This window comes from Melospiza melodia, chromosome 1 (assembly GCF_035770615.1).
Source record: "Melospiza melodia melodia isolate bMelMel2 chromosome 1, bMelMel2.pri, whole genome shotgun sequence".
NCBI lineage: Eukaryota > Metazoa > Chordata > Aves > Passeriformes > Passerellidae > Melospiza > Melospiza melodia.
Window position 1 is genome coordinate 85497113 of NC_086194.1, and position 106089 is coordinate 85603201.

Sequence of the window (106089 nt, forward strand, 5' to 3'; positions counted from 1 at the left end):
AGGTCCCTGCCAACCTCAGCCCTTCCGCGTTCTGGGATTCGCGCTTAGTTGGTACTAAGAGCCCACGGAAACGAGAAGCATCGAGGTAGTAACTCCAAGCACCCACCAGATGGCAGGAAACAGCCGAGGCCAGGCCTTCGCAAGCCTTAAATGACAACCTGCGGGACTGCAGCGTTTGCGAAGGGCGTGAATGCTGTTTGCCATTGAACTGGGGAACTCTGCCCTCGAAAAGTCACTGTAAAACACTTAATATTACTTTGATCTTGAAATTATCATCTTGGTAAAAGGTGAATGTTTGAGTGGGATGAACAAGGAAGAATAAAAAATAACTACTTATTACAAATTATTAAATAGATATTTGGGGTTGGTTTTCCTTCTTTTTTTTTTTAACACTGCTAAGCACATCTTCATTTAAAGAATACCTGATTGAACTTAAAAGTAATATTTAACAGAGCCATTGAAGAAAAGGAGTAAGTAATTTCAAATCTGTGTTTGAAAACCAGAAATCTTTTCCACAAGTTGAAGAATTAGGCACTTGCTAAGGCTTCCCTGTGCCATAGTTATTTTGCAGACAAATAATTTTTGTTCTTACTCTTTCCTGAATCTCAACATATCTGGATCTGCAGGAGTTCCTTACTGCACTGTGTTCATCACCCTGTGCCTCACATGTCTTTCCTAGAGATCAGACATTTGGCCACTTGGAGTGCTTCAGGGGCTCAGTTCAGTGTGCACCCTTAGTGCACTCTCCTGATGTGTGTTCAACTGGGCTCCTTCTAAATATGGAAGCTTCCAGACAAATGGAGCTAAGGTTCGGTCGATGACACAGTATGGTAGCAAGCACAGCAGTTAGCAAGAACATACAAAGCAGATTCAGCTTCTCTTCTTGAGGTGATCTGGGCCCAGCTGCTGTGAAAATACTGCCCAGAAGTAGCTACTGCTCTCTGAAGATAAACAGGCCCCTGACTTGTCATAAAATCCCCCTCTTATTAGATAAAAATCATAAATAATGCTCTCCAAGGAATGTTCTGACTACTAGACAAGAACCTGCTCTGTCTTCATGGTTGAAATAACACTGAAAAATCTTTTTGTGTGCCAGAAGTTTTGTAGAAGAACAGGGAACATTCCCTACTCCACCACCCAAAACTGACCCTAGTGGTGACTTCCCAGGTTTAACCCTTCTTCCCTAGGTCTTGTGGCATGCTGAGGACCCTACCTGATCACCACTGACCACCAAAGACTCCTGCTCTCTGAAGCCATAGTCCCACTGCTGCTTCAACAGAGGCATCACCACCTTTCCTCCCTGGGAAGAGAAGGGAATGTGACAGAGAAGGGAGTTCAGTAACCAGTAAGGCTTCCCAGGGCCACATTCCTGAGTAAAGCTGTTCTGTTGTTACTCTGCCTTCAAACAAGGCCAAGGTCAAAGGCAAATAAAGGTGTTCAAGCACAACTCCTAAATCAGGCAGTACTGATTATAAACAGGCAATGACACAAAAAATCTTCTGTACCCTAAGATAAAAGCAGAAAAGTTGTATTTTTTAATCAACTGTGACCACCAGGATTCTGTTTTCTCTATTCCACTTGAAGCTGCATCTATTAGAAAGAAGTTGCTTCAGTCAATCTGTAAGGCTTGAGAGCCAATCTCTCTTTCAAGTTCCTTAGATGGATGAGACAGATCAGTCTCAGAGTGAAAGGCTCAATTAATTTAATTTAGGAGAAAGTTGTACCATTTTCCACACTAAATGTATAACATTTTACATTATGTAAATGCATACATATATTTTTTGGCTCAAGTTTCATGTTACAGAACATGGCTGCTTGCCCCAACAAGGGGAAAGGTTCTTATTCTTTGGTGACTCTGTATAGTTTCAGTGATGAAGAATCTCTTTAACCATCATTTGCATTTAATTTCACTCTGTACATGATCATAAATACCAGATCCAAATGTCTAAATAGCATGAATTGTAGCTGCTGGGCCCAACAATAATTAACCACTTTGCAATGACAAGAGCTTGTTGTTGATTAATGTCCAACAACTCTCATCCAAGGACTCTTCAGAAGAGCTCCTATTATTAGAATATTTCAGCATGATGCAGGAGATGTGATCTGTTATCCCTGAGCAAAGAAAAGAACTGAACTTCAATGCTAGGGTGATTCCTCAGTTTTAAAAGTGGTTTCAAACCCTTGAAAACAAGATGCTGGAAGGCATAGCAAAAATGAGCAAAGGCACAATGTCTGTGGCTCTGTACCACAGCCAGGTTCACAGCACACCAGTGTTCATTACCTCCTATTAAACATGAAGGTTTCCCCACTCAAGAGTGACTGATCAGGTTTTTCAGCATCACCTACACTTAAAGAGCTTGAGGTGAGATTCCAGATTCCCCTTAAACCTTAACTATTATGACACCAGCTTTTAGGTGCTTACCTCCTCCTTTTGATCTAGCTCAAAACATTTCCTCTTGCCTAAATCTCATTTCTAGGAAAGAGGGTATTTAACTGCCAAGGCATTCAACTACTTCATTTCATCAGCTGGTACAATGAGCTTCCCACCCACAAGCTAAAGCAATGTAGCAGGGAATTGGTTCTGCAGAAGACTATAAATACTGCCCTGTGTGGCAGTCTGACACAGCAATGAAACAAGACCTTCTGCTACCAAAAGCCTAAGCTGTGAGGTTCTTACTACTGGCAAGCCATGTTGTCACAGCATCTCTGTCATGTGTGTTCCAGAACAGAAAATCTGAATGCTCCCAGAATTTGTGGGACTGTTGTTGGGCATTTTTTTTTAAGCAGAAGAATGAAATACTAATAACTGGAAAATGTGGGCATAAGGAAACATTACATTGTTACCTGTTAGTCCCCTGCTCTCTGCTGTCAGTGATTCCACCTCACCTTGAATATCCAGAATAATGTCATAGTGGGTTCAAACTATGGCTATACCTGTGTAATGCTGCTGCTGGTGAGCCTAAAATTTACATGTGACTGGCAGCATTCTGTGAAGTCTCTGAGATCTTGTAATTTTACTTTGAGATCTGATCTGGCTTTCAAGGAAGAAGTGAAATATTACAGGGAAATAAGTCTTGTTACATTTCATTTATTGTCAGTTTTCCAAAATAGCTTTTCTATTAGGAATTAACAGATGGTTTAAAGCCATATTTTCCTCTATACACGTGTCTATCTTCCCTCCTTTTTTCCTTCCTAATCATGCTAAATCTTGCTGTGTTTCCCTAAACATTTTCCCATATTGATTTCACCAAGGTCTACATTACAAAACATGCCAGGGTAATTAAAATCATAGCTGCATAGTGAGTGCCAGTACCTTACATAACTGCATAGTCTTTTATGGGTCACTATTTGATAATCACTTAGGCAATTCATCTCAGCTTGCTTGTATTAGAGACTTGCTTCACACAAGCTTCTGGGACTGAAAGAGTGGAAATTTCTGTTGGATACATGGGAATAATTCTTTACTGTGAGGGTAAAGAGGCAGTGGAACAGGTTGCCCAGAGAAGCTGTGGATGCCCCACCCCTGGAAGCGTTCAAGGCCAGGTTTGGAGCCACCTGGGCTGGTGGAAGCTGTCCCTGCCCATGGGGCGGGGATCTTTAAGGTCCATTCCAAACCAGGCCATTCTATGATTCTATGATTTTATGAAATTACTTCAATTTTTTAAATTAGGTGAGATTAAATGGGGAAATAGTTCACCAGGGAGAGGGAGCAACTTCTGGTTTTGTTCAGCTGTGGCTTGTGCTGTCTTCAACGTTTCAGGTTCCCAGCAAGTATTACTGGTTAATTCAGTATTGAGCTGTGTTAGCATCTCTGTCAGACAGAACTCTTGGTCTGGTTGAGATGCTTAACAGAGCACAGAAACCTTAAAGACTAAAAGTTAGTTAGAAGAATTGTGTTTAAACTCGCTGCTGGTTCTTCGTTCAGCATTTGAGGGGAGGAAGCGCTGTGAGGGGCGGCTGAGGGAGCTGAGGGTGTTTGGCGTGGGGGAGGCTCAGGGATGACCTTACCGCTCTCGGTGACTCCCTGAAAGGAGCCTGTAGCCAGGCGGGGGTCGGCCTCTTCTCCGCAGAGTTTCAGGTTGGACATTAGGAAGAATTTCTTCGCAGAAGGGGTGATTGGACATTGGAATGGGCCGCCCAGGGAGGCGGTGGAGTCACCGTGCCTGGAGGTGTTCAAGGAAAGCCTGGAGGTGGCACTCGGTGCCCTGGACACGGTGATGTTCAGGCATAGCTTGGACTCAATTACAGAGGTTTTTTCCAACCTAAACGACTTTGTGGATTGTGGGGGGGTTGTTTTGGGGGGTTTTGTTTGTTGTTTTTGCTTTTGTTTGGTTTTGCTTTGGGTGGTTTGTTTGGTTTCGATTGTTTTGTTTTTTTCAGAAGACAAACATGATATGTATAGGGGAAAAAATGAAAAGGGGGAGATAGAGGAGGAAAAAACCCCTCACAACATTACTACAGGAAAATAAACCCGCAGAACTTGCGCACCGTGAGGAGCTCCGCAGGCCGCTTCGCTCGCACGTCACGGGCAGCGCCTCTGCCTCAGCGCTCGGCGATACCATCTCGTGGCAGGGGCGGGGGGAAGGCCTGTTTCTCCCCCCGCTCAGTGCTCTATTCGTCAGGCCCTTCCCCCCCCCTCCGCCGCCGTAAGTGGGAGAGGCGAGGCGCGGCCCCGGCGCACGCGCGGTGAACGCTCAGTGCCCGCCGCGATGGAGGAGGTGGCGGAGCGCGGCCGGGCTGGCGCTGGGGCGGCGGCGATGGCGGAGGGCGGCAGCCCTGCCGGAGATGAAGCAGCCAACGCCAACACCAACACCGCGTCCTCACCACCGCCGTGCTCCCCTCCGGAGGGCGGCGGGACGAAGCCCCTGAGCGCGGCGGAGTACGCGCGGCGCGTACACCAGTGGCTGTGGGACTCGTACTGCGGGTACCTGGGCTGGCAGGGCTGCCCGCCCGCCTTCCTCGCCGCCGCCGCCGCGCAGCCGCCCCCGCCCGCCGCCGCTGCCTACTACAGCCCCTTCTACCTCTTCGCTCCGCCGCCGGCACACACGGCCTCGGCCGGGACGGGGCCCCGCGCCCCCGCCGCTGCCACCCCAGCCTGGCCGGGAGCGGCGGGCGCGGTGTCCCCCGTGCCCAGGGCGGCCTCCGGCAGCGCCGCCAGCAGCAGCGGCAGCGGCGCCTCCAGGGACACGGGGCGGCCGGCGGGTGAGTGGGGCCGGGGCCGGGGCTGGGGAGGAAGGGGAGCCTGGGGAGAGCCGCTGCTCCGGGCAGAGGGATCTGGAGAGGGAAGCCGGGGCTGTGCGACGTTGGGAGTCGCTGCGCTTCCGTTGGCTGCGGCCCCGGGCATGTGGCTGTGCCGTGTGACACACGGTGACAGCCCTAGTACCGAGGCCGTAAGGCCGGAACTTGGTCCATAAACAAGTTTGGATGCAGGGTGACAGCCCTGATACCGAGGTTGTAAATCTAGAACCAGCAGGTTTGGGGGGATTGACTTGAATATACAATTTACAGTTTCAGAGCTTGTAAAGATGTTTTCTTGCATACGAAGGAGTTGATTTTTTTCCACTGGAACTTATTCTTGTGGTCACAGGCTTGTAATGCATCTAGCTTTTTAACTAGCCCGTTTGGATTATGTAATCTAAACTAATTTTGCCAGCTTGAGTGAGCTCTTGGTGCTCAAATAAAATAATTTCGTGGAATCGAAGCAGAGAAGTGAAAACATGCTGACGTTGAACAAGCTTAGGCAGTGGGACCCGAGATAAACAAGCGTCTGTTGCAGCTGTAAACATTGAAGGCAGTGCACAGCAGGCCTTCTGTTTATATTTTTCAGGAATAAAGCAAACTCACTCTGATTACATGAGAGGTAAAACCAGGAGCAGCAACAACTCCTCACAAGTTGAGGAGTGCCTAGGTCACATTCCTTGAATGTTCATACTGTGAGCAATGTAGGAAACTGTGGAGGAGAGCACTGCTGGTGGACTTTGGAAAAAAGCCAGAGCTCGTTTCTCCCTGCAGGACAAAGTACGACATTGCTGATCTGTGACATTATTTATAAGCTTAGTGGCCGTATGTGTGTGGAAGATGTTTTTTGTTCCTTTTTTCCTTATTTTCAAGGGAAGGGAGCCTAGCCTCTGAGCTTGTTTCTTTCTTATATTTTTAAGCAGATGTTTTTTTAAACATGGTTAGGACACAGAATAGTATTTTCTGCAATTATGCTCTGATTCTGTTATAGTTCGGTTATGAACTGATGTTACCAGTCATTAAAGGGAGGGTTGGACAAAGGCTAGGCTGAAATGATTCTTGGAATTTTACCTGTTTTTTCAGGAGCTAATTCCATATATTAAAGGTTATTTGGGACATGAATAACATTTCATGCTGCTGAACATGGTTATTCTGAATATTGCCTACTATTGCAGTACACTTGGCCTTCTTGAGGGGACTAGGTATGGGATGCAGCGATACAATCCAGTTATAAACAAAGACTGCTGGGCTGATGCTTTGGCTTCAGATTGCAGATGGATCTATCTGGAGCAGCTAAAGTGATTATGGCTCCTTCTTCCCTGCTGCAGATTATTGCCCACACAGCAGTGAGGCGAGGCAGGGCAGGTCATGTATCTGTCCCTGTGCCAGAGCAGTTTACAGCCCGTGTGCTTATGTAAGCTGAAATAAGTGACAGCTTATGTTAATGTGGAAGATTTCAAATTGGAATGTCAAAAAGTGGGATTGTTAACTGCCTCTTCAGTCTGCCTGCAGGTGTGTGTCAGAGCAACAGAATTTAACAGCACCCTGGGCAGTGGCTGGCTCTTTGTGGACAGTCACCATGATTTAAGACATTCCTTTGCCTGGGCCCTCCCTACCTTACTGCAGGAGATTACTGCTGATCCACTGGGAACAGTAGGGCAAAAGGTGCATCCAGGCCCCAGCTGCCCTGTGGCTGACTGGTGCAAACTCCTCTTAAGCACTGTGTAGATGTAATATCCTAGACATTGAGCTGGATGGATGTTGAATTTGGCTGTCCTTGCTGAATAAATAGTAACCCTTGGCAAAAGAGTGGATTTCTGATATCACGAACAGCTTGAATTGCTGCAGTGTAAATCTGCCAGAATCTAAGGGTTGCCAAGGTTTCTTAATATGATGGAGTTAAACATAATTTGAATACTTATTTTCCTAGCCCCATGTAGCTTCTTCTTTAGGCAGTCATTTAATTTAATGTATTCAGTTCTGAATAAATCAGTCTCTGCTACCAACTCCAACAAATGTGCTGCTTTTGACAGAGCAGATGAAAGCTTTCACCTGGCACTGTGTACTCAAACCAGGGTTAGGAGACTGGCTATGTTTCCTCATGCCTTAGTTGAAGAATCTCTAATTAGAATTAGAGAACTTGGACAGGCTTTGACAATGCCAGTGGAATCCATTTTAGTGTTATACATGTCACAGTTTGACACTGGCCCAGCACCAGGCACCAAGAGAGCCACTTGCTCACCCTCCTCTGCCACAGCTGGGTAAAGGAGGGAAAAAAGAAAAACAAGTTAAGGAGGCTTCTTGAGTGAGATAAGGACAAGAGGACTATTTCAAGGGAAAAGCAGGCTCAACTTTAGTTGCAAAGTGCATTCTGCTGCAACGTGGGCCTCTCTTTCCATGGGATGCAGTCCTCCAAGGACAGGCTGCTCCCTGGAAGCAGGGATTCCTTCTCTCCACTGGGTCTCCCACTGGACCACAGCCTCCTCCAGGCATCCACCTGCTCTGGCATGGGCGCCTCCCCACGGGCTGTGGGTGGATCTCTGCATCCCCTGTGGATCCCCATGGGCTGCAGGGGCACAGCTGCTTCACCATGGTCTCACCATGGCCTGCAGAGCAGTCTCAGCTCTGACACCTGGAGCGCCTCCTGCCCTCCTTCTCCACTGACCTTGGTGTCTCCATGTTGTTTCCCTCACATAGTCTCACCTCCTCCTCTTCTCTGACTAGAAGCAAAACTCATTAGTTTGTTTCGATTTTCTTCTTAAATATGTCATCACAGAGGCATTGCCAGCCTCCCTCAGTGGCCCAGTTTTGGCCAGCAGCATGTCCATCTTTGTGGCCACCCTGCTGCCTCAAACCAGGCTGCTTGTGCTATCGATGCAGAGTGATCAGTGCAGCAGGTGTGAAACCGAGCTCTAGAAACCCAGGGATGTTAAATAAGAGCTGGCTCTTACCCAGTCTCTGCCAGATTCTTCTTACCCCGTTGAAAAGTGCTCTGGGCTTTTGGCTGGCCTCTCACAGCTCGTGGGGCCATGGCTGGCAGCATCAGTCTCAGCAACTGAACTGGGGAGGCTTATTCTCATTGAAATTTGATGATGATTTTTGAGACTAGAGAGTAGGGTGATTTTATTTCCTCTTCTGTCCTTACTCTCTGTGGGGATAAGCATTCTCAGAAACAGTAACAAAACCAGTCCCTGTTTCCACAGGTTCCATGTGGTAGTAGAAAGGCATTTCGAAGTGAAGTACTGATGTGAGTCATTGCATGCTACATGTGAGAGTCATGTTCTTTGGAAAATAGAGGAGTAGCTGGGTCCAGATGAAATTATTTTGCAACACTATTTCTTGGAAACTTTCTAAGACACTCTCTAATATCTTCTTTGCTCAAATCACCTGAGTAACAAAAGCTTGTGGCTCCTTACTTTGTGGCCATTTGCATGTGGCCCGTTAAATAGGAGAATACGTTATGTTTTTTGGCTGGAGGTAGAGCAGTATGTTGTGTTTTATTAAAAGTAACGTGTAGAAATGTTTATGTCAAGTATTTTCATCCATTCCTGTTTGTATTTGAGAGGAGATAAAATAGTGTTTTACTGTGAGAACTGGTACTTGGCATACACAGAAGCCTTGGTGCTGAGGGATAAAAAAGTTGTGGTAGGTCTGATTTTCTTTTTAATCTGACCTCTCAGATTTACACAAATCTGTTCTCTATGAGATTATTCTAAACAAAAGAACACAAAAACTGATCTTCTGTACTTCAGTTCTTTAGCAGGGTATGATTTTGCCTGTGATCCTAATTATGAGAGGCTCGGTTCTGAAACAGTTGAAGTTCTTCAAGAAGCTTCTTCAAATTCAACTTAAACAATTCAGATTATTTTTTATGCATACATCTTTAGAAATGTTCTCAAAAAGCATGTGAGCAGAGCTCTAGATTATGTTCTTGTAGAGAGGTTAATGTGGGTTTTGCTTTCGACATTAGTGTTAACTTTGTGTTAGTGCAGTAAAATCTGGGTAATGTGAACTATTTCTGTTGCAGGTCGGGAGTTCCTTATCCCTTCTCTGGCACACAGGTTCATAGCAGAGATGGTGGATTTTTTTATTCTGTTCTTTATAAAGGCAACCATCATTTTAAGTATTATGCACCTCAGTGGAATAAAGTAAGTTGAACAATTTAAAGCTTTGTTACATACAGCTTTAAGCTTTTCATGCTCTTTGAGGTGTCAGGTTGTATTTATGTTATGTTTTTGCATATGATATTAAATAAATTACAGAAGTTGAGGAACAGCACCACTAGGCTAACTACATTATAAATACATCCTGATTTTGGGTCAGCTATGGAAACACAGAATTTGTACAGGTCTGTAGGCTCTCAAAGTCACTAACTACTGAGGAAAGATTAGACTTGCACATTTATGGAGGGGGGGAATAGCAAGATTACAAAAAAGTTCTTTTGAATTTTTAAGAAAAAACATGGACAAACTTTTAAACAGTGTTCAAAATGTACTAGATCTGGCTGGGATTAAGTTAATTTTAGCATCTTTCATGTTAATGTATAGCATCTTCTGTGGGGCTGTATTTTAGATTTCTGACTGAAGCAATGCTAACCCCACAAAAAAAAATCTGATCAAGCAGATCAGATATGTATATACTTTGAAAATACATCCTGGTTTCTAGGAATCCTGCCACACTGCAGGCTTCACTGGGTGTAAATTGGTTTTTTAAAAAGTGCAAGTAATCAATGTGTGTGTCAACCATACACTAGACTGAAAGATTCGTCATTTCACATTTTTGTACTCAGATGTAGTAATTTACCTCAAACACTTTCTCTTTTAACTGCTTCTTTAACTGTAGATACCTTACTTCTTAACTCTCTTATTCTGCTTTGGGTTGGTGTACTCAATATTCCAGTCTGATTAAGAGATGAGATCTTGGTGCAGTCAATAATTCCACTACTGTACAAACACATTTTGGAACCCAGGCTTTCTGCTCAAGAACCATCCAAATGTTGCCTGACTGTAAATTGATAACAGACATACAGATAACATCTTCCAGACACCTTCACCTGCAGCTAGAAAGGGGTGTGGAAGAGGGTCAAATCCAAAACAATAAATACGTCAGTGTAAATGATTGCTGGGTTTTGTTCAGATAAGCAGCAATTAAAATGCCAAAAGTTCATTTCTGTTAAGTGGCCAGATCCCATCACCTGTAACCTGACAGTTTGTGTTTCTACTTTGCCTTTAGTAGGTGGAGAAAGATACAAAGTGAAGTAGTGGAAAGATGGGGAACAACTATACGTATATTGCTGCTGTAAAGTGATGAAAGAGTAATTTACAGCATTTTCAATATTAATAGTTTTGTGAGACAGTTGCTTACAGGGAACTTCAGAGAAATGTTCTGAGAGGTTTTCTGCTTAAGAGACCTGGTGTGCTTGGAGTTAGGCTGAATTGTCATGGAAAGCATAGTCCCTCACAGGCTCAAGAAGAACTTTATTCTCTTCAGGCCAAAGCTGCATTGAATGGAAATGTAGGTTGTGCTACATTGGTTTTTTAATTCCTGGGTTGTTTGAGGGGTTTTTCTGTCCTCAAGTCTGAATAAAAAGGAGGGCAGGTCGCACAAATATTAGATGGACTGTTTCAAAGTGGGACTGCACAGTTGTACGTGAGCCTTAATTAGATGCATGAGTGAGAAATTCTTGCCTTAATGTGTTGCAAGTATATCCATTCCAGGTATCAGATAAGAATGTTACATTTGTGGAGTTTATCTTATGAAAATATGCCATTAACTCCAAATGGATGCTTTGCATAGCTCTGTTAGGCTAAAAATCTTAAGGTTTCAATTGCTTTATGTTTGAATCCTCCTATTGGATACCAAGGTGCCTCCAGACAAGTATGGTGAGCCGTGAAGAATGAGAATGAGGAACCCTGATGAGAACCCTGATCATGCAGAGGAGGGTATGGGGCTCTACTGATTTCTTAGGGAGACTGCCAACTTCTCCCTTGCATTTGTAAAGAGTGCCCTTTTCTTTTTCCTTGAATGTAGTGTAAGAAGATACTTGGAGACTTGGATGCCTTCCATTTGTATCAAGTTCAATGATTATGTGCAAAATCTGTTTACCTCCCAAGAAGTGTGAGAATTTTCAGAACAATTCTGCAGCTCACTACCCAGGGATACCATTGTGCAAAAGTGGTAATAAAGAATGATCTTTGCTTAATGAAAAAGACAAAACAAACTAGGCAGTAACTCAGAATGAAACTGAGTGTTCTGAATTTTAATGACTTGTTTAGTATCAGAGAGGGCAAGGAGCTTTTGTTGTCTTATAATACCGGAATGGAGGGAGTGAATTCTGGTATTAAAGGGGTAACACTGGTATTGGGAGAAGGATGGTTTTAAAGTTCAGTTTTATTTTGTACAGGGACATCTCTAAATTTGCCATGCATTACATCATAGAAGAAATAGATGAAGATACGTCCATGGAAGATTTGCAGAAAATGATGGTAGTAGCTCTCATCTACAGGTTATTAGTCTGCTTTTATGAGGTAACTACTCATAAACATTAACCCCTGTAATTAATAGTTGTGAGTTGTTGAAGAAATGGTTTTAAAAAATAATGTTATCGTTGGCCAATAAAGTAAATCCTCTTAATGGTATTTTGGATTATGTTGAAGCTTATGACATTCACATAGTCGAGGATAACCAAGTTTGGGACAACTGTCAACAACACGGTGATGTGCGGACTTAACCTCTCTTTTACAGATAATCTGTATTTGGGGAGCAGGTGGAGCAACCCCAGGGAAATTCTTGCTTGGACTGCGAGTTGTGACGTGTGAAACTTCTGTCCTTATTGCACCCAGCCGCGTGTTAGTCATTCCATCCTCTAATGTCAGCATGACAACGTAAGTGCTCCTGCCTCAGTCCTGCTGCATTCAGGTTAACAGTGTCGAAAGCATGGGATTTGGAAGGAAGTTCACTGTTGCTTTGTTGTTGACCTTTGCAGTAATTAGACTGCAACAGCTATTGTCAGATTCTGTGATCTAAGACTGAAATGGTAATTATTCAGTCACATGGAGTATTTTTCAGGGTAGGTGGTTAAATCTCCTCTAGAGCTCAGCTTTTGTGCTGTGCAAAACTTGGGCACTAAACTTGGAAGTTAATTACTAATGTAAGCAGAAAAGTGAAAGTAAGGCACTGAATGTTCTATTCTGATTTCAGGTCCACAGTACGAGCTTTGATCAAGAATTTTTCAATTGCATCATTTTTTCCTGCGTTCATTACGCTGCTGTTTTTCCAGCACAACAGAACAGCCTATGATATTGTAGCAGGAACTATTGTGGTCAGAAGAAATGGAGTCAGATGATACCAAAAAATGAGATTTCCGGACTGGTTCTAAACATCCCCTCCAAATCCCAGTGAATAAAAGACCTACCCCAGAACTGAAATTGAGGTGTCTGTTGGAATCTTTTGCCCTAATTAAATAGGAACTGATTCAGAAGCTGAAGAAAATGTATGGTTCCTGTATGATGCCAGCAACTACCTTCGAAGTGTTGGAGTTTTCATAGACGCCAAAGAAGTTTGGGAGAGAAAATATGTATTAAATCCAGGAGTATTAACTTCTGACTGATGAGACAAAACCTGTCTGCTTTAACTGCAAAAAGGAACTGTTCTGTTTGTCAGTTTGTGGAAAGCAGATCCCTAGGAATATGCCACCTTAAAAGAAATGTTGCTCCTACAATTTTGGATGTTGGCAGATAACTAGAAAATGAAGTTCTTCTCCAGGCAGTTGCCTGTCAAAGGATATGGAGGGAGAAACCTGCAGTATTAGGCAGCAAGGCAAATGATGTTAATTAAATTGCCATGTATTTAGAGAGATCAGCAGTGGTTATCAGTGTCTTTTATTATTGCTTCACAGTTCGTATTTCTTCACCTTTCAAGTATTTTCTCACAACATTGATGTGAAAAGTTTTTTTGCATGATTGTCTCAAGCACTGTCACTTACTTCACTTGTCCAAGCTAATGAAGAAGTGAAACAATAGCTGCTTTTTCCTCTGGGAAGGGTGTTACACTGCAGTGTTAGTGATCTGGTGTGTGTAAATAATTCTGGAGCCAACAACAGTACAGACCATGCTAATGAAAGGTAACTTTTTTGCTTCTGTTTTGAGTGAAAGCACCTGTCTATTTCTTGCATATAATGCAGAACAGGAGTGAATGTGTTTCGGGAGCATGCAGAAAACATTAACTGAAATGTGTTATGGGTTTAAATCTGCAGAAGTACAAATACTGGTTATTTTCACTTTATCATTCTGGCTAATTGTTTGTATATTCAGAATAACTTAAATACTGAATAAAGAAACCTAATATTTTGCATGACTATATCGCTTTGATGATTCATTTATTGTCATGTTATTAGCATCTCAGGAAATTAATGTAAGCAATATTAATGTTCTACTGAACTCTGAGTATGGAACTCTTTGATCAGTTTTTGTATGTTCCTCTCTTAGGCTTAACATGCCACTCTCAGTGGCTGCAGTTCTTACCCTGCCTTCAACTTTGCCCAGTGGCTTGGTTGGCAGTAGAAATGTTTGAGAGCTTGGTTATGGCTCTTGTCTCCAGGTGTATTAACTTCATCAGCAACGTGTTCAGATGCTGCAGTATTTCGTTGGACAAGTTGTTATTCTGTGAATGACTGTATTGTGCTTGCATTTCAGTTTTCGTTGGGAATGATGATTCAGGACTAGATCCCGTGCTTATGGTTGCAGAATGGATGTTTTGCCATCCATTACGTCTCCAGAATGAGGTCACTAATATTTTAGATAACTACTTTAAATATTTATTTTTGAAGTAAAGGAAGAAAAGTTGTCTTGGGTAGAACACTGTTTTTAGAGCCCTTGCTTAATCACATTTTTTGAATACTCCCAGGGATGGTGATCCTACTACTTACAGACAGCATCTTCCAGTGCTTGACAACCCTTTCCATTAATTTTTTTCCCTAACATCCAGTCTAAACCTTGTGACACCAGCTTGAAGCCATTTCCTTGTCCTAGCACTTCTTACCTGGAATGAGAGACCAACCTCGCCTTCCCCCCCCCCCCCTGCTGGCCTCCTTTCAGGCAATTGTAGAGAATAAGGTCAACCCTGAGCCTCCTTTTCTCCAGGCTAAACATCCCCAATTCCCTCAGCTGCTCCTGACAGGGCTTCTGCTCCATTCTTTCAAAGCCTTTAGCACTGATACTGTGCATGGCAATCAGCCTGATGAAAGCTAAAGCCATCAGAACCAACTTTAAAGTCCTTTCTGGGATAATTTTTGCCTATTCACAAGAACTTTTATTCTCTTTACTCTTCAGTGACCTAAAAACTAGGATTCAGAAGGGGGGAGGGGGTAGGAAGGGAAAAGCAACACTGTTGGCTAAAACTTTATTACTACCAATTCAGGTATAAGGGAAGGTATCTCTTACCCTGCAGAAAAATACCACCTTTCCACCAGGTAAAGAAAACAGTTACAATGCAAGAACACAGAGCCTGTCCATGGAAATGGGTATACGTTGTGCTGTTGGCTGGCTTTTAGTTTGTCTCTTATGCAAGCTGTATCCCAGATGGTGCTTGTTTCTGCTTGAAGGACAAGTGCTTGGCAGGTGATTTAGGGCTAAGGGGCACAAAGTGGAAATCTCTGGCATTTTTCACATGTAGACAGCTGGAAACAGGTAATTGCATATAATCCTTTAGTGGCTACAGTGGCATGATCTGACTGCCTCAATAGCAGTGAGAATGTGTGTGGTTTGAAAGTCAAGTTGCTGAGCATTTTCTGTTTGTAGAAACAGTGACTGGGGCCCTACACCTGAAAAGAGCAGGAGGCCTTTGCCCTGTCATGTCCAGCTTGTGCTTGAAAGGCATCTCATACCAGCAGCACCTGCAGGAGCAGGGAGCAGTGCTGGGATGAGTGGCAGAAGTGCCAGCCAGGGCCCCAGCAGTGCTTCTGGAGACATTTACATCACTGACAGTGATGCAGTCTCTGCCCTTCTAGCTGAGGGGAGAATTAATGTCTGAGTCAGAGACAGACTGCTGTGACTTGGTACAAATTCAGCTGTGGGTCCCCAGATGAACAAGCATTTCCTCTGATTTTACTAGAATAGTGTCTGTTCTCCAAGAAGTTCCTGTAACTGCTACAGAAGCGCCCACCCCCTATTACTCATTTCCAGTCTTCAGTTAGAACAATGCTGAATGTTTATAAGCATTGGGTTGGGTTTCTTTAATAGCACTACAGAAAATTAACTGCAGTCAGCTGACACATTGCTCAGCTGCTCCAAGCTTCAGCCTACAGTAAAACTCTCCTTCCTAATAGGAGACTTCTAAATTTAAGATCCTCTAAAATCAATGGGAAAAAGCAGAGGCTGAAGAAAGCACGAGACATTGCTCAGGTTGAGGGAACCATCTCATACAGTTACAGCTGGGGATGCCTTTACAGAGAGTTAAAATTGCCAGGTAATATTTCGCAGTTTTTATTGATGGCATTTATCCCATGGTTTAACATGTTAATTATACTGTAATAAACATGGCTTTAATATTAAACTTTTCCTTATTATCCAAAGTCACCACAGTCCATTTCAGTAAATATAAAAATATATACTTAATACTTTGTACAATACTGGTTTTTGGTCCAAACAAAAATGGATCAGAAAAGCCAATAAACTTACTTTAAGAATTCCCAATTTTAAAGATTTTCTAAATGGATTTAGGCAACTTTGAATAATGGGATTTACATAAAATCTGAGACAATACTAAACAAAAATGGCTGTAACACACAAAATTAAAATTTCAATTTCACAGATTTGTTATGCCAAAAAAGTACATAGAGAAACAAAATCGTATTTACACATCTCATAATAAAATAACAAGGCGAGACAGGTGATAAAGGGCTGTAAGAATGAAAATATAGAAATAGCATATAATTATTAAATGAAGAACTACAGATCTAACAAGTCCTTAGCATGGATCATCCTTTAATCAGTCTTCCCCTATCAGAAAATTTTAGTGCACAATACACCCAAACTCACTCACTTCACACATACACCAGCACAAACTCAGCATAGAAATCATTCGTTATCAACATTCTCTACTCTATACAGCATCCCTCGCTGATATAATTACAATTTCGAGGCGTCAGTAAACGCGGATGAGCGCACGTCGTGGTGCGGATGAAGAGGTATCGACAAGCCATTCACTGTGCAGGCTCTACTCAGGGCTACAGCCAGACCATGCTGAGTCAGTGAAAGAAGTAACTTGAGACTTTTGCTTGAGAACAGCCTTGTTGCCAACTTTACTTGCTACCAAAAAAACGTAACGGGAGAGGGGAGGGAAGGACAGGAAAGCTAAGTTTTATATTCCTTTAGGCAGATCTGACTTCCGACAAGCCAGCGTGAGGTACAATCCCAGTAACTGAACAATTCAGGGTAGTAGCTGAACATTTCAGGATAGTAGCTGAACAATTCAGTCAGGGTAGAAGCTCAACAATTCAGGATAGTAGCTGCTTCCAATGTTTTTGATGCTTTACCGATCAGGCGTTTACTTTCTACGTCTAACTGCAGTCTTTATCTTCCGACCAGCAACTGAAGATCCAGAGGCAGAGAAAACATTTTTCCCATTTGTCCTATTAAAAGAAATTAGTAGTTCAGAGTTTAGGACAGTGTAGCTGAAAATTCAGTAGCAGCACTGAGCAGATATTCCAGAACAACTGTTTCACAGTCTTGTCTCACTAGTTACCAGCTGGCAACAAGCAGCAAATGACGAACAGGAGGAAGAGAGTTCCAGAAACCAATTAAATCTCTCTTATTCAGAAGGTAAGCAGCAGCATAATGGCTGGATCGGGTTCTACCTTTCAAAAACAAGAGAATCTCACATGTGTTGATGTGTGACACTCCTGACAGCTAGGCTCCTTTACAGATAGCGGTGCTTAGTTAGCCAGTCAGGCTAATAAAAGGAAGGATGCCAAATCTAGTTTCAAACTCCAAGGTTCATCTGAACACCTCATGATTTAACAGCAGTAGAGGCTGAACACTGTCCACTGATATTACCCGAAGCTCAAGGGAAATTCTGATATGGTCTCTTACCCCACTGTAAATGTTGGAGCCTGGTTGAACGAAAATCCCGAAGTACCAGAAGGTGGTGCAGGAGCTGCTGATGCAGGAGGATTTGCACCGAAAGTGAATACTCCTGGGTTATTTGGAAAGCTGAAATTAGTAGTATTACTTCCAAACTGGAATACAGAACCTGGGAAGATGGGGTGGAAGCAGAAGGAAGTAAGAAAGCTGAAATTTGAGTTCATCCTTTTCAGTAAAATTCTCACGTTCTTCCCCATTATCATTAAAGATTATTCTTTTAACAGGTTGCTTGAGATGACAAAGTTGGGGAGTCCACCAGAAGTGTCAGATTACTACAGGAACAGTTTATTGAAGTCACAAGTGGAAGAGACGTTCAAGACCTTTGGGTCCAACCCCTGCCCTAACACCTCAACTAAACCATGGCACCGAGTGCCACATCCAGTCTTTTTTTAAACACATCCAGGGATAGTGACTCCACCATTCCAGTGGACAGACCATTCCAGTCTTTATCACTCTTTCTGTAAAAAACTTTCCCCTAATATCCAACCTGTATTTCCTGTGACGCATCTTGAGACTGTGTCCTCTGGTTCTGTCAGTTGCTGTCTGGAGAAAGAGACCAACCCCCAGCTGGCCACAGCCACCTTTCAGGGAGTTGGAGAGAGTGACAAGGGCACCTCTGAGTCTCCTTTTCTGCAGGCTAAACACCCCCAGCTCCCTCAGTCGTTCCTCACAGGGTTTGTGTTCCAAGCCCCTCACCAGCCTTGTTGCCTCCTCTGGACGTGCTCCAGGGTCTCAATGTCCTTCCCACACTGAGGGCCCAGAGCTGGACACAGCACTCAAGGTGTGGCCTCACCAGTGCCCAGTGCAGAGAAGGGATCACCTCCCTGCTCCTGCTGGCCACTCTGTTCCTGACACAGGCCAGGATGTTCCTGATACAGGCCACCAGGGCACACTGCTGGCTCATGTTCAGCTGCTGTCACCAGCACCCCCAGGTCCCTTTCTGCCTGGGCACTGTCCAGCCACACCATTCCCAGCCTATGACACTGCAGGGGGTTACTGTGGCCAAAATGCAGGACTCAGCACTGGGACTTAATAAACTTCCTCCCACTGGACTCTGCCCATCCATCCATTCACACAAGGAATTTTTATAGTAATACTGCTGGCACACTGATAACAAGTTGTTTGCTAGCTTACATGCCACTATTAGACTTACACCTGTGCATACTGAAGTTCATTAAGCAAGTCTTAAATTGTAAATTTATATTCAGGTAAACTTTCCTGTGTTCATGCAATGGATCTGGGCACTTCCTTTCCTTTAATGTGTCAGGAGTACCTTGTCTGAAAAAACCCCAAACATTCCAATTATCAGAGTAAACTAAGAAGTAATACAGAAAATCCAGAGAGAACTTTATCTTTAAAATGCTATCTGATTAATGAAAGATCAACTGCATAATGTGTTGTGCACTTATCTGCTTGTACTAATCTACTGATCAGTACAAAAATGTCAGCTACTTTTAATGGAGGCTATTTTGTAAAACTTCTGAGAGGAAAAAAGGAGGCTTTTCCCTTTCAGTATTTGATGTGATATCAAATAGACATTCTGGCACTGGTTTTGTTTTTTCATTATTACTAGTATGGAACAGATCTTTCTTAAGTTACAAGGTTCATTCTCTGCCCCTTTCCCATGGCATTTTATACTTCTTTAGTAAAAAGATCTTAATACAGTCTTAATCCATAAATGCTTAAAAAATCCCCCAAAGAATTCTGACTGTATTTTAAGCAATAAAATGATTGATTCAATTCTCAAATAAAAAAATAACCGTTTTGCACTGTGTCTGCTCTTTTGTTTTACACAATCTTACCAGTGATTACTCCGTGGTTTTCAACAGTTCCTTTTAATCATTAAGTTTCTAAAGAAAATAAAGCTCAAAATTTAGTTGTAGAGTTGCAACCTCCATGTCTGCTAAGTCTCTTGCGGAGAAGGCTTACTGTGAAGCTGGATACCTGTGGTACATTGTGTCTCCACAGTCAGGACTGGGACATAAATGACAACTCTATACCCATTACTTTTATGGACAGCAATTCCTGTATTTAAATACACACACAAGGCTGAAGTTGTCTTTCTCCATATAATTCATGAAAAATAAAATAAATGTAATCCTTAAACAGGAGAGGACGGTGGGCACTCACCAGCACTGGGGGTACCGGAGCCAAAGGCCGGCTGATGGGCTGCCGGCTGTCCGAACACGGAGGGCGGAGTGCTGCTGGTCACCGAGCCGAAGGCAGAGGGAGCGGGCTGAGAGCCAGCGGAAAACAACGGCGTGGACAGCGACCCGAAACTGGGAGCGCTTTGCTGCCCCGAGCCCGGGCTCGGCCCGAATGCTGGTAACTGGCTGGCGCCAAAGGCCGGGCCAGCAGCCGGCGCTGCGGGCCCAGAGCCAAACAGAAACGAAGACGACGACCCTTGGGGACAGAGAGGGATGTCAGCGTGGGCCCCTTACCTCCCACCCTCCAGAATGAATCCAGAAACAAAAGGTTCTCAAGCCTCAGGTCTGCTGGCTGTATACTCATCCTCATTTCAAACTAATTGTGGGAGTATATCAAACAGACACTACCTCAGCCACAACAGGAACTGCATCTTTTCTTTTAAGCAACATGAGAAACACTGTGTTTGTGAGAGTCAGACAAAATTAAATCTCTAACGCACTGCCTCTTCATGTTGTGCAGACAGATTCCTGCAGTGTTTTAATCTGCATTGACTGAAAGCTGTTTCTACCACACGCATGGAATATTCATTCAAACTGGATTTTTACAACATGCAAAATACAGCTCCTGATTTATTAGGACTAGAAGAACATATATATTTTCCTTTCAGCACCTTCACCCCTCTCCTATTTAAGTGTTTACCATTATCAACTTCTGGAGGCCAAATCAACCTTGAAGTAATCTCAAAATCCTGGCTTAGCAGAGTAATTCTCTACCTATCATCAACAGAGAACCAGCCCAATGGTTGAGCTGCATGACCAGCAGAAATCATGAAATGCACCTGAACAGTGACTCTGAAAGTACATGGCAGACCTGCTATCCAAAGGGGCATTTTAAACAGCAGTATTAATGCTCATGCAACAGGAAATACCCTCTAATTGTGCCATAACTTGGAACAGCTGACTTTCTTTCGAAGATGAGATACATGGTAAAACTTAGGTTTCTGAATTTGTGAAGATGTTTGAAATATGGTGTCACTTACTAACAAAATTACACTGAATGTAAGCAGTTAAAATTGATCTGCTGGTTGTTGTCATTTAGGACTCTGTTTCTGATCCACAAAAAAGTGTGCAAATTAAACTTCTGTGACTGACAAAGTTAAGCCATCAGGATCAAACTAGATTAAGTCTTTCCCTGACAGATACAATCTTATTTCCAATATCTTCCATGGCTCATAGGAATACAGATAATTTGGTGTATTTAGTCATGCATTTGTTCATGCAATTCAGGCAGTGGAGTAACAAATATAAAACATGAAGAAACTCTGTATTTCTTACTGCTGTCTTCTCTAAATTGCTAGAAAATTAACATGCACTGGCCATGCTCCTTGGTAAAAACCAACCCTTAAGCAGCATTAATTAATTGCATGTTGAGGTACTCCATTTATAGACACTTGTGAGGGAAGGACTTGGCAAAGCTTGACATTATTTCCAGGAATTCAGAGTTTTAGGTATAGAAGCGCAAAAGCAGGAAAGTTGTAATTTACTGACTTCTAACTGTAAACACTGGACTAACAGTGACTGAATAAAGAAATTATCATTCCCATGGTGAAAAGCTCCTGTACAAACTGAAATCCAGTAAAGGTTTGTCCTTTAAAATAAAACTACTGTGGTGCCAATTCATTCCTAAACTGTATTTTCCACACTGAAGGAAAATTAACATTGCTGGATATAAACCCTCAGTATTTTTCTCTACTTCTATGCATTTAGCCTGCACATTTTCCAAAGTAAAATATTAATGGAACAGCATCTCCTTAGTCTACTACATAATGGCAAAAATGAGAAAATGAGAAGAGCAGCTATTTAAAACGTACCTGTTGAATTTGATGTAGTTGTGGCTCCAAAAGTAAATCCTGAATTTGCTGCATTGGTACTGCTCTCTCCTGAACGAAAGAGAAACGGAGTGAGAGTCGAGCCAGTGCTGGAAGATGTGGTTGCTGGTTTGTTCTCTTGAGAGAAGCCAAATGACTGAGATGTTGCAGATTCTGCAGGATTGCCAAAAACAGAGCTGGTCACAGTGTTGCTGGGTTGTCCAAACACAAAGGGAGTGGGAACTGGCGGAGGGTTTGAGGAAGAGAGGGTGCTGCCAAACACGCTGCTGCTGTTGGCTGAAGTGGTGGGTACCACTGTGCTGGAGGAACTGGAGCTCAAGAAGCTGAAGGACGCTCCCTGATCTGAAAGGAAGAAACACAGTTACCACTAAGTCACACAAATGATGTTTAACAACCAAGAAGTTTTCACACAGCAACCATCACTGAAAAACTTTAACCCTCCACTGCAAACTTGCAACAAATTAAAGGATACAAAACTGTGCGATATCTATGAAGTGATCTTTGCACCTTTATAGCAGTAGAGAAACTGCAGCACAGCTGCAAGTAGATAGAAAGAAGATATTCCCTCTCTTCTTCCCTTTCACTATAAAAACAACACAAGTATGAGGCTCTATACTGCACCATATTACAGATTTTATCACCAACTAAGCTGCTCCTACTGAGACAGTACAACTTCTGTGCTTACACAAGCAGTGATACAGGTTCCTTAAGGTGTGGCAATTTTTCTTCTGTCTCAACATAGTATTAAAACTCACTGAAATCTACGAAGAAATTGCCACATATTGCTTATACATCAACAACTAGAACTAAAGACATGCTGCAGGTAGTATATGAATCCCACAGATGTTGTCCAGTACAGCCTCAGAGGGATTATTTGATAGAGCAGAGAAGTGAAGGCAAAAGATGTTCTATTTACCACAAGTACTGGTTGGTGCCCCAAAGGCAAAAGGTGCCTTTGCCTGCTCACTTTCCTTTTCCGATGGTTTACCAAAACTAAAATTGAATACAGGTTTTGCTGTGCTCTCCTCTTTGGTATTCTCAGCTGTTCCAGATGAAAAGATAGGCTGTGCCTTTAACTCTTCATTGTCAGCTTTCTTTCCAAATGCTAATGGACCAGCAGAAGTGACAGAGTCCTGCTTCTCTTCTGCCCTTCCCAAAACAAACTGTGAGGCAGGTGCAGACTCCACACTGCCGAAAGAAAAGCCTCCCTTCGTTGAAACAGTTTCATCCTTTTTCTCTTCTGACTTCTTAAATGGCAAAGCAGGTGATGCTGCATCCTTTTCTGCCACAGTTCCAAAAGTGAAGCCACCGACTCCAGTTTTATTCTCATTAGTAGTTAAGGAAGAAGTAGAACTTGTAGCAAAACCAAAACCTCCCAAAACTGGTTCCTCTTTCTTTTCCTGCTGCCCCAGACTCGTTGTTCCAAACTGAAATGTTGAAGGAGCCTGACTGCTTGCAGATGGAAGTCCAAAGGTAAAACTGTTACTTTTACTTTCTTTTTTGCTGTCTTCTGATTTAGAGTCTGAGGAAGAAACTCCAAATTTGAAGTTCCCTGAACCAGTAGGAAACTTAAATCCTCCAGTCACAGTGTTGGACGATGCAGATTCGGATGCAATGCCGAACTTAAAGCTACTTTGTTCTCCAAATTTAAAATTTCCTGTGCTACTTAACATTTGAGAAGATTCAGAGGACGATGACGGGACACCAAATGTAAATGATGGCATTGCAGCATTTGTAGACACAGTAGCAGTACCAAAACCTGCAGAAATAAGCAACAATGTCAAATTTGCAATATATGATGTAATACATGCAGGCTTTAGCTACATGGATGGGATTCTAGTCTTGAGCTTTCTCAGAGTCAAAACTGTTCAACAAAACACCCCCGACATGCAGACAAATAAGGAAACTCCACACTTGCTCTCTACACTTCCTCTCTGTATCTTTTTGTCATGGTGCTCTTCTGTGCAGCAGCTGGCTGGGAAAGGCACACAGATGAGCTCTTTGAAAGACCGAGGTCTTTGTCTAAACTCCGAATGAACAACACACATAAGGGCTTGAAACAAACAACTGTGTCACTGACACAAGCTTTCCTCCTCTATATCTGGAAAATGGGCATGGCAACATGCACACCATCTTATTTAAGCAACATTGCTAAACAACAAATGGACAGTTTTGCCATACTCAATGGAAAAATCACTATACTTAAAAAAAAGGAAAGAGGTTGTAGAATGTACATCCTTGTTCTTAGTAAGTATTACCTTTGAGCTCTGCTTTGGTGCCTGGCTTCGCAGTTTCACAGGCTATGCATTTTGTGGCTTCTGCTTTGTTTTGGACCAAGCAGACCTCACATTCCCAACTTCCTTCAGGCATCTTGAATTTGTCTAAATCCAGACAACCTCCAGAAGAAGCAGAAACACTGCTACTGGTCACAGGCACTGAACTCCCTGAAAAAGAAGAAAAATAGTTAATCATCCTGCTTAAATCATACACTAATCTTTTAAGAAATGCTCACTAAATTGCAAAGCACACAAGTGTAACAGTAAAAAACATCAAGCTACAAATTGATTTGAGTCAAACACAATCTGAGAATGTAAACAATAGAAACACCTGGATTCTTCTTTATAATCTATATATGAATTCAAGAACAAATTGAACCAGTGACATTTAAACAGCAACTGCAGTTCATAAAATGCAGGAACACAGCCAATTTCAGATGTAAATTACAGGTGCTGTACTGAACTAGAACTACTAAAAGAATTCCTGGGGACACCAGTTACCAGTAGTCAAACTTAGCATCACTCGAGTTAATGATCACTATCAAGTGATGCAAGGGTGAGAATTTACTACAATGATTCTTCAGCAAGTCACAAGGACAGGACACATCCCAACTATATAGTAACAAAACTAAAAAAGGAACTGAAAGCTTCCAAACCCACAACTCTGTGTTCACCACACAAGCTACACTGCCTTTAACAGCAGCAGAAACCTACGGCTGCTGAGGTGTGAAATCCAACACTTGCCCTCTGACTCAAACTTCAGCTCCACAAGTGTCAAGAGTGAAGCAGACATCCCAAAGGCACAAAAGCATCACGTAACTGCACTCTTCACCTACAATGAACCACTGAGGGTGGCATTCAAGGGAGAGACACAAGGTAATTTCTCAAGCTCAAAGCAGCAATGTTTCCTAGACAGGAATGGCTCTTCTTTTCCCCAGCACATCCAGGGAATTTATGTCCTCCCATTTTACCTGCTTCATTCATCCCCTTGACAAACATAAAGTAACTGTGCAAATTTGAAATTATGGTTCTGGTTTAGCACACGACAACTAGACAAAGACTACACTGACTTGGAATCTGGCTTCATACCTCTGCTCAATTCCACACAAATGCTGACTGGAGACATTTTAAGCCATGTTGTGCAAATACTGCTTCTACCTATGTTTTGAAAGAGGAAAACAAAACCCCAACAAATCCAGTAGTTTTTAGCTCCTTTCAAGGAGTTTACATTTTTCCCTGATGAAAATGAGTCAAATGATTTTAAGCTAATCAAGGCATCCATTTTAGTCATCTTTCCTCACTAGCTGTAAAGCAGGGTATATTTGCTTCAGTTCAGCTCTGCACTAACACATTTCACAATCAGTTCAACTCATGTGACAGGCTGGAATCTGGGCTGAGACCTCCAAAGTGCCTGGAACCACTCCTGCAGAGAGCCACTAATCCATCCTGTCTGGCATACAGCCATGCTGCTCAAAGTATTTTTTATATGCAACATATTTTATTCTTTTAAAAATACACATAGACTAAGACTGAAACAACAGAGAAAAAAGAACAAACCTGTTTTCTCAGACTGACAAGCTACACATTTGCTGTCTTCTGCCTTATTTTGTAGAAGGCACACTGAACAGTTCCAAGAGCCTTTTGGCTGTTTAAATTTGTCTCCAAACCCCAGAGTGACTGTTGTGCCAGTGCTGCTGGAGGTGGATGTCACTGTCACCGAGTTGTCTGTGACCACTGGCATTGTCAGAGCAGGCATCACTCCTGTCCCAGGCTTTGGTGTCTCACATGCTATACATTTTGTAGCTTCAGGTTTGTTCTGGACCAGACAGGTATCACAATCCCACGTGTTGGGTGCTGGTTTAAATTTGTCTTCAAAGCCCAGTGTCCCCACTGTGGGGACTGATGTCTTGGAGGAGACACACGGACTCACACTGACTGTCTGCTTCGTACTCTCAGCAGTGGACACTTTAGCAGCTTCACATGTTACACATTTGCCATCTGTGGTTTTGTTCTGCAGACACTGGTCATGTGTGTCAGACTGCCAAAACGAGGATGTTTGTTTAGAGGTGTCTTTAGCTGCAGAAAAACTACTTATTGCAGGCCTGGTATAGACCACTGTGCTCGTCACAGGCTGTGCCGATGAACAGGAGGGTGACTTCCCAGCCATAAAGCCTAGTTTAAAAAAAAAGAAAAAGGAGAGTTCTTACTAATGAAGCTGTACGGCATGGAAGTTACTTACAATAGCAGACAGCACAAATCTAAACCTAGTGCCAATGGTTACAACTAAATCTAAACCTAGTGCCAATGGTTACAACTATACATTCCAACTAACTGCAAGAGGAAGTCCATGGAAATCTTATCTAAAGGGATGAAATTTCATATGCTGAGCTGGGACACAACAGAACACTTATTTAAAGCTTGACTTAACTCTTCACTTCCAAGAAAGTTTTAAAGACACATCTCATTTCTATCTGCCACTAGACTGGTAGATACAAGGATAAACAAACACTACTGAAAGCTGATGATCTGTCACTGACTGGAAACAATCCAATTTCATTTTAAGACACCATGTCAAATCAAATCAAATTTCCAAAGCTATTTCTGCCATAGTAGATGACTCATTTATTTAGTAGCTGTACAGCAGTTGGTACTTGGAGCAGCAATCCACACAGTATTACCCTGCAAATACTGAGTAATAATTAAGCAATAAAAATTAAGACAAACACACAATTTTTTTCTACAATCTTGGTTCAAAATGCACTGGGCACAGGCTAACTCTTTATTTGAAGGTGCAAACTTTTCAGAAAACAAGAATCACCAATACGGAAACACTAATGAAAATGCTATAGCAACACATCTTAAATATCAGCACAGTTTAACTCAAAAGCTAAAATAAAGAGTTTCTCTTTTTATTATTATATTATTCTTGCATTGGCGTTGTTTTTTCATATTAGAGTTGGAATCTTTGAACAGTGTGGATTTAGAACCTGATTCTGTTAAACTGCTGAAGAAAACTAAAGCCCCTTCAACCACAGGTCTCTCCTTGAACAAAACACACAGTGTATTTTCTCTCACTTAACTCTTTGCAATATAAAAATAGGCACTGCCTTAAGCTGTACATAGATTTAGCAATAAGAAATCTTGCTGTAGCTTAGGGGAAAGATCAAGTTCAATTAAGTCCTTTTTCCTAAAACAAAAAACATCATCTACACACACTTTACTCATCTACACTTTTTACTCAACAGTTGAAAACAATCACAATGACTTGGAAACCAATTTTTTTGAAGTGAGACAGCCCACTGCTACTTAAAATTTACATCTGAACCCACAGTAACTGTCAACATTTTAGGTAGAAAGATACGCAACTTCTGAAACACCTTTAGGAATGAAATTGCTTTCACCATTCTTAATTTCTGGAGACAGTGAAGGTGAGAGAGGAATTTCCATTTACATAATTTTATTTATTTGAACAAAACACTGATTCTTTGACTAATTCTTTTTATACTTAAGTTTGAATTACAACCTAATATGTAACAGAGAAGCAACGCATCCGGTTTGGAGCTGCGGTTTTCCGCGGTTTTTTTTCATTCAGCAATGAAAGCCCCTTGTAACAGAAGGGGGCATGAAGCATAACAGATGTAGCATTTAAGTCTGTCTTTAGTGCTGACACTGCCTTAACTGTGACAAATTGTCTGGGGGTTTTTTTGGTTGCTGTTGTGCTGGGCTTTTTAAAAATCAATGCAGCTATATGCAAGTGTGTTCTCTGCAAAATATTTTTTAAAAGAGCTCATTATCTCACCAGGGCTTTTTAGAATGTCTAACACACTTCCTTGCTTTAAGAACTTAGCAGGTTTGCAGAGCCCATCATATTCTTCTTCTTCTTCCTTCTTATTGCTGGTGCTGTTTACAGTGGCACTACCTTTAAAAATAGAACAAAACCCACCTTTTACAAAGAAATCCACTTAGAATACATTCACATCTGCTAGAAACAACAATTTCCATGTTTCATTCTTCTTAAATAAGAATCTTCAAAATTTAACCTTATTTACAAGAGTTTATAGTTATAATCTGATTAAAAGCAGACCTGTCACTGAAAACACACTTTGACACTTTGCCTGGAATTTGTAACAAGCTTAGAAATGACAGCTTAACTATTTAACATACAAAAAGAAAAGAGAATTAGCACTCTGTTTCAAATGCTAAAATTTTTGTTACCTGGACTAAGGATGGATGTCACTGGTGTATCAGTGGATCTGGAAATCTCTGACGACTTTACAACCGGAACACTAAATGTAAACTTAATTTGCTATAAAAAAAGAGAGGGTTTTTTTAGATTTTAAGTTTAATCAAGTTTCACATACCAATAATAATCTGAAATCCAGTCTTCAAACTTTTGGTGGGTGCTGGGTAAAAAATTACAAATCAGAAATCTATACATTTGTTTGTCCCCTTACCAGGGCCAAATCTGCTTTATTGTTCCACAGTATTCTACTAAAGCCTTGAGAAAATGTTGGGATTTATTTACTTACAGACAAGGGAGGTAGCACTTCCACCTCAGTAGATTTCACAATTGGAGATGAAAATACAAATGTAGGACTGCCAACATTACTTGCTGGTTGTACCTGTATTTTCAAAGAAATTCAAGTTTGTATCTAAGAGAAAAGCGTGCCAGTAAAACAACAGCAGCCACCTGAATTCACTATCCAACAGATATTCTGCAGTGAAGTTGGGAAATCTGATGTTTGATATTTCTGATCCACAGCTAAGAGTTGTAAGAGAAAGCTTGCCAGTGAGTGTGTAAGATAGAAGAAGCCATATCAAAATATGTCATCCTCCCCACCCCCCAATCTGAATAAAACCCTGTTTAATCCAACAGGTTTTATTATAAACTCAGGTTGGTTAGCTTCATGAGCACCACAGAAAAAGTTAACATTCAGCAAGGAGGATGTATACCCACCCTGAAACAGTATTCACAGTATACAGCAAAGATTTACCTTGTTCATCACTGCTTTTGAAACAATGCTGGGTGATGAGGAGACAGCACTACTGACAGGGAAACTGAAGCTGAATGTCGGCAGCGATGCCGTACTGATGGGCAGGGGGACTTCAGGTAGCTCTTCTTGCTCCACCTCCTAGGTGCATATTTTCATTTTTGTTAATTTCTTTCTTTAAAGAAGCCGCCAAATCGAATTTTTCACTTTCTTTAGAAAAGTTTTAGATTTCAATCTTTCTTTAAAAAGTTGTAAATTTTAGTTTTTCTTTTTCCCAAGACCTACTACCATCCTACCCTGTCCCCCCATTAGTTTCTTAACCAAGTTAAATGTAGCAGAGAGATCTATAGACAAAGCAGGTTTTCCAAAGGAATCCTAACCTCCCACACGAGTCTGCCACATCATTTTTATGGCAGGCAAGTTTCTATGCAATACTACATCCACCACTTATACAGTAAGAGTACTGAAACTAAGCTCAAAATTGTTATCTGAGCAGAAGAGAGAGGGGTGCAGGTAAGATTGTTTTTGGTTTTGTCCTTTAGTTAATACAGATCTAGAAAAACATAACCATTCTAAGATTCTATTATTCCCGTATCTCTTTAATTAAGAGCACAACTCCATGGCAAGTGAGAAAGTGTTCCACTTGCAAAATTACGTAGGACAGCTGACAAAGTCTCTGAAGTCACCTGAACTTGGAAAAACATCATATTTTAAGAAGGATGTGTGTTCCTTGGAGTACCAAAACCCCCAAACCAATCCAAAGCACAGAAAGTCAAAAATGAAACAGTGATGAGCAACATAGAGGATCATACTCTGGTAAATCTAGTCAGTATCATGCATCAGGATGCAAATTTAAAATTCAGAAATCAGCCTACCTTAAAAACTTCTGCTCTTACCCTTGTCTTTTAAACCCTTTGATTACCAAGATTAGATTGGTTAGAGTTTAAATGGGAATAACCAATCTCTTCAGGGTTTGGACAGTAGTACCAATGTCTACTCAGAAGTGACTAAGCAGAGATGCACATTGCTACTACAGACATTTAATGTACCCCACAGATTATATATTTTAGAGATCTGATCTGAAGAGTCTATCACACCTTGATATTGAGACCATTTCTGTTACATTCTCCAGCATTTACTACTTCTTCATTGTGCATCAGCCAGAAGACCAAGTTAACCTCTTTAGATTTAAGATCTAGTAGTAAGCCACTTATGTAACGCTCAGGCAGAAAAATAATCCTTGAGATAATAATGACTATCATTGCATTAAATGGAGTTTCCTCACTAAAACAAGAGGAAAAAATCCTTCACAGTGAGTTTGAGCAAGTGCCAAAAATTGTGGATGATCACTAGTAAACCTGCAAAACACTGTCTTCTGCTTCAGGCTCTTGGCTCATACTTTCTACATGACCTACATAGTAAAAACCCAACAAAATAAAAAATCCTTTTTTTTTAAATACTTGGCACTTCATTCCTTTCTGAACACTCCACAAATCTCTACCAAATTTATTCATTCAACAACTAATAATAAACTTTATAGCATGAAGAATATCCAAGATAATACAATGGAAGATTTAAAAAATATAAAACCAAAGCTGCAGCACTTATACGGATAACTAAACTGGAGCCTGCTCTGAAACCCACAGCCAAATACCCACAAAACTGAAATGGCATTATTGTAAATGACTATGAGGCAATGAAGCTACTTATCTCAGTAATCACAGTGAGAACAATTAACCTGAGACACCCTTACCAGTTGCTGTTTTTGTCCGGGTCTTGATGCACAGTATCGCTCCCTTTCCCTTCTCATCTTGCCACAGGCACTATCCATCCTTCCTCCTGAAGACAGACCATTGGATGCAGGAGTATCGAGTCTGGAGTAGCTCAAATTGCTGGCACAGAATAAAAATACATAGGCTGAGGAAGGGGATTAAAAAGAAAGAAAAAACCCCCGAAATTTATCAAGTAATTGTTTCAAGCGATTATAGCCACTATTAATCCTAGAACTGTCGTGTGGTAATTAGAATCAGAAAAAACCATCCCACAAGTTCTTAAATGCTGGTAAATAGCTGGTGTTCTAAACAGCAAAAGATGAATAAGAGCAGCAGTGAGAATAACATACATAAAAAACAGTCACAACATCCGTAAATGAATGATGACTAAGCCAGAAGACCTGAAATAGAAGAACTGATTTAGATTGTTATTTTCTAATGTTTGCTTTTAATAGTCCAGACAGTGGAAATTTTGACTGCCAGTTCTCTGATTCTGTGATGAGCATGTATCTCTGAAGGAACATAAAAGAATAACTAAAAATATACGGGCAGGGGGCGGGCGTGCGTGTGCACACAGGAAATGCTGCCAGCAGCTCTTATGGAATTGAGAGGCTTAAACTTGTGTGGCAAGGAAATATGACAGAAGCTTCATAAGCAGCTCTGGCTTTCCTGAGGCCATCAGCAGAAGCAACAGAGGTGTTTGGGTGTGCCAACATTCCAGAAGTCTATTTAGACATGAATACAGATCCCTTTGTAAGGCATACAAAGGCATTTCACTGTTCATTACAAAAGCCTAGATCTAAACCAGAAGCACTCCCTAATCCAAGTGGGAAGGGGAAACAAAAAATCAAAACCCTCAAAACAAACAAATGTGCACCTCCCCCCCAAAAAACAACAAACCAAACCAAACCAAACCAAAGCCACATCCCAAAACAGAAGTGAACTAAGGAATAATAACAATAAAAAGCAGCATGGCATTATGATGAAGTATCCCTGAAAAAATTACCATATCAAGCTTATCCTGCAGCCAGTCAGCCAGTCATTACAAAAGTACATTGGATGATACTGGAAGATACCAGGTCAAGTGTCCAGAGGACTGAGGAAAAGAATTGGTCTAAATCTCTCAGATAGTAGCAAACATCTGCTCAGCACTGCAACCACTGAGAGGAAACCAGATCCTGAAGGCCATATGCTCAAACTTTTCCCTAATCCAAAGTGACAATCAATTTGAATTATGAAATAAAATCTCATGTCAAAATAAATCTTTATTCAGACAATTATAGCATGTCTATGATAGTCCATATTCCTCTTTTCTGTTAACACTTGTCAGCTACTAAGGGGCAAAGACAGTTCTGTCTTCAAGCAAGTCAGTTCAATCTACAATTCTGACACTGGTTTAAAATCTAAACAGCCTTTGTTAGGCTGAACAGAGATGTACCAAAGTACTGCAGGTTAGTTGCATGAAGAGACTCTGGCCCTTACTAGTTTGTATTCCTACTCCATAATATGACAATCAATAGAGACAGGCTTCACAAAAGAGTTAAAATAAAAAGGACCATCTAGTCTTAAGTCAAAAGTAGAAACACAGCAGTAAAACTTGTGAAAAAATGAAAAACAGTATCAGTTTCCTGGATCTCCCTTCTACATGGAGAAAGGAACTGCTCCAAAGAAAGCTCAGAACAGTTTGAATACCCATGATTAAAACCTAACACCTGTTAGCACCTCTGCCAAAACCAAAGATGGTTCCTGTAAAGTCAAACTATTAGACTGTAAAACAGAGGATTGGCTTTGGGGTTTTTTGCAAGCCAAAGAATGCCCAAGGCAATGTAAGAATTGCTTGGAAGATGAACAGAGCCAACACATTAACAGATTCCTTAATAATGCTATTTGAAAGGTTGAAATCCTCAAAAAAAGGTTATCTTGTGAGCACACAGTGCCTTAATTCACCCAAAAGATTAGTTCCCCAGAAGGGAGAACATCAATACTATCTCATGTTATTCTATGCCAAGCAAGCAGCATAATGCAAGACAATCTCCTCATGAAGAAATACAATTATTAACTCTCCCCCCTTTTTTTTCCACAGACAAGCTGGCATTTGTCTTCAGATGACTCTAAAGGGCTTCTGTTTTTCAGGAAAACTCACAGAGCAGACAAGTGCCTTTGTCATGTAATGAATATTAAAAAACAATCTTCCTCTAGCTTCTTGTATAAATAAATAACCAAATAAACAAATAAATAAATAAGTAAATAACAAAAACAGACAAAACCCCAAACAAACAAAAACACCGCCATTAAAAACCCTAAAAATTGAATTTACTCCTGATCTGTAAGACATTTCACATTATAAAAAATTTTTCAGAAATTCCTGAGTGACAAAGCCTTCAGACTCCAAGTAATTATTTAATTAGCTTACACTAACAGCTTCTCCACTAATGAAAACCGAATTGCACAAGTAGTTAAACTCTCTCATAATACAATTTTTTCACTTTTTCTATTCCCTTTTACTGAGAACTGTTCCTGCTCCTCCAAAAGAAGGCAAGTGTGCAGACTGTACTGACAAAGCAAGGGGGCTTTCTTCTTTCAAGTGTTTTAAATTAATAGATTTGTCATACCTTTCAGATGATTTTACAGGCTTTTCTGCAGGAAAACTCTCCTCCATCATGTCCTGCAAAAAAAGTTTTATTTATTTCAAGATTTATCTGAATATATTTATAAACAAAACACAAAGAGAAGACACCAAACACACATTTTGTACTGTTTTGGTTATTTTATTTATTTCACTAAATATAGTTCATCTGTTTAAGCTTGTTCCCTAACTACCCCGACTATTCACCTCATCTCCAGCCCATGTATTTAATACCTGGCCATTTTTACATTCAGAGTGATACCAAAACCATGGATGATTTTTTTTCTGAAAGGGATTCCAGTATTGTTTTAAGGAAAGTCTATCAAGGACTCCATCAATACCAAAGTGATCAGAATGGGCAATTAAAAAAGCAATCTGAATTGGCAATTGCAAGAAATCTCACTTGGAGCCCACAGTTCACCTGAAACATTTTATACACAACATCAGGACCTTCCATCAGCTTTCTGAACAGCACCATTTGTAAAGGAAATCTGTGTTTCTGTATTTTAATTTTCTTTCACTGCAAAAACCCTGGCCCAACAGCAGACCAGCACATTCTGAAAATAAGCACCAGCCTCTTAGTATGCCAAAGATACAATTACATTCATAAAACCTCTCAGTATCTCTTTCACAATGCTTCCCTCTGTCTTTTCTTAACGCTTACCTCAAGAATACTATTGGTGCTCTGGCAAAAAAGAGCACTTTAGTAGACTGGTTAGACACATTCCAATTTTGCAAGAAGCAGGCAAATTAGGACATGAAAATTTGCTTACTTGATGGTCTGTATCTACCCTTTGGTGAATTTTTCTGGAATTAGTAGCTGATTTCAGAGATGGTTTAAAATACGTGATCCGACTCCCTGTCAGGGAGATTGGCTTTGGTGTCACAAGTTTCTGGACAGGAGGATGTTGCGAATCCACCTTTGAAAGGGAAGCAGCAATCAATTTATCCTTGCACCCACCTGACTTACCACAGCATTGACTGATGATAAAAGTTACAGAACTGCAAACCTCCCACCAGTCTCAGCACCCAGTGAAAACTATGTGGAAGTGTTGAAGATATTTAGCTTGCAGAAGGAAGTCACCAGAAAATCAGTTATAAAATCCAAAAAGCTACAAGAATAGTCAAAGTCTGACTGAATCCTGTGTCAAACTTGGGCAGTTACTTCATGACAAAATAAACAATATTCATAAAAGCAAAATAACTCATGTTACAATAATATGCTCCCATCCTTTCCACTCCTCTGCCCTCACTGTGATTGTTTCACTGACTAAATCCATTAATTTAGTATTGAAATTCTTAAGTAAAGTTAAACCACGTTCTGGGTTTCTCCTTTTCCTACATTTTCTTCCTTTGAAGTTACACTTTAAAAAAATTTGTGAAATATTTTTAAAGAAGTCTCATTAATGCATGCTCCAATGTTTTAGATTTGCATTTGATGCTTTTAAAAGTACTGGTCTGATTTTTCTTGCCAAAGCTTTTTTACACACAAAGGCTAATTACTAAACAGAAAGTACTATACATTCTGCAAAACTGAATAGAGAAAGGAGGAAGACCCCAAAAAGGCCCCATGATATATCAAATAATCTGTAGCCTTGGTGATAAGAAGAGTGAGACTCTGGATGTACCTACTATTTAAATTAGTATCAACAGATGGTTGTGCCCCAACCCAGGCGCAGAACCACATGACCTTCCATGGGCCCAATTCTTCTAGAGCTTGTCCTGGTCCTTCGGGATGGCATCCCTCAGATGTGTCAACTGCACCGCTCAGTTTGGCGTCACTTGCAAACCTGCTGAGGGTGCACTCAGTCCCAAGGTCTCAATGATGATGATCTGGCATTTGGATTTGTTACATTTCATCCCACTGATGAATGCCCAATGCTCCACTCTACCTCTCTGCAAGGACTCCTGTCCCCCAAGAGAGTCAGCAGCACCTCCCTGTCTGATACCATCAGCAAACCTGCTAAGGGGGCATTCAATTCCTGCCTCCAGATCACTGAGAGGTATTTGCACAGCACTGGCCCTGGAACTGATCCTGAGGAACACCCCTGGTGACTGCTCACCAGCCAGATGTAGCAAAATTCACTGCAATCTTTTGCATCCTGCTGTTCAACCAGCTTGTCCCAGAGCTGGAAAACTTGCCCAGAGGGATGCAAGAGAGACAGAACCAAAAGTCTCACAAAAATCCAGGAAACTACCTCTGCCACCTTATCTTCACATGCCAGGCAGATGACATTATTGCAAAAGGGTATCAAACTAATGAAACAGGCATGCACAACAAGAAAAAAAAGTAACACAGTTACATGTTCAATACATTAAGAATTTTTCTGTCTAGTGTAGATCCTCAAAATAAGAAAAATACCACAAAAAAAAAACCACCTGTAAAACTTCTGCCTGAGTGTCCAAGTGTCCTGTCAACCATTTGTTTGCCTTTGCAGGAAAACGCACAACCCTCTTCTGGGCACATACAATCCTGTCCTCTCTCTTCATCAAGGGCTACCCTTTCCCCCTGCCAAATTTTATCAATTCTAGCATTATGAGCTAGACAATTTCTCTATTTTTACCCAGTGACAGCTGTATGCAACACTCACTTTCTGACCAATGCCAGGGTTTATGCTGCAATTTTGGTAGATCTTTTTAAATGCCTCATCACAGGTGTGGTTCTGCATTTTAATGCAGAATCTGTTTCAATTTTGTTTGCAATTACTGGGACAATATTTAAGAGGAGGTAAAAAACTTACATGCTCTACTTTTCAACATTCTTTCAATTCATCATATGGCCAAAGACAGTACAGAAATTCTGAGATGTTTAAAAACTCCTAAGTGACTGTAGAACTAATTATACTTCTAACCAAGTCAACGACATAGAAACTTTTAAAAACATTCTGTCCACTTCCATATTAAAACAGCAGATTGAAAGTCTGCATTAAAGAAACACCATTTTTGTTCCTTTGGTTGCCAGACCTAAAAGTGACCTTTTGTGGTTTCATAATTTAATAAATATAATTTTTTAACAAACATTTTTAAAACAAAACCAAGGAAATCATGATTTACCACAGAAACAATTCTGTGCTTCTTACAAATAGGAATTTAGGAGCATAAATTTACAGAAGTAACAAAATTTAACAACTGTTCAATTTTCTCCTTGCCTTGAGCAATAATGAAAAAGGGATTTATTTTTTGCTTAAAATAAACATGGAAATTTGCACAAGATCTGAAGAATCAATCAATATTTTTGTATTTCTTGTTATTTCTGCAAGAGAAAGCTTTCCTGAAACAGGAATGTTATAATGCAACTTAACTCCAAGTTGCAGGCCAGGATAAAACCACTTTGTGTGTTCTACAGACATTGTTCTTGATTTATCAGCACACCACCACAAAAAGATAAGAAGTGAGTAATCTTCACAGTCCTTCATCCAGTGTGGATTGAAAAGACGTTTTTAGAATTTTCCACACAGCCAAGGCAGCTATAACTCACACTGAATTCATGTGTGTGCTGTCATTGAGGTTTGTGACATTTCTTTTAAGAGCTGTAAAGCAGGAAAAGTTACCTATCACAGATTAACATGTTACTGGTTCTTACCTGGTTTTGTCTGGATTGGAAGCTAGTCATATTCAGCACACTCCTGTCCACAGGCTAACAGGGGAAAAAAGAGCCAAAATTAGAGGATGTTTTTTTCCCTACAAGAGGGTCCCATCCAACAAAAACATGGGGGAGTTTCTGATCAACTTACACTTGACAGAGGACTAGAAACAGGAGATGGAATCCTTTTAGCATCCTGTTGAAAAAACAGGTACAATAAATTAAAATGGACATGACATCAAGTAACATCTTCTTCCTATATTGGCACATTCGCTGTGTTCTTCAAACACGTGGCATAAAACGTTAAAAGGAGCACCCCTTACCGCCAAAGGGCTTGACATCTTCTCCAATGTCTGCAAGATGCGCCGTGCTGTGGAACTTGTCACACCGTAGGACTGCACGCTTGCTTGTTTAGCTTTCATTTGTCTTTTTATTGGTGGCTGAAAAATTAGCATTGCCAATGTTACAATGGTGGATTCTGAGTTACACACGTGTGGATTTCATGCCCTATGGCTACACTGGTGATACAACCAATACTCTCATAATGACAGAGAAAAATGCACTCGCTGAGCATTCTAGGCATGAAGAAGAAAAATACACTCCACTGACTCTACAGAAGTTTAAGTGGGGCCCTGCATATCTTGCACGTAGGATAAAGCAACAAAAGAAATCCTTAAACATAAAAGTTCGCAGAATGAAGTTGTTAGGCTCGTGGGGTCTCTGAAGCAATGATTAGGAAAACAGAAATGAAGTAAAGGCTTGTGCTGTAGAAAGTACTTCCAGTAACAAAACAGATCTTGGAGTTTCATGATGGCATAAGCATGGCATCTTAAGCCAGAGTATACAATCATCATCATGAATTTCTAGTTCTACTTCTCTCATTTCCTCCCTTCACCCAAGACTGCAGACCTTTTCACTCTGTTTAGAAAGATAAAGATCTGATTTGAGCTGTAACAGATCTAAAATAATACACTGAAAAAGTCAATGTCGTACCACATGACTGAAATAATTTTAAAAAAACCTCAGTGTGACCATTTTTTAAATAAACTATGTTACACCTCTTATGTAACCACATCATGCTTCCCACACAACTACATGAAGACAGGAAGGAGATCACACAACACATAAAACATGCAAGTGTGACTCGCTGTACGCAGCAACAAAACAAGCTTGTGTCTCCTTTAGAAGCCTAATATTTGCTTCTTTTCAACATAAGCCAGAATTTTTGTAAAAAATAAAAATAGCGACCAAAGAGGACTTCTAGCTTACAGAAATTTTAAATGTTCTCAAGTCTGACTCAACACCAAGTCAGGAAAACCCACGAGGTTCAAGATTTCCCTGAATCAGGAAACTGAGTCCCCTTGTTCCATGGTAGAAACAGACTGCCAAAATTTATCTTCAGCTCCTTACAGTTCCTTTTGACTTTTCAGTTTTTTAACAAAGGGCATTTTCATTTAAACAAATTAGAACCAAATGAGATTTTACTGACTTGTTTTTAGTCAACTCTAGCGACTGAGAGCAGTCAGGATTTTTAATTTGCTGGTTGATTTTAGACCACAAGGAACACGTGGGGACAAGCAGCTCCTCTCATGAGCCATCTGATGACAGTAAAAATAGAGAGCATCTTTTTGTTTATGGTGATATGTAGCATGTAGGACTGCATGCCTCCCTCTCAGTAACAGAACTGCAAAGGATGAGCAAATTTGCCTTTTGAATACTCCTCTATTAAAAAATGCAGAATATGTTCATAGTTTGAGTGCTTGTGTAAGATCTACAGGCAAGTATAAGGAGGTAACTTTTGCTGCTATTAATGAAGTTTTTAAAGTTATGCCATCATTGTAATTATTTACATGTTATTTTACCATAATACATCAGAGGCAGACCATGGCAGAACATGGAAATTTCTGGAATACATAACAGAGGAAACCCCTAATACAAGAAAGTGCCCAGGAACTAAGATGCTACTGCCATTCTCTGCTTTATGATAAGCATTTCTACATAAAGTGTTACACAAGAATTGAAACAAAAACTGTAGGCTGAGTGGGCAAGATAGGAACTGTGGCCGCATTTTTCAAGTTAAGTTCCCAGCTCAGAGCTTTTTTGGCCAAGCTCCCCCTTCTGTATTTCAGTTACGTTTTCCCTCCCACTGCACTACTGCTCTCATACCTGGTAAGCAGAAATCTGCACTTTTGTCTGTCTTGCTGCTGCAGCTGCACCACCATAAGAGGTCTTTCCTGGGTAAAATGGAGAATCCCCGAGCTGTCTTGTCTTAAAGACAGAAGTGTTTCCAAGTGACTACAGAAAGGTATTATGGTAACTGGTTAGTAAAATGGCTACACATTCAACTTGACTAAAACTAATACTGTGCAATACTTACAGGAGAGGGAGATCCAAAAGCAGACAAATTGAATGCAGGCTTTTTAGAGCTAGATGCAGGATGTTGTGAGAGGGAATGAGATCTTTCAGCCTCTGGGGACCAGAGCAGTGGTGCCGAAGTATTTTTTGAAACTGTGATATCTGCCAAAATGACAAATGCCATATGTAAATGCCTTGTGTACATTGAGAAATTTAGTATTAAACATCACACAAACTTCAGAGTTCTCTACAAAAACATCTCACAAAATGAAAAGGTCCCTCAACACTGATTTCTCTGGCACTCTAACCTTCAAAGCTCTTCAAACAGATGAATTTCACATATGGTATGAAACCCAAGTACCAACTCTGAACCTAAAATCTGTTCATAGAACTGTGAATACATGACCTTTCCGTATTTTCAATACTGATCCAATACCAATCCTTCAAAAGCATTCACAAGTTAACAGCACTTTTCCAATATAACACAATTTTATTTTTTTTCTTTCATTATAAAATAAAGGAACTGCATAAACACTGGTGCATCTCTAATGATACAAAGCTTTTCCTATATTGGTAGAGGGTTGGAAACCAGCATAGGACAGAACTGACCAAGTCTTAAACCTGAAAAATTACCCAAAGGCTGAATTAACACCGTTAACCACCTATTTTCTGTATGTCCTATGGACACGTGCCAGAAAGTTCTAGCAAACTCAGGTTATATTGCTACGCCCTGGCAACACCTACTCTGAATTGTCAAACTATGATCTCAAGAGATCTGGCTGAGCACACCTCCATCCCCATTTATAGGGGGAACTAGAATAATTTGCAAACTTGCTGTTTTGCCCTTTTTTAGTGAGACACCTAGGTCACATTCTACATAAATACAATGTCTTGAGGGTTTTCTTACTTAAAAATGGTGTAGATTCTAATGAGTTTGGAAAAAAAAAAAAAAAGTAGTATTGACAAATTATGCCCTCTACCAAAAACAGCCAAAAAAAAAGGCCCAAACTTGTTCAATCAGAATAGTTGTTTTATTGACTCTCGGTGAAAAAAAATTCGAGAATATCTTGTGTTTTTATTTTTCAACCGTATTTACTCAAATTTAGCCAGCTGAGAGATATTCTGAGTCAATCTTCCTTCTAGGCAAGCAACCCAGCTATCAAGCTACAGAAAGTCATCTTCATCTTCTATTATTCCCTTTCAAGATTTACAGATAAGCAAGCTAAAATTGCGTTCATCAACACTGAATCTTTACAATATAACAGACTCATAAATGTAGTCCAAGCGTGGTTATATTTAAAAGGTGACAAGATTATATACTTTTAAAATACTAAAAATTAAATTTAACATCTAGAGCTGACATTCTCCTGCTTTATTTCCTAAGGCAATGTGGAATATTAAAGAATACAAAGTACTTCATTTTATCAACCAAACCAAAGAGAGAACATAGAAGTTACCTTTATCAGATGCTCTAGAGGAGAAGCCACTGGTTGTTGAGATGTTATCATCATCATGCTGAGAGGTAGAATCTTTTATTTCCTTTACGAGGGACAGCCCAGGACTGCCGATGCCAAGCGTGGAAGATGTGGAGGGCTGACAGAGCGGGACTGTGGAATCCAACACGGCGCAGTTCAAATGGCTCCGGTGAAGGGAGGGCCTTGTCAACACATCCGAGAAGTTCAGTGCAGACCTGCTCGTGGATGGTTCTAAACAAGAACAGCCAGACAATCAGCTTCCCTACAGACAAGCTCACAGAAGCCAAAACCTGTTTTCTATCAACAGCCATGCTTATTGCCAAGTTCTATGCACAAAAATAGAGAAGCCGAATTTAACTTCCTCACCCAGATAGGGTTTCATCTGTCTGATTACAACAGCAACACTGCTTGCAATACTAAGCATTAATGTGGCATTAACAAGTACTTAAGGATGGGATTTTTCTGAATTTCATCAAACCTTAAGCACTTGACCCTGCACTCAAGTGCTTAAACTGTGTCTTTCACTAAATCAAACATCTATAAATTCCTTCTCCTCCAGCTAATGTTTACAATAAGCTTTCCAAAATTTGAGATTACATGACAAAAACTGCAGAGTTGTTCATAACTTATCTTTTTTCTTGTAAAAAATAGGGTGTCAGTCTGAATATGTAACATAAAAATACGTATCTGCAAAGACTTTCAGGGGTTTATTTGTTCTGGTGTCATCATCCTCCCTTCCAAATTCTACCATATCAGGTCATGCTACAGGCAATTTATGTCCTATCCATTAGTTTTCGAGATTTTGGCACAAAGGACAAAGTAAGCAACACGGCCTCCGTTGTAAGACAGGCATTTTTTCCTCATTAAAAGGGTCTGTAAACACTGCCAGTGTCCTGCAAGAGGTGGTCTCACAGCTCCAGCTTGCCACATGAGCAGAATAGCAATTAATGGCCATCCTGCCTGATATCTATATGCCCTCCCACAGTCCCTCCCACAATTTCTGGGTATGAACATAATTTTGAGATACTATCCTGACATTTCTGCTGAAGCTTAAACTAGCTACTTTAATCTTCAGAAGAACTGCACTGCTAGTAATTGATTCTTCAAAGCACTGGTAGATTTTTAAAACTGTCTTGTTTGAGATGAAAGAAAGCATTATCAGACCAAAGGCTGGCCAAGCAAAGGAACATAGGCTCTTGCACACTGGTACCTCAGAGCCAAAGAAACAGGCTTTCTAAAATAAAACCACCAGTAACAATAAAAAAAATTATTATTAACTATAGCTAGAAAAATTAACTACAACATCCACAAACTGCAACACAAGCTACTGAAGGTTCTAGCAGGTCCCATCTGCTCCTGATTTCTTGGAGCTAGAAAGTATGCTGTGCAGCTGTTCTCACTGAAAGGTCCTTTCACACAATTCTTCAGGAAAGCCAACACATGTTACTCATTCATGAAAACCTTCTCTATTCCTTTATACAAACTTATGCTCAAGCTACAGCTACACAGAGAGCTGTAAAGCTCCTTATTTACAATTAGATAACATTGGTGAGAAAGGTATTTCCTCATTACTTTTCATTCTGCCAACAACAAGCAGCTGACTGTCCACGCAGATGGTTATGTACATGTGCTCAGACAAAATTTCTCACCTAATTAAAAACTGAGTTCCCAAAACTGCTAATTTAAGAGAAACTCAAATGAGAGCATATGCAAATTCATGGAGTACTACAGAAACAGTGAGAGGCACAGATATAAAGCACAGCTTATTTTTAACATGATAAAAGAGTAGTAAACTTCTTTACCAAGGATCCAAATAGTTTCCAAAGACCCCAAGCTAGCAACGCCACACCATGTTACAAAATATTTCAAAAATAATAATGTCATTAGCAAAGTTCCCCAGATCTCCACTAAACTAACAAAGGAATTTAATAAATTGATTGAAGAAGCTCAAAGGAAAAGAAAAAAAAATATCAGGACACATGAAGGAATTCTCCTCTGGCATTCTAGGATCTGGTCTTTTGTTTTGAGGAGAACAAAACAGATTAATGTTTCTACTACCTTAAGCAATTAGATAAACTCTCATCCCAGATCCTTTAAAAAGAAAATGTAACCCAACACACTTGCAAATGAATGCTAGCAGTATTTTACACTTGGCAACTTGACTATCTGAAGTTAACTAATGACTTTCAAGGGCTCTAAGTGAACTTCCAGTATGTTTAAACTTTGAAGCTAAGGCAGTTCTAAAAACTGAGTTACTGAGGTTTATTCCTTTGTTTTTCCTATATGTGGGGTTATTTTGGGTTGGGGTGTTCAGCAGGTTGGTCATTTTGGTTTGGATGTTGCAGGGTTTTTTGTTGTTGGCTTTTTTTCTGTCCAAACGCTCCTTCCAGCCTCCCCTAGAAATGTAGATTCAAAACCAAAAATCTGTGAATAAATACAGATGGTCAGAATACTAAATGATATTGCACATACCTTCTAAATTAATTCTTGCTGATTCAGGCGTGACTCTCCCATCAATTACCATGGCATCTTCATTTGCATAATCATGGTGATAGTTTACTGGATTCTCTTCCTCGTTTGCAGATTCATTCATGTCTACACATTTATCTTCCCTTTTATTGAAATACTTCTGCAACCATCCTGGTACAATGTTTTTCACTGACTCGGTCACTCTGCTAAGGAGCCCCAGCTTGAAAGAAAAATATATGAGCACAGTCAGCAGCATGATCTGGGATGCAACCTTGCACAGACCTCAAAGACAGACATTAGATAGCAATATTCAGATGAGTAAGATAAGAAGGTGGTGGATCCTTCATAAAGAATTCCTATACTTCTGGAACATGCATGACAAAAATGCACTTAACATTGATTTACTACTAACCCATTAGTTTCTGCACTTCCCAGTGACCTTGGCAAAACTTCCACATTCTGAAACTACAGCTGAAGTTCACCAAAGGCTTGTCGAGTCACAAGGTCATAAAGAAATTAAATTTCTACATAACTCCTGATGTACACACGTTTTGAGGACACCTTCACTTGAAAAACTATCAAACCCAGAAGCTCAGCAATTATCTACAGCAATAGTGATGAACAGTAATAGCTACTAAAATCAGTGAACTTAAATATTTCTTTTTCTAATGCTGAACTGCAGGAACAATGCTCACCAAAAACCCCACTATTCTGCTCTGAATAGCGAAGGGATCCTGAAAGGATCTCCGAAGAAACAGCTACAGTTGAACAACGGACTCCTCACTACAGGACTGTTGAACAGACTCCACTTGATCAATTTTCATTTTGTATCTACAAACCTTAATATTTGGCAGTTACTGAATACATAAAAGCCATTTCCATGTTGACATTTACCAATTATTTGTAATGCTTACATTCTAGTAATTATTTAACATTTTGTTTTAGGCAGTCACTTGTTCCCCATCATATCCTCAAAATTTCAACATGCCTTCTTGTCAAATCTCAACCCTGTGCAGCAGAGTGCTTGCAGCATGGAGCTGCCCCTCTTACACTGACTGCAGCCACAGAACCTGCTGCTAACCTCCACAAGCTTAAGAAAGCACCAAAACTACCTCCACAAATTCAACACTCTAGAAACTGAAAAGCAACAAGAGCGTAAAAAAGATTTTTGTTGAACTTCACAGCCAGTTGCTAACATATGCATCAAGGTACTTGGTTATTTTTCTGGCAACAAAAATTTCTAAAACTTATTATTCATGCGTAGAAAATGGAGAATATTCTTTGAACATGTAGTAGTTAGTCTAGTAAACAACTCTGAAACAAGAACCCTGTTGTATTCAACTTTCTTTAAAAATTCAGCACACATGAAAGAAAAAGTGCATATCTGTCATTCACATATTTCATACACAGTAACACAAACACCAACTTACAGGACAGCCTTGAATCTGGAGTTAGGAAGGGGGCTGGCAAAGAAGAGAAAAGCAAGGTAGAAAACAAAAGTCTATTCACAGAAAGAAAGTCATCTTAATTTACAATTTGACATGTTTCATAGTGATCTGTAATTTAATCTTTTACTTGCACAAAGGCAGAATAACTAGCCTGGGACAGCTTAAAGTAGATAGAATGCAGCATAATAAATGCATCTATCACGATTACCACACTAAGACACACACTAATACGCTGTGCTTAGGGTGTTGCTGCTACTCTACATAAATACTAAGCCCCAAAACCAGAGCTCAAAAGCAGTTCAGTGCCTGGCACCAGCAAAGAGGCAGCCTGTACTCTGTTCCCAGCCCCTCATTTTCACCTTTACTTGTGACACACTGTCCCCCTTTAGGGGAGTGAGTATTTTGCTGCTAGGAATAAAAGCATATCAGGAACTCAGAGGAGTCAAAATGTGCCAAAATAAGCAAATGGTCAGGACACAAACTGCATCCAAGGCAATTGCTCTTTCCAAAAAGCTAGGCATTACTATATTCAGTATTGCTAGAGAATCTCTCCATTAAAGAGTAAGACATTACTGGACATAAAACAGGTGCCAGTACGATTCTCTTGCTGAGGAAATCCTCCCAGGACTGAAAGCTACCTGAGACTCAAAATGGAAGAAGCCACAGGCATCCAGAAGAGTAAACACCCAACCATTAGTAATCCTAATGAGTAACTGGAGAATGCAGTCAGACTAGTAATTAACTAAGATGACGTTTTACCATCCATATCTGACACCAGACTGGTTTGACCCTTTCATGCAAATGGCAGCCTTGCCATTCTCCACACAATCAGCATTCCAAGCTGGGTAACACAGGGTAACTTCCCAAACGTGCCCCTGAGCTGGAACTCAGCACAGCAGTACTGCACCAAGTACTAATGGCCTGCTCCATCCAGCTTAGGCACAGTGGTAGACAAGGAGCATAGTTTTATACTCCAGAATAATTCTGGCTTAGTGACAAAGCAGGAGAAAGCAAAGTACATGTAAAGGCATCTACATTTTCTGTCAGCAAAATATGTTAAAGGCACTGTGAAAGAACTATGCAGGCATCACCAATGAGCCATCATCAAAAACAGATTCCACTAAAAAAACACCTCCCCCCTAAAAGTATTCCACATTCCCCAGGTATGCCTATTCAAATACACACAGATGACACACCAAAAAAAAAAACAAAAAAACACCAGAATACCTTCCATCATCTCTTATCTGCCCATGAGAGCTAAAAGCCAATCAATAAAGCTTTGTGGTTGGATTCCTGATCAAGTCAGGCAGTCAAGGTAACACTGATAAACTACACATTTGAACATGCACAGTGCTTATTCCTGCCAGAACAATTCAGCAAAATGTCATGCCTTACTGTCTTTAAAGGTGGCATTTTAATCTTACCCTAACTTGCAGTTTTCTTATACTTCCACTTCAGTACATGCATTTGAACACCCTTTCCCTCTCTCAGCACATGCAAACAAGCCAACCCTGTCAGCAGCAGAGCACTCCCCCTCTACTACTGTGTCACCAGCTCTGCACTTTGTTCATCCCATCTCCTCAGAGAGGAATCATTAATCCTTCTAGAAAGCTGACAAGGATAGTACACATCTCATTGATGCCAACAGATCTTCAGATATGAAGTACAAGAGACACAGCAATAGACAACTCTAACAGGCTTATTCTCCAGCCAACTGCTCAGATCCCGATCTTCTCGTGCCACAAATATGAACCAGCCTCTTCCAGAACACCTTCATTTAGTATAGCTACTCTGAACATGCACAAAAGCTGTTCTAGTTCCCAGTCTCAGGTTGGGAGCAGAGGACGTGGCACTGGCACTCAGTCTAATGTTCATAACTTCTCATTTCTACAGGCCACACAGGTACCAAACTTAATATCATGGAAGGGCAGAAGACTCACAGGGGCAGTCCCAACTGTGTGACTGCTGTGTTTTACTCAGTGAAAATGTTTTACTCCTTAACTGACTGATTTCAGAGGTTTGAACTGCTGTCAGTATCAACTGCTATCACCTTAAATACACTCATCCCAAAAAACATCAGCAGGAAAGCTGAACAAAATGAAAATCCACCAGAAAGACCCAGTAGCTTATGAATAGGTATTTACAACAGTTTTTCAATATCTGTGCATCATCTCAAGTGTCTGCAGCTCTGCTAGGTCTATCTAAGCCTATGTATACAAACATCATAGCAACAGTAACTACAGTAACAGCTACTCCAAGGCATATTAGCTTGACATCATGGAATCACTGAACTATTAAGGCTGGAAAAGACCTCTTAGATCATTGTGTCCAACTGTGACCCAAGAGTCCAAAGCCTCCTTGTTTGGGCACAAACACTCATTACTGAGTTTCAAGCCCTGCTCCTTAGGTCCCAAGACCTGTCTGAACAGCCCAGAGCATTATTTTGAAGGCTCCACGTCTGATTTGGAAGGCCCAAAGCCTCACTTGTAGAATTCAAAGTCTTTATAAAGTACAAAGGCACATCTCCAGGCCCAAACCCTAGCTTCCAAAGCCTCCTATTTAGGGTTCAGCCTTTATCTAATGGGCTCAAAGCCTTCCTCTAAAACCCCATTTCTAGGGAGCAGAGCCTCAGTTCAAGGTATTGAAGCATCATTTGAGATCCAAGAAAATCCAACTGCAGCAGTCAAACCCTCCTACTCACCTCCAAAAGCCTATTTCTAGGGGCCAAAGCCCTGCGCTGGAGACTCAAATCCTTCCTTGGAGGGCCCAAAGCCCTCTTCTCATAAGGTCATGGAATCATTAAGGTTGGAAAACACCTTTAGGATCATCAAGTCCAACTGCTAACTCAGCACTACCACCATGTTCGCCATTTAACCACATCCTCAAGTGCCAGCTCCAAATGCCCTTCTCTGGACAGGCTCTAGCCCCTCAGTGTGCTCCTCACAGAGAGTGGCCCAAATCTGAACACAGGATTCCAGGTGTGGCCTCACCAGTGCTCAGTACAGGGGGACAATCACTGCCCTGCTCCTGCTGGCCACACTTGCTGATAGAGGCCAGGATGCCACTGGCCTTCCTGGCCAGCTGTGCACAGCTGGCTGCTGTTCGGACACTGCTGACCAGCACCACCAGGTCCTTCTCCACCATGCAGCTTTCCAGCCACCTTTACCCCAGCCAGCAGGGGGTTGCTGTGACCCAAATTCAGGACTTGGCACTTCATCTTACTGAACCTCATACAACTGGCCTCAGCCCACCTACCCAGCCTTCCCAGATCCCTGTCTGGAACTTTCCTGTCCTCCAGCTGATCAACACTCCTGCCCAACTTGGTGTGATCTGCAAACTGGCTTGGGGTGCAATCGATCCCCTCGTCCAGGTCATTGATGAAGGTGTTAAAGAGGACTTGCCCCAATACTGAGCCCTGGCAAACACCACTTGTGCCTGGTCACCAGCTGGATGTAACCCCATTCACCACCACGCTCTGGGCCTGGCCATCCACACAGCTTTTTATTCAGCAAAGATCACACCCATTCACACCATGGGAAGCCAGGAGAATGCCATGGGAAATGGTGTCAAAGGCTTTACAATAAATTCTAGGCAGATGACATCCAACATCCACCAAGTGGGTGACTACCACAGGAGATCAGATTGGTCAAGCAGGATCTGCCTTCATAAATCCACGCTGGCTGCAACACTAAGCAAAAGATGCAGACAGAAATATCAGTTACCAAACAGGTATCATAATTTACTACTTTAAAAGACCACTTCTTCAAAGGATTTACACAAAGAACGAAAGAAAAATAAGTAGTTTGTGGCCACAGTTTGAATTCCAAACTTAAAAGCAGGCAATACCTGGCCAAAAATATATTTCTTGGCCAAAAATATTTACAGCATAGGACAGTTGTTCCAGCTTGTAAGGGTCTTTCACATAGCACAGGGTGAGGAAAGTACTGGCAGAAGCACTCAGTAGTGACACATTACTCAAAAACATCCATTCTGCAACTGAGTTGATTTCAGTCCAGAAGGTTCAAGTATGAAAAAAAAAATGTATAAAAATTATATAATAGTCATACACTTACAGAAATTTGTCAGAGATGCAAAATACACAACTGGATAAAAGAGCTGATTTTCACTACACTGTACACACACCTCTGTAAAGCATCAAATTCTTGCCTCTCAGAGACTTCCTTGCTTCCAATTCCAAAGTTAAAGCTATCAGAACATATGAATCAGTAAGTCCTCAAAAAGAAAGTCATCAGTGAAGTTCACTGAGACAGAGCAGATCAATCTAACCAATTCCAAACACCAAAAAGGAATTTTCTTTCCCTCCACCCCCCACAGTTAACTCATGCCAGCTCTGGCATATAGCAGGCTACTCTCCATACTAGCTGAATTTATTAATCTGGCTAAAAGTACATGTTTCTCTGCTGGGCCCATGAGTTAAACAGGCTCAGTGCACCAGAACTGGCCTGAGAGAAAGCACAATCAGGCAGCCAGAACCAGAGGAACATGAAATAAAACTTCTCTTTTCTTTCAATCGTTATGTGTCCATATTGTCATTAAAGACACTATCCCATTCTCCTCTTCACCTCACCCTTCCCTTGTGCTGCCACTAGCACATACAAGCAACCAAATGATGAACTGTAGCAAGGCTCTATTAAATAGATCCAACCAAAAATCTGTCTATAGACCATGATGGTGAGGGACTACCCCTCAGGGGCATCAGGCTGCTGGTGCAGCTTACCATGTGCCTGCACTGATGTTCATGCAACAGCAGGAACAGAAATGGAAACGTGACATGATTGTCTCTCGTAGCATCAGACTTAGACTGGATCAGACTAACTCTGCTTCTCCTATTCAGGGAGTGGCTTCAGTTTGGATGTAGGACAGCAGAGTTTGATATTTCATTTAGAAAAAAGACAATAAAACTTATGACTTAATATGAACAATATGTTTCAGGAATGTTATTAATTATGTAACATTTGAAAAACAACAATTTTATTTAAGGCAAGTGGACTAGTTCAGATTTATTCCTGAAAGTCCTGAAGAAAGGATTATATTACCAGATGCGTGTGTATTTCTTTCTTATTGCTTAAGTGAGCCCTATTTTCCTTAGTCTAGTTAGCTTTAAAATAAAGGTTCCAGGGAAATTCAGGTATTTTCTGGCATTGTATGCACATCTGTATATATTATTATCACTTAAAACTGAGAGCAAAACACCAGTATGTGCTCTGAGAGATAAATCAGTGCCTAACACACTAGGTTAAATCCTTGTGACGCTGAATGGTTTTTATCTGAAGTTTTGTCCACACCTTCAGCTGACACAGTGACAACATTACAAAACACACCACAAAGTCCAAGGTACCTTTCTCTCTTCCTTTTAAGAAGCACTACACAGGCACTAGTTAACGCTCAGCAGCAATCAGCAATGGGTGCTGTAGAGTACATTGAGTATTACACTTTGAGATGGAAATCTATCAGCAGCAAAACCAAAACATTTAAGATTCATGACACTATTTTCCCTTACAACTTTAAAAGCAGTTTTAAAGTTCTTTCTTTCCCAATTTAAGAAGGAATTCCAAGTAGTTAGTACTTTTTAATTGAGGACTGCTCATCCCAGCTGCTACAGTGTGTCCCCAGGTAAATTTCATAAGCAATATCTAGAATTATATTAATTGAAATGCTGCTCAGAATTTCTTTCCTATAAGGAAACCACATAGTCTAAACTTACTACTTTTATTTCTGACATAACCACAAGGACAAGTTTAAATCTAGAATGATCAGAAGTACATATCCCATGGCAACAGATGGTCTTTACAAGTTCATTAACACAAGTTATCAGATTTTGCAAAATATAACATACATTTTATATTTAGGATTTAAATACATTATTTGCACATAAAATTGTTTATCTTATTTACAGGTACTCTATACACATTAAGATGCAATTCATTACATATTTCAACATCACCAAACATAACTGGTAATGGCAAAGTCTTCTTCTTTCTTGCATTTATAGCCAAGGAGTTCATGCATACAAAGGCTATCAATGCATGATACCCCACACTACAAATTTGCTACCTGTCACAATGCACAAAGAACTAAACATTTTCAAAGTTATTTTGCCTGAAAGCACTCACAAACAAAACATGGTACCATCACACTATGGCACATAGTGGTGAGGACACACTATGTATTTAAACCCAAAAACGGGCAGCCCAAATTCTGCAGCAACGCCTGAAGCAACAGTTAAAAGCCATCTGAGATCCACTCTGCAGCTTGCCAATGTCCATCTCTATGTCCAGTGCTTCCTACTGAGGATAAAGTTTGAAGGTTTGAAGCATATTTCACAAAACTAAGCTACAAAATCTCACTCCTGACATTTTGGAGAACACAGTCATCAAAACAGAAGACTGGAATTAAGTTTTTCAAGATAAACCAGTATTAGCAAAAACCAGCAAAATATTCACATGCTCCCTCTGAAGTATCTTTTCTGTCCATGCTGATCTGCAAACTGAGCTGATAATAGCACATACCAGCCATTTTGCAAAATCTACAGCCAATCCTGTTGCACCCTCAATACGTTATCTAATTCACAAATTTTAACAGGTAAATTAAAATCAGGTAACTACATCATGGCATTTAGTTATTTGCTGTGATAATTTGGTACTTCAGCAAAACTCAAAGCCTTCCTACCTTTTAAGTTTCATCCACAGACATTGTGCACCATACAAAAGTTACGCCTCACAATTCATCTAACCAGCATAACCTGCAATTACTTTAAACTGGACACACCTAACCCTGGTGCACACAGTTCCTAACAAGATTCTAAAACGTTTGGTGAATTAAGAATTGCTTAAGAGAAACGGAAGCAACGACCTTTGGACACAGTTGCTTTAGCTGGAGCAGTGAGGGGTACTGCTACATTCTTTGACATTTTAAGGTAATATTCTGAAAGTGTAAAGCCCAGGTAGCCTCAACTCTGCTGCAGGGCAGTAATATTCTGTTGTGAGAGGAGCAGTGTCTTTCTGGCTGTATTTTTTCATCGCACTGCAACTGACACAACCAAGAGCACCTCACTTTAAACATAGAACCCGTATCTTCAGACACTTCTCTTACCAGCAACATGAAAAATTGCCATGGCATGTAGAGATTATTTTTTTAGTGACTCAAGGTCACTAAAAAATCATCTACAAATATGTATATATTCTACAACTCTGCAAAGAAAGTTTAGTAACAAATACTGAGGGCTGACATTAGAACACATGCACTGATATAGATAAATTTAATACGTATCTGGTTGCACCACAGCAATTCCCGAACACAGCTAGATTTAAATCAGTTTAAGCCTTGTTTTTATCTGTTTTGCTTAGGATAATTTTAATTACAAGTGCACCTGTATTACAGTCTCACCGATTTTATATCTCATTACTATAAATATTTCAGTGCCTCACTGTAATTCAGCCTCAAAGAAAATGACAACTGAACAGTTTAGCTCTTTGCTTGGTTTACTTCAGTCTTGGAAGTCACCAGGCCCTGAGCTCTAATAGGGGAAAGAGTTTTGTGACATATCTGCTTCAAAAATATTTGATTCAAAATACAATCACAACTAAAAGCAAAGTCAGCCAGCTCCCCAAGACACTGTCACACAACTTTTTCCAAGAGCAAAACCATCAAGAAGACCTTAAATAGCCTCAGCAAAGAGAAGGAAAGTTTTCTAGTGCCTCATGTATTCACAAATTGTGTATGTGCTATTCACAGGTGTAGGACTCAATGCATGCTGGTGTATCTGTGTTAGCCCAAGCATTTCATCCCAGCAAATGGGAATGCAAAGATGAACTCATGTTTCAGTTGAAAAAATCACAGTAGTCTCAAGCCAAAACCATTCAAAAATCCTACACTTAAGTGCAACACATACAGACTCACAGAATGTTTTGGGTTGGAAGGGACCTTTAGAGGTCATCTAGTCCAAACTTCCCTGCAATGAGCAGGGGCATCTTCAACTAGATCAGGTTGCTCAGAGCCCCATCTAACCTGACCTTGAATGTTTCCAGGAACGGAGTTTCAAACATCTCTCTAGGCAACACCTCTCCAACGTATCACCATTCTCTTCTAAAAAATTCTTCCTTACATCCAGTGTGAATCAACCCTCCTTCAGTTAAAGGAGTCTAAGTCCCCTTTAGGTTCTCAAAGGTGTTCGTAAGGTCTTCCCAGAACCTTCTCTTCTCTAGGCTAAAGAGCACTAACTCTCTCAGCCTGTCTTCATGGCAGAGGCTCTTCTGCCCCCTGACAATCCTTGAGGCCCATCTCTGCCCTCACTCCAACAGGTCCCTGTCCTTCCTGTGCTGAGGACCCCAGAGCTGCAGCAACACTCCGGGCGGGGCCTCACCAGAGAGGAGTGGAAGAACAGAATCCCCTCCCTCAGCCTGCTGGCCACACTGCTTTGGATGCAGCCCAGGATATGTTTGCCTTTCTGGAAGCACACACTGCCAACTCATACACAGCCTCTCATGCATCAGCAACCCCAAATCCTTGGCAGAGCTGCTCTCAATCTACTCATGCCCCAGCTTGCATTGGTGCTGGGGTTGCACCAAGCCAAGGGCAGTACAATAAATACTGAACTGATTACACAGAACATTAAAAAGCAAAAAATACGAGATTTTTTACAGTTTAATGGCAGAAAAAAATGGAAAAGTATATCACATGACCTGCCACTAAGAAGACAGAAGAATGTTTAAAAATTGGTCAGCAGAATAGCAACCCTAGAAAAAAGCCTCTTAGTTACTCTCTTTTTGAGGGCAAGCTCTCCATTTACTCTGGAAAAACCGCAACAGTGAGACAGAGGCATTATCCTCAAAAGACAGCACAACCCTAAAGACAGAATTAGAGGACAGACCAGCAAAAGGATTGCCAACCTAGAGGAACAGTGACATTTACACTGAAACCGCCTGTGTGTGCTCGGTGGTCCAGCTGCAGCAGCTCTGACAGAACCACACACACAGAGGTTGCATGGCACCCCATGCACCACCTACTACTACAACCTCCTCCTCAGAGAATGGCCAAAACCAGCAGGTCCACCTGAGTTTTGAGACATCTCTGGGCAGTTCTTCCAATATGCTGGCGAGTCTCACAGTTAAAAGATTTTTCCTATTATGAAATCAGAATTTCCATTTTGGCATCTTGAGTCCATTGTCCCTTTGTATTGCTATGAATCTCCTAGAAGAGCTTGCTACACCTTCTCTATAGTCTTATTAGGTATTTGCTGCTCTTAATCTGAACACACTCAGTTCTCTAAGCCATTATGATTTTGATGTCTCCCAACCAGACTCACTCCTGTATGTTTTCCTTGTCTTTTTTTGAACTGGAGAGGACAAAACTAGACACAACAGTCCAGATGCAGTCCTAGAAGTGCTGCATGCAGGGGAAAAAGCAACTCCCCTTACATCCTTCCCACACACTTACTAATACCTCCCAGTATGCAGCTGGCCTCTTTACCTCAAGAGCGTGCTGCTGACTCACGTTCAACTTGCTGTCCAGCAGGTCGGTGGGGTTGTTTTGTCCCAGATGAAGGACTTCACATTTGCTTTTATTAAAACTCACAAGGTTCCTGGCAGCCCACTTCTGCCAAGTTCCCTCAATGGCAGCCCCATTCTTCATTAGGCAACAGGGCTGAAGTTCCCAAGGGTTTAGTATTATCTGCTGAGGATCCATGGCATTCCTTGGTTGTCAATAAAGACATGGAACAGCATCAGCCTCAATATCATCCTCTGAGAGCTCTATTAGCAATTGGCTGCCACTGGATCTTTGCACTGCTGGTCACAACCCTTTGAGGTCAATGGTCCTGCTAATTTTCTAATCATTTTACAGTCCACCTGACAAGTCTGTATTTCACCAAGTGGACAACAGGGATCACATGGGAGACCATGCTGCAGGCATTGCTAAAGTCCAGGTAAACAACATGCACCGTTTGCCCCATGACCACTGAGCCAGTCATCCCAGTGTGCTATGAATTCAGTACGTAATGCAGCCCACCACCTGCAGCAACCTGCAATACTTTTGCTCAAACATTTTTGGGCGCACAAAAGATTCTGAACTCTGTCCTGCCGAGTTGTTAGAATCAATCATCGTTGAGCAGCAGCTCAGTTTGTCCATGGCAGGGGAGCAAGAACTGGTTCTAATTACTGACTGGAGGAATAAATAACTCCGAGGAAGTGATGTGCTGCCAGCAACCAAAGACAATTTGCAGTGTCCCAGCTAACACACTCAATTATTTCATCTGCTTTTTTCTTTTCCTAAGATACCGCTCATTAATACTGTTTGTCCCCAACACTTCACAGCCTCCAAGACTGTCATAACAACACTTTGAAACAAACCCTAGAATATTAATGAAATGCTATAGCAATCATCATCGACAATTTGTACAAGTGAACAGTACTGCTAGCCTAAATGAGAGAAAACTGTCAATATCTCAGTGTTATAAGTTCTTCCCAATTAGAATACATTTTTGTTTACAGTAGCAGTAGAAAGCCAAGTGCCAAATTTCAACACCTGTTTTGCCAATACAGTATCATATTGCTGGGACAAAGACAAAACTTCTGATGTTGACTATCAGCCCATCTTTAAAAAAAATCTTTAAATACACATTACACATTTCTCCAAATATATTTGTTTTAGCTCAATGTGCTAGCTTACTACTAAACCAAATCAAGCAGAATTGCATACAAATACAACCATGTTAAGTGTGCTTCAAGGTGCAATCCTGTTGACTGGAGTTAATACAATGGTATTTGTGTAGGTCCATATGGACATTCTTAATAAAGACTTTTTAAATTATCATTTTCCTGTTTAAGGCCTATGAAACATTACCTAGGTTACATTGCTCAATATGATTCTCTAGGAACTCTTAAGCATCAAAGTTTCAAAATTTCCTCACAAAATAAACCTGGTGGTTTGTAAGATCCCTTCTGCCCACTGCCTGCAGTCACTGCCCAGCAAGGCCCACCTTCAAGACAGCAGCAGGCAGCAATGCAATGCTTTAGACACTGCTGCATACAGTGTTCAGTTCCCAGTCCTGTACCTAGTCCCTCTGGGAAGAACCTTATATGATGTCTCAAGTGACTTGGTGAAACTCACAAATCCAGAGAGCCTTTCATGACCCAGGCCTATGAAAGTGGCTTCCAGTGGCCTTCTGGTCCCCTTTGTCAGGCTATGTCCTAACTACATCAGCACAAGACCAACTACAATACATGCACAGACTTACGCTGGTTTCATCAAGGAAAACATCTTTGGATTTGGACATCTACACTATAAATATGCACTGGCACATACACATGTAGGAAAAAAGGAAAACATCACTCCTTGGCAGCAGTTTTAATGTACAGACATTATCTCTACTATCAAAGAGCTCTAAGCTAAAGCTTAACGTGAATATAGAAGTTTATGGGAAGGTTATAAACACTTTTCAGGTAACTGGTTTCTTCTCATGCTTAAATCTGCCTGTATGAGTTTAAATAAAAGTGCAGGAGAACCAAAGTTCTCTGACTCCTTCATCTGAATGCTTAATACTCAAATAAAAAAAATACTACAGGAAGTTATTTTATTCTTTTCTCCTTTAAGTCACACTTAAAATCTCTGAAATCTGTTACCTGGATGAGAATGGCACTGCTCCAAGTTAAACCAGCACACACAACAAGCACAAAATTAAACATAAAATTAACAATAGGAACATACAAATACTCTTCTAGAAGCAGTTTAGTAAGCCAGCAATGCAAACATCCCTCCCATTTAACACATCCGCATCGGTAATTCCCACCATCGGTCTATCCAAATGACCAGGACAAACCAGCACTTAGAAACACGGGGGCCACATCTGGAAGATGAAACCCAGATGCTGGATACAGCAGCTCCCTCACCTGGCATGAGCTTAGTTCTCAGAGAAGCTGTAATTTTAACCCAAGTGCAGGAGGAGGCAGGGTACTTCAGCACTCAGTGCATTCCGTGTGGAGCTGTCAACACTCTACCCCTAGGAAAGCGTAGTCAACGGGAAGAACTCCACCATCCTGCTCCAAGAACAGCCTCCAAAGAGACACAAAAAGGCTCTTTTCAATCTGATATGTGACTCTCCCACCTCAGATCTTCATGGTAAGTGAGTGGATACTGTCCTTACCTCGTGGTGCTACTACTTTTTGTTTCTTGGTTTAATAATGCAGCTGCTGACAGTGCACTTTTTATAAAGCAGGATGGTAGCCCAGAAAAGAAAATACTGTGGTTTAGTTCCTTCACTAGTGGGGGAAATCTACTCATAGCTCCATCTTCCAAGAGAAAATACAGGCTGCAAGTCACATCCTCCAAGCAGCATCTGTTCATCCCTCCTATTTGAGACTGGTTTAAAAAAAGACTCTACAGTTAAAAAACCACATACACCAACGTAATGAAATATGGCTCTATCAGGCACCTGGGGAGAAAAGGGCAGGAAGTTCTGCACTTTCCATGTTTATTCCAGAATATATTAAACAAATAACTTCTGAAATCATGGATCAGAGGCTGTATGTCTCCACTCTATGAAAGTAACACCTTATACATCCTCTTCCTGGCTCAATGAATCACACATTCTTTTTCTGGATAATAACACAGTTTCAGTCAGAAGAATTCAAAGACAACACACAGCTTGGCAACTGGGATATTTGCCCAGAAAGTGAAAGATGTAGGTTGATGTCTCTAGGCAAAAAAAAAAAAAATCTGAAGCAGGGTCTACCACATTTTGAACAAATGCTTTAGCTAATCATCTTTGAAAAGCAGCAGCATCTCCTCTTCCAAATGTCTTCTAAAGCTGTTGCTGCACTTAATGGAAGACTGACTCTGCAGCACGCTGGGCACGACTGGAGAATTCCCACCTGACCAAGCTCCCCGGGAGACTATGGCAAAATAACAACATCAAGAAAGCATAACAACTTCAGAAAAACACACAACAGGCTTACTACTGTAAGCCTGGCATCATGCTACTCATCTTCATACAAGTGGAAAAGAAGCAAACATCCTAAGATTTTACAGGTATTAGCAACGTGGCATTCAGTGCTTAGGCATCTTCGGAGCTTGGTGATCAGAGACTGAGTTTTCAGGACTGCAGTCCTGTCCCCAAGCACTTAGAACAGTTTTAATACAGTACTTCTACGAGCTTCCTTATTGATAATAGTTTGGGGAGCAGATGATGCCCAGACTGCATTGAGCACTTCCATGTCTTCCCAAACTCATTACTGAGGGACAACACCAAACCACAGAACACTTTCTGCAGAGGGGATGTTATATTGAAAATTATCAATTAATGCTGGTTCAAGTAAGCTATCTACCCAGAGCTCATCTTTCTATGTAATGCATGTTAGCAAGATATACAGGGTTAAAAAGCCATTCCTTACAATAAATGCACATATCTGACACCTATCTGTTTGACTATTTACCCTAATATATTACTTGTAAATTTGATTGATGTATTTGACTTGCAGCATCCATGCTCTGGGCAGAATCCCACAGATATCCCCCCCAAGCACGTGTTTGCTTTGCCCTATTGTTCAAATAAACCTACTAGAAAACACACACAGGTAAGAGACAACAGAATTATCAGACAATCATCTCACCTAATTATTTTAAATGCATCTGTTTTATCGGTTATCTACACAGTATCACCATGTGCAGGATATTGCAATTTCAACATTACTCTGTCGTTCACGTATGAGCTTTCAACGTTTGCTCTGCAAGTGAAGTGCAGTGATTCTCTGGATGAAGCGTCACCCTGCCTGCTTTACAAGGACAACACTGCTGATCAGTGTGCTATACAAAGGATTAAGTATAGTACTTCCCAAATAATAAAAACTAATTGAGCAACAATTTATGTGTAAAACACCCTCAATTTTACATATAGTATTTAATCTCCTGGCTTACATTACCGATTTAATAATGTAAACGCTTTGGTTTTACAGACAATTTCAGATTCATAAATACACGTGAAAGGCATTTCCAGAGCACTGTCTCCAGGCATCTTGAAATTCTATGACAAACAGGAGTTGGGAAGAATCTTTGCTTCTACTCCCTGCAGCCACTCTGAATGGCACGGGATCTATGTACTGCAATTTAAAAACTGCTTTTTTAATGTTATCTATCTATTCTGTCCTACAATACAAAGAAGAACAAACGCCTCATGAATTACATTTTGCTCGTATTGCACCAGCATGTTTAGGCATAAGGAAGGGGTGAAGAAACCTAAGGGCTCTGCAGGCAGCATCCGACCAAAAAAAAAAAAAAAAGGAAAAAAAAGAAACCACAATGGGAGATGCCTAACTACCCAGCACCCTCACAGACTCATTTGGAACCTGGAATTCGTCAAGAAAAGCAAATATTAGAAGCGATGCACTTAAATCTGACGAGTGACTCTAACTTGATAACCCAGTTAAGATCAATTTAATCATGATTTAACCGGGCAGCGCGGAGACAAAACGAGCATCCCACGGAGCGGGAGCCAGCCCGCTCCAACCGCGAGGAGAGGGAATGCGCACCTACCCCTTCCCCGCCGCCCTCTCCTCCTCCTCCCGCCTTTGCTCCTGCCTAGCGGGGGACAGGCGGGAGACAAAGCGGAGGCGAAATCCCCCCGCAGCCCGGCGGCGCCGGAGCGGGGTGAGCTCCCGGAAATCCCACAATCCCCACAGCCCCGGCGGGAAACCCTTCCCTCCTCCTCCTCACGGGCCGCTCCACCGGGAAACCCCGGCCCGAAGCCGCGCACGTGGGACTGCGTGGAGAGCGAAGGGGGGAGGGTGGCGGAGGGAAGAGGTCGGGCCTCCGGAGCGCCTCCTGCCGCCGCTGAGGGGAGCGCCGGGAGACGAGCGGGGTAGAAGGGGAAGGATTTCACGGGGCTGACCCGCGACCTCACCTGCTGCTTGCCCCTCGCGTAGGGCGGCTTCGCGGCTCCCAGGTGGTGCCGTCGGGTCCGGATCTTGCCGCCGCCGCCGCCGCCGCCCGAGGCCATGATGCGATCCGGCCCGCCGCCGCCGGCGGCCTCGTCCTCCTCCTCCTGGTGCGGCCGCTGTGCTCCGCCGCGGCCCGGCAGCGCTGTCGCTGTCACCGTCCCCGCGGGGACGCGCCCGGCCGGGCCTCTCTCCCCCCGCGCCGCTCCCGCCCGCCACGCGCCGCGCGCGGCCTCTGGCGCGCGCGCGGGGGGCTCCTCCGCGGCCTCCGCCCCGCCCCTACCCGCGCGCGCGCGCTCGCGCGTCTCTCCCTCTCGCGCGTCTCTTCCTTCCCCGCGTTCCCTCCGCGATCCCTCCGCCCGCCGCTCCTCGCTCGCGCTCTCCCGCCCGGCGGCGGCGCCCCGCGCGCTGTCCGCCCGCCCGCCCGCGGCCCCAGCCGCCGCCGCCGCCGCACCCCCCTGCCCGGCCGACCAACCACACGGCGGCCGCCCCGGGCCGCGCGCGCGTCACCAGCCCGCGCGGGCGCGTCACACAAGCGGCGCCGGGCCGAGGGCCCGGCCGCTCCCGCGCACGCGCACCGCCCCCGCTCCGAGGGAAGCGGGAGGGGTCGGGCCGGGCCGGCTGCGCGGGAAAAGCGCTCGCTGGGATCTGCCGCGACCCGCAGAGGGACGTGGCGGGGGGAAACGGCTGTCCCCGGGCGCAGCTCAGGGACGCCTTGAGGGCTACAGCGGAGGTCTGTGCGCGTCTCGCCGCGGGTGATTCCACCGCCGTCTCCCCTCTTCCCGCGGCGTTTCACAGAATGACTCAGGTTGAAAGAGACCACAGTGAGTCATCTGATCCAACCTTTCCGCTCAAGCAGTGTCGTCCCAGAGCACATGGCACAGGACTGCATCCGGACACTTCCTTTCTTCACAGTGGGGGAGACCCCACAACCTCTGTGGGCACCATGTTCCAGTCCCAGCAGTCATTCACGCAGTAGTTTTTTTCCTCGTATTTACGTGAAAGTTACTGTGCATCAGTTTCTGCCCCTTGCCTCTTGACCTACTGCTTGGCACCACCGAGCAGAGCCTGCGTCTGTCCTCCTGCCACTCCGCCCCCGGGGACACAAGTTAACCACGCTGAACCTCCCCAAAGGGACAGCATGAGGGGGATGGTTCCCTTGCCCCTGACGAGGAGCGTGGAGAACGCGGCAGGAAAAACGGCACCGGGAGGTCTGTGGTGCTGCCACTAGTGAGTGGGTTTGTGTAAGCAAGAGAAACAGCAGGTGCACGTTTTTCACCGCTTAGTGGTGGCATGGGGAAAGGAGGTAGGAGGAGAAAGCTTCACCATCACTTTTACTTCCTCAAAACATGAGGAAGAGTGCATTCCTATTACCAAGTTAAAATACATTAAAATGTGGGGGTTTATCTTACTGAAAGTAAAGGTGAGAAGTTTCACATTTTATTTTTAGTATCAACTTGCCGTGAGAAGGATGGAGGGAGCTGAGCAGTGCAGAAAATCACAAGCATCTTCCCTGTGTGCAAGTCAATAAAAATGTTACCCAGAACTGAGCCCTGATGCACCACACACCCCTTACCCCTTCCACACACACACAAAAAAAAACAAAACAGCATTTATCCCAGCACACACACGAAGAAAGGGTGTGTGGAACTAGGAGAGGTGTGGGGGGAATTATGGGGACCTCAAACAAAGGTGATTCTGAAAGCATGCAGAAATGTAAAGAGGCAGCAGCTACAGAGGAACAGCTGTAACAAGAAATGGTGTTGGGGAATTTTGTGCTGCCTCTTTTCTGCTTCATACTGGGTTGTTTTAAACTTCGTCAGGGTCCTTCCAGTTCTCTTACATGACTTAACTCCTCAATTCTTTGTCCCCTTTTCATTATCTACAGGAAATAACCATTACCCAGCAGAGTGGAATTACTTTCAAGATATTTCTCCTCATAAACTGCACTCTTACCCTTGTGCCCCACAATTGGGAATACAATTTTACATGCAGGGGATGACTTGCAGTGACAGACAATCCCTATCCTATGCTTGTTTGAAGTCACCTGCAAGAACCACTTCATTTTGTGTGAATGGCTGGTGTGCTACAGCTGCTGATTATTTTAGGATTATGGTCTGCTTTGACAATGGACATGTCGAGATCTACATCAATATAACTATCAAAACAAAAAATAGTATTTTTGCCTGGATTTGCCACTCATTTTGTCCAGGAACCAATTACCATGCTAGCTTTCAGCTTGAGAAGAGGGGAAGGAAGGCTAGCATAATGTGTTTCCGTGATGGGAAGAGCTAGATTTACAGAGGGGATGGAAACTGTGCCCATTGGTAACGTACATTCATTGCTGACAATGCTGGCTTCTAAAATAGTACCTGTGTGCGGAACTGACTAAAATCATTCCTGTGCTGGTCAGGTAGGAGCTGAACAAATTTAAGACAAGCTTCCTTCTTCATGCATGCTGAGAATATTTAGGTAAGCTGTAAACACAATTTTCTCTTCCATATACATGTCAAATGCAGCTACACTAGACATTTGCTCTGTAAATTCAAGTGCTGCTTTATTTACTTATTTTACCTATTTAGAACAATTTCCATATGGTGACATACCTTTAAAGAAACTCATGACTCAGAAATACTTGTGGATGTAGTCAAACAACGTCTATTGACATAAGTCACTGAAGTTAAATAAATGTCATTAAAATGAGACAAAACAAAAGGCAAATATATATATATCTCCAGCAGAATGATAGTGATCATCACCATTTGATCAATCTTCCCTGTGAGTTATATCTGCAAGTTACTTTGAGGTAGCACTAGAAAGAAGCTGTTGGTCCAAGAGCATCCCTGCAAAAAGAAACATTCACGGCTTAAGTACCATTTAACCTTTTTGAACACTTTTCAGTCTTCATTGGTTTTTAGCCTGTTTTTTTCTCCCTGTTCACTGCAGGATCATTAGCCCCTCAAACCATGGTACTAAAGCTTTTCTGTTCAGAGAAGTGGAAAACAAAAACATTACTCTTCTTTAAGAAATAAGTGGGTTTTAGGTAAAGGCACTATCTATCACAGCTAGGTACAATGAAGAGTTTATAAAACCAATACTAAGATTCTTCATCAGACTTAAAAAACCCCACAACATTTCATCTGGGTAAAAAAAGACAGAACACAACCAAAGTGAAATAGTATGGTGTTGAAAACATTGCTCCCAATACTTTTTTTTATGTTTCTACTGCAATCAGCTCTTTGTAGAACTAGAGAGCAGGCATCTGTATGATGGACATGTTCAGGTCTTTGTGTAAGCTTGCTAATTCAGGCAGTAGTTGGACCAGCGCTGGAAGTTTCCTCAATTAAAAGTCTCAGCAATGAATGCCAGCAGATCTGATGCACTCATTTTTTTTCCCAAATTTGTGCTTACACCAACACAGAAGCTTTTTCAGTGTGCATTTACAGTAAAGAATTGTGCTGCACACAGTATCTTGATCCCACATATGCACTCCTAACTGGTAAGCAGTATAGACTAGAAAGGCTCAGGAGACAGAAAACAAAGAGAGCTGTTTAAAACAGTATCACACAGGCTGCAACCAGCAGACTCCCCCTTCACCTCACTTTTCTTCTGTGCTGACTAAAGAAAATATATTCCCCAACATCTCTCAGATTTGCACAACTAATGGCCCAAACAACCTCTTTCACTACATTGCATCAACAGTATTTTCACTGTATGGGTACTTTACAGCCCAGAACAGAAGGTGCATGTCCAAAAAGGTTCTCTAATGCAGTGTGAAGACCTTGCTGAGATGTAAAATCTGCATAAATATAGTGACTACAGACTCTGAGGTTTATGCGCTGTGCTGATATAGTGTTGATCAAAGTGAAATCACACAACTACATGGGCTCCTTATTACATAATTCACACATGGATCAACCTCCCAAAAGCTAAAATCAGTGGATATTCTATAGTATTTCTACCAAGCCAACATGCACCCTTAGGATCTGATAACACAATGAAAGGCTCCCACAAATTACTTGCTGCAAGTGAAGTATGGTGTTAGGTAATGCTATGCAAAGCAGGACATGCACTTCAAAGCAGGAAGCTTCCAGGTCTCTGCCTGGGTTATAATCATCCAGCTTGTGATGACGGAGCTTGCTAGGTACAAAATCCTTTGCCGAGCAACTGGCTTGTACTACCAGGCTCAGGCACCACAACTGTGCACTACAAATGAAGTGACATCAAATCCAGCACGGTTTTTAAAGTTTAACACCCCCACATCCAAATTCAAGAGGCCTGCATCTACTATGTTGAGTTCCCTCCTTCTGCAGTCCTGTGAAACAATTCTATACAGAAACACAATTCCCTTCCCCATCCAGATTCTCCTTGCTTTATTTATTCCACTTTCTGTCACATTCCCATTAATAATCTCCCTACTGTGACTCTCCAAAGACCAACCAGCTCACACCAGGAAAACATTAATGTACAAAATCCCAGTTTTCAGCCACTTTGCAACTAGTTCTCTCCAAAGCAGGAAAACAGTCTAAGACTCTGATAGTAATGTCCCTAAATTAATGGCTTTTGTTTGCTCTCTTTCTACGTATGCAGTGCACAAAATTCAGGAAGAATGAAGTTCCTATATCACACCAGAAGACCTTTCTAGTTTAGTGCATCTGTATTTCATGGGTGGAACTTAAAAAAAAATCCCAGCTGAAATTAAACTGTGAGAAGAGGGAGATTCTGGTGAGCAGGTAGAAGGGACCTGCTGTGCCAAGTCATCACTCTGCAATGCAGTACTAGTTTCACATTTAAGAACAGCATATAGGTTATGACCACCACTTCAATGTACTTAAGTCATTAAAGAAAAAAAAACCTGCCATCCTAGCAGTTATGGTTTAGACTGCCCCCGAAACACACATCGGTACCAAAATGCCTTCAGTAGCTTTAGTAGCTTTCACATGTATTAGCTATATGATAATTTATACTTTTTCTCTTCAAAAAGTATCCGTTTCCAGCCTGAATTTATTTCACTGTGTACATTAAGTAGTAACAGGAGCTTAAGACCCTATGACTGAAAAGTACTTTATACCCTTTCAGATAATAACAGTTTAGAGGAAGCCACTCAGAAGTTGCTGTTTGAAAGCAGAACTTTCTTCATTGCCATCTCCCCTAACCTCTTTTGACTTCAATACTGAGAACTGTCATCCTAAAATGTTATAGACCTCATGACTATGAAACATCTGAGCACAAAGACTGAACAAATAACAGATGTTTAGGATAGGGTGCAACTTAGTTGAAGAGGATACTGGGATACTCTAATTCCTGATGGGTTTTTCTTCCCTCTTTAAACCACAGGGTTTTCTCCAAGGATTTTTACCTAAGAACAGGTATTATATTACACCAGTTTCTTTGCTGTAAAAGGTCAGATGAGAAGACTAACAAGAAGGGCAGACATAAAACTATCAGTAGGTATCATCCTTAGTCTTTGGAATGCTTGCAGCTACAGCAGCTCTGAGTTTACCCTTCTGTATGTTAAAACTGGACAGCACATTAAGATTAAGAGCTTGTAAGATTGCCTAGCTATCTTGGGAGTATGTGAGAGCTAGCTCTTGCTAGTGCTGATGCCCATACCAAAGACAGGTGAAATATCCCTACTGCCTCCAGCTAAGCTCCACAAGCCAGAAGGAGAAAGTGTTTCGCATATATAAGTAAAATCCCTTGCTGGCCAGTTTGCAGAAACAAAATTTTATTTACACAGGCAAGTCTATCTTTAGACCCCATTGAACTCTTTACATTTCTAGAATATTTACATGATTTCAAGATGCTCCAAATGATGAACAAAACAAAACAAAGAAAAAGATTACAGAAACTGCCAAAAGCATAGCAAAAGAAACCCCAACCTATCATTGTGCTTTAAAACTTATGATCTAGAGTAATGTAGAAGAAATGTAATTTTAGCACCTTGGTCATAACGGTCATGCTATATAAGACACTTAAATAGCAGAGGGGATGTCAGAAGTGACCGTATCCAGAGGTTGCCAGTGACAATTCATGAGGGCATCATAGAGTTCTTCACTTGTCTCCATAAATTGTCTGTTCATTTCATCAACATCCAAGTACAGCTGTGGATCTAAAAATACAAGTCTGGTAAGTACAAGTGTCAGAACTTGGGAGGCTTGCACACGAAAACCTGAAGTAAATGCTTAATAAGTGTACTTTAGGTAAATTTAATGATTTAACAAACTTAACAGTACACCTAGTGAGATGTTTTTTCACCTAGAACTTCAACAAAGCTAACAAATCCAGCTTCTTTTGGAATTAGTGTAGTCAAATGCTAGGACTGGTATTTTCATATCAAGCAGAGATTTTGGCATAATTAAAAATTTTGGACACCATTACAAGATATGTCTACCAACGAGCTTAACACACAACAATCTTAACAGAATTAATACAAAGATCTAGTACATTCTCCAACAGACCACTCTGGACAGAGAATGAAGGCAAAGTTACAAGAAGCCTACTGCAAAGCACTGTTGACAATATCCCATTCTACTTGGCATAGTGTACACTATTAGCTTTACAATCCCACCTCATCTTAGCTATAACCAACCCATTCTTTACCCCAAGAGTCACTGGCTTGTACTGTTAAAGGGCAGAAGTATGGCTAAATTCAAGCTTACAGTGACAGAATTATCATTACCTTCAGTTATTAGGTCATCATTGATTTCAGTCATAGCTGAAGCTTCCTAAAAAGAGAAAGTACTCATAGTCAGTTTCAGAAAGCATCACAAATCCAAAATAATTTTATGCTCCTAAACATTCCCTTCCTCCCACAGCTATAAAATAAGCAGGAGCAGGTGCTGTTTGTTGGGAAAGGGTTTCTTGTGAGGTGTTTGTTGCTTTTTAATGTTGGGTTTTTTGAGAAAACCATAGTAGAGTTCCACTGGAAAACCATAGTAGAGTTCCACTGGAAAACCATAGTAGAGTTCCACTGGAAAACCATAGTAGAGTTCCACTGGAAAACCATAGTAGAGTTCCACTGGAAAACCATAGTAGAGTTCCACTGGAAAACCATAGTAGAGTTCCACTGGAAAACCATAGTAGAGTTCCACTGGAAAACCATAGTAGAGTTCCACTGGAAAACCATAGTAGAGTTCCACTGGAAAACCATAGTAGAGTTCCACTGGAAAACCATAGTAGAGTTCCACTGGAAAACCATAGTAGAGTTCCACTGGAAAACCATAGTAGAGTTCCACTGGAAAACCATAGTAGAGTTCCACTGGAAAACCATAGTAGAGTTCCACTGGAAATGCACTTTTGGAAGTCTTAAGATGATCATATCTAGGTCAGCCAGTTGATCAATTACAACTATTCTTTACTTTGCTTTAAGCAAAGTACATCAGAAACACTGCAAAAACTTGCAGTTAGAACTGTTATTTGACATACAAGAACAAATATTACTGCATAAACATCTAATTCTACAAATGCACTCAAGCACTTAAATCCAAAAGGTCATGTTGAACATAACCTTCACACTTATCTGACATCATGATTTCAGTTTTAGGACTTTTTTGCTCCGATTTACACAACCCATATGACTTGTTAATTGTGGGGGTTTTTTTAATTAACTATGTAGTATCTTTACCTCAAAAACAGCTGGAGCCATAACAGCATCTCCTAAAGAGCAGTCTCCAACAGCTTGCATGCTATCATAGGGAGTATAGGAGCTGTAGTTGTAGTCAGCATAAGGATCATAATTCCACTGTGAATAGTAGTTCTGATAATCTTGATAATAATCATTGTAGTTGTATGACTGGTACCGCTGGAATTCTGCTTTCAGTCTGAAACATGAGAAGGTATATACAGTTAAGAGCTGGAGAACAACTGTAAACCCAATGCTGAAGTTAACAATTTCACACACAAATTTATGAGGAAACTTTCCTGAAAGTTTCAGGAAGTCTTATGTCACAGCACAATAGTCCTCATGTTTATGAGGAGAGCAAATGTTCATCTTCAGCAATGCCAAAAATAATTATTTCTCTGGATTAACTTGAGTTACATTTATCTATATTCAGTTTGGATACTTTTGGTATTGTTTAAGCAACTTACTGATAAAAAAAAAAGATTCATTAAGATCAGAGACCTTCACCAAGCACTGCTTTTTTAAAGACACTTGAAATGTTTAATTAGTCCTTCCATCTTTTGTTTTGTTAACATGAAATCTTGTTATTTCCAGAAACAAGGGGTAAAGTCAGATTATCTATTTCAGAGAAACATCTGACACTGCCTGTCAATTTACCATGTCTACCTTCACCTTCTCAAGTTTTGGTCCATGAACAGTTGCCAAAGCTTAGCTGTCAGGTGAAGTCAGCACTGCCGTTATCCAGAGTGAAGCCAAAGCAGCAGGAAAATTACAAAACTTATTAGTTATGAAGACCAAAGGGCCAGGTGATTAGTTTTCACTGCTTTCCCTCTCCTGAGCAGATTTGTCCCAGGGGCAACTTCAAGTTGACTAATGACAAGTATCAACGAACAAGAATAGTCTGTTCTAAACCAGAGATACACCACATGAAAAGCATCCAAGAAATCCCCTATGCTTAGACATTTCCTCGCTGATTACATACAAGCAGACCTCCTGTGCTCGCAGTGTCCAATGTCTGTTTACCTCCACTTTGCTACAGAAAATTCAGATTGGGGCTTTTTGCCAAGACCACAAACTGAAGGAGCTCAGAAATAATTTCCAATGTAAGTAACTTAATGACAAACTACTCTGATGGCTGGACTTTTGGATGCTGTGAGAGGATAGTACTCAGCCATTCAGAAACAGGTGTAGATTAGAGGAATGTATGTCAATACTCACACTGCATTTCTGCTTCCTTACTGTGAAGCTACACATACATTCTAATAAATAGGTATTTTATTGTCTTACTACTGTAGCAAATAAATGATGTTTCATAATGCCTCCATCTTCTGCTTCCAACTTCTCTCCTACACCAATCTCTATAGGAAACAAACATCTAAAAATACTGCTGACATTCTTCTGGACAGCAGAAGTGAAGAAAACTTTTTTGGGACTTTGTTTTCAGAGCAAGTTAGTGAAAGCAAATCTGGACAGTGTTCTCTTAGGTAAGGGCATTTCTGTTCCAAAGCAGTGAGGCAACATTGGCAAAACTATCCAGGGAAGAGAAGCAGGAGCTGTTATTTTTAGCCTTCTAACAGAACACACAAGCTAACCTCATGAATATATACTGAAATTGTTTCACAGACAGTTCTATTTTTGTCTGTATTCTGGATCATAGTTTATCAAATTGGGTATCAAGTCTCTAACTGGATTGCCTTAAATAACTGACTGAGAGAACTGAGCTGGCAGAAAAAAAAAAAACTCTCAAACCAAATCAACTTTCAATTTCCTGCTGCCCTAATCACTTGAGGAGCAAAGAGCAGTATTCTAAACAAACTGTTCAAGCAACATCTCCTTTGGCTTCTTCCCCTCTATATTTTGTGTTTTCCCACTAAAGAGTTCCTTTCCCTGCCAGCCTACCTTAAAACTAACAATGTGCTAACTTGTCTAATCCAAGGGGAAAGACCCAGAAGAGACTCCTAGCATAAAAATAAACACTTGTTGTCCCTTCTACCTTCTTCAGGCCCAAACATGAAACACTTACAAATACATTCAGCTTCACTACCATAAGCATTAAGGCCGGTCACAAGAGCAGCTAAGCCCAAGTTATATAATCTGGCTAGACTTAAGAGTTGGATTTCCCCAGCAATCCTCCAAGAGGTTTGATGGATCCAGGCAGTCAAAACATAATGCTTCTTGATTTTGCATCCTGTACAGCCATTATAGCAAGGGCCACAGTCTTTACAAAGGCAGAGCTAAAAGAATCCAGTTATTCAGAATTACTTTATCAATGCACAACTCATTTGTTACCTTTTAGAAATTCCTATGCTCAGCCGGATTCGTTTTCCCCCCAGACCTGGTGCATTCTGGCAGTCTTGCAGTGCCCTCATCTGATCACCTTGCTCACCAAATCTGACAAAGGCATACCCTCTACAATTTTCAAAAGGGAGAAAACAAAATCTAGTATTCATAACAGTTACAAAGCCAATTAATTCATTTTCTGTCTTCATGAAAATAGTAGCTGCTATAGCTTCTATTACCTAAGCAACCTCTCTGGCATGTGCACATGCACAGAAGATGCTTTCACAAAATTAAAAACTTGGGCCAGAAGCAAAAAGCTTTGTTGACAGCATTAAGATGCAACTTGCTGAAAGCCAGCAAAACAATGTATGTTAACTGCTATCTGTGTAAGTAACCAGATTATATATTTCTGCACTTACAGCAGTTCAGTATATTCAATATATCAGTATTAACCTGTTCCTATGCTCTACAGCTCTAACCTTCTTTCTAAATTTGCTCTCTCTGATTTCTGTTTAAGTTTCTTGAATTAGTCCATTACAGCCAGTGTTTTCTGAACAGCAAATTCACTTATCCCTTCTTCACTCTCTGCCTTGCCAGTCTAACTTCTCCTAAGATTTATTTACTAATACTAGTATTTCCATCTCCCAATCCCCTAAGATTTGCTAGGCCTTACACTTTTCTTCCACACGTAAAAAGGGAATTATTTTGTCCTGAGTACTGCACTGACTAGGTGGACACACTGCTGTAAGTAAGCACAGATGTCCATGCAGAGCTCTCCTTTCTCCCACCATCTAACCGCTTTCATGCAGATATGCATTTGGCTAAAATGAATCTTAACCCATTAGTTAGCTAAAACTAACCATAAAGTTTCAGAACCCCAGGAATCTAGGTTGTTAAAAAAATGCCAGAGAATAATCTCTCTTCCTGCCTCTGAAGAAAATACAAAACCAGTTCAAATATAAGTTCTTATAGATTACTTATAGCAACAAACATACTGACAGCATTAACACATTCCCACAGGCATTACCTGGAATATCCCAGCAGGTCTGTTGCTATTTTGCAGTCAATACATGAAGGGTACCTCTTTAGGAAATAGTCATAGAGCTGAAAATCATCTACTTCTGGAGTCAGTTCCCCAACAAATATTGAATAGTCCGGTCTTTAAAAAGATAAGAGAACCACCATTAAGTTTCAAAATAACAGAGTTCATGTCAGTATAAAGTCCATAACATACAAGCAAGTAGCTATTACTGGACAAATAAGGACACAAAATATGAAGAGAGTATTAACTGCAAAACTCTGCTAAGCACTGCACAGAACTGCAATGCCATCACTCCAGCAAATTCTTAATTTCTCTGAGTCCATTCTACTGCTTTTTCAAGCATTTCAATGAAGACTCAAATTTATCAAAGAATCTTTTTAGAAGTTGGTTTTAGAAACTATTATTTGTAATCTGAAGGGCAGGACACCCAAAACACCAAGAAAAAAATATTAAGTTACAGCCAGAATTCAAAAAGAGCTAAGACTATTCTGACACCACATCTCAAGCAATTATGAGAGAGATATATCAGGAAAAACATCTTCATTGTTCAAATGGCTATACAATACTAAGTATTCCATGAGCAGTACTTAGTGTATAGGCACCAGGTGTGCCATTTCAGGATTTTTAAAATAATTGATGACATTCACTAGTCATTAGCAATTAAAACAGATAAAGGGTCAGAGCTGCTCCTTTCTAAAGGTCTTTACCTGGTTGTGTTAGTACTACTAGGGACAAACTCTATTCTTCCTGGTTTTATTTTGTTCTTTTTCTTCCGTTTCTTCTGGGGTGTTCTCCACCAGCTGTAGGCCTGGAGACATTCTCTTTTTTTTGCCATCAAGTCCTGTAGGGAGAAAAAAAATGACCTTTATAGTATTTAGCCTCATTTACATTCCTCCCTCCCACTCCCCATCACCACAGGTGATTTCCCCATATTCACCTTGCCCTTGAAAGAAGCCTGGGGTCCCATTTCTCCCTCCGCCTCCCATGAGGGAAAGCAGCCTCTGGGGAAAACGCCTGGCAAAAATAACAGAGCCAAAGGATTGTATGAACAGCCATATTCCCCTGACTTGTCAAGCTGGCTAAAGGATTGACAGCTTCCTCTGGGAATTAGGGACAAACCAGATAGCCTTTTGATGCTGGCCAATCCTAAATGTTAATTAGCTTCAGGACTGGACTGTGTTCCACTTGAGCTCCAGGATGCAAAAAACCCTGCCGCAGCACAATCTGCACGATGAAGAGGCAGGGAAATTGTCACTCGTGCCTAGAAGGAATCTCCACTGTCCCTATCTCCCCTCACCTAGGTACTCTTCTGAGAGATGCCTCTCCTCACTACCCAGCAGTGAGTCACTCTCCCAGGCCAGGAACAACAACAAGAGGCCGATTAATGGAATTTAAGGCGAAAGCAGACCAGGAACAGGCACTAGATCGGCTGAGGGAAAACTCAAACCCAGATGCAAGGCCAGGAGGAAAGAGGCATAAAAAGTACCTCTCAGGGAATTAAAAAAAAAAAAAAAAAAAAAAGGGAAAAAATTAAGAAAAAAGAAAAAAAAACCACTAAAAACACTAAAACCCCAAAAGCCACAGCTCAAAAAGGAAGTGAATGGGGCAACTACACAAAAGAGGAGGGGAAACAGCCTTGTTAACACCGGTTGCCTCCCTCAATGAAGACTCTGAAGAACAAGGACTTCCAAAAATAAGAATGATGTTCCATAGCATTTACTTACGCAGGCTTTAACGTTCTTCCTCTATAACATCTCCACATGTATCTCATACAGAGTGTTACGCGCAAGCTCCTTCAGAAGAACTCGCGCTCAAATAATGCAAACTGCAAAGCTCAACACAATGCCCCCAACCTGCTTGAGTCGACACAATGAAGTGTCCTGAGGACAGTTGCCAGAAGAAATCTTAGGGCTAAAAGAACATCCAACTCAGAGCAAGCTAGCTATGTCAGCTTTACATTTATTAGGAATTCTGAGTATGGTTCTGGAATCCATTTAGGCACAGCATGCCTGTATTTCTGACTAAATGATCTTACCTGGCTTGCCATGGTTCAAACTGTCTTCTGTCTTTCTCGAACAGTAAAACTGCGCAGGTTCAATTTATTACACTCCTTCAGCTGAAAAAAATGTAGGGGAGAAAAAAGATGAAGGATTTTACCCTCAATATTAATTACTTTCAAATATGTTCACCCCACCATATGCTTTAAAGTTATTAATTCAGAACTTAATTTTCTAAGTTCCAACTTGTCACTGCTCATACATTGGAGATAGAAAAAATATATGGCTAACAGGATTAGGATTACATGTAATCTTCAGTCCTAAACTATAACAGACCAAAAAGTTTTCCCATTGTCCAAAGCACTACAAAATTCTAGATATGGTTTAAGTCTCCTATACCTTACCCTTAATTCTCAAATACCTACATATAATAACCCAATAATCCAGAAGATTCTAAAATAGTTAAAAGCAAGGCAAAAGATAGAGGTTTCAGTATGTTTTGTACAACCTCGTCAGTTTCTTCCCCTTTTAGCCAGATTTAAATTTACTTGTACCACAAACTATGCAGCTGAAAACAGGCAGTGGTACACTTCCCATGTGCTAAAGGATATGAGAAATAAAAACAGGATGAGGGCATAGCACAAGCAAACATCTTTCTCTGCACCTTTTCTCCTCCCTCTCGCCTTCTCCACATACATATTTCACTCATTACCATCAAAACCAAAACCAGCAAATAACATCTTACTGCCATCACTAAAACAGTGGACACACTTTCCACAAGAGCTATGCATCTCTGTTGATCCCAATATCCTTTCTTTAGGCTTTTTCCCCTAATCATCCAACAAATATAAATCAGTGCAAAAACTAATTTCATTTGCAAAATACTCTGCATTTAATTTCACACACGGGTGTTCTTCACCCCTACTGATTTCTTACATCTGGTGTATCCTGTGCAGATATTTGATGGTCGAAGTTCTAGTTCCCATTTCCATGCAGGAATTTATGTAATGTTTTAGATCTTGGCTGATTAAGTCCACAGCCACATAATGCAATAAACACAGAGCATCTACAATGCCTTCAAGGCTTGCCTGCAGAGTTCAGAGCACTACTTGGATTAGACTAACTTGACACAGGACAGCCATAAATCATAATTAGAGCTTCTATGCACGGTGCTATTCAGAATAACTATGGACTTCATCCCCACAGCCGTTGTGAAGCCAAGAAGAGTCAAGCACAAACAGGCCTAAAATACTAGTAAGGTTAGTGTATGCTACACTGAGCACATGCTAACTGAAAGTAATTGCGTTCATTAAAAAGAATTATCAGCAACAAATTCTGCCTCTTAAGGCTTGTCATTACTAACGCAAATATCCATGTAACAATGTTCCTGTAACGTTGGCTTTCAATAAAAAGAACCACGAACTCCTTCATGCTCTCAACACTGAAATACTGATTTTTGAATTCACAACTGCCCAGAAACTTTTTTTAAACTTACCACTTTTCACTCCTGCAGACTTGATGGAAGATGGCACGCACGACAGAATGCTCTTGTTGCAAGAGGCTATCGGGAGGCAAGTGATACAAGGGCTTCTCGGTAGGTTATCACCAACTTTTATGCAAAAACGGTTTTGTACGCCTCCCTGTCCAACGTTCACCTTTTCACTAGAAAACAAGATCATTTTAAAAGCAGTTAAAACAGCATGTACTGATATAATACATTTTTTTACATTTGCTTTAACTGTATCTACAGTCACAGGTAGCTTTCATTTAAGCAGCTTCAACCTCCAGAATTCAAATACATCTTTAATTGGATTACACACACACACCATAGCAGCTTTTTATTTTATTCCACTTTCTTTCATTACTGTGTTCATACGGCAAAAAGGTGGGCGAAGCTGTTCACGGCCCTAATCGCCCGCGCAAACACCGCTCATGCAGGCAGCGGGCAATTCCCCCCCTTCCTTAGGCACTAATTCCGCTCACACGAGGCGCTGGGGCAGGGCACGGGGATGAGGGAGCCTCCCAGAGCTCCCGAGGCCGGCGCGGTGACCCCGGCCGAGCCCAGGCCCGAGCCGTGACGCATTTCTCTAAGCGAGCCACTCGGCACGACGGGAAGAGCCCGACCACAAGTGCGCCCCGCCCGGCCGCGGCCCTCCGTAAGCGGCCACACTGGCGCCGGGGCCGCGCTTCCTGCTTACCGTGCTACGCGATAAGAAATAAAGTAATGAAAAAATATTAAACGACCCGGCGAAATAACGAAAGCCGGCGGGGCCCGGGGCTGGTTCTCTGGTGCCTCGGCCCAAGCGCCGCCGGGGCCTCCTCGCCCCGCGCGCCCTGAGGCAGGCGGGGGCCCCGCGGCCCCCGGGAAGGAAAAGGGCCGAACATCCCAGCCCAGCCCAACCCACCCCGTCTCGCTCCCGATAGATCGGTCCGCGCCCCTTTTCCCCGCTAGCAGCCCCCGATCCCGAGCACCGCTCCCCCTCCCCCCCTCGCCATCCCGGCACTAACGCCTCTCGTCCTCCCCGCCGCCATCACCGCCAGCGCCGCTTCCGCCCCGCGAGGCCCCCCCTGCGCGGGCTGCCCCGCGCGCAGCCTGACCCCTCGCCGCTTCCTCCGGCGCTTCCCGCTCCGCGGCGGCTCCCACGGGATCCTCCTCACCCGCACGGAGCGAGCGCTGCCGGACGCCAGCGCGGGGCCAGCGCGGAGCGGCGCAGGCAGCGCGGCGGACGGGCGGAAGAGCCAGCGGGAGCCCCGGGGCGGCGCCGTGCGGTGGCGGATGGAGCTGGTGGCGGGGTGCTACGAGCAGGTGCTGCTGGGGTTCGCCACGCGGCCCGGCCAGGTAACGGGAACCGGGGGAACGGGGGGGGGAGGGAGGGAGGGAGGGGGGGGGGGGGGGGAGGGAGGGAAGAAGCACAGAACGGTCTGGGTGGGAAGGGACCTTGGAGGCCCTCTCGTTCCAACCCCCTGCCGCGGGCAGGGACATCTTCCCCCTAGACCAGCGTGTTCTGAGCCCCATCCAGCCCGGTCTGGAACGCCTCCGGGGAATTGTGTGGGGGAAATGCCCCAGCCGCCCCCCTGGAAGCGCGCCCCGGCACTCACCGTCTCGCCCGTCCGCAGCCGCGGTTCCGGGCGCCGCCGGGGCTCTTAAAGCGCCTTGCGGGGGCGGGGCGGCCTCTCCGCGGCCTCTGCCGCCAGACTCGGCCCCCTCGCTGGCCCGAAGCGCTCCCGGCAGCTGCGGCGGAGCCACGTGCGTGCGGGGCCCGCGGTGCGGGGCCGCTCCTCCCGGCGCCGTGCGGAGGATGGAGGGATGGATGGGACGTGGGCTGGGGGCGCGTGGAAGGCGTGTCTCCAGCCTGCCGTGATGGAAAACGAGAGAGTCCGCCTTTCCTGCTCTTGGGATTTATCTCTGTGCAGAGACAGCTTCGTCCAAGCACAGCACTGATTACAAGGGGCGGTTTGCAGGCTTAAATGCTTTGGACTAATCTCCTAACAGCACATTAACTCAGGAAGATCCCATTATGCTTACAGCTAAGTATAATTCCTCCGCCTGTACTCGTGAGGCCACACCTTACGATTCTGGACCCCTCAAATCAGAAAAGACATTGAGATGCTGGAGCAACTCCAGAGAAAGGAGTGGAGATGCTCAAGGGTCAGGAGCTTAAGTCTAGTGAGGAGTGTCTGAGGGAGCTGGGTTGTTTAGTCTGGAGAAAAGGAGGCTCAAGGGGACCTTATCATTCTCTACAACTGTACAAAAGGAGGCTGTAGCCAGGTGAGGGTTGGCCTCTCCTCTGAGGCAGCCAGTGACAGGGCAAGAGGACGTGGCCTCACACTGCGCCAGCTGACATTCAGGTTGGGCATTCAGCCTTCATCAAGCAAGAATTTCTTCATAGCAAGGGTGATTAGACATTGGAATGCACTGCCCAGGGAGGTGGTGGAGTCACCGTCCATGGAGGTTAAGGAACTCAGTGCCATGGTTGACAAGGTGATGTTCAGTCATGGGTTGGACATCGTGATCCTAGAGGTCTTTTCCAACCTATTTGATTCTGTGATTCTGATTTTCGCACGTATACTTTTTCAGCTTTTGCTTTTAAAAAATAAAATTATGGGACAATGAAGTGGAAGCTTTCTGTGGTAAGCTTGAGAAAGACCTGTTTGTTTTGCATTTCATTTACAGTCTTGGACAGTCGTCCCTGATTTTACACATCATGCCCACACTGCCTCATTGTCAGCAGTAGCAGTGAATAACAGATATGTGGTCACTGGGAGCAGAGATGAGACAATCCAAATCTATGACATGAAAAAAAAGATTGAACATGGAGCGCTGCTACAGCACAATGGTAAGGGATCATTTCTTTGTAAAAAACCATAATGATAAAAAATTGTAGCTGAAAAACTGGCCCTTGCTAGAAAAATACTGGGTTTTTTTTTTTTTTTCTAATAAGACTCTAGTAGTGGTGGTGTTGCAGCCATGATGGTGTGATCATACAAACAAGGTAAGCTTTTGAGCATAGAAGGTAAAAACAATTACTCTGGTATTAGCTCACAAATGCTGCTGTTGCTTTAAATTATTTGTAGTTTTATGAAGTGGTTTAGAAGTTATGAGCCACAAATGGCTTATGTGCCATTTTTCTTCTATCAAGATGGTTTATCTAGATCATGCCTACTCCCAGCTACTGTCTTTCCCAGTGTTCTTGCCCCCGTTACAAGTGTACATGAACCATTCAAAAGAGAGTTTGTGTGTGAAAGCAGGCTGCTGCTGTCAGAGGAGTTAACCTGGTACATTTCCCACTGTGTGTGCTGCCTGAATTACAGCTTCAAAGTACATGATAGAGTCACAGAACAGTTTGGATTGGAGAGGATCTTTTAAAAGTCATCTAGTCCAACCCCACTGCAGTGAGCAGGGGCATCTTCAACCAGATCAGGTTACGAAGAGCCCCATCCAATTTGGCCTTGAGCATTTCCAAGGACAGGGTATCAACCACATGTCTGGGCAGCTGTTCCAGTGTATCACTGCTGTCCTTGTAAAAACACTTCTTCCTTACATCTAATCTAAATCGACCCTCTTTAGTCTAAAACCTTAACCTATCACAACAGGTCCTGCTAAAAGGTTTGTCCCTGTCTTTCTTCTAAGCCTCCTTCAAGTACTGGAAGGCCACAGTAGGGTCTCCCTGCAGCCTCTTCCCATCTGAACACTTCCAGTTCTTTCAGCTTTTCCTCCTGGTCATCTTCATGCCCTTCTCTGCACTTGCTTCAACAGGTCCACATCATTCTTGTTGGAGCTGGATGCAGTGTTCCAGGTGGGGTCTCTGAAGAGCAGAGCAGAGGGACAGAATCCCCTTCCTCAATCTGCTGCCCACGCTGCCTTAGATGTAGCCCAGGACACATTTGGCTTTCTGGGCTGATAGCACACATTTCTAGGTCATGTCCAGCCTCTCATCTCTCAGCAAGCCTAAGTCCTTTCCAGCAGAGCTGCCCTCAATCTGTCCATCCCCCAGCCTGTGCTGATACCAGCTTGCACTGTGCTTTGTGGAACTTGGAGGTTCAAGCCCACTGCTTGAACTTGTCCGTGTCCCTCTGGATGGCATCCCATCCCTCACCACTTACAGAATTTGGTGTCATCTGTAAACTAGCTGAGGGTGCACCCTCTGTCTATATCATTGGTACAGTCATCTGTTAATGGCTGTCCAAATAAATCTGTTTGGGTCATTTGTAGCTCAGTATTAATTAATCAAAAAGATCCAGGAGCTAGACTGAGCATGGTAACTGCATTTAAGTCATGTATGATACATCTGGTGGTTATGGGGAAGCAGCAAGTGCAGTAAGTCCAGCTGTGTGTCAGGAGCAGGGCTTTGACAGGGAGCATTCCTATCACTGATAGAAGCTTTCTGCCCTGGTGTTTGAGTACTGCTGTGACAGAGAACAGACCAGATGGACTGCAGACGTGTGTGGGTAAAGGGTGCCTGATAGAGCACATTAGACTATTGAATATAGCAAGAAAGTTTGAGGGTTTTTTGAAGAAATACTTAGGGAATCATTTAGATTTTCCCAAGGTTAGGGTAGTAGCTGGCATGCCTTGATGGAAGAAGTTTTTCTGTTAAGTTCTACATTCTCTGTTAATTTGTGCAATAACTGTTTGGTGTGTACAACATTGTTAATTGTATTTCTAGGCACGATAACTTCTTTGGAGTTCTATGGGACTTCACATCTGCTGAGTGGGGCTGAAGATGGGCTCATTTGTATCTGGAACACAAAGAGATGGGAATGTCTGAAATCCATTAAGGCACATAAGTAAGTTTCTTAAATCGTCATGTTCACATACATTTTCATGTCTATTTTCCTTGTAAATAATACATGTGACTGACTAATGTTTTGTTTTCATCAGGGGACATGTGACATCTCTTTCCATTCATCCTTCTGGGAAATTAGCTTTGTCAGTCGGAACAGATAAAACATTAAGGTGAGTCAAAACTGATGAAGGAATGCTGAGAATCACAATTCAATAACTCTTAATAAGGTGCTATAAGCAACAATTCCATGTTGGGACTAGGCAACACTGATAAAACATATTTGTTATCAAATGGTTCAAAGATCCATCTGTTTGTCTTTTGAAGTTCTAAGTGCCAGCTGTTCATTCCTCCTCCTTGTGAGCTCTGACTCTTCACAAGTCACTTGTATAAATATGTTTGCATTTTGGAGCACTATTTGCTTAAACTTTTGAAAAGTGACAGATTTTGTTTAGTGTGATTTTTCACTTGGAGTGTTTCCATGTTGCTGTAGATACCTGTTTTTGAGATATAAAATGCTATTTTCATAGCACAAATTTCTATTGGCCTCCTTTTGGTCTCACTATTGCAAATGGTGGTTTAGAAAATAAATAACACAAGTTCAACATTATAGCGTGCAAGCAATATACGAACTCATCATTTTCTTTTGCATTAAGAAGGCAGAAAAATGCTTAGAGAGGCTTAAAAGCTTCCTTTGGGTGCCTCATGACAGCAGATTGGATTTCAGTTTTGCTGTGCTGTTTTTAACCAGAATGCACATTGCCTGTTATTATATTTCAGAACTTGGAATCTTGTAGAAGGACGATCGGCCTTCATCAAAAACCTGAAGCAAAGTGAGTTTATCAGTCTAAATCCACTAATTAAGTGCAGTTTGATAGCTTTATTTTTCATGTAAAGAAAAGTTGACTGAATTAATCAAGTCAGTTAACTGGAAACTTTCACAATGTCTTTTACACGTGCAGGCAAGCATGCGTAAGCTCATATCCTTAATAATAATCATTTAGCAAAAGGAAACATAGTACCACTAAAGTAAATCCTTTTTTTCCTTGAAATTTGAGGTCAGAGCATCTAAATAAATGTGTTTCAGTTTGTTTTTCTTTACATGATTCTGATAATTGGAAATAAACATTAGAGTGTATAGCTGTTTGTTCTAGTTTATTTGATTTTTCATTGAATATTTTCTTAGGTCTAGGTAGAAAACAGTGTCTAGCAGCTTCTAAAGATTCTTACTTTTAGATTCTCTGTATCAATGTGTACAGATGCACACATAATTAAATGGTCCCCTGATGGAGAGAAGTATGTGACCGTGATAGCAAACAAAGTGGATATCTACAGACTTGACACAGCTTCAATCACTGGCACCATTACAACAGAGAAGAGGATTTCTTCACTTAGATTTATTACAGTAAGTACAAAAACGAGAGGTGTTGGGAAATTAACTGGTTTGAAACTCATGAAATTAATCACACTTGCATTTCTCTTTCCCCATTCCAAGGATTCTGTCCTTGCCATAGCTGGAGATGATGAAATGATTAGGTTCTACAGCTGTGACTCTCAAAAAAGCTTGTGTGAATTTAAAGCTCATGAAAACAGGTATTCTATTTGCTTGCTATTTAAATATTTATGGCAATGCTAAGTCCTCTCTAAAGTTCTACGGTTTGTAATGTTCAGCATAATTTGCTTTTGTTTTAGTATAGAAAGTGAAATCATTTATGTGCTACATTCCAAACAGACTTGTTTGCTTTTCGAATGAGCACAAGTACTGTGTCCATGCACATTACAAAAACAATAGGGTACAGAATTAAGAATATTGCTATTCTAAATTTGTGAGTGTGTGTGTGTTTGTGTTTAACCAGTCTTTACTGAATCTGACTCTTTAGAATGCTTCAAAAAAACAAACCAGTTGTATTCAGTTCAAACAATAGGAGTGTAATTATGTATTCTCTGTTTTTGAATACCAAATATTTGTCCAAATGTTGCTTTGAATTCACCAAAACACAAAAGCATTAGCAGTAATGTCACTGATGTGTCTAATAGCGTATGCTTTACAGTACTAAAGAGTTCTGAATTGAATCCTAATAAGCCTAGCAAAGGCAAATGTTCCTAATATGACAGCACTCAAAGCAGATCCAACTTCCTGCCTGTCACTTGGGGGTTTTTTGTTCAAACTGATTTTTTAGACTGTTGCCTATTCATCTTTAAATTGTCTCAGCTTACTGGTCTGAAGTGAACTGCGATGCTATAAGATAATAATGTATTCTTTTTCACATATTCTGTGTCTTTTTCACAGAATAAAAGACATTTACAGTTTTGAAAGAGAAGGACAGCATGTCATTGTTACTGCATCCAGTGATGGTTACATTAAAATGTGGAATCTGGATCTTGATAAGGTTGGTATATTACACTGCTGGTTACATTTAAGAAAATCAACAGGGAACCAGAATTGCAGACAGTTCTGTTGTAAGAGTTTATTTTAAATCACTGAGGAAATTTTAGGTGAAATGTGCCTGTCTTGATCTTCTTCCATGTTATGCCCAGTAGAGATGGATGTCCATGCACATATATTTATGCACTCCTATTTTTTTTTCATCTTTGTACTTTTTTTTAAAACAAATTATAAAATCTGATGAAATTATGATATTTCATCTCCACTTTTTGTAAAGTCATGCTTTCCATCAGACCTAGCCAGGCTTATGACTATCTAATCAGTTATGTATGTTATGACTATGTAATTAGCTAAGGACTGCTGTGAATTTCTGTAATGTTGATGACTGTTGCTACTCTTCTGAAAACACAAAGTCTGTGGTTTGGGCAGGGGAAGGTGGTTCTTCATGTCGGGGGGAGGAACTTGTCCTTTGGAAAAATTCAAATACATAAATGTTCTGAGTACTTGTATTTCCTGTATTTTCAAACAGTTCTGAGTAACACAGTTCAAGTAACAAGGAATCATGTCTTATCTTTAAAGTTTATTGTGTTTATTGTTTGCTCTTAAAATCAGAAATAGATTTTTACCATTTATTGCCTAGTTACAAAGGATCTACTATATGATAAGTATCTTGGATAGTTCAAATAATTATTTCTCAACATATATACATTTCAAATCTGAATTTGCCTGTTTTTAATTTCACCTACTCTGATTATTTTTATACTTGTAAGTGCAGGAGTGATCTCCCTTTTTCCTCTTCACCTTACATTTCTGTTCCCCTTGTACAAAATTGACAGAGTGATCTTTGCCTTTCTGTGTAACATTGTATTTATTTTGACCTAATTCCTTTCCCTGCCGGCAAAGTTTTGCATAACTGTGTGGGCTGCTCTGTCCAGCTCTAGGGGTAGAATATTCTAATACAGTAGTTTCCAGTGGGTTGATGCTGTTAACACTGCCCATGTATCTGTGACACTTTATCCCTTGATATCTGTAATAGACTATTTGTATTCCAAAAGCTGAGTGATATAATTGCCTAACAGTGAAAGTGTAAGGTGCTTTCTGACTTCAAATACTTCATTAAATTTAACCAGAAATAAAATAAGGTTGAAATAAACTTCTTTTATGTTTTCTTCAGATTAGAGATGGGCCATCTTTACTGTGTGAAGTCAATACCAAAGCTAGGCTGACGTGTCTAGCAGTGTGGCTTGACCAAGCTTCAGAAATGAAAGAAAACTCTGATAAAACTGCAACATCATCTCAAGGTAACAGAACTTTGTATTTTGAATTGTTAATGTGACTGTGAAATGGAATACACCAAGTGGGAGGCTTCTCCTATATCCACTGGAAAATGTTCTGGTATTTTGAAGAAGTGGGGATATGATGCTGGCAAGTGATACAGATACACTTACCAATCTGATAGTGTCTCAAGCCCATATGTTTGTTGGAGAACATAAGCCTCTTTTCACTTTTATTTAAATTCTCTTTGTGTTTACTGGAATAACATACCGAGGAAGCCACTGCAAAGCTTTTGAGACAGATAAGAAAACAAGCAGTTGATAGAACTGCATGTCCTGTTTTGTTATAAGCAAAATTAGGTGTGAGGCCACTGTAGCGGGGCAAACTTAAGAATTCTAGCTCAGATTTGTTTGGGTTTTCTGCTGTTGTTTTTCTGCATTGTAATCTGTTTGCATGCTTGATCTTTATGGATTTTAATTTCACATGCAAAACTAGCACAAATGGCACTTTGTACTGTAAAATAAAAAGATATTTATAACCCTTTTTTAAAAAATGAGATACAAATAAGTCTGCCATTTAGACTACAAAGACTTGATGTAAAGGTCAGTGTGAATAATTCTTTGCTTTTTTTCAGAAACAGAAGATGAAAAATCATCAATAGCCAGGACAAACAAAGATTTTTGGACTACTAAAAGGGTTAAAATATTAAAAAGAAAGAGAAAAATTATTCCAGAGAAACAAAAGCTGGCAGCTCCAGTGCAAAAGAAGAAGAAGAAACAGAATAGCTTGGCATGAAGGCAGCTACTTTGTCTCCTGTACAAAAAGTAAATGCTGGTGTTGCCCTATTTTTTATCAGAATCTAAACCCTAACAGGACATATACCTCTTATCCAATGTATTGTTTAAAAGTAATTATTGTTCTTACTCTAATAAACTGACTGATCATTCTGGGAACTTTCCCTAAGTGAAGAAAGCCAAAATAAATTCATAATATGTAATGTTTATATTTTTCTAATAACAATACCATACACTTTTTAACTGGCTCTGAAAAAGCCAGCTAAAATAATAAAAATAGCTGCATCTTTCTCAGTTACATTTTTGTTTCACTTAAATGCATATTAAAAACATACACTTTTTAGTATTGAAAATGTTACTGTTCATTTGACTCAAGGTATGGTCTGACTTTGTCCTACATTTCTTTTCCTACTGTAAGAAAGAACATGTTAAAATTACTTAAAATACGATGATCACATCCCATTCTTACACTCATGGAAAACTGTAATTTCTTATTTTTGACATGGACTTTATAAGCACAATGTTTGGCTTTTTTACTGTGTTCATGCTTAAATATATTTAATTTTTTTTAAAAATCTTTGCACCCATGGTTCTGAAACAATTTGTTTAGAATATGATGCATAATTTTAGGCAGAAGAGTTTATATCAATAAGGTTTTACCTTTTCTTCCCCTTTCCCAATGTATTTTTTCAAGTCCTTGATCTGAGCCATGTTTTTTATAAAAACAATTATATAATACCTGAAATTTTTGCCATGCTGCTAAAATGTCACCTCTTATGTTTGCACTTAAACAAAAAGTAAATTCCTGACCTTCTCAGTCAATGGGAACAGAAGTTCATCCTAAGCCTTTTTACAAATATACAGTGGGAAAAACAAAGTTGAACAAGGTCAAAGAGGTAAACTAAATGTTTATTTTAAGGTGTAAGGCATGTTAATGTTGTTTTCTGCACTACTGGAGTAGTCATTACTATTTCTGTTTTCAAAGAGTAATTGGAATTATCCTTTGTTCTGATTCACTTCATCCATTCCTCCTTATTTGTGTAGCAAGAGAAAAAGTAGAAAAAATCAGAAAAAAGATTGAGCCACATCTGGAGAGAGGAATGCAGGCTGGTTTAGAGATATAAAACAGGATGTAACTCCAGCTCTGTGCTATGACACTGAAACAAAATGAGCATCATCAGTGCTGTTACAGACTTTTTCATGTGGCAGTAGCAGTATTCTCTTGGAAGTGGGTGTCCATATTTACCTTCTGTAACTGGTTTCCTTACTTAGATAAATGAACAAAGCCTCTTATTTGGATATTCAATATAGTTGATTTATGCAAGTTCAGTTTATTTCAACATTAAAAATATTAAGTTTGAGCTTACACAGCTTTTAATTTTATTGATACCCTAAATGTTTGTGTTCACAAACACATGCAAATACTATAGGACTTCAAATGGTTTGTTGACTTGACAGAAAGGTGCCAGATTTTTAATTCCTAAGGCTTCTACAGTAAATATAAGAATTAAAAAGCTTAAGATTAACTAAGAGAATTGTGTACAGCAATTTCACTTGTAAAGTCTTATGTCTGTTTGATAGTGCTTATCTTATGTCCTTGACAAAATGTCTGCCACTGCTAAACTGTTTTTATTGTTTGAATTTTTAAATACATGAGCTCATGGACACAGTGATCACAGTTGCAGAAGCACTAGGAAAAAAAATCCAGTCTGCATGTAATTTTAAGATTAAAAAGCAAAAATTCCACAGAATTTGGATTCTAAAGTTTGAACTTAGAAGTAATTACACATTTGTAAAAATCTAAATCCCCTGTGTAGTAACAAAGAATTATGCATCTCATGAGACTCAGAACAATTTGTGAACTGGAGACAAAGAGCAGTCCTTAGGGCAAAACCCATATTTTTTATACTTTGAGTGAATACTCTGCTACTAATGAGTACTTCGGAATTTGTTGTTGTCATATCTTTGTGTACATCTTCCTTTTCAGCACATTTTCCATTCTAGTTTTCAGGGAACTGCTTAGAATGGTAGAGGGGAGGCAGCAGTGCAGAGAGAGGATATGTCAGCAGTGACAAAGCTGTCCCTGTCAGAAGGGGTGGGTGTGCATGACACTGGGAGAGCACATGGAGCCATAGCTGCAAGGAGCAACAGCTCAGAGAGCAGCATCTCACCTGAGCCCCAGGTGAGTTCAACAGCTCCAGCAGCTGTGGATTTCTACCAGTTTTCTGCTTCCCCTCTTGGGGAATCCCTGTGCTGGATCACAAAGCAGAGCTCAGTGAAACTTGGACATCACAACTATTACATAGCTTGAATTAAAAAGGAATTACCATCTGTATGGTATTTCCATAATGCCATTATAGCTTAGGTATGTGTTGGTTGTGGCACTTTGCACAGAGGGAGGAGATTCCTACTTAAACCACTGAGGCCAACAAAGGAATTAAAGTCTCCCCACTTTCTGACCATTATGCTAATTCATAACAATGGCAAAATCTGAAATGCAGCAACAGAAAGCTGCATTTGGCAGAAAGTACAGGCCTCTCGTGTTTTATGCCTTCTGTTATGAAGAGGAATCAACCCCCTTCAGTTTAGGGATCTGGCTACAGGAGTACTTTTTCTTTCTATATGGTGAAACATCCATGGGACAACTGAAGTAATATCATCAATTTATATTAAGAAAATCCATTTCAGCACTCAGAAAAGAGAAAGTTTAGCTTTGTAGGCATTAGTCATCTCTACATTTTCCAGGCCAAAAAAATGCCAAACATTTTCTTTACAAGATGTTTTCCATCTTCTAGTGTTGAATAACTTCTACAGCAGACTGCTTTTTCTGTCTGTACTAGTTTGTAATTTGGAGGTCCTAGAAATCCCGTACGTGTTCCGTACAAGAGCTATACTGAAATTACTGCTCAAAGCTGGAAGCAGCCTGTAGGCTGCCCAGAACTGTAGCTCATGCTATGCCAAAACCCAACCCCAAATTCTCAGCTGTACCATGTAATCCCACTTCTGGGGGGCTTAGGTGCACACGACTGCAGTTCCGCAGGAGCTTTGCCCCTCACTGAACAGGAGCACAAAACCTGCTCTGTAACTGAGTCAGTTGTAGGCACCAGGGCTTGCTCAGGCATCCCCGATGTGAAAAATGCGTATCATATGATTGGCTTTTCGCAGATATTAAAATGAATGGTATATGTGTTGTGTTAGAAAGTAATGCTGTATTAATTCTCTTGAGTAGTGTGTTAAATATAGTTTTAGGTTATAAAAAATGTTAAAATAGAAACTATGCTATGTAGGATACCTTTTTTTACAGAAAGGACTTGAAGCAAAATAGCAGCCACAGGACACCTAAATCCTTCAGAGAAAGAGAATTTATTGCCCTCTTAACAGAAGAAACGAGCTCCTTCCCTCCTCCAAGGCGCTGTTAGGATTCAGAGGAAGAAGTTGACGATGACCAGACAGAATCCTGTATTTGAATGGAATTTAGGCATCACGTATGAAATGTATGAATATGCAACAGGCTATTGTTTTTAAGGGTTAATCCTTTGTTTACGGGGGTCCTTTTTCGGGCTCGTGCTGCCCAGAAAAACGTACTCGGACGTCCGTAACTCTGGTTCTATTGTCTCATATTGTCCTAATCCAAATTGTCCAAATTATTATTACTCTAATTATATTGCTATTTTTATAACCATTTTATTACTATTAAACTTTTAAAATTTTAAAAACAAGTGATTGGCGTTTTTCACACCCGACACTCGCCTCCCCCGCACGGGGGGATTCCCGGGAGCTCCGCACGTAGGTGCAAAGACACCAGCGCCTCCTTCTCCGCAACCCCTGGCTGCGGGCCTCACCCTGCCCTGCCTCTGCGGTGAGTTTTCACTTGGGTTTCGCGCTTGCAGCTTGCCTTTCCTTCCCCGGAACAGCCGGAAAAGGGAAGTTTTGGGCGGTGCGTGGCTGCCTGGCCTCCCCTTCCGCCGCCTGCTCCGCCCCGGTTGCTGCGGAGCGGGGCGGCCGCGCAGGTGGGGCCCGCGGTGTCCCTGTGCCCCCGGGGCTGCCTTCCCAACAACGCCGCCTGCATCTCTTGGGCTCGCCTCAGGGCCGAGGCTTTAGGCAGGTCCTGCTTGTGGAAAAGCTTGCCATAGCAAAATGCTTTGCTTTTTAAATTTTTCCTCCCCTGAAAAAGGTTAAGAGGTGCTGATCTTCACCCCAGTTTTCTCTTCCAGTTTTCGGCATGGCAGTGGACTGGCTCGGTTTTGGCTACGCCGCCCTGGTGGCATCAGGAGGAATCATTGGCTATGCAAAAGCAGGTAGGGTGCCGAAAGGTGCTTCTGTCTCCCTCCCTCTTCCTCCCCCACCCTCTGCTCCCCCTCCCCAATAACTTGGTGTGAGCTGGGCAGCTTTTTACGAAAGCCTCCTATCTCGAAGTTGACCCATATGTAAATTTTATCGGTTTGTGCCATGTGCTGATAACTTGCTGCTGTTGGGGTGTGCTGGATTTTGAGTTGAGCTGGTGCTTTGGGCTGATAAGGCCATAATCTGCTTTCTGGAGGATGCTGATATCTGCTCTGTGCTCTTTGGGTGAACTGTCATAAGTTTGCTTCAGAAAGGCTTTCTCCTTGCTGTTTAAAATACAAGCATTCTGTAAGTCTTCTGTATCTTCAAGTGACATAAATCACCACTTTTCCTCCTCAAGAGATTTATTCCCATTTTAATCTTTGATGATAACAGTATACTGCAAGCTGCAGAGAGCTTTCAGAACTATCTTTTCTTCAAGTAGAGCTGAACAGTGCAAATCAGTCCTTAAACTTGTTTCTCTTCTGAGCTCTGCATCATAAGCTTACCCTCTGACCTACTGCTTTCATTTCCTGTCCTTTTTCTGAGTTTACCCCAGAAAAAGGGGTAAACTGTCCTCCAGACAGAACTGTGGATTTATTCCTGCTGCGACACTGTCTCTTTCAGCTTTGAAAATCCCTAAGCCATCTTAGTTTTTATGATAGAAAGGGGCATTGCTGAAGTCAGTAAGACTCTTATTAGTGCATTTGACTTGATAGATGCTAGTGCCTATTCCAGTCTGTTTTCCATTGGTCTAGATTTATCCTTTGGGTTGTGAGTGGAGTTTAGGACAGAAGGGACAATACTGAGAACTTAAGTAACTAATTGCATCTGTATTTCTCCAAGGCCATTATGAAATGATGGGTGTCTTTCTTGTCCTTTGGAACCCAGTTGGGAGGATGTGGTTATGTTCAGGCAAGGGAATCCAGGTCACAGGATTATTGAAGGGGAACAGAAACTCGTATGGTAACTGCTGGAGAGAGAAAAAAAAAAAAACAAAAAACAACCATACAAAGGAGCCATTATATCCTTACTAATAACTTGGGGAAACCAAAAGAAAATGGAACTTTCATGTGTAGAACTAAGTTGATCTGTTCTTTTACAACCTGATCTATCTACCCACACAGACAGGGGGCAGTAGTAGGTGCCTTCGGAGCAATATGAGAACATGGCAATCAAAGGGAGAGTGAGTGAGTGAGTTATTGATTTATTTTTCTGTCTTCATTTAGCAAGTTCTCTGGGTCCCTGTGTTTTGAAATGTAGGAACTTCTTGAGCCAGAGGTGATGTGGTTGTCCTGGAAGTGTATGTGTCATATCTACTTAAACAATGCCTTGAGGTAAAATTCAAGGAAATTATGGATGTTTCTTAGCTCCCAGGCTTGTGGAAAGCATTGTAGCTACCACAGATTTATTTTAAACTCATATTCTGTGCAAAGCAGCCACCTAGTAGAGTGTGCATCTTTTCCTTGCACATGTGCAAGTATATCAGGTGCTTTCTATCATCTTTGTATCTTGATTTTTATACCATAAGCAGGATACAAAGCAATATTACAGCAACCTTGTTGATGATTGAAAAATTATTACTTTCTGGAAGGAATATGCAGTCCTCCTTTAACATTGACAGGAGATCTTTATCAACTTAGTTTTTCAATCTCAAGTCTTTGAAAGGTGACCTCAGAAATGGAATGTATAAAGAACCACCTTCAGTAGCATTAAGTCCTTAATCCTCTGTTGGCCTTATGGAGGGCATTCACCACTCACAGTGATCATGCTACTTCATTACTTGATATACTCTATAAATAACCAATTTTGATGTGGCATCCTTTATTTTCTGGTAGGTTGGGATTATCATTTATACTAAGGACCTGATTCAAAGTTTAGGTGCATTGAGGGAACCTTCTTCCAAAGGCTGCAGCTACCTTTGGATCAAATCTCAGGTGTACTTAGGAGATATGACCTCTCATGTTCAGCTATGCCCTGCTCCTTGGCAATTCTTTGAATGCCCTCCTGCCCAATTCCACTCACATGTCCTTTTTTCTGATCTTAAATTCTTACAATTTAGTCGTTCTATTTTACTGCCTCTCAAAGAATTTTCATAAAACTGTTTTGAAGCAACATGCTTCGGTTTGTGCAAGGGAAACACCAATTCTTTTGCTTTTCTCACTGTTCTTTCAATCATGGATGTATTAATGGCTTTGCTGTTAGAGAACTAAATACTAATTCTGTATGTATCTTATGCAAGAGTAATTGAAGTGGTTCTTTGTGTTGATCAGCATGGTCTCAATATCTTAAAAACCCCCTTCTCTAATCTTCTTTATGTCAATGAATGATGAATGCCTGTATTTTTTTATTTTTATAATTTTTGGTGTTTTACAAAACAGTTAAGCTGCTGACCAAGGTAATCTTTAAGTTTCTAAGAAATGCATTATCTTCTACTTATTCAGGTAGTGTTCCATCACTAGCTGCTGGCCTTTTCTTTGGGAGTTTGGCTGGACTGGGTGCTTATCAGGTCTCACAGAATCCACATAACATTTGGGTTTCTCTGAGTAAGTAATTGAAAATTTTATTTGAAAAGGATTACATTTACCCTGTATATTTAAAATTAGTACCTAATAGTCTTTGCAGAATCGTTAAACACAGATAGTGTTACAAATCTAACTTCAGTGCTGTCTAAACTTAACTGAACTGGTGGCTGCCAATATGCATCTGTCTTATACTGATGTGTTTGAAGGATCACAGTGCAAGAAAAGTGCTAATAAATGGATTTCTGAACTATTTTTGCCTGGAACCTTGTACTTTGAGCATCCTGCAGCAGGCTATAACATTTTGGGAAGTGGGATTCCCCTTCAGACTGACCATACCCCTAGCTGACTATTTTATTATCACAGAAAATGGCAGAGATTGTGATTGGCTTATTTTTATAAATGACAAATATGTGAAATTACAAAGGTGTTGATGCCTGGGGATATTTTAGAGAGAAGCAAGCTTCAGTAATGCTGTTTCTTCCTTCTCAGAATTGGAGCTTCCCTTCCCGCAATTTGAGAAGGTAACTGTGGAGAGTTACTGCTTAGTCAGTGTTTAAAGAGCCACCACTGACTACAGCATTTTTCCTCTGAAGCAGTGACAGAGCATCTGGCTCTCTGACATGTGAAAGTCACAAGTCAAAGGGGAATGCCCAGCATTTCTCTCCACTTCACCTTTGTTTACAGGCAATCCACTTCCACTGGCCAGGCCAAAAGCTCTGCATGGTCAAGCCTTAATAACATAACAAACTGTGGATACAGCAAGCTGAAGAAGTGTGAGGTTAAGTGTTTTCCCAAATGTGTGAGACAGATACATTTCTGTAGCTCAGCAGCATATGGAGTCTTTTCATGCCTCAGAGTTTTTGAAGAAGATGTGTTCTGCTGCTGTTTGAAACAAAATTTCATTTTGAGGTGTGAATATTTTGAAGACAGGCTACTAATTAGAGCTTGAAGCATTTTAATACTGAAATATTTTTGTTTTATTGTGTGTTGGACTATGGTCCCAGTCTCTTACATATCTCATTATGTGAGATTAGGAAGTGTTCAGTGACAATATTTTGTTTGGTGTTTGGGAGGAAGGATGTCATGGCTAGGACTGAAGATGAACTGGATCCTGCAGGACCAATCATCACACAGAAGCAACAGTAGGGGGTAAAAGAGTTGTTGGAACAACATGTGTGCAGCTGTTACCACTGGGTAGCAGATGCATACTAAGGATAAGGATTCCATCAGTGTATGTTTTCCTTACAGTTTTTTAGCATTCTGTCTTTATTTGAGATACTACGTTCCAGGGGCTGTCCTTTCTATCTTACTGAGTCAGTGAAAGTACCTGGCTCCTGTCTCTGTGTCCAGTGGTCAGGGACAATTAATTCTCACCTTGGTAATGCTTAGCACACTTCCCTTTTGAAGTCTTTAGAAAACAAATTACTTAATTCTCATAACATCACTACAAATTAAACATGATGCTACATGTTAGACATGATTACTACAAGTTAGACAAATGCTCTCTCCCTTTTTTGAGAAGTGAGGGAATTATGTGCACAAGTTTAGTGATTTGCCTGTGTGTGGAAGGAGTGAGTTCTAGAGCAGTGTATCATAAATTATTTCCAGTCTCAAAAAGAGCACATTTTGAAAGACAAATTTGAGAAGTATGTGCAGAAGGATATATATTGCACTGTCTGCTTGAACTTGATATAGAATACTTACTCTTTACAAACTGAGGCATTTTAAAATTTACACAATTTATTGACTCTCATTGTCCATTAAGTGAAGTAACCCTATTTCTCTTTTTACTTGATGCTGCTACTTCTCCCTGTTCTGTTAGTTTTTAATTATGTTTCTCCCACACATGCATCTCTGCTGACTGGACTGTACAATCTCTCATTTAAGTTACATCTGGAGCATTGACTGCTGTCATGGGAACAAGATTTTACCACTCCAGAAAATTCATGCCTGCAGGGCTAATTGCTGGTGTCAGGTACAATACTTTTTTTTTTTTTTTGACCTCCTGTGTGTGATTTCTTATTCACTTAATTAAACTCAGATGGAGTGAAGATATTTTGTGTATTATTTTTGTTCCCATGCATCACTTGGATGAAGTATCTGAAAATGAATTGACAAATTATTGTTATTATTGTTAAATTATATGTTTTTTTCCCTTTATACAGTTTGCTAATGGTTGGAAGATTAGCACTGAAGATGTTGGAAAAGCCCCAGGAAAAGTAACTGTTAATTTTACATCTTAGTATTTGGAAAAGGAAACCTGATCATGAAATTGCATGAATGCAGAAGTGAGAAGATGGAAAAATTTTCTGCATCAAGACATTTTTTAATCTTTTTTTATAAGGGAGAATACAATGGTGGGACAGATAGTTTATATACAAGGTAGAGCTGTTTGTGTATAGAGAGAAATGGGTCCTGGGTTTGATTTTTCTGGCATGTTTCAATGTATTTTAACACTTACATGTTTTAATATTCCAAAATATACTTCTGGCATGTATGAAGCAGAGCGAAAATATCCTGTAATTAAGAAAATATCCACAAAGAGGCACCAGGACTAACTGGCTAAATACAATAGTGTGTCTCAAACTTTTACACTGAGTATTACGGTGTGCTTTACCTGTTTCATTCCGAATTGATATACCATGTCTTTATAATGTCCAACAGATCTTGTCTTTTTATTGTGAAATGATGCTAAAATGATGCCTTTCTATAAGTAAAATTTGTTACAAACCTTTATTTGGCCTTTTTTTTTGTACAATTTCTGTGTTTGGGGACAGGGCTATTTTTTTCACCTTGTTTTCTCAGTGGAAGTACTTGCAGTGGACTGTTAGTATCCAAGTGCTATCTTTCAGTGATATTTAAAATCACTTTATAAATGGAGGGATAGAAGATTAAAATATGGGCCTTCGTTAACATTTCATTTTTTAAGTTATTTGAAAGGAACCTACCCTGAGGATTAACTAAGTGAGATTTGTGCTAGGCTAAATGAGCAGTTGAATGTGATCTAGACTGTATAACTGGAGTAAAATACCCAACACTATGTAATTCTGATATTACAGGCTTATTTGACAATAGAATGTGTCAGCACTTTATTTTTAATCTCTTAGGAGAGTGGCTGTGCCTCTTCAAATCTGTCTTTACTAGGAAACTCTGGAGTCAGGAGGGTTCCTTGTTCTGCTGTGATGCCTGAGGAGTGAAGTGTGGAAGAGGCATCAGTGGCATCTGGTGCTTTTGTTGTCACTCCATCCTTGATTGCTTCTCCTGCACTGAGTCTTGCAGTTCTGTTAGTGCAGGCACAGCTCACATGGGCTTAGCACTGTGATGGAAGAAATGTGTGAAAGAAAGTCCTTTATCAGCTTATTCTTTAGTGATACATAATTATTGATAAATTATGATTCTTACCAAGTGTAACTCTATTTTAAAGTGATACCTTATGTAGTGACTATTTAGTATTTTATTTTGGGACCTTTGTACCACTGATTATATCAAAACCATGTCAATTGCTTAACATGAAAATGGCAAAGCAGGTTTAAATTAGCTTACATCTTACACACTTTCCATTTCATAGTGTTTAAAGGAATTTGTAAAAATTGCCTCAAACTGCATAAAGCAGATACCAAACTATATAATTTCTCCATTTTGTTGGTCACTTCAGTGCTTGTATTTCCTTTTCTAAAAATGGCATTTACTAGTATTGAGTCAGAGTGACATTTCTACTGTTGTGAGTCAATGGTTACCCACATGGTAGTAACAGGAAGCTATTGTAGTAGAAAGTAGTAATTAGAAGCAGATCTGTAGATGTTGGGCCAGTTGTGCTATGTGTTATCAGTTCTCTTAGCAAAAGTTATAAAATTAATTTCACGTTTTTGAATGTGTTTCATATTGTAACCTCTCTTGTTTCCAGGCACCTAATCTCTAAATAACCTGATCTGTACAGGATGAATCTCCAGGGAGCAACACTGAAAACATGTTAAAGCATGTCTGAAATTCTAGTCTCAGTTAAATCGTAGTCTCTTTTGACTATACTTTAAGCAAAATCTAACAGAAGTTTTGTAATTACTTTTTTATGTATTTAAATCACCCCATGTAATTGAATAGAAAATTCTGTCATTGATACAGAATTTTCTATGAGCCATTCAAGAATTAAAGACATAAATATCCATTCTCCAGACTGCCCCTGCTTTTAGTCTGATTGTTAGCTACTTCTAAAAGATTTCTTTCTTGGTTTTTTTTTCCACTGAGACTGGTCTCCATGAAAAATGAGAAAATTACTTTGGCATTAAATCCACTGTGACTATGCCATGGCTTGAATGGAGCTTCATGTTATGAGTCAGCTTGTACATGGATTTTGGAAAGAATGATTTAGTTATTTTTGAGAAATGAACTGCTAAAATAACACTTAAATTAAGGCTGCTTGTTCAAAGCACACTCTGAAAATAAAATATTAGTTTAATATTTTTTACAGTTTCAGCTGTCAGCACAAGCTGAAATGAATACTGATTTTTTTAAAAGGTCCAGGAACAGGAAACTAGTTTTACTATACACATACTGAGTCACCAGGACTCAACAACTCAGAGTTTAATCACACATCCAGAACATTACAGAACTGAGAGAAGAAAAGCATTTGAGTTGTCAAATCCTCGTTTCCTAGAGTGAGGGCCCAGGTCCTCCATTCCACATTTACTTTCCTGATAGAAACTGGGTGGCAAGAGGAGATGTCAGGTATTTTACCCCTCTCTTGAGTGGCTGGCTCAGGACCAGAGGAGGGAATTTTCTTATCACTTTGGTAGGTAAGTGATCTCCTGAAAGTAGGAGTCTGGCCTAAATTTTGTAATTTTTGTTTAAGCCTGTCTTTATAATAGCAGTTGCTTACCTTAAGTCCTGGAAAGTGAGAGATGTTGGGCTCCCTTCAGTTCCTGCTCTGGATGGGTTCAAGTTCCCTTCCCAAGGAAGGGCTCCTTGCCTCAGACCATGGGATATCCTGCAGGGAGAATGTTGACAGGGGAAGTCACACCACAGCTGAGAACAGCTAGCAAAGTTCCTGGGATCTGTGGGAAAAGGATCAACTATTTTTTAAGTCTTCTTTTAAAGTTAGATAGTAACTGGCAAAAATGCAAAAACATCCTGAAGCTGAGCAATGCAACTCAGATTCCTCTGCCCAGAGTGGACAAGCAGTATTCCACTTAAATATTTACTTCTGATTAACTCCAGGGTCTCTAATTCAGGATCTTCTCTCTGGTGCCCCAATTGCTGACACTGAGGCAGCATCACATACATACAGGTTTGGAATGTTACAGAGCATCCAATTAGTGAAAATGTAAGCAAATATTTTGGGGGGAGGGTCAAAATATTGAACAATTGAGTGCCTCAGTTATGGCTTAGTCTTTACAGGTACAACACTGAGACCCCTAGTTCAGCAGTAATATACTCTTAATATACTCAGGCTCAATTCCACCACTGAGTTGAGGTGACTCACACATTGATGGATATCACAACCTATGCTGTTCTTCCAATCGATGTGACATTTGCAGGTAGCAAAAATCTCTTTAATTTACTACAAATGTGTGAAATAGTGTAAGAATTCAGGCAATGTTACACTAGTAGTATGGGCAACTGTCTTTCACAAGCCAGCAAAGGAGAATGAGATGTGGATGAAAGATGTTTCAAGTGGAATGGTTTAGAAGGGAAGTAGTCATGTGCTGTCCTACTTTATCACTTGTTCTAAGAATATGGCACAAGCCTGTTTTAATGCAAAGCGAGTCCCCTAACTCTTGTTCTGCTGCAGGCTTTGAAAGTGCAATTTGCCATGTCCCAGTTCTGTCAGTCACTGTGCTGGGAGCTGTTGGCGCTCTGTCATCACCAGCTGAGGGTCAGTCTGTGCTGAAACTAATATGGCCTGAAGTATTGCACAATCATCCTTTTGTGGTGTTAAAATTGCTGGCTTCTTGGCATTACAGTTATGCTTTCTGGCTGCACAGCTTAATCACCTGGAAAAATGGGAGGGGGAAACAAAGGTCAGGAGAGCCTCCAAGCAGTTATGACACGAGGAGGAAAGTCTTTGTTTCTCCACAATCCCTACAAGTAAGAATGGAAAATGTTGTGTCAGTAATAGCACAGAGGCATCTGCCCTCATCTCCTCTCCTGCTTCCTTGAAATGCCATGATGGAACAGATCTAAGTGCTTATGCTTTTATGCAATATCCCCAGCTCAGTCCAGTGCAGAAGGGACTTTGGGTGTTTCCTTCAGTCTTTCTGTGCTTCTCTTCTGAACTCTGAAATGGAGATAATGTTTTCTGTATCCCTTTCCTGGCTGTCTTTTACATTGCTGTTTTATACAGTGTGTGGCATTAAATGTTTCCTGCCTCAGGTGCAAGAATTGGTAAATGGAACTGATACTGTTTCAGCGCTGGTAGTTCATACAGTGGTTTGATACTCTTAGAAAAACCCTAATGAGAAAAAATGTGGTACGACTAAAGTCTATTTGCCTTATTTCATCAAATATTAGCATTTGCTAATATATTGCTATTGTATTTTGAGATCCTGTCCTGCAAGCATGGTAACTAAATGGAATTGAACTTTAGTGCTAATATTTAGAGTCATAAAATATTCTCAGTTGGAGGGGACTCATGAGGATCATTGAGTACAACTCCTGACTCCCCACAGAACAATGTAAAAGTGAAACTATATATCTAAGATAGATATATAGTTAGATATATATCTATATCAGTATCTTAGATATTTATCTATATCTAGCTATCTAATCTATATATCATTGTACAAGTGCTTATTGAACAGCAACAGCTTTGGGACCATCATCACTTCCCTGAGATCTTGTTTCAGTGCTCGGCCACCCCCTCATTGAAGAAAATCCACTCCCTCTCCCCTATTTTTCTTTTCTCTCTTTTTCATTTTTCTTTTTCCTTTTTTCTGCTTTTCCTTTATTCTTCTTTTTCCCCTCTTTTTTTTTTCTTTCCCCCCTTCCCCCCCTTTTCTTTTTTTCCCCTTTTTCTGCCTTTTTTCCTCCCCCCCCCCCCTTTTTTAAATTTTTTTTCCATTTTCTCCTTGGTGCTTATTTGTTTGTTTGTTTGTTTGTTTTCCCTGGTTTTATTTTTTATTTCCCCCTGTTTGCTGCCAGGCGGTGGCTGGCTGCGCTGGGAATGCAGAGGTTTTGGCAGCGCGCAGAGCCGGGAGAGGGCGGCAGCGCCGCTCCGATGTCAGCCGGGGGAGAAAAACACCCCACCCACCCCGAGACGTGGAGACAAGGATAAATAATAATCAACCTAATTCCAGTTTAGGGTTTGCCCACTTGTCGCTATCTGACCCGGAACACCAAATGCTGGAACACAAATGCTTGGCTCTCTCAGCTGAATAGGTCCTTAGCTCCTTTATTACCTTTGTGCCGGCCTGAGGAAGGAAAGGAAATGATGCAGGCGCAAAAGGCTTTTCTCACCAAGCATACTGTGCAATCCAATGGTCGTGCTGCTAAGGAGCTGATAATAATCGCGCGAGGAATGAAAATTAAACCCTTCTGCCACTCTTCTTACACCCCCTGAAAGAAATCACTTATCTGTACTGGAAGATCAGCCCAGTCTTTCTCGCCTATTTACAGCAAGAAACAAAATCTGCGGGTTTTCAGCCTGATTCACAAGCAGAAGAGATTTAGCAGGACAGTCCTCCTTCTCTAAGCACTTTTAGAAAACACACAAGCGTTATAGCTTTGTAAGCTGTTGGAATAAATATATATATATAATGAGGGATAGGGTGTTAGCTAAGTTTCTTTGGATATGTGCTCTTTCAGCAGCGCTATAACAATAGAAAATGGCTGGGATCAAATAATGTGCTGTTACCTGAAGGCATCCCACCAGTACGAGAGTTATTGGATGCGCTGAAATTCCTCCTGACCCCTCTGTTCCTCAATAAACCTGCACACAACTTCCTCTGGGGATGGGCCAAGAATTGCTCCATTAGTATGCAGCACCACAGTCAGCAGGGCAGGAAAATACGCACCAGGAGGAGAGAAAAGGGATGAAAAGCAGCAGGAGCGAAGTAAACGCTTTTAAATTCTGGACAGAAACCTCCCTCCACTGAGATTCCTGCAGGTCTGTGGTGTCATGACAAGATGTAAAATATTCTGAGGTGAGAGGTCCATTTACTCAGGTTCTGTTTCTGTTTAAAAAATGGAGCCTAGACTGGGAGGCAGGGGAAAATTTATGTGATGGGACTAGGAATCCAAAAATTGTGACAATGGACACAGAGCAACAATCCTAAAATCTTCTGAAAGTATTTTAATCCATAAAGCTGTTGTGAAAATGATCATTCTGGTTCTCTGTGTGGTTACATATCCCTGGTGTTTAGCAGTGCTAGATGCTCCAATCTGCATTGTTTGTCCTATATACAGCAATATCTTCAGCTCCCAGACACTACCTCACCTGGCAACCCTGCATCATTTACATCAGCTTGGGGCCTGTCGCCAGACTTTCTCCTTCCTGTGCCACTACTGTCTCATCCCTGCCAAAAAACCAGGACACTGTGTTCAACTTACACCTATAAATATCATCTATATGAATTTATTTTTATATAAATTCATTTATTTATGTGAAGGACGGGAGGTTGTTTGGCATCCAGTTTTTTGGGCAGCACAGAGTCACTGATCAACACAGACCCAACTTCAGCCACGTCCTCTTTATGGCCAGGAGGGCAATTAACACACACACTCATGTTTCTGCACAGCAACAGACAGTACCATGATTGCACAGGAACTTTATTTACTCTTTTTAAAGCATTTTGTTTGCTTATCTATGGTTTTGCTTTTTACTAGTGGTAAATACCAAATAACAGTGATAAAAAACAAATAACATTTTCTTCTGTATATCCGCTTCTCAATCTGTCAAGCCAGCAAATATATCCAGTATTAGAAGTCATAGTGACTTTCTGAGACAGAGGTGGCAGCAGCCTGCAATTATTGCTGTTCCTCTTAGCTGTCAACCATCAGACTACCAGCTTCTTTAGGGAATAGTGTGCTGCATGCAGGCAGAAAAGATCCACAGATTTTCTCATTACATATTTGATTTTCAGAATATATCCCACGGAGTGCCCTCTCAGGGAATCTCGGTCCTCATAGATCAGGACTTTACTCAAGACTGCTCCTTTCAGATGAGTGTTAACTTCATGCTGTCACCTATAGACACTCTGTCTGCTTTAGTCAGGGCTCTCCATAACAATGCACAAAAGATGAGCTAAAAGATGATGGTAAACAGCATTCAAATCCTCCCTTATCAACCACAAACAAGGTGTGGTGGATATGCTAAAAATGCAGCAGCAGGAAAGAGGAAAGGTAACTTTTTAAAAAAATGTGTTAAGTGACACCTAATTAGTGCTAATCTCAATTTTCTCTCTCTCTTTGTTTTTTTTTTTTTTTTGTTTTTTTTTTTTTTTTTGTTTTGTTTTTTTTTTTTTTTTTTTTGTCCCCAGGAGCAGTGAGGGTTTTTTTGGGGAGGAAGGGTAAGAGGGGTCAGCCTACTGCTAATTGCTTCTCCTTTAGCTGGGTCACTGCAGTCGACCTCATTCAAATCTGTGCTGGGTTGACCCTGGCTGAATGTCAGATGCCCACTGAAGCCACTCTTATCACCCCCTCCTCAGCTGCACAGGGGAGAGAAAATATAATGAAGGGATTTAAGGGCAAGGAGAGATCACTCACCAATTAACATCATGAGCAGAACAGATTGGACACGGGGAAAATTAATTTGATTTATTACCAGTCAAAACAGAGTTGAACAGTGAGAAGTTGAGCTAAATCTTAAAAACACCTTCCAACTTCACTCCTGATTTTCTCCACCTCCTTCCTGCAGTGGCCCAGGTTGATGTGGAGTGGGGTTTGAGGTCAGTTCATCACACATTGTCTCTGCTGCTCCCTCTTCCCCAGGAAGAAGACTCCTCACACTCATTCCCTGCTCCAGTGTGGGTTCCCTCCCATGGGAGATGGACCTTATGAATTTCTGCAGTCAGTCCTTCCCATGGGCTGTAGCTCTTCATGAACTCCTCCAGTAGGGGTTCCTTCCACAGGGTGCAGTCCTTTAGGAACAGACAGACTGCTCCAGCGAGGATCCTCCACGGGGTCGCAGGTCCTGCCAGCAAACCTGCTCCAGGGTGAGTGTCCCTCTCCACATGTCCCTAGGTCTTGACAGGAGCCTGCTCAGCCACGGACTTCCCAAAGGGTCACAGGCCTCTTCAGGCACATCCACCTGGTCTTTCATGGGCTGGAGGTGGATCTCTGCTCCACTGTGGAGCTGTATGGGCTGCTGGGAGACAGCTGCTTCACCATGGTCTGCAGGGAAATCTGGGCTCCAGCACCTGGAGCACCTCCCTCATCTCCTCCTTCACTGACCTGGCTGTCTGCAGGGCTGTTTCTCTCACATGTTCTCACTCTTCCCTCCAGCTGCAGTTGCTCTTGTGCAGTAACTTATTTCCTCTTCTTATGTGCATTATCCAGAGGTGCTACTGCTGTCTCTGATGGGCTCGACCTGACAGTGTAGCAAACAGGGCATTGTTCTTTTACCCCATTCCAGGCAGACCATCCTGCTGTGTGTTCTACCCAATCTTTTGTTTGTTTCCTCAACTGTTTCCCTGCTCATGCATGTCCTGGCAATGCATGTGAGCAGAAGATATATTTAAGATTAAATTTTCCTTTATACTTCTGAAAGACAAAATCTAGTGATTATATCAATAAGTGAAATAATTGCTTCCTGTCTGGAGTGAATATTTATAAATTATTAAATGCTCTAGAAATATGACTTCAGATAGAAATCCTGACCCTTCATTATTCCTCACCTCAAAAGTCTTTCTCATATAAGCCTACAACAAAGTGCACAAATGCCAGCAATCTGTCTCTGGTAATAAATGAAATTCAGGTGAAAAATAAAATACAATTTATTTCTTCAGAATCATGAAATGATATGGTGGGTGCAGCATGGTAGAGCCACAGTAATACACTATAAGCTTAAAACAACAGATGATGTGGTAAGAAAAGTAAAGATTACTTTATTTGGGTTATGGATTCAATGTCACCCAAATACCAGAAGGCTTGCTTTTGCCAGCTGTATTGGTTTTGTATGGCTTGGATTTGGTAGCAGGGGGGTCTACACAGGTGACTTCTGTGAGAAGCTGCTAGAAGCTTCCATAATGTCCAGGAGAGCCAATCTCTGGTAGCTCTAAAGATGGATGTGCTGCTGGCCAAGGCTGGGCCAATTAGAAATGATGATAATGCCTCTGTGATAACACATTTTAGAAGAAATCAAAACAAATGTGGCGCAGTTGTAATTTCAACCAGAGAAGAGCAGAGTGAGAACATGTGAGAAGAAAAACTCTGCAGACACCAAGGTCCATGGAGAAGGAGAGCAGGAGGTGCTCCAGGTGCCAGAGCTGAGATTGCTCTGCAGGCCATGGTGAGACCATGGTGAGTGAGGCAGCTGTGCCCCTGCAGCCCATGGGGATCCATGGGGGACACAGAGATCCACCTGCAGCCCGTGGAGGAGTCCCATGCCAGAGCAGGCGGATGCTTGAGAGGAGGTTGCGACCCCGTGGAACATCTGTGGAGAGAGGGACCCTGCTCCCAGGCTGGAGCAGCCTGTCCTTGGATGACTGCAATCCATGGAAGAATGACCCAGGCTGCAGCAGTTTGAGGACACTGTTGCCCATGGGATGGATTCACACTGCAGCTGTTCACAGGGAACTGCTTGCTGCCTGTGAGGTGGACTGACTTTGGAGAAGTTCATAGAGCAGTTCACAGGTCCCTCCTGTGGGAGGGACCCCACAGTGCATAAGGGGAACAACTCCCTGAGCATTGAGAGAAGCCATGGGTGATGAACTGACCATAACATCCATTCCACGCACCACTGGGGTAGGAGGTAGAGGTGGAAGGAGAGGGGTGTGGGGAAGGTGTTTTTAAGGGCTTGTTTTACTTCTCATTATCCTGCTCTGATTTTGTGGATAATAAATTCACTTAATATTTCTAAGCTGAGCCTGTTTTGCCTACAATGGTAATTGATGAGAGCTCTCTCCATTAGTGGGATAGAATATAAGAAAATAAAGATTGTGTAGAAAGTAATCTTACCCCTAAGGAGTTGCAGCTGGGCCAATTATCAAAGATTAGGAACAGGCCTCACTTTAACAGGCCACAGCTGTAACCCATGAGAAGAAGAGTACTATAAAAGAGGTGGGGTGGCTGGTTGAGAGGGGAACTGGAGTTGGTTGGTTCCTTTGTGGGGGAAAAGTCAGTGCTCTGAGGAGATGCCCATGAGAAATGCCAAGAAGGTATTAAACTTTTGTGATAGGAGACAACAGTGTGGAACCCCTGCAATAAGATGGCAACACCCTCCCAGTCCTTATCTCAACTCATGAACCCTTTATTAAATTTTCTCTTTACTGCAAAGAGGAGTGAGTGAGCACCTTTGGTGGGTGCCTGGCATCTGACCAGCAGGTGGGTGCCTGGCATCTGACCAGCATCAATCCCCAACACCAGACTTGAGCATATTTTAGATTTCCAGCTGAATTTCTCTATGTACATCACCAAGACTGTGCCTGACTCCAAATGTTAACCCAGTGTAGCTAAAGTGGAATCTGGCTGGTGGGCAGAATGGGCTGGATTTGGAAAAAAAGAGGGCAACTAATTTTTTCCCATTCCTGCTACCCTCCCTTAAGTGATTGTTGCCATTGTTTAGGTAGACAGGCCTCTTTCCCAAAGAAGCAGCAATGTGATAGCTTGCAGGAAACTCTCATGCTCTCAAAACTGTTGTGTTTCCTTTATTAGTCTCTCATTTCTGTAGTTTGGTGCCTTTGGCTGCCCAGACACATAACCAGGACTGTGTGTAAGATTGTGCCCAGCTGGAGCCCTGCCAAGTAAAAAGCCAGGTAAAGGCCCCCTCTCATGGAAACATGTGAGGGGCTGTGTGAGCTGGCACTCAAATGCCTGAGCAGGGCACTGAGTGATGGAGAGGAGGAGCTGCAGAGGCAAAGCTCAGTCCCCAAGTGCAAGTCTCATGGAGCACCCAGCGATTCCTGCACACTGTGACTGAAACCCCACAATTATGGGCAGTTGCTGCTCCCGAGGAAATGTCAGCCCTAAAGCCGTCCCAGGACAGCAACAGATGGGGGCTGGCCGGGTGAGTACCCCTGGGCACCTTCACTGCGCTGCTTCCTGGGGTGTACCACCAGCCCTGATGTCATCCTGGCCACTTCAGCCACCCCTGCTCAAGACAGTGGATATCTCTGGTCCCTGCTCAGAGCAAACACTGTGGATTTAACCCCTCACAGGGAGGAGGTAGAGCTGACAGCAGCCTGTTCTCTCCAGAGTAATTGACCAAAATGAATTAAATGAATACACATCAATTAGCATTGCCATCTTCCTGAAGCCAGCTGTTGTGTGACCTATCCATGGCTGGGATGTTCTCCATTTCCCTTGGGAAAATAATGCATTTCTCCTCCGGAGTGACCTGATGTGTCTATTAGGTGAGAGGAAGGGGATTATTTGAAGGAGGCTAGTGCTTAAGTTAAATCGCTCTGGTAGGCTACATAAAGAACTCTAAAGCACCCAGTCCTGAAGCAAAGTGAATTTCCTGCGGTGCTTCTGGCAGCAAACAGGTTGTTAAATGCTCCCGGGTGTCACCCCTCATTATTTTTGTCATCAGTGTGAATGTGCATGGCTTGTGCAGCGTCGGAACCCAGAAAATTCCTCTGCCTGCCCAGGGAGCTCAGGGACCTTGGCACAGAGCACAAGACCCCTGTGTCTTTGATTTAGCCTTTGGAAAAAACAATTCCCAACCTTTATATGAAGAATTACAAGCCACGACAGTTTAAGTAAAATGATACTGGATTTATCACAGAGTCAAAAATAGATTTTTTGGGGTTTTTAGAATGGGAGTTCAGGGGGCAAGATGGAGTAAGCTGGGCGTGTCCAGCCTTTCTCCTTCTTCTTCTTGGCTTCCATCTTCTGCTGTGATGGTGGCACTTTTAGATTGGTTTAGAGTAGAAGCTCACTGTTGTTATAGATGATCAAATCGGGAGCCAAATTTATAAGAAAATTTGGCAATGATTTATTAAATTGTCAGCGAAACATAATTTCGATCGGCAAAAAACCCCACCACAGCCAAGGGCAGCGTCGAGCCCGGGATGGGCGCTGGGTGAACACAGGGGTCTGACACCCGAATGTCAGAGTCTCACCCCGTTCACCCCGGCTGCTTCACGCAGCGAGCTCTTATACAGTTTGTTGTGCCTGAGGCAGAGATGGCCGAATGTTCCTTTGTGTCCCCTCACATGCAGAACCGGGGCCGTACAAGTGCAGGGGTAGACAAAAGTCCAGTCCAGGTGTCTGGATGCTGTCTGAGCACTCCGGAGAAGTCGGCATTCACATGTAACGGGGTGGCGCCGGTGATCATCGTAGCAGATGCAATCTTCAAGGTGCGAAATCACTCTTGAGTGGTCCTGGCATTCCAGGGAAGTCAGTGATCATCGCTCAGGAAGGTTCCATTCTTACGTTAAAAGACCTGGTATTATCTTAACGTGGTTGAATAAGACTCTGCTCCCGGCTGGGGTAGTCAAAAGACATCGCTTGGATCTTACAATATTTTATACATTAATAGCATGAATTATTTCTACCATATACTACACTGTCTAACATAGGTGATAGGTATTGGAAAGTAATTGTAAATATTGTACACGTAGTGTTAAGTATAAAAAGATAACACCGCCCCGGGGGAGGCAGAATGCCTCTGTCTGTCCTGCTGGACAGACCTCGGCACGACAGGAGAAAGAATTTTATAGATAAGATACAATAAACAACCTTGAGACCGAGAAATGAAGAGCTCTGAGTCCTTCAAGTGCCGGGCTGGGAAAAGAGACTTTCTAACGCATCTCGGGGTCACTCTGAGCAGCGAGAGATGCCGAGAGTGCGGGGCAAGGGTTTGTCCATCACCCGCGCAGCTGAAGGCAGCACAGGGGCGAGGCAGGGCAGAGCTGTGCACAGCCAGGCAGGGGCCGATGGCTCATTCCGGGCTGTGTCACACCCTCCAGGCTGCTGAGCGTGGCTGCCGTGGGACACCTGACCCGCGGGGGAGCAGCGAGCGGAGCTCGGTGAGTGCAGAGTGTGGCACCTGCTTGTGGTGCCGGTGGCTTCCTGCCCTGCCTGTGGGCTGGTCACTGCCGGCTCCACCTGCGGGCTTGAAGCGTTTTGCCGCTGCTCCTCACAGGCAGCAATATTTCATAAAAATGGCAGGAAGGGAGATAAGGGTTAAAACCCACCCTGGCTGGTTCTCGGTAGAGACGTGCCCTGAAAAGGGAACCAGCTAAACCCAACCAATCGAAATTGTGAAATTCGAAGTCCAGCCTGAGTTGCTTTTCAGTGTTTGCTGGGATGCTAGGGGGGAGGGGAAACCGTCTGGCTCTCAGAGGAAAATACTGATCTAAGCCTATTCAATGTAGTTTGTATTTTCCCTAATGTGACTGTATTATATACACTATATTTTAAGAAAACATGTCTCTGAGGAGAATTAAAAAACATTTACTTAAATTATATTTGTTTCTCAAGTAAGTCTCTGATCTAAGGCAAGGAACCATACATATTTAAACTTGGAAGTTGTTTTTCTATGTATGATTAACACTGATTTCTAATGTATATGGTGTCACTTCTCCAGCTTGCTGCAATCTGCTTCATAACTTACAAGGGAAATTTCAGTGCTCTCTACAGGGCTGTGACAGAGACAAAGGAAATTTTAGAGGATAAATGAAGGATGCTCTTGAAAACCAGGGCTGTTAATTGGTACTCTGCTCTGTATTGATCTCATTCCTCTGCTCCTGAATTCGACTGAGATTCTGTAACCCCAGCTCAGGCAGATTGCCATTAAAGAGTTTTTCCCAGCAATATTAAACCCTCAGAGGTTCTCATATCCACCTTCTGAAACACCAGAGATGTCCATCCAACAGACTTGCTTTCATTCCATTCTCTGCCATAACAACTCAGGAATTTGCCCATCCAGCTGATCTATTAAAAATTAGCCAGCATTCCCTGAAAAAACCCACCCATATGGCTTGCACAGCATCACTTAGTCTTTTTGCACTGTTATGCTTCATTCTGCAGAATTGCTGATGGTGTTGTAGCTTCAAGTTTCTCCACACTAATTGCAATGATATTTTTCAGTCTTTTCCTGCCAACCAAGC

At 41.6% G+C, this 106089-nt stretch overlaps 5 protein-coding genes and 1 long non-coding RNA gene across 15 annotated transcripts; 3 read left to right on the top strand and 3 right to left on the bottom strand.

The window, feature by feature from the left end:
• The first annotated feature begins 4678 nt into the window (after window positions 1-4678).
• Window positions 4679-13596, top strand: FAM8A1 (family with sequence similarity 8 member A1). Its single transcript, XM_063160449.1, has 5 exons — window positions 4679-5202; window positions 9266-9386; window positions 11642-11765; window positions 11983-12122; window positions 12439-13596. Exons 1-5 carry the CDS (start codon window positions 4710-4712, stop codon window positions 12581-12583), a joined length of 1023 nt encoding a protein of 340 aa, XP_063016519.1. The 5' UTR covers window positions 4679-4709; the 3' UTR covers window positions 12584-13596.
• Window positions 13597-15703: 2107 nt separating this feature from the next.
• NUP153 (nucleoporin 153) lies at window positions 15704-59447 on the bottom strand. Of its 2 annotated transcripts, XM_063160430.1 has the most exons (22): window positions 59321-59447; window positions 42965-43181; window positions 40475-40723; window positions 39040-39179; window positions 38829-38957; window positions 36986-37102; window positions 36814-36858; window positions 36663-36716; window positions 33853-33999; window positions 33066-33118; window positions 30435-30573; window positions 28685-28822; window positions 28220-28312; window positions 27906-27996; window positions 27490-27609; window positions 25248-25862; window positions 23673-23858; window positions 22331-23173; window positions 21397-21756; window positions 19509-19781; window positions 17328-17487; window positions 15704-16867 (listed from the first exon to the last, which is right to left on the bottom strand). In XM_063160430.1, exons 1-22 carry the CDS (start codon window positions 59414-59416, stop codon window positions 16783-16785), a joined length of 4350 nt encoding a protein of 1449 aa, XP_063016500.1. In that variant the 5' UTR covers window positions 59417-59447; the 3' UTR covers window positions 15704-16782. The 2 variants fall into 2 exon arrangements, with proteins under 2 accessions (XP_063016500.1, XP_063016510.1); XM_063160440.1 differs by lacking the exon at window positions 33853-33999.
• A 2438-nt stretch (window positions 59448-61885) lies between these two features.
• Window positions 61886-75500, bottom strand: LOC134420362 (tRNA selenocysteine 1-associated protein 1-like). Of its 6 annotated transcripts, XM_063160490.1 has the most exons (11): window positions 75397-75499; window positions 73793-73959; window positions 72336-72416; window positions 71238-71314; window positions 71008-71141; window positions 70286-70417; window positions 69268-69387; window positions 66982-67177; window positions 66037-66082; window positions 65298-65466; window positions 61886-62197 (listed from the first exon to the last, which is right to left on the bottom strand). In XM_063160490.1, the coding sequence occupies exons 4-10, from the start codon at window positions 71265-71267 to the stop codon at window positions 65330-65332; spliced, it is 795 nt and encodes a 264-aa protein (XP_063016560.1). In that variant the 5' UTR covers window positions 71268-71314; window positions 72336-72416; window positions 73793-73959; window positions 75397-75499; the 3' UTR covers window positions 61886-62197; window positions 65298-65329. The 6 variants fall into 6 exon arrangements, with proteins under 6 accessions (XP_063016560.1, XP_063016544.1, XP_063016554.1 ...); XM_063160474.1 differs by having other exon boundaries at window positions 61990-65466; XM_063160484.1 differs by lacking the exon at window positions 75397-75499 and adding an exon at window positions 74806-74875 and having other exon boundaries at window positions 61990-65466.
• On the top strand, window positions 74992-84996 carry PAK1IP1 (PAK1 interacting protein 1). Of its 2 annotated transcripts, none has more exons than XM_063160462.1 (10): window positions 74992-75136; window positions 76472-76634; window positions 78465-78585; window positions 78680-78754; window positions 79362-79414; window positions 79841-79986; window positions 80077-80174; window positions 80872-80971; window positions 82142-82268; window positions 82883-84996. In XM_063160462.1, exons 1-10 carry the CDS (start codon window positions 75074-75076, stop codon window positions 83035-83037), a joined length of 1101 nt encoding a protein of 366 aa, XP_063016532.1. In that variant the 5' UTR covers window positions 74992-75073; the 3' UTR covers window positions 83038-84996. The 2 variants fall into 2 exon arrangements, with proteins under 2 accessions (XP_063016532.1, XP_063016526.1); XM_063160456.1 differs by having other exon boundaries at window positions 75024-75136; window positions 82877-84996.
• A 2002-nt stretch (window positions 84997-86998) lies between these two features.
• On the top strand, window positions 86999-92620 carry LOC134420386 (transmembrane protein 14C-like). 3 transcript variants are annotated; one of them, XM_063160547.1, is made up of 5 exons: window positions 86999-87046; window positions 87251-87334; window positions 89804-89905; window positions 91772-91859; window positions 92050-92620. In XM_063160547.1, exons 2-5 carry the CDS (start codon window positions 87259-87261, stop codon window positions 92105-92107), a joined length of 324 nt encoding a protein of 107 aa, XP_063016617.1. In that variant the 5' UTR covers window positions 86999-87046; window positions 87251-87258; the 3' UTR covers window positions 92108-92620. The 3 variants fall into 3 exon arrangements, with proteins under 3 accessions (XP_063016617.1, XP_063016599.1, XP_063016608.1); XM_063160529.1 differs by having other exon boundaries at window positions 87004-87141; XM_063160538.1 differs by having other exon boundaries at window positions 87014-87137.
• A 328-nt stretch (window positions 92621-92948) lies between these two features.
• On the bottom strand, window positions 92949-97824 carry LOC134420402 (uncharacterized). Its single transcript, XR_010028330.1, has 3 exons — window positions 97731-97824; window positions 94758-94932; window positions 92949-93200 (listed from the first exon to the last, which is right to left on the bottom strand). It is a non-coding gene; the product is annotated as an uncharacterized LOC134420402 (long non-coding RNA).
• Between the last annotated feature and the right edge of the window lie 8265 nt (window positions 97825-106089).

Coding starts and splice junctions, on each gene's coding strand:
- FAM8A1 (XM_063160449.1), top strand. CDS start 4,710: ATGGAGGAGGTGGCGGAGCGCGGCCGGGCTGGCGCTGGGGCGGCGGCG. Junction 5,203..9,265: donor GGACACGGGGCGGCCGGCGG/GTGAGTGGGGCC, acceptor TTTCTGTTGCAG/GTCGGGAGTTCCTTATCCCT. Junction 9,387..11,641: donor ATGCACCTCAGTGGAATAAA/GTAAGTTGAACA, acceptor TATTTTGTACAG/GGACATCTCTAAATTTGCCA.
- NUP153 (XM_063160430.1), bottom strand. CDS start 59,416: ATGGCCTCGGGCGGCGGCGGCGGCGGCGGCAAGATCCGGACCCGACGG. Junction 36,717..36,813: donor TTTCTAGTCCTCTGTCAAGT/GTAAGTTGATCA, acceptor TTCCCCTGTTAG/CCTGTGGACAGGAGTGTGCT. Junction 27,997..28,219: donor AAGTGCTACCTCCCTTGTCT/GTAAGTAAATAA, acceptor CTTTTTTTATAG/CAAATTAAGTTTACATTTAG.
- LOC134420362 (XM_063160490.1), bottom strand. CDS start 71,267: ATGGGACCCCAGGCTTCTTTCAAGGGCAAG. Junction 70,418..71,007: donor AGTAGTACTAACACAACCAG/GTAAAGACCTTT, acceptor ATCTTTTTAAAG/ACCGGACTATTCAATATTTG. Junction 69,388..70,285: donor GACCTGCTGGGATATTCCAG/GTAATGCCTGTG, acceptor TGAAAATTGTAG/AGGGTATGCCTTTGTCAGAT.
- PAK1IP1 (XM_063160456.1), top strand. CDS start 75,074: ATGGAGCTGGTGGCGGGGTGCTACGAGCAGGTGCTGCTGGGGTTCGCC. Junction 78,755..79,361: donor GGAACAGATAAAACATTAAG/GTGAGTCAAAAC, acceptor ATTATATTTCAG/AACTTGGAATCTTGTAGAAG. Junction 79,415..79,840: donor CATCAAAAACCTGAAGCAAA/GTGAGTTTATCA, acceptor CAATGTGTACAG/ATGCACACATAATTAAATGG.
- LOC134420386 (XM_063160547.1), top strand. CDS start 87,259: ATGGCAGTGGACTGGCTCGGTTTTGGCTACGCCGCCCTGGTGGCATCA. Junction 87,335..89,803: donor CATTGGCTATGCAAAAGCAG/GTAGGGTGCCGA, acceptor CTACTTATTCAG/GTAGTGTTCCATCACTAGCT. Junction 89,906..91,771: donor TAACATTTGGGTTTCTCTGA/GTAAGTAATTGA, acceptor CTCTCATTTAAG/TTACATCTGGAGCATTGACT.